Genomic DNA, 133,222 nt, shown 5'->3' with positions numbered 1-133,222 from the left:
TTGTAATTTAATTCAATGAGATTCTAGTCATGTCCCTGCAGACTTTCCTAGTTTCTGAAAATTGGCAGGCTGGTGATAAATTTTATATATTCAGGAAGCCAAGAAATAACCAAGATATTATTTTTAAAAATTGACAGATACCCCAAGTAAACATGCTTTCTACAGGCTGTGTGTGGCAAGGCATGCCACCGAGGCCAAACATCCTGGGGACGGAGCACCCATGGTGGGGAATCGGATAAGGTAGTCTTCCCTGTGTGGTGTGTGGTGCTCTACCTTCTTGCTATGGTGGTAGTTCCATGAGCCTTGCTACGGGTAGTGAGACATGTAAGGAATTCTTATATGCATAGATCTTCTATATGTTATTGAGTGATGCTTCCTTATGGAATGGGGTCCATCTGTGACCATGGTGACACCATGACAACAGTTAGTGCAAAATGAATCCAGCCCATAGCTTCCATAGTCTTATAGTTCCAACACCGTTCAAGATTTAAGGTCTCTTCTAGAATGCAAGGCAACCATTTAACAGCGAGATTTTTTTTTCAAATTAACAGATTAAAAGCCAAATCAGTTGCTTCCGGTGCACAGTGACGCAGAGGAAACACGCTGGTCCCAAAGAAGAGGAGGGGAAACTCAACAGAGAAATATCAGCGCACAGTGACGCAGAGGAAACACACCGTCCCCAGACGAGAGGAGAGGAAACTCAACAGAAAAATATCAGATCAAAACCAAGAGTGTACCTGAACAGGGTGCAAGTCTTGGTCTCTGGCCTCCATCTTTGGAGGCCCCGCCCCTGTGCCTGCCAAATGTTGGCCCCTCCCCTGAGGAGGGAAGAGGCAGCCCGCCAAAAACCCTGACCACGCCCCCAGTCTATTTAAACTGTTCCCGGGAAAGTCCCTGTGTGGTGTCCCCCTGCCCCATATCCTTTAATTTGGCTTTGTCATTTGGCTTGATTGGGATTTTTTTGTGTCAGCAGAGAGCTCACGCTAGGAAAATTCTTACCGTGGGGCATACACCCCACTGTACAGCTCCCATAACCAGGGCCCATGGGATCACCTGGACACTGTGCTGGTTCATCTTCATGGTCAACTTGACTATGTTTAGATGTTACCAGGAGATACCCTCTGGGTATAGCTTGGAGGGTGCCCAGAGAGGTTTAATTAAGAGGGAAGACTTAACCCGTGCCTCAGGTGTCTAATCCTGTGATAAAACACCAGGACCAAAAGCAGCTTGGCGAGTTGTTTCAGGTTACATTTCCACACTTCAGTCCATCCCTGAAGGAAAGCAGGGCAGGGACCTAGAGGCAGGAGTTGATGCAGAGGCCATGGGGGAATGTTGCGTACTGCCTTTCCCCTCAAGTCCCCCTTGTTTTCCTTTCTTAGATGGCCTAGGACTATCTTCCTCCAGGTGGCCCCTCCCACAGTGGACTGGGCCCTCCCACATGGGTCACCAAATGAGAAAATGCATCACAGGCTTGCCCATAGGCCAGTCTGGTGGGGGCATTTTCTCAGTTGAGGTTTCCTTTCCCCGGATGACTCTAGCTTATGCCAGATTGACATAAAACAAGACAGACAATACAGCCTGAGTATAGATGGCACCATCTATACTGGAGTCTGTTGTGTCTGTCCCTGTGAGACTGAAACCTTCCATCCCATAGGGAAGAGCCTTAAAAAGAAAGGTCAACAACAACAACAAAATAGCTTCAGGAAGTCTCTGAAACTCACCAGATACAATAGGCTCCTCCCTCCCACAGTATACAAGCCATGTTGCAGCTTCTGAGACCAGACCAGCTGTCTGGAAGAAGCACAGGCCATCTAAGCTGTGTAGAAGTTTAATACCAGAGTCACTTGGAAAGGACACCCTCCAACCTGCTGAGCTGCCTGCAGGCTCTGCAGTGTGCTGCAGGTTCCCAGCTTTGGGAACTGTCCCCCATGTTGGGATGGGCTTTGCTGTTGCAGCTGCCTGGGAGTCATTTCTGCTCCTGGAAGTAACTTCTTACCCATATTCCCATAAGAAGCCCCTTGATGAACTAGAGTTCATCAAGTTGGATTTTGGTAGAATCCATACTTTGGTCTGTCATGGACTTCCTATCTAGGAAGAATAGGCATCAGTAGTGTCTCCCCTAGAAAAGTTCTGTCGGAGAACAGAGTCCCATACTGAATAAAGAGAGAGAAAGCAGGAAGCCAGCTGAACACCAACGTGAGTGCAACTTTGGCATGGTCGGCTGCCTTATGTACCCAGCTCCATGGCTTCCCTGCCACGAATGACTGTACATTCACACAGTCAATCAACGTAGATACTTTTCTTATGTTGCTTTCATCACTGCAATAAGGGTAATGAACAAATAGCAAGGGAAGACGAGACCAATGCCAGCACCCATCCAGAAAAACAACAAACCCCGAAACGCCAAGACAAACACTCAGGGGTTGAGGTCGTATCAGCGATGATCTGATTCTACCATGGAGAGCTTCTCTGGACCCTTTCTTGGACTCCTAGTTTGTTTTTTACTGCTGTGATAAAAAAAAAAATCACGACCTGAAGTAACTCAGGGAGGAAAGGATTTATTTGGCGTATGCGTCCGTATTTCAGATCACCATCAAGGGAAGGTAGGGCAGGATCTCAAGATAGGAACCTGAGGCGGGAAGGACGCAGAAGCCGATGAGGAGTGCTGCTCACAGGTTTGCTCCTGGGTGCTTGCTCAGCTTGTTTTCTTGTACCAACCAGGACCACCTGGCCAAGGGTGACACCACCCATAGTGGGCTGGAACCTCCCATGTCAGTCATAAAGCAGTGCCCCCATGGACCCTCCTGCAAGCAACAAGATGGAGACAATCCCTCAGTTAAGGTTCCCGCTGCCCATAGAATTCTAGCTTGTGAAAAGTTGACGAAAAAAATAAATAAATAAAACAAATAAACAAATCCCCCAAAACTAGCCAGCACACTGTGTTGACTCCATGAGGTCTCTGCAGCTTTCTTCTGTGATGGTCCACATTTGCGGCATCTCTCAGACCCTGGGTTCTCCTGCAAGCTTCAGCATCACCTTCGCAGCTTCACAAAACCCACACCAGAGCTCTGGGTAGAGATCCCGACCCTGCTACACATGGTTTGCTATTGGTAACTTCGTGCATCCTTCATCCAAGTCTCCATGACTATGTAGCACTTATATTTTGCATGGTTGCAAAACCAAAACCATATAAATGACATCTAGCTGCACTGCCAGATTCAGGTGTAGCCTGGCTCCCTTGGGTCACAGCTGCAGCAGCTTCTGGTACATTCTCAGCCGAATCGATAAGCCAGTGCCCTGGGCAGCCATTTCCTGTCAGGGTTCTGATAGACTCTATCTTTTTAAGATTCCATCTTCCTATCTTCTTCTTTCAAATGAGTTTCATTGTTACCCCCTAGAGCTCTGGAACAAGGCGGCTTCACCCTCAAGATACCTTTGCCACTGTCTCAGTGCAAGCCCGTTTTCTCTTTAATGGCATTGATCTCACTAACAATTGTAGCCACATTGTTTGCACCAACTTTGCCCACACTGTGATTGTTCTCTGCAACTTTAAACCTGTACAGACTTCTTTCCCTGCCAAGTTGAACATTTTTCCTCTTCTTGTTCCACTTTCTCTTCTCTCATGCTGTAAACTTGGCTAAGAGCGGTGAACGGTAGCCAGGTCGTAACCCGCATGTTATATCATCTTGAACCCGCCTCCGTCAAACGATGTCATTCATTGCTTTCAAATTCAACCATACTCAGGTTTCCAGGACACTGAACTGACAGAATGTCAGTTTCTGAAGGGGACTTCTGCATAACAGGGGCTCCTTACCAGACCCTGGATTAGGCACAAGCCATGCCCCAAGTACCTGTTTTCACAGATAGATCCTTTATTAGGCAGGGAAGAAAAGTGGCTGCTTTCAGACTCAGGCAGAAGACAGCATCAAATGACCTTGCAGGTGGCATTCTTAAGAGAAGAAGGGGAGGCCTGTGTTAGAATGAGCTAGGATGCTGTGGCAAAGGAGACAGCGGATGAGGGAGAAGAGAAAGGGGACAAGGGAAAAGGGACCAGAATATTTGTTCCAGAGATACAAAGGACTGCCTCCGGATAGAAAGGAGATTGATGTGGCCCATAGGTAAGTGGTGGTTTATAATGCTAAAGGGGGAAACACCGCATTGGGATGAGGCATTCAATCCTAACTGGACATGTTAGCTAGGTGAGCCAAAGGGGACTTTGATTGCTGGACCTCGGTATTCAGCCTCAGGAGGAGGAAGTGGCCAAGTAAGGGACTAGACCTTGGTGGCTAACTTTAGGAATGTAATCTAACAGTTTTTAGCAAGGGGGAGAAGGGCAAGGCCTGCTAGAGCCACAGACTTGGGTGGGCCAATGTCTCTTCAGTTTCTTTGCCGCAAGGTAATACAAACAGCCTCCATCGCAAGTCCCAATACTACCGTGTACCCTCTGAAGCCCCCCAGCCTGGCCTTCATTTGTCCTCATTTCTATCATCATTTTGGCCTCTTGAACTTCTACCAGAAGGACCCATTGCACCATTTACAGCGTCCTAGGGATTCCGTAACCCACAGTTTCAGACTCTCCAACAGTCTTCCTGTGAATGGTTCAGAAGGCCTGAAAACCATAGCCATAGGCTCAGATATCTGCAAGCCACAGCGACAACCCTGCTTCTCAGTACCTGAGTTTGATTCCCAGCAACCACATGGTGACTCACAACCATCTATAATGAGACCTGGTGCCCTCTTCTGGCCTGCAGAAGAACACTGTATAATAAATAAATAAACAAACAAACAAATAAATAAATATTAAAAAATAAAAAGTTCTTTTTTAAAAAAAAACTCATTGCGAAAGAGCTACTTCTACTGCCATGCTCTTCCACCATGATTGGCCATGAGCGAAGATGAACCCACCCTTCCTTAAGTTGCTTCTTAGACAGCAAATGATCACAGATATGGGCAAACTAGAGGTAGAGTCGTGGCTGTGGCTTCGGGGTTCCTGGCCGTCTGCAGCAGCAGGGGCATCAGGCTGCTTTCCTACATCCATGCTGACCTGGAAGCAGAGGCGGGGGCAGAAGCACACACAACCTCCCAAATAGTGCAATCAACTGTGGACCAAATGTTGACACAGAGCCTTTGCGAACCTTCCTTCCTTCCTTCCTTCCTTTCTTCCTTTTTGGCTTTTCAAGACAAGGTTTCTCTGTAGCTTTGGAGCCTGTCCTGGAACTCACTCTGTAAACCAGGCTGGTCTCGAACTCACAGAGATCTGCCTGCCTCTGCCTCCTGAGTGCTGGGATTAAAGGCGTGCGCCACCACCGCCCAGCAACATTTCACATTCCTTCTGTTTACCAATAGTCTCTTTGGAGCCATCACTGTGTGGCTAGGAGGTGTGAAAATTAAGTTAGATTTAAATAAAGACGCTAGATCCGAGTGAGTTTGGCTTAATGTCTCACTGTTAAAACTTGACTGTGTACAGTTCCTGCTACTTGTACACAAGTAGTGTCTCATCTCCGACAAATAATATTGGTGCCGTGTCCATACATAAAATTCCTTTCTTTTTATTTTGCTTCTGTTTTCTCATTTTTGGATTATCTTTGGCTTCTTTCCCTCCCTCCTCCGTTACCCGCTACCATGGCAACATCTATCTCAACCATCAACCACATATCCTTGTTCTGGGCTCAGCTTAAATGAATTCAATAAATATTTATTATTTGCCTAGTGGGTGCACAGTGCATCACAGTTGTTATAAAAAAAATCAGCCACAAATCTTTTCTCCCATCTTCCTCCTTACAGCTTAGGATATACCAAACTGTACTGACAAGAAACTTGGTAAAATCAAGCTAAATGAACGGGAGGATAAAGGCAATATATGCACACACAACACACATAATTCAATTATCTAGAAGACATCAGTAAAATCTTCTTTATCACAGCTTTTTTGTTGTTGCTACTTCTTCATACCCAAATACACCTTTATTTTAGCATGCAGTCCAGATGAATATTCTAAATGCAATTGGAATTCTATGGATGGAAGGCACAGCCTTTGGTGGATTCATAAGACAAGGCACACATGTGAGAGACTAATATTAGATCCTTGTTTTTTTTTAAACTTTTCTAATTTAGAGCATGCATATTTTTATAAAAACGTGTAACTTTAAGAGATTTGAGATTAAGAGTCTTCAAAGTTCTGATATATTTGTGATTTACAAGAATTTAACTGAGATGTGATTGTTTAAATATGCTAGAGACCACTTATCATTAATGCCATAGTTGAGATGCTTAGGAAGACAAGGATGCCTATGCCCTTGGAAGGCAATGGCCCAGAGCTAACCAGGTATCAGAGGAGTGGGGTTCAATGACTCTGATAAATACCATGTTAAAAGTTTCACTAGGAACCTAACAACACAGTTGTAGCTTTTAACCCAGACATTTATCTTAACACTTGGTCCCCAAGACATGGACGAGCAATTCCTGGTACATCTGGTGCAAATGGAAGATATTTCTCCAAAAGAAAAATGATGAGGTGACCATGAGAGCTGCAACCCACAGGTCTTTAGTCTGTCGTAAAGAACACGCGTGTGTTACACGTGGCCAGCTTCAACCTGAGCTCTGGGATTCGCGTTTGGGGCATCGAAGAGTATGTGTGCCATCACTAGGGTTTATGTGGTCTTGTTCAATCTGGTCCTCCATTCCGTACAACTGTCCTTCCCTCATTCATTCTTTTCCAGCCTCCTGCCTTTAGTGACCACAGAAGGCAGAACTTTCTCAGAGTGCCAGTTTCTTAAATAGGGGTTTCCCTCTCAGCTGAGTGTCTTTGCATCTCTCCTGATAGTTCCATAAGGTTAGAGATGGACCTGTGTTACCAGGGCTATCAGTGCTCAGGGATGTGGTGGTCCTGGGCTGAAAAGGTAAATAAGTCCCCCGACATCTCTAATTTGTAATTATTTTTTTTAAAAAAAGCTTGATTTTAATGTAATATATTATTGTGGTAAATCTCTCTGAATGTACCCGCCTTTCATGAAAGGAAATGGGAAGTGGGATGGTCGGGTCCCCTGTCCCGCGTACACTGCACCGATCTTCTCTGAACTTACGCTAATCAGTGTTAGAAGTAACTCTTTCCCTGTGCCCTGGATTTCAACATCTTGCTGTGTTCTCCTCTGGAATGAATTTCTTTGCATGGGCAGTCAGGGAGGAGGCTTGGCAGTGCAGTTCCTAAGAGTGGCCAAAATGTTGCAACAGCTGAGGGGGAGGGTGGCTGTGTGACCAGGCAGAGCAGCGGCGGGGTGCCAGGGACGCTGATCAGTCATGGGTTCTTCCGGCCAAATGCACGCTCAAGAAAACAAGAGGCAAAGGAAAGGCCAGAGTGAAGCAGCAGCCGGGTCAAGTATGCCGTGCCACCGCCAGCAGCAGCAAGGCGCGGGCCAACAGATATCCACAAGCAAGTTGGTGTTTGTGGGGACAGGGATCGGGCTGTGGGGCACACCGGTAGGCCAGCCAGAGTGAGTCAGAGCTTCTTCATCTGTTTAACCACGCTCTGTCTAGTATAGTGGATGTACCTCTGTCCTCTGAGCTCCTTCCTCAGACTGTAAACAGTGTTGACAGTCCACCAAGAAAGGAAACAAAAGAAATTGGAAAACCTTCTGCAACCTCGACTCCCGCTTCAATAACTTTGATCAGTCTCTACGCTGGTACCAGGCCCTTTTATTCCTCCTGGTGCTTTCTCTGCCATGCTGGAGATTAAGTTCCTGGCCTTATGTGTGCTAGGCAAGTGCTCCGCCACTCCCCGTGCCCTCCCCCATCCCCCTGTGCCCTCCCCCACCCCTGTGCCCTCCCCCACCCCCACACATAAAAAAGTTCAGGGTATCTGCTGTTCACCTCTCATTTACTACCCATGTCACCCAAAACTGTCATTGGATATAGATGGAGTGTGTTTGTTTTCCCCTTAGTAGACTCTTTAGAGTCCTCCTCTTCCTCCTCTTCTTCTTCCTCTTCCTCCTCCTCCTCCTCCTCTTCCTCCTCCTCTTCTCCAGGGCCTCTCCAGCATACCATTGGTATGTCTGCTGGCTCTAGCCACCTTGAGGGTTATCAGTTGATTTATCTAGTGATTTCATGAGCCTGTATCCCTCACTCAGCTAGTAGACATCAACCAACACTATATGGTGGTTATGTATAACTGGTTATGCGCGTTTGCCTTGTCCTCCACAGCTTATCACCAGCTTTTCTAACATGGCGGGTTTTGGCTCTCATACAATACATCCCAAGAGCAGTTTCCAATCTCCCCCCACATCTCCTCTCTCCCCCATAGTCACTCCTCCTGAGGTTCCCTCCAGAAAAGAGCAGGCCTCCCAGGGCTATCAACAAATTTGGAAGCTGGTTGGTGACCCAAAAGAAAAAGCCTGGTACGCTATAGCCACAGAAGATAATTCCAAACCCTGGCTTCATTGTCTATGAAGTAATTATATACTCTCTTCCAGATATAGTATCTTGAAATTATATATTCACAGTACCTCAACCATGACAAGAAACACCTACAAACCAAAATAAATCTAAACAAACAAATAAATAGAAGTGGGCTATCCAGCAGAGTGCCAAGATATCAACAGAGCAGAGCATAATAAGACACAATAAGAAAAAGCACAAACCCTCATATCAAGGCTGAACAAGGCAACCCAGTAGGAGGAAAAGGGTCCCATGAGCAGGTGAAAGAGTCAGAGACAGCCCCTGCTTCCACTGTTAGGAGTCCCACTAACCCCATGCTAACAACCATAAAATATATGCAGAGGACCCAGCACAGACCCATGCAAGCTCAGAACAAGCGTGTGTCACACGTGGCCAGCTTAAAACTGAGTGCTGGAATTCGTGTTTGGGGCATTTAAGAGTAAGTGTGCAATCACTAGGGTTTATGTGATCTCTCCAGTCCTTTAAAAGCAAATTCTCTCTGAGGAAACACATCCACTTCTTCAGTTATGACTTCCCTTACCCATGCTTTAAAATCCTTAGCTCAGAGACACTTTAATAATGTTTCACTTATTTGTAACCTTTTGCTGACTTCCAGACAAAGCCTGTAATGTGTCATCTGGGGCTGACACACACAGTTGGAGCCCCTGACATGTCTCTGTATTTTTATATGAATGAAGCATTTCACAACTGAAGCAAGAAGAGCAACAAAAAAGGTATTGGAGAATAAAGTCTAAGCCAAGAAAACATTGAAACAGAAAATTTTATGCCCGTTGGGGTTTTTTATTACCGTGAAGAGATACCACGACCATGGCAACTCTTACAAAGAAAACATTTATCTGAGGTTGCATCTTACAATTTAAGAGGTTCAGTCCATTATCATCATGATGTGGAGCATGGTGGCATGCAGGCCAACGTGGTACTGCTTACATCTTGACCAGAAGGAAGCAGAAAGTTGACTGTCACCCTGAGAGAAGACTGAAAAAAAGAGACTTCAAAGCCCACCCCCACAGTGACACACCTCCTCCAACAAGGCCACACCTCCTAATAGTGCCACTCCTTTTGTGGGCCATTTTCTTTCAAACCACCACAATGCCACAGCAGTTCAAGAAAAGCAAAGATAATGAGCCTCTTAGCCCAACTATAAGAGGTGTTTAATACCAACGTGACACAGAGAGCTGATACTGAGCATAAGGTTAACAGCAACTACGAAAACACATAAGGTCAGATGTAAAATGCATTACAGAGCTAAGGTTGAGGCCAAAACGATATACGGACCCTTTCCTATACATTATTCTCAGGTCAGAGTTAGAAACATTACCCTGGAAACCTTTTCCTAAAGTTGCAGCGTCCATTCATGAGCATAGGAAGTCATCTGCATCCTTCATCAGGAGCTTGCTGTTGTCACCATCACTGATAGATCCAAAGCAGGAGCACACAGCTGGGGGACAGGCAGATGGGACAGCAGAGAGCCTTTGCACAATCCTAGGTTCCAATCCTAACAGCAAAGTGATCCACAGATGTGAGTGGAACACAGATGTGTGTCACAGTGACGAGGAGACAGCGTGTGAGTGGAACACGAATGTGTGTCAAAGTCACGAGGAAACAGCGTGTGAGTGGAACATGGATGTGTGTCACACAGTCATGAGAAAAAGGCCTCTTTCTGGTTCCAGAACTTCTCTGAAGTTGGTCATTGTCCATTCCCGGTTCCACTTTGGTGTGCTACACCGAGCAGACACGTAATGGTCTGCATGCTTGGGTTCCTTTCACTTGGTCTGGTTAAAGAGCTGGAGGTTTTGTGGAGCAGAGAAAGTCACCGTGGCTCCTGGTCTCCTACTTCTGCTAGAACTGGCAGCTGTCTTTGGCCATTTTCTCAGCAAAACACCAGTGAATAGATGAAAGCCATTTTTCCTATTTATCACCAATCAAAACTAGAGAACACACTACACACACACACACACACACACACTCATTTTCACACATACTGTCTTCATACAGACTCTTGAATGCACACTCACACACTCATTCTTACACACACCCACACTTCTTTACCACTTGATGGAGGAAGGTCATTGGCTAATAAAGGAACTGCCCTGGCCCATTTTATTGGTTAGGACATAGGTGGGTGGAGTAGACAGAGCAGAACGCTGGGAGGAAGAGGAAGTGAGGTCAGACTCGACAGCTCTCCTCTCCGGAGCAGACGCCTCAGAGAGACGCCATGCTCCCCACTCCAGGGAAGATGCACGCTATGAAGCTCCGATCCAGGATGGACTTAGGCTAGAATCTTCCCGGTAAGACCGGTGCTATACAGATGATAAGAAATGGGCTAGTCCAGGTGCGAGAGTTAGCCTAGAAGAGGCTAGGTAGAAATGAGCCAAGCAGTGTTTAAATGAATACAGTTTGTGTGTTGTTATTTCGGGACAAAAGCTAGCCGAGCAGGCGGCTGGGGTGTTGGGGACGCAGCCCCGCCGTCGCTCCTTATTACTACAACCACTAAATGACAAGTTCACTCTCAGTGCCCAGTCCTCAAGGCAGAGCTAACTGCATGCATTCTGATACTGCTTTCTCTTCACAGCTACCTATAATGTTGATTTTTTTGTTGATGTTTTAGTTTGGTTTTTGTTTTTTCTCAGACGGGGTTTCTATGTGTAGCCCTGGCTGACTTGGAACACATTGTGTAGACCAGGCTGGCCTTGAACTCAGAGATTTGCCTGCCTCTTCCCTCCAAGTGCTGGGATTAAAGGCATGCAGTGTTACCATCCAGCTTACTGATTTTAAGGAAATATTTTTTATAATATTCATTTCTGTTTCATCGTATGTATTATATATCCCAAGGTTTATCCATTCATGTGTGGATAAGCACTTGAATTGTTCTAGTTTTGTTTTGTTTCATGTGTGTATGTGTGTGTGAGTGTGTGGTGTGAGGGAGAGAGTTTTATACAGTGGTTAGATCTCATTCACACTGACTATTTTTGAACACAGTAAAATGGACATGCATTATCAGTGTATAGAGCTTGTCTGGAAAATCCTTAAACCCAGTATGTTTTCTGAACAAATGTGTAAGATACGATATAGAGCATTCCTTATTCTTTTGGCCCAGATGACTTTACTGAGCCTGGTATCAATGCACACATTGGGAGTCCCCATCTACTTCAAGACAAATTTCTAGGTTCCTTGCAGGGCCTGAGAGGCATGCTTCTTGAAGTCCACTCTGTGGATGTGCATGAATGTTGACGGTGTATTCTCAAGCCACCTCTTTGTTGATGACAGAAGGGTCCTTCTTCACACCACTTTGCTGATGACAGAAGGGTCCTTCTTCACACTTCTTTGATGATGACAGAATGGCCCTTCTTCACACCTCTTTCTTGATGACAAAAGGGCCCTTCTTCACACTACCTTGCTGATGACAGAAGGGTCCTTCTTCACACTTCTTTGTTGATGATAGAATGGCCCTTCTTCACACCTCTTTCTTTTTTTTTTTTTGATTTTTCGAGACAGGGTTTCTCTGTAGCTTTTGGTTCCTGTCCTGGAACTAGCTCTTGTAGACCAGGCTGGCCTCGAACTCACAGAGATCCGCCTGCCTCTGCCTCCCGAGTGCTGGGATTAAAGGCGTGCGCCACCACCGCCCGGCTTCACACCTCTTTCTTGATGACAAAAGGGCCCTTCTTCACACTACCTTGCTGATGACAGAAGGGTCCTTCTTCACACCACTTTGCTGATGACAGAAGGGTCCTTCTTCACACCTCTTTGCTGATGACAGAATGGCCCTTCTTCACACTTCTTTGTTGATGACAAAAGGGCCCTTCTTCACACTACCTTGCTGATGACAGAATGGTCCTTCTTCACACCACTTTTTTTTTTAAACTGGAGCCATTCTGCCAGGCTCAGGTTAGAAAGGGACCAGTTTTTTTTAAATATATTTTTATCTATTCTTTGAGAATTTCCTACAATATATTTTGGTCATATTCAACCCCTACTCCTTTCTCTAATTCCTCCCAGATTCCTCCCCATCCTTCACTTCATGTCCTTTTTAAAAAAAATATTTGTGTTGCATATACTCTTGAATATGTGCCACTTCCTTAATGAAAACTGACTCTTCCCCTCTGAAGCTGTCAGCTGTCAGGAGTGACTAAGTTAGAGGTGGGGTTCCTGAGCTCCTCCTCACTCCATGCTGGAATATTTACTGGCTTGATCTTGCTCAGATATTACGCAGGGAGTCACAACTGCTGTGATTTCATGAGCGTGCTGGTCCTGTCGTGTCTGAAAGACACTGGTCTGTGGCTGTCCTCCCAACCTCTAGCTATTTTGATCTTTCCATATCTCCTTCTGTGACAGTCCTTGACTTTGGGGTGGGCTATGACAATGATGTCCCACATATAGCCAGCTGAGCACCGCATTGACATTTATGCTCAACCCTTGGGCTAGTTATGAGTTTCTGAGAGAGCCACCATCCACTGTATAGCGAAGCCTCTGTACTGAGGACTGAGGGTGGCGCCGTGGACATAGAGAGATGAACTTAGATGACAGTTTGCTGCTGTATCCATTCAACAGAGTAACGGTAGTAAGTCTACCCCAGATCTGTGAGGGACCCAACCCTGGGCTCTCAGCCGGATTTACAGTACCAAGCATGTTTCTTCAAGTGGAGTGTGCCTCAGATTCATTCAGAAAACATTATCCCCATCACATTCACAGTACCGTTGCATCCTTGAACTTGTCTTGCCATGCTGGTCCTTGTTGTAGTTCACTGGGATCACAGTTTGGTAAGACAATCACTTCCCCTAGCAGCCTGCCTTGCACCTTCCAGGACTGTGAGAGCTAGCCAGAAAAAAGCTTCCTGGCCAATACCCACTGAATTTTTTCTTATCCTGTGTGTGGTGTCTACAGTAATAGGGTCTTAGCACCAAGTTCAGGTGGCCAGCTAAGAACAATAGCAATAGCTTCTATTGTTCTGGGGTTATCTGGGACACCCCTGACCAACAACTTGAAGGGAGATATCACATAACTGGTACATGGATTTTTATTTGGATTATAAATGGCTTCTAGAAGGAGATTATCCCTGGGGTGGGGTAACTCAAACTCACACACACACACACGGACACACGGACACACACACACACACATTGAGAGAGTAGGTTTCCATTTGGCTTTTAAAAATATCCTTAGTACTAATTATCCATGCCCCCCTCCTCTTCCAAGATACAAATATTTAAAACTATAAATGCCATAATAAGTAAAGCCTTGGCTCTGAAGTTGGGCTTCAGAATCTGCTCCGGCTGTGTGGAAAGGTGACTAGATTGGCATAAGAAGCAGATGCACTTTGTGACGTGTATCCACAGGGACACTTCTTAAAATGTGGAGCCAAACTTGGCTTCAAGGAAGAGTCATCAGAACCAACTTTGGTAGCATAACCAGATAATGAAGCCACCTTCTCTGCCTCTAGTACCACCTGCTCCTACCCTCGCTGCTCCTCTCTCCTCCATTACACCAAAGGGTTTAGATGTGCAGTTCATCTAAGATCCTAGCCCTTGCAGAATGGGATATATGGCTCAGTAGAGGACATTTTGTCTTGTTAAGGAAATATAAATTCTATTATTCGGAGAAATTCTCTTTAAGAGAAACCACAGACAATTAAGGAAGAAAAGGAGCAGAGCCGTAACTCACAGAGATGGGATTGTTTAAAACCATGAGGACACACTTGCTGTGCCAGGCTAGGGTTTTCAAACCCACTTGAAGCCCTTCTGTTGAAGGATACAAATATCTTAGATTTTAAAAAGTAATAATGACTGGGCAAAGTCACATGGACTTGTGGATCTGAAGTATGTGACATAAGTTCCCCTGAGACATTGGCTATGGTAGGTTTAATTGCTTAAAGCCTCTCCAATTGACATGCAGTTGCTTTCTCCTTGCATTCTGTTATAACATGAGGGCCTATTTGGTGGGGTTTCTCTCCTGCCCAGTTCCCACAGCTGGTAAATTCCAAAGAAAATCACACAGAGAGTCTACATTAGGTTATAAACAGATTGGCCCATTAACTCAGGCTTCTTATTAACTCTTATAACTTATATCAGCCCATCATTCCTATATATGTTAGCCACATGGCTCGGTACCTTCTTCAGCAGGGTAGGTCACATCTTCCTTCTTCCGTGGTCTGGGCAGGACTGCGTAGGGAGCTTCCTGCTTCCCAGAATTCTCCTATTCTCCTTGCCCCACCTCTACTTCCTATCTGGTTGTCCCACCTATACATCCTGCCTGGCTAATGGCCAATCAGCATTTATTTAAAACATAATTGACAGAATATAGAATTGTCCTACACCATTCTGTAGCTCTTATTATTTTTGCCAGACTTTCAAAGAAGTATGATTAACCACTTATTTTGTGTTGTGATCCTATGGTTTGGCCCCAAATGGAAGCATTCACTCATCCCCTACAGTGGATTCAATACCTTTTTCCAATAGCTCATGCCAACCATGATCTTTGGGATGTGATCAATAGGAAAAGTTCTGTAAAGATATGATTAAGGAGAGACTCTCTAGAAGTATGAGTGTGTGGGCCCCAAATCCAAAGACTAGTGTCCTCACGCAGGACAGAAAATGGTAAGAGAGGGAAACAGAGAGAGAAAGGCCATGTGACCTTGAAAGAAGGCCATGTGACCATTACAGACCCCAGCATGATGTCTCTACCCCCTCAATAGTCTAGGGTTTTAAATACTTGGTCCTCAGCCGGTGTCTCTCTTTGGGTTGGTTTAGGAGGTATGACCTCACTGGAGGAAGTATGTCACTGGTGCAGGTGGGTTTTGAGGTTTTAAAATTCATATACCATTTCCAGTTTTGTTTCCTGCTGTGGTTTGAGATGCGCTCTCTCAGTTTCTAGCTCCAGGTGCCATGCCAACGGCCTCCATGCTTCTCAGCTGTGATGGTGATGGACTCATCACTTGAGATTGTAGGCCCTAATAAACACTTTCTTTTATTATAAGTTGCCTGAGACATTATTTTGTCACAACAGTAGAAAAGTAACGAAGATATTCAGCCACAACTAAGAAAGGCGACAGACAGATAATCAGCTAAGTAAGGAGGTAGGCACAGGCAGGTTCCAGGCCTTGTAAAGAACTGATCCTGCTGGCATCTTGATCCAGGCCTTCAGAGCTATGCCAAGTCATACACTCTGTGGTGTTTGCTATAGCAGCCCTAATAAACCAGTGAAGAGGTGGACTAGAGGTGGTAGGCAGGAAGAACAGCTCAACGATCAGAGCAGAGTAGACTGCTGTGGTTTGGACCTTAACTCTCATTCAGGCCCTCGTGTTAGAGGATCATTCTTTGGGGTGGTGCCATGGTCTGATGGCACAACCATTAAGAGAGTCCGTTGGGAGAACCCAGGTCACTGGAAGGCATGCCCCTGAAATGGATTGTGGGACCCAGGTCTTTTCTGGCTCACTTTTGCCTCCTGGAGGGGAAGTGAGTCGTCTTACTCGGCCAAGGTCATTGTCATCTGGATCACCCACCAAAAACTTAACAGTGATGCTCTGTCTGATCACGACTGGAGATAATTTATAGATTAGATGGCTACTTGATTCTCTAGTATTTATTGCAGCAACAGAAAGCCAATTGACACCACCGCCTAGAAGCAGACACGATCAATGCCTCCTCCCTTTCACAGGGAAGCTATAAGGGTACCGGGAGTCCAAAACAGAAGACAGGCACCTGGGCACACTGTATGCTCCCTTCAGATTGCTGGGTAGTGTTCCTCATACCCCATTTCTGTCCTTTCAGAATTCGGTGCTGAGCAAAGACACATGACTTACCTAGGCCTACATTCATTTTGCTCTGAAAAGTATAAACAATTTGGGGTTAACAAATTCCTGTGACATCATAGACGGTTTAGCAAGGCTCCTGGATGACACTTTCTTGAGCAGTGACAGATAGGGTTAGGGTTAGGGTTTTGCCTGCTTTGCTTTTGTTTTGTTTTGTTGCTTTAAAAGGGTGTGGGGTGGGGACAAAGTGTGAAGGCATTTGCCTCTAATTCTAACAATGTGAGTTTGATCCTTTGAGCCCTCTTGGTGGAAGGAGAGAAAAGAGAGAATTAATTCTGGAAAGGTGCCCCCTGGCCTTCCCACGAGTGCTGTGGGTGTGCATGTGCAAATACACATAAATACACACACTAAATAATTGCTTTTAAAAGCTTTAGTGAGATGTTAATTCACATATTATGTATTCACCTAATTTAACTTACATTTACTCGTTTATGTAATTCAGAGGTGTTTAGGTTACAACTTTTCCTTAAACGTCCAGGTACAATGGAGGACTAGCAGCCATCTTCTTGTGACAATGGAGCTGCATCAGGATGAAAACAAATGGCCAGACACAGAGAGAGGAAGAACTTCAGAAACCTGTGGAGGAGTAACAGATCAGCTGGAAAGTGTGGGAAAGCATACAAGTGGAGCACTGAGAAGAAAGTCAAGCAAACACAACTCCAGTCACACAGCTCTCTAGGAAGCGTGGGCACATGCATGGGGTAGAAGAGGTTGTTGGGGAAGAGAAGGGACGTTCTACTTGGTGCCTGGGAGCAGACTTCATCAACGAATAATATGGAGTTGGATAGCCCTGAATCTGAAGTCAACAGGTAGACCAGCCTCTGGAGCCAGCTATCTACCTGAAGTTCTCCACTGATACCTGGTACTCCAGTGATGCCCACAGTCGTATCCTTTCGCCAGGGCTATTAATGTCCATGAGATTTTAAAAGTGCAAAGGCAGGGCCATCTGCACAGATCCTACTGTTGTGGTGGCCTCCTGCACTCCCAACACACGGGAGCCATCCCACGGCCAGAACGTTAGCCACTTCACAGGTTACAGGCTGGGAAGTCTCAGGAGGGTGGGAAATCCTGTCCAGCACACAACCTGTGAAGCTGAGCGTGGCCAGCAGAGCATCCCTTGTTCAAGGGAGGGAAAGGAAAAAGTAAAGACAACCAAGAAAGACATCAGACATGGATCCAATACAGGTTCAGCTCCAGCATAACTTGGGACAGGCAGGCGCTCACAAGTTCCAACAGCTCACCTTTCACCCAGTTGAACACACTAGGATGTCTCCAACTTTAAAACACAGAGGGAGTGGCACTTACACTTCTTTTTTTTTCCTTTATTTATTTTTGCTCCTTCTATTTCCCCATTTCTCCTTTTTCTTTGCTTATAATAGTATCTTTACTTTGTTATTCCTTAAATTATGTTCTCGGTTTTTATTTACTGTCATAGATTTATCTAAGTGTGCTTACACATACTTTTTTGTTATTGGGCAATCTTTTTCTTTTAGATTTTTTTCCTTTTCATTATTATTTTAGCACTCTACATTTCTCCTTTTGGCTGTCTGCTAAAATTCTATAATATTTCAACTTTAAATTATTATTTTGAAACTTTTATGTTCTGGGTTTATTTTTTATTTCTCTGTGTGACAGTGTTAATTGTCATCTAGAATCACCTAGGAGATGGGTTTGCAGACACACCTGTGAGGTGTGATTTCCCCTCTGGGCATACCTATGAGGGTTGTTTTAATCTCTGGGCATACCTGTGAGGGATGTTTTAATCTCTGGGCACACCTGTGACAGATGTTCTAACCTCTATTCAAGCCTAAGAGGGATTATGTTGGTTAGGTCGACTGAAGTGGAAAAGCTCACACTAAGGTGGGTGGCACCATTCCCCAGGCTTAGAGCCTCGATTGTATAAAAAGGAGAAAGCTAGCTGAACACAGCATTTATTCCTCGGCTTCTTGATAGTGGATGACCTGGGCCCAGCTGCCTCTAGCTCCCGCTGCTAGGATCTCCCCATCATGATGAGCCATAACACTGAACTGTGGGTTAACATACATTTTCCGTTTTTGAATTGCTTTCTTTGGGTATTTTTCCACAACAACAGGAAAAGTAAGACAGAAAAGTGGTAATGAGAAGTGTGGCCATTGCTGTAATAAGCCTGACCGTGTGACTCCCAGACCTTTGCAGCTGATTTGAAGGGGAATGTAAGAGGCACAGCCTAGGAAAACCCTTGGTTCTGTCTGCTGAGCTTAGGGGCCACTGGAGAATAAGAACCCTGAGACAGTGAACATGTGGACAGTGGATCGTGAGGCTTCAGAGGGGAATAAGGATTCATCAGGTACAAGCTAAGGGACCATTTGTGTGATATTTGGTCAAGAATCTAGCTTTGTTTTGTCACTTTTCCTGAGGAGGGGCGTTGAGTTTAAATGCAATAGATTAATTTGTTTGGTAGAAGAAATTTCAAGATAGGAGAGCATTCAGGCTGTTGCTCAGGTTGCTGCTGAGGATGTGTCTGTGAGCGTTCGTGAGAGCAACACCAGAGAAGAGGAAGCCTCTGCACTGCACTGGAACAGGAAGGGGGTCAGGAGGGCAAACCCCCACCTTTGGAGGCTCCTTCCTGATGGTCCAGCTTCATTTCACAAAAGGAAGTCCAACTGAGCATTGCCCCGATGTTGGAACACAGCTATCTAGGGAAGCGTTTCCCAGGTTAGCACAGAGAAGCTGTGCAGCTGTGACCCAAAAAGGCTAGGCTACATGGTAGCTGGTAGCAGAATTTGACATCGCCTACATGGCGTTGGTATTACAGGCATGAAAATGTGAGATTGGAGAGGTCATGGAGTCTTTCTGCTCCGTGTCCGAGAGTAGCCAAGACCAGGAATCCTTGACTGGCCACTTCCGGAAGGTGTGAAGGTGAAGCTAAATTGTGATGCAGATCCCTGATGTGAGAGATGCCAGAATGCATGCTGGGAAAACTACCGGCATAGAAGAGAGCTGGCCCAAATGAGAATCCTTGTGTGTTACAGGCAGCAGAGAGCAGGGGGAAAGGAGAAGGGGGAGGGGCTTGAGAGGGAGAGGGAAGAAATGGTGGAGGAGGCTACCTAAGCCTTTGGGGGTTCTGTTGATTCCATTACAAGTCCAAGACGCCAGACGGAGCCTTAGGATTCTGTGTTTTCCATGCTAGATCTTGGTTTTCTTTGGTGTTGCTATACTCACGTGTATGTCTTGTGGGCCTGTTTGATCTTCTGTGCCCATTAACGTTCGTTTTATGAAATCCTGGGGAATGGGCTCAATCAGTATTGTGAAAATAGCATGACTGAAAACACGGCTCGCGAAGCAATCCTTGTCAAAATTTCAGCCACAGTCTTCACGGAACTAGAAAATACAATCTCAGAATTCTTATGGAAGAAGAAAAAGACACCCCCCTCAAAGAAAAAAGACCCTGAGTATCCAAAGCAACCCTAAGTGGAAGTGTGGATGTCAGAGGCCTCACAGTCTGACCTTAAACTACACTACAGAGTCATAATCATGAAAACAGAACGGTGCTGCTACAAAAGTAGATGTGTAAACCGATGGAACAGACTAGAAGGCTTTCATCTGAACCCACATAGCTACTGCCGCCTAAGCCTTGACAAACCTATGAACAATATACATTAGACCATACAGAGCCTGTTCAGCATGAAACCCTGGAACTACGAGAGGAAGACATCAGCAAACCGAGATATGACAATGACTTTCTGAACAGGACACCAGGGGCACAGGAAATGATCCTGAGACCTGAACTGACAGATGGGATTGCGTGAATGAAAATCCTTCTGCAAAGGGAAGATTCACCCAGGGAAGAGATGGCCCATGAGTGGACGAAGTCTTTACCAGTTATAAACCCGACAGGGAACTAGTATTTACAAGCTAGAATGAACTCCAGAACTGAAATCCCTGCCCTCCAAGTCACAGGCTATAAATAGGTTAACGGAGCGGCTAGATGGGCCTCACAGGAAGGAATGCGAATGGTCAGTAGCCGCTCGCAAACACGGTCAGCGGTCAGCGTCCTTAGCCGCCATTGCCATATCTCGGTGTGTGCTGGTGTCTTCCTCTCGTAGTTCCGAAGTTTCATGCTGAACAGGCTCTGTATAGTCTAATGTATATTGTTCATATGTTTAAAAACATTTCAAACTCCTAACGCCCATTATTTCAGGTATGGAACGACAGGCCGTGAGCCTCTCTCTGTTTTTCATGGTTTTAGGATTTGTTTCTAAATTATGATGTGTTTGAACTATGTATCCCTGCACTAATCCTAGAGACTTGGATTTAAAGATGCTTTTTTTTTAAAAAAAAAATGCCAGCCATAATACTTCCCAGGTATTTTTTTCTGCTTATTTCCTGTATTTGGCTCTCAGTTACACATGTGCTCATGTATTTAATGTCTCTCCTGCGTCCAAGGCTCTCTCCATGTTTCCTCCCCCCCCCAGTCATCTTACGGTATTTTTATTATCATTAATGTATCTTCATCCATCAGTCATCAGGTTTATAATTCTTTACCTATCCTGTTTGAATGAACCTGATGAAACTCTACTGACGTTTTCATTCCTCTTCTCATCTCTCTGTCTTCAGAATTGGCTTCCTTCAGTAATTTACACCTTTCCATTGGGAATTTCTCTTTCTGTTTCTTCATTCATCTTAGCCAAGAGTCTGAGAAGCAGGGTTTTTTTTTCCCCCTATGTTTCCTTAAACCGTGTCTCCTCCAATGCATTGAGGATGTTCCTAACAGCACTGTTCACGTCCTTGCTGATGCACATGGAAGCCACATGTGGAGCTGTGGCCGAGAAAGGTTGCCTCTCCTCCCCATTTATCCCCCCACACTTTATTGTTGCAGAGCTCAGAACTTAGTTCTGTTAAAGCTGGAGATTTTAGGTGCTGGCTTTAGACAGCATTGTGGTTGGTTTTAATGTCAACTTGTCACAAATTAGAATCACCTGAGTAGCATATCTTACTGAAGAAGCGTCCTGATTGCTTGATTGGCTGTAGGGAGATCCACCTGGATTGTGGGTGGTCCCTTCTGAGAGTGAAAAGGATGTGGCGGAAGGAAGACCATCTCTGCTTTGGCTGCTTGGCTTCCCTCTTGCCACCAAGTCAGTCTGCCCCTTTTCTGCTGCGCTAATTGCTGATACCAGAGCAAGGATTCCCAAGCTTTCGTCACCCACTAGGGCCAGTGACGCTCTAGGAATCTTCTGGGCTTCAGGCGGTAGATTGGGACTGCTGGATTACTCTGATTGCTGAAGAACCTTGTCTCAAGGACTGAGTACCTTACCAGGTTCTGGTTCTCAGGTACGATTCTGCTGTTGTTACTGTGTTAAAGCTGATGTAACCAACTCTTTCATATGTATTAACTAGATATACAATATTAAATTTCCTACACACACACACACACATCCTTTCCACTAGTTCTGTCTCTAGAGAACCAACACTAATACCACCGTGTTCTCCCCTTTCCTCAGGCCATCTTTCGTATTGTTTCCTTGTTCATTGGTGGAGTGACTTTGAAGGAATCTTGGGTGCATTCTATTTTCCCTACTACATAAGCTCTGACTCATTTTTACAGGCACGCTGTTGGGCCCTGGGGAGCCAGTGGCCTTTACAGAGTTCTCTTTGTCTCTCTCCCCATCTCTGTTAAGTTGTCTGCTCTGTTGGCATCACATCCAAGTGTTAGACTTCACTAATGTCTGGCTGGTAGCTCCTATTGACAACACCCAGAAGCGTACATTGTTGCAGAGTGTTGCTAATCAAATTCAAGTTCTACTAAAGAAAGCGAACCTTTGAGGTTTACTAAGCCAGGGTAGGTCTGTCTTAGTTACTCCGTTCGTTGGTTCTCTTGGAAAACAGGCAGGTCTATAGTTTTAACATGTTGCTCTCATGAAGTTCCCTATCTGCCTCTTCTGAATCATTCACACTCAAACTCCCATTGCTCTTAAGAGTCCTTGGCGTCAAACTTCTCTGAATGTCTTTTAAAGATTTTTAAATTTTTATTTTATGTGACGAGTGCTTTGCCTGTGTGTATGTAAGCACACCGCATGTGTGTCTAGTGCCCATAGAAGCCAGAAGAGGGGTTGGATCACCAGGAACTGGAGTTACAGATAGCTGGAGTTACAGAGGGGAGTGCTGGGAACTGAAGCCCAATCTTCATCAGGAGCCCAGCAGAGCCATCTCTCCAGCCCTCCAATCTTCATCAGGAGCCCAGCAGAGCCATCTCTCCAGCCCTCCTGGGTATCTTTTAAATAAAATCAGCACCTCTGGGAAGAGTTTTGGAGTGAACTTAGCGGGCCGCTCTCTCCTTAGGCAAATGTCTTGTGTGTTCCCTAGTTTGGTACAGGGACAATTGTTCATTTCTCTCTGAGTGGCACCCTGTTAATGAGCGGGATGCTGGGTGAAGTTGGTAGCTCTGGCTTGTTCTGCTGCTTTCCCAGGTGCAGCTCCTGCCCCATGACTGAGCAGTTGTGAGGATAATCAGGCCCCAGTTCCCTTGGTTTTAAAATACCCATCTTGTGAGTGGGTTGGATACAGGAAGGGGCCCCTGACTTCTTCATACACTCATAGAAAATTTAGCCTTTGCACTCTGGAGCTGGAGGTGATGAGAAATTCCTGCAGCCTGCTTCCTAGTGAGAACTTGTGCCCCTGGTGATCTAATGGGCAAGGGAGCCCCACCTTCTTCACCATGTCCCCACTGTGCAGCTCATGGCTGACACATCACAGACGATCATTATTAATACTGAGATTTAGCAAACCTTTCCTGAGGAAACATTTCTCCATTGGCTGTATATATGTTCTTTTCTGTTTTTTTTTAATTTTTTTAGGTTTTGGTTTTTAGAGACAGGAAAGCCCTGACTTTCCTGTAACTCACTGTAGACTAAGCTGGCCTTGAACTCAGAGATCTGTCTGTTTCTGCCTCCAGAGTGCAGGGTTAAATATGCACATCACTGCCCCCCAGTTGTATGTTCTTAAGACCATTTCCAGAGCCTGAGTTTTATTGTTTTCCATTTTACTTTGTGATATTTTTTAACTAGGATTTTTATTTCCGTGGAGCAGAGCTCAACATGCCAATCTCAAAATAGGTTCTCACACTTATTTATATATTTTGGGGGATATTAAGGACATTAAGGGCAATGTTTCTCATTCTCGGTAAATTCACTCATTGTAGTAATTCAGTATGGTCTCAAAGTTTTAACACTCAGGCCGTGGAGATAAAGGCCAGGCTCTACCTGCCCAGTTGACTCTGATGGGGATGATGCTGTGTCTTTTCTCAGGTGCTGGTAGAAGGAATCAGTGGTTTCTACAGAAATCACCATGGTGTGAGTTAGCTAGTCAGTCCCCCTGGACAAGCCCATGAACAGAAAAACTGGTGTTTGACCATGGCTGTGTTAGTCAACTTTCTGTTTCTGGCAACATCTGAAATAACCAGTTTAAAAGAAGAAGGATTCATATTGGCTCACTTTTCAGAAAGATTGTTAGTCTGTGATCATTTGGCTCTATTGCTTTTGGGTCTAGGGCAAGATAGATATCAGGGTGGGAGCACATGATAGAGGGAGGTGCTTACATCATGGTAGCCAGGAGGTAGCAATAGATAGACAGATGGGAGGTTACTGATGGATAGATGGTAGGTAGGCAGATGGATGGATGGATAGATGGATGGATGGATAGATAGATGTATGATAGATAGATGGATAGATACATAGATAGATGATAAATGGATGGATAGATAGATGGATAGATGAATGGATGAATAGATAGATGATGGTAGATGGATAGATAGATGATGGATGGATAGATAGATAGATGGAGAGATATGTAGATAATGGATGGATATATACATGGATGGATAGATAGATAATGGATGGATGGATAGATAGATAGATGATAGGTAGATGGGTAGATACATAGATGGATGGATGGATAGATAGATGATGGATGGATAGATAGATAGATGATAGGTAGATGGGTAGATACATAGATGGATGGATGGATAGATAGATGATGGATGGATGGATAGATAGATAGATAGATAGATAGATAGATAGATAGGTAGGTAGATGGGTAGATACATAGATGGATGGATGGATAGATAGATGATGGATGGATGGATAGATAGATAGATAGATAGATAGGTAGATGGGTAGATACATAGATGGATGGATGGATAGATAGATGATGGATGGATGGATAGATAGATAAATAGATAGATAGATAGGTAGATGGGTAGATACATAGATGGATGGATGGATAGATAGATGATGGATGGATGGATAGATAGATAGATAGATAGATAGATAGATAGGTAGATGGGTAGATACATAGATGGATGGATGGATAGATAGATAGATAGATAGGTAGATGGGTAGATACATAGATGGATGGATGGATAGATAGATGATGGATGGATGGATAGATAGATAGATAGATAGATAGATAGGTAGATGAATAGACATGGCCTCAATCTTCCAGTGCCCTAACACCTCCCACCAGGGTCCACCTGGTAGCATTCCTCATAGTATTAGAAAGCTGAAGAACAAGCCTTGGTGCCTAGGCTTGTCAAAGACATTTCTAAATCTAAACTACAGCAGCAGCCCCAGCTTAATTGCTGTGGACAATCAACATCCATTTGCTCCCATGTGGTGAAATCATCCCAGACATGAATCCTTGCTGTTGATGCTGTACAGGCCAAAGTGAGTTGTTCCTAATGAATAAGTTTATATGTAGAATAAATGGCTGATTTTATTTTAAACTACTAAGTTGGAAACATAGAATGATCTGTTAGGTAGTAACAGAAAGCAAGAACATTTACAAAACTCATTCACTAAACATACAGCATAGCTTTCCATCAGCCTCATTCATTGTTTTATCTGAAGAGCAACCACACTCAGCAGGAGCTCAAGCGGAATTGGAGAATGAAGATGGTTATTAATACTGCCATATCCACCACTTCACCATGGGTTTACCTTTCTCTGGAATGCAGAGATGGCTGAATACTGATGATTATCAAGGACATTATAATCTGTCTCGCTAAAGGGAAACCAGGAGGGCTGGAGAAATGGCTCAGAGGTTAAGAGCACTGATTTCTCTTCCAGAGGTCCTGAGTTCAATTCCCAGCATCCACATGGTGGCTCACAACCATCTGTAATAGGATCTGATGCCCTCTTCAGGCCTGCAGGCGAACATGCAGAGCACTTATATATATAAAATAAAATTTAAAAAATTTATTTTAAAAAGGTGAAACCAAGAAAGGAAAATCACCCCTCTAAAAGAAACCCCACACAGAAAAATAAGACATAAACTTGTAGTTTGATTTATTGTTCTGCAACAATTTCCAGTTGCTTCCATTGGGACATTAATGTATTCTGACCACATCCTAACGAACAGTGTGACTTTAGGTTAATCTTATCATCATGAGCCCCAATTTCCTTACTATAAATGATGGAATTAGACTAAATTGCTTCTAAGAACCTTTCTGCTCTAGCGTTTACATTTTTTACAAATATGAACCATCCCCCCAGCATTGTTAGTTAGTTCAGTCACCCATTCAGTAACTAGAATTAAGTGGACATCCACAGGCTATGTGCTGAAATTAAAAGGATAAACAAGATGCGGTCTTTTAATGAGCGCAGAGTTATTAAGAGATAATATAAGTAGCTAACAGCGATATGGTTTAATCAGTGGTGTTAAACATGCACAGAACAAATTATATTTATGACTCAAGTGTTTGCTCACATCTCCCAGGAATAGTGTCATACCACAAGTGCAAGCCCACTTTCCTAACAAAGCCATCCCATAATAGCCTACTTGTCCATAACTAACAATGACTTAATCCACTCATCATAAACCTCCCTCCGAGAATCTCATTCCTCAATATGGCTCAGTTGGGAGCCAGCACATGAAATTTGGGGAATGCACTCAAGCCTTAACTGCAGGCATAGTCCAGTTTCACTGTTGTTGCTTATGTTTGCCTTCTGCCATCTGAAGTCAGCCTACTTCCCATTCAGAGCAGGTGTCTTCCCTGGGGCTTCCACGCCCGAGCTCTGGAAGTTGTCATTCCGATTCATCACCACCCTCAAGTATTTCCTGATCCACACTATTTTTGGATGACAGTGCACAAGAATTGAAAATGTGAATATACTGCACAACCCCACACTGCGCAGCCCCACACTGCGCAGCCCCACACTGCGCAGCCCCACACTGCCCAGCTCCACACTGCCCAGCCCACACTGCCCAGCTCCACACTGCCCTGCCCCACACTGCGCGGCTCCACACCGCGGCTCCACACTGCGCGGCCCCACACTGCGCGGCCCCACACTGCGCGGCCCCACACTGCGCGGCCCCACACTGCGCCGGCCCCACACTGCGCGGCCCCACACTGCGCGGCCCCACACTGCGCGGCCCCACACTGCGCAGCCCCACACTGCACAGCTACAGGCTACAGGTGGCTCTGTGTATCTCTAGAACAAACCACCAAAGCCCAAGGCTCATGGACCAGCCTGTGACGAAGTCAGCTGCGCAGGAGGTACCCAGCATCTCCTGGTGTGCTGCCGACTCGAAGGTGCTTGTGCCACATGGCTATTTACTAGCATCCAAGATGGAAAGGAATGCACATTAGAAGCACCCTGGGAAACCAGAGGAAAGCCTTGTTATTATCTCTAAGTGTGCTTGGACACACTAGAAACATATTCGCCACAATAACATCCATTCAGCTTTCCATCGTCATCTGTCCTATCCCTGTTCTGCTAATCTCACCTTCACAATCTTTGTCTCAATAACGAAGTTTTCTCATGTGTAGTTCAATTGACGGGTCATTAAGAGACTGATCTATAGTGCTATTTTATCTATGTTTTAATAGATAAAGGTTGCCTGAAGAGGCCAGGGAGTGGTGGCCCTCACCCTTAATCCTAGGACTCGAGGCCACCCTGGGCTACGTGAGATTGAATCTGTCTAAAAAGAGAAATGGAACTCACACAAAGGTGATCCCAGCACTTGGGAGTCACACGCCTTTAAACCCAGCACTAGGGAGGTGGAGACAGGAGTGGTAAGGCTGGGTGGAGAGGTATACAAGGCAAGAGCTCATTGCAGTCTGAGGTTTGGTGAAGAGCATTGCTGTCTGCATCCACGCTAAGTACAGGTTTGCCCCTTTGTCCCTTGGTAGAGGAAAGAACTCTCTAGTGGCTTGGCTGCTTTGCTTCTCTGATCTTCAGCTTGAACTCCAATATCTGTCTCTGGGTTTTTATTAGTCATGGTACACTGATCCTGGGACTACTTTGAAGAAATCTGAGTGTGTGCCATGGACACATTCGTGGGCAGAAAGCACTCCTTTGAACGGATACCAAAGTTCCATGCTGTCCTGTAGAACTTTGATCTGAAACAAGTGGGTGCCCTGTCTTAATCGAGCCTCACTGTTTGGAGCCTGTGCAGCGGTGCTTCTCCATGGACACAATCCATCAGGTTCCACGTTGACCTGCAGGAAGCCTCCCTGCCCAGCCTCCAGCTGAGGGGAGCTCAGGCCGTTGGGTGCACACTTTATCCTCAGCTCATCTGTGCTTGGTGTGACGCATGGGGTCAGTCATGTCTGCCAGGCCCATCGTGCGTGTACTGTATCTCCAGAGGAGAGAAGTCACCTGCTGAAGGCTTGTTTGTGGAATATATGTGAAACCCCATAGAAAAGGCTGACTCTACGGGTTCTTCCTCTTCCCCACATGTGTGTAAACACCCTCAGTACTTCTCTGCAGAAGGAGTCAGAGGAATGCCAAGAAGGCAGCGTGAGAATTCCCTCCACAGTGTTGGCACAGTCTTCTGCATAAGGTTGGGTACTTAATTTAAACATGATCAATAGGCAAAGCTCCAAATCTCCTCTTAGTGCCAAATGACATGGAAGAAATACTCCAAAGCATGAAATTCTTGCATGTTTTTGGTCAGGGGACTCTGAGAGAGACCCCATTCTTTAAACCTATATACATATTTTCCCCAGTTATTCACAGTGTCTTATTAGTTACCTCCAGGGCACAGCGGAGCCTCATCTTTTAGCTCAGGAGAGTAGGTCCCTGCCTTGGGGAATAGGAAAGGGTCCAGGAGATATATGTGTAGGTGTGTCCCTCCTTATCACAGAGAATCTGAGACAGTTTCTCAGATGCTCGAGGCCATCGGCCTGAGGAGGCCGCCAGACCCGAGGCCGCCAGACCCAAAGCCGCCAGCCTATGATTAGCAGAGCAATACAAACCTATCCCTGTCCTGTCTGCTGTTCTACCCTCCTAGAACTCTGTCTGCCCTACAATTCTGCATGCTGACTCGGGCCTGCAGAGCTGCCTGTGCATGCTGTCCATAGCTGTGCATGCTGGCTCGGGCCTGCAGAGCTGCCTGTGCATGCTGTCCATAGTTCTGCATGCTGACTCGGGCCTGCAGAGCTGCCTGTGCATGCTGTCCATAGTTCTGCATGCTGGCTCGGGCCTGCAGAGCTGCCTGTGCATGTCATCCATAGCTCTGCATGCTGACTTGAGGCTGCAGAGCTGCCTGTGCATGCTGTCCATAGCTCTGCATGCTGACTTTGGCCTGCAGACCTGCCTGTGCGTGCTTTTTCTCCAGATTTTTGCAATGCTAAAGAGATAGATCCCCGTGGCTACCAGCATTTTTGTGACAGTTCAGTCACAATTTTTTTGTGCTTATGTATGAACCGCCAATATGCAGTAAGAGAAAATTATGTTCCCTGTATCTTTAAATTAAATTTTACTATCAAATTATTTTTATGGTGTTTTCCAAAGCAATAATGACAGCTATTTTACCAGGAGAACAAAATTTGCAAAGTAATTACCAGCATCACATTCTTTAACTTAAAGTATTGGCATTCTAACCACCCCTACCCCACCTTCTCCCTTTCCTATCCCGTAGAAAATTACAAAAGTTCTTGCCTAAAAGCAGAACTTGACTCCAAGGCCTTACGAAGTGGGAGGTGTTGCTCCTCGGTAGCTATCTTAAAAGTCTTCAGGAAGAATAAAAATAAATAAATAAAAACAAAAACCAAAATCATTTTTCTCCTTTCTCCATAGGCTAACTCCTAGCCCAGCATAGATTCAACAGCTAAAAAGCTCCCTGGCAGTTTTGGAGTTGAGCAGTTGGGCCTTGTCACTGCAGGATATGTCCGGCCCTGGCCCCTTTCACTCTCTCACCCCCAATAATTTCTGTCCCTACCTTTCATAGGAAGCTTTTATGGAAGGAAGGGGCTGGGGTAAGAGAAGGAAGAACAAGGATCAAAAGGGCAGCCCATCCAGGTCATGGACCCTTCCTTAGGAGGAGACTTAGATATCCCTGCATGCCACATTCCCTGTGTGGCAGGATGCCCCCTTTGTTTTTTTCCTAGTTGGCTGTCTGATGCACTGTGCTAAAGAAGACGCGAGACTGTTGGAGAAGATGCTCAGATAACCTTGGCTGGTCTGCGGTGTTGGGGATGTCCTGGGTGTGCCCGTTAAACTTGCTCAGAAGTAACTGGAAACGCTCTGATGGAGAAGAAGCAGTTTCTGCTGTACTTAGATTGGAAATTTCACATGTATCTGTTTATAATTAAATTGTACTATTATATCATGTTTATGCTACATAAAAGCATCATGTTAGCCCACATTCAGCTTAAGGTGAAACTTTATGTGTTAGACTAGCTAGGCAATCCAGAGTTATAAGTAGCATTTAAACATTTAAAATGCTTTTATGATAATTCATATGGCAAGGTACTGATAAAATTCCAGTTTTCAGGAAGCATCTCCAGTAGGAGGTTGTTCTACCCAAGGTTCATTTGGTCCTTTCACTTCATTCTCCCTGCACTTCCTTTTGTCATTGAAATAGGCAAAAGTCATGCAAATTAATTTCATTGGCTGCATAACACAGCTGTTCTTGATAAGTAAAAATGGAAATCAGTGCTTTTCCTGCAACTCATCAGGGTTCTGTTTCCTCTGTGCTCATTTCCTCGTAAGGCTGAGGTCAGGAGAGGCAATCTTCCGGGGGATGACGGCAGCAGAGGCCTGCGCTTGGTGCCTTTCCCTCGGCGCCATCACTCCAGCCTTGCTCCACCAGATTCTCTCTCCATCCACGGCTGTCTCTCGGAGCTGCTTAAACAGTGTCACCTCGGTCTAGGTGAACCCCACATTCAGGGAACCCACTTCAAGCCCCTTAGAGTCTCAGAGTTTATCATGGGTTGGTTTCTTCTTCTTTTTCTTCTGTCCAAATTCTTCCTCTGCAGCTTGCGCTGGACTTAAGTATTCTCTGAGACCCTGGCATCCTCCTGTGGTCCCCAGTGCTGGGTTCAGAGAGCTCTGTGATGAATCATCCCAGGATCAGTCTCCTTCTCCGTCTCACTCTGCCCACTAGAATTTTCAAGTTCATCCTGAAGGCAGGCCCTGTAAATTATACCTTATGTTAGACCGTGTTAGACCATGTTAGACCGTGTTAGACCATGTTAGACCTTTCGTCTCACTCACAGTGACTTCAGGTTCTGTGCCTGCTCTCACCCTCACTACATTCCCCTCAAGTTTACTTCCTCAGTGGGTAAGCCTCATCTATATAGTCCCATTCTTAATGGCTACAAGAGTCACAGAGGAGTCTGTCACAGTCTGGATCTTCCTGGTGCACACTGTTCTTTAGGTCTTCTTTTGATTCTTTAGGTCTTTGATTCTTTGATTTTTTAGGTCTTTGATTCTTTGATTCTTTAGGTCTTCTTTTGATTCTTTAGATGTAGGGCCAGATGAAATAATTCTATTCTCACTCAGTGGGATGGGGGTGAGGGGAGGCAGACTGCTTTATAAAACTGTAGCTTGCAGCACTTGGGAGGCAGAGGCAGGTGGATCTCTGTGAGTTCGAGGCCAGCCTGGTCTACAAGAGCTAGTTCCAGGACAGGAACCAAAAAGCTACGGAGAAACCCTGTCTCGAAAATCAAAAAAAAACAAAAAAACAAAAAACAAACAAACAAACAAACAAACCAAAAAACCAAAAAAAAAACCCTGTAGCTTGTTGGCTCTGGTCTCAGGCAGCTCTCTGATAGCTGAGCAAGAAAGAGAAGGATTTTTTAGCACCTATAGACAGAAATGTACCTGGACATGGAAAACCTAATTGGGCCTAGGTCACTCACTATCGTTGTGAGGGTCTTTGGAAAGGGTAGAAATTGACCTTCCTAACAAGTCTCCCTTGGCAGTAGGAGCTTCTTGAATTTCAAGAGATAAAGATGTGTTTTCTAAGCGTGGTAACACTCTAGAGCAGCCATTCTCAGCATTCCTAGTGCGGTGACCCTGTACTACAGTTCCTCATGGTGTGGTGACCCCAACCACAAAATCATTTTCTTGCTACTTTATAACTGTAATTTCGCTACTGTTATGAGTCGTGCTATAAATATCCGATGTGCAGGATATCTGATATGTGGCCCCTGTGAAAGGGTCATTTGATCCCCAAAGGGGTTGCACCCCACAGATTAAGAAGTGCTGCTTTGGGTTGATGTTGTGGTAATGTAACTAAAATACAGGTTCAAAGGCCACAGTTCAGGCTGCTAGTGAAATGAATCCTTTAGGATGAAGTCTTAGGGTTTCTGTTCCACTGCCTGGTCCAGATGACTCAAGCCAACTTCTGGTCCCTTGTCAAGAGTTAGAGACTATAGAGTTATGTACATTTCCTCCCCGTTGTTTGAAATTTCATAGAGATTCATTCATTATTTGGTCTACAAAGTGATCTTATTTTGCTGTTAGAAATACAGGCTTTCCCCAGAAAGCAGCATCTTTGTAATGTTAGGCAAGAGGAGCAATTAGCATCAGGTACAGCAGGGATGCTGGAGAAGGGATGCGAGATGTATTCAGAAATATTCTCCATGGGGCAGCTCCTCGCTTTCCTTCACATCTCCGCTTCAACGCTGGGCCCTCAACAATCTCTTTACTTCTTTGTTATTTTAATACACAGTTCTCTACTAGACAGAAAATGCTTAAGAACAAAGGTGTCCTGTGTCTGTCTTAGCCCCCAGATTGTTTAATCAACAACAGAACCCTGATCTGTTCACCCCTGAACGCCAGTGGCTCTCATGCCTTGCCTCCCAGAGGGTTCTACGTGGAGAGGGATGGCAGTGTGAGCATGGGATGAGAGAAAGCTAAAGGCATGTTACAGCGGCATCCAAATGGCCATCCCCAACCCCACTGACGTGTAGCCTGGGGAGGCGAGTGTGTAGGTTGCCATGATATAGTTCTTTCAGGGCTTGCTCTGAAGGAAAGCTGGAGAACAGAACTCCTGTCATAGAACCCTAAGGCTTGCCTGCCCTAAATCTTCAATCTGCTGAGACCTAAAGAAAAGTAAGTCCATGGTAAGCTAAAAAAAAAAAAAAAAAGAGGACTTGGGTTTAGTCTGAAGATTCTCCATCTAAAGCAGGACACTCACTTTACATTTGGATAGAATAATCGCAATCTCCCTCTCTCTCTCTCTCTCTCTCTCTCTCTCTCTCTCTCTCTCTCTCTCTCTCTCTCTCTCTGTCATCCCCTCCCCCTTGAAGGTCTTTGCAAACACCAGGGCCTTCAGAGTAATGATCTATACAAGGCAAGAAGGAACTAGGTTCAAGTCCAAGTAGCGGGTGTCGGTTCAAACTTCTAGAGTGGTGGATCTCGGCCTGTGGGTCTCAACTTCTTGGGGGTTGAAGGACCCTTTCACAGTGGTAACCTAAGATCCTCAGAAAACAGATATTTACATTAGGATTCGCAACAGTAGCAAAATTGCAGTGATGAAGGAGCAATACAAATAATGGTATGGTTGGGGGTCACCTCAATGTGAGGAGCTGTATCAAAGGGTCGCGGCATTAGGAAGGTTGAGAACCATGGCTCCAGCGTCTGATACTGGACAGTTTATTGTAAGCATATTTAAGTACGGTACAATATGGAAAAAGTTTCCCAGTGTAACACAATCCCCTGGGCACAGGAGGCATAATTACACCGAAACTCTTCTCGGAGAACAGGTCACTTCTTGCATGAAGATGGGATCTAGAGAGGCTGCCTGTGTTATCTTAAGAGCCTGGGGGAGGATCTGGTGTGGTCTCAGCCATACAGATAGTGCAGTGGTCAGGGGAGCCCTGGGGTAAACATATAGCACAAAGGTCCTCTAGACTACTAGCTACCTCCAGTCCTGGTTGTGGGAGCTTGGGGCAGGGGGCGGTTATGACCTGGAGCTACAGATAACACAGGGGTTACCTAGACTCTTAGTCACCTCTGTTCCCAACTTTCTGGTTGGTGAACAAGTTAGACATCTTTTTCTTGAAAAGACAAACTCTGCATGTTTAACATTCCTGGCTTCCCTGGCGGTCTCTCTGATCAAAACCTTTGTAATCCCAACATAGCCTCTTTCCTTCCCTCCTTTCTATCTGTGTGCACGTGTATGTATGCATGTGTGTGTTCATGTGTGTATATGTGTATGCATGTGTATATGTGTGTGTGTGCATGCATGCGTGCATGTGTTTGTGGTAGCCAGAGGTCAATCTCAGGTATCTTTCTTCATCACACCCTTTTTTTGTTTTGTTTTGGTTTCTCATTCAACCTAGAGCTTGCCAATTCAGCTGCGTGGGCTGACCAGCAAACCCCAGGTTCCTCTTGTCTTTGCCTCCTCAACCTTGGGATTTCAAGTGATGCCTGGCTTTTTATGTGGGTGTTCAGGATCCAGACTCAGTTACTCCTGCTTGCGAAACAAGCTCTTTACTTCCTGAGCCATTCCCCTGTGCCTGGAATAAATTTTCTTGCCTTGTAAGAATGAGCAGGACAGTGACCAGGCAGGCTGGGATCAGAATGATGAGAACATCTAAGCCGGAAGTTAGAGCAGGGCATCAGCCAGCACACTCCATTCAGTGTGCTTGCTTTCCTACCTGTCACCAAGTTAATGTGCACAAAGGTGTGTGTGGTACAGGAGTGGGGCCCTGGGTCAAGGGATCTCGTTGCAAAGGGAGAGCAAAGGAGAAAAAACAATGAGTTTCTGGACGGAAGGCACAGAGTAATGAGGATATTTGGAATTTATATTCAGGGATGCAAATGTCACGCCATCTTGACAAATTCACTCACTAATTCACTCCATTGAATGAGAATGGCCAAGTTTATTTGATTGGATTTCCCCTGGATTCTATGAATTCAATTGGCAACATGAAAATCGGTTGCATTACAAGCGACCAGCAGAACCATGAGCTGAGATATGACTTTGTCCTTTACTCATTAAATATTGCAGAATCTTGCAACACGTCTTTCCTAACATACAGCGTGCTGCAATATGTCAACACAGGCTTAAGAACAGATGTGGGGCTGACTGTAAATCCCAGTTTCCAATCGATCTTCTCATGTCTTTTGCTTGTTTGTTTAAGGTTTAAAGGGATCTCCCTCTGCATTCCATGCTCTGTCCTTCTTAAAACTGAGATCCCCAAGGTCTCCACACCAGACCCCACTCTCAGAGACTCCCTCCAGTTCGGCTTCTTAAAGGCTCTAAAACCTCCCTCGAACTCTTTGTGGTAAGTTGACATAAAAATGTCTCCTTCCCTTGTTTTCTGAACCAGTGGAAGATCCCACATTAGAAAGACTTCCACCCCCCAACCCAATTCCCACTCCCCCCACGGACACACACAAGTGAGATCACTTCCCTTCAGGTGGCAAAGAGAACAACCCGACAGTGAGCGAACTGTGGCACTCGGGGTGGCGAGGCCACCCAGGCAGCCTAGCAGAAATGAAGCCAGAGCCCCACGTACTTGACAGACTCTGGGGGGAAAGCATAGACCGCACCTGAGCAGGCGTGGTGTCCTGCTCCGGAGCCCACGGCTTCAGAAGGATGGCGTGTAGGCTCACACCGTCTCAGGGGCACTATCCACACACAGCTGCCTCCTACAGGCGTGTGAGTAAGCTGAGCAGCACCCAGCCAAGGCAAGCCAAACAGCCTTAGACTTATCTGCGTTATTCCTGCGGCAGAGTCTACCCTTCAGTGCGGTCCTGCCGTTTTACACATCTGTGTGGCACACTCTGGTGACTTTCCTCTGCCACGTTACAGTCTCCACAAGGAGACAGGACAGCACCATGTGCATCCTCTCACACCTCTCAGGAGGCGCCCAGTCAAAATCCGTCCAGTAGGAGAATCCGTGAGTGCAGGTTTCTGAAGAAAGTGAGAGGGAGGGGCCCTGATACACAAATCTGAGGCTGGGCTTTTGTTATTTTTGTTTGTTTTTGTTTTTTGTTTTTTTTGGCTTTGTTTTGTTTTGAGACAGGGTTTCTCTGTAGCTTTGGAACCTGTCCTGGAACTAGCTCCTGTAGACCAGGCTGGCCTTGAACTCCCAGAGATCCTCCTGCCTCTGCCTCCCTGAGTGCTGGGATTAAAGGTATGCGCCACTACAGCCTGGCTGTGGGGCTGTTTATAGGCAGATAGAGTCTGGAAGTAAGAAACCACTCAAGGGAAGCCAGCACCTAAGGGAAATGAGCTCCCAAGGGTGTTCTTTGTACAATCAGGTGAACCCAAGCTTCAGTTTTTTATTTCCTGACAAGAACACTCTTCTGAGATGGCTCGTCGTCCAAGTTTGCCACATGTACGTAACCCCGAGTTTATGGTCTTGTATTGACCTGGGAGGACAGCAATGAGAGACCTGTGCCGTCCTCTTTCCTGACAGCTTCATCGGAGTTGGGCTGGAAGGACATTGGTCTCCAGTGAAGCAGAATAGAGAATTCTGGTGGATCAGTGGCAGTTGCGTGGAGGGGAAAGAGGTGAGGCTTTGAGATTCACATTCCCCAGTGTCTGTGTAGGACGGGAGATTTCCCCCTTCTTATTGAAAGAAGTCTAAGCCCCCTCACAACCTCTGCTGAGAGAAACCACCCTAGCACGAACATGAGAGCTCAGGTTTGAGAAGTGAGAAAGGGTGGAGGTGACAAACCCATAGCATGGCTTCTAGGAAGGGGACAGTACTGAGGAACACGGAGACATGGAAGGCCACTGGCCTTAGAAAGCTGGGGAGCCCTGTTAGGAAGAATATGGTCGGTACCCTAAGGGAGAGTGCTGGAAAAGAGGGCGGAGGCCTTGGTGCTTTTGACTGGTTGGTTGCATGCAAAGGAGCTTCCAGATTTTTGAGTGGAGATCTTTTAGCTGGTGGAGTTTACAGAGTGTGAGCATAGCCCAGCTGTTTCTTGGTCCTCCTTCTCCAACCTCAACGGTTTCTTTTCCTTCCTCACCCAGTGAGCTTGTGATACTGCCCAAAAAGAATTTACTCCAGGCAAGCAGTATATCAACACTTGTCCCTTATTTTTCAGAGAAACCAAGTCACTAGGAGGTAACTAATTTGTCCCAGGGTGGTGACTGTAAAATTAGGGTATAAACCATCTCCTCCAGGCCAGTGAATGATCTCATGCTAAATCAAAGTGTGTTTCAGACTGTGTGATCCTACAAGGACATTCACACCACTAGTCAGCCAGCTTCCTGTCCCCTCACACACTGGTTTAAGCAATGCTGGAAGAGCTGGGTCATTGCTCCATGGCCTTTCATGGTCAAGTTTTCATAGTGGAGAGACACAGGCTTTCCAGTTTGCCTTACGCTCTTCCACATTCCCAGGCAGCTCTGCTGAAGTACAGTCGCCACAAAAGGTGAGCGATTTGAACTATAATCAGAATGCCACTGCTTTATAGATGAGGCAAGCATCGCTCCCCTCTGCCCACAGCCTGATTCATATATAAATGAATGACCCATAGTCTCCTATTAGATCAGGCAATGGCCCAGAGCTTTTGATCTTTTTTTTTTGTACTAGCAAGGTGCAGATGCCAAGAACTGATTGCATAAAGAGCTTATTAAAAAGTTGGCCAGAGAGATGGCTCAGTGTTTAAGATCAGTGGCTGCCTTTGCAGAGGACCTGAGTTCGATTCTCGGTGCTCATGTAGTAGCTCACAACTGCCTACAGTTCCAATTCCTAGGTATCTGACATCCTCTTCCCACCTGAGGGCACCAGGCATGCGTGTGCCCTACAGACACGCATGCAGGCAGAACACCCATACACATAAAATAAATAAATTTTTAAAAAGAAAAAAAAACTGAGAAAGAAGGATGAATTTTTGTTTCTTAAAAGCTGGGTGTTTGCTCCTCTGTCAGGAGTTCATTCCATCGCTGACTGCGTTTTCCCTCCATCGACGTCTTGCCTACCTACATGCCTGGCTTTGCTTTTGTAGCATGTCAGGTTAGGCACTGACAGACGCACACCCCTTTCTTTTTTCCCCAGACCCTGCTCTCCCGGTCCTGCCACTCTGAGGTGTAGGTGGCTTTCTACATAATTCTTACTTACATTTTATTAAAGAACACACAACAGAGAAATGCCGTAGTTGAAATAAAACCCAGTTTCAACCAGCCAAAGGAGACTTCAGAATTACCCTGCTCTGATCTAAAGCCACAGAATATGAACTTGTTGCCAGGAGAAACAAAACATGTGTATCGTATTTGGTCAGGATTGCAACCAGCTCCCAAGAAGCTAAATAGTTCTTATATATTGTGCTTTGGATGGTGGCGGGGGTAGCTGGTTACAGCATCGTGCTGTGGTAAAAGTTATGTCTTGTCCCATCCCGCTGTTGAACTGTTTTGTATGATCTGGTGTGTGTCCATACTAACGGAGAATTTTGAGTGTCCCTTAGATACATATGCTTCTGTTGTTATGTCTCTGGGAGCCCCAAGGTGCTGCCCGTGTTATAATACCACTCCAGTACAGAAGTTATAAAACGAGAAGGAAGGGCTGGGTGTTCCTGGGAAGGGCAAACCGTGGGACTGGCAGCTCTGAATTAATTTACATTGTACATATGAGAATTCAGACAGCACTCTGTGTCGCTAGTGAGTCTGTTAAACACTTTGAGGGCAAGTCTCCATTGGTGAACACCCCCCCCCCCAACAACTATAACAAAAAAAAAGAATGACCACTATTACTAAATAAACATGAACTTTCTTCGAAGCAAGAATTATGCTCAGTATCAGAAAACGGTTTATATACACCCTTTTCCTTAAGATGCTAGGTAGATCCTCTAACAAGCAGAAGATACAGTTTATGATAACTTCGTGCATACCGGGGATCATAAAGTGACTCTTCCTGCAACCACTATTTTCTATTTGTTTGTGCCCTCTTTGTATTTTCTCTACATGACAGTCAGGTTGGCAGCCCCTGAAGACAGCGAGGTTGTTTATTGATTATGCTGAACACTTTCACCTACTTAAAGATGGCCATTAATAAACATTCCTGCACACAGGAAAAGGCAAACAAAAAAAAAGTGAAGAAACTTAACCGTAAAAATAAACTCAACTCCAAGATCTTTGGTAGCAAGGGCCCCGCGGGCGCGGGTGGAGGGAGCCCTCTAAGGGGACAGCTGGACAGCTGGTCTCCACCTGGGAGGATGCTCTGTTGACATCTCAGGTTGCCTCACTGCGATTGGTGGCTGGGCTGGAAGGGAGGGTCCGCAGAAACAGCGACTAGGGATGCTGCCCCCTATCACAGAATGGAAATTTCCAGTCTTTAGGAAGTGAGAAGAATAGAAGGAAGGGTCTCTCAGTCTACCCCTTACTGCCACTTCCCTTGGATTCCAACCCCCCAAAAGTATAAAGACCGACGGGTGAGTAAAATGTAGTATATTTTCTCTTAAAAAAACGTGTCGGCGTGGAAACTTAGGGCCAGATCCTAGCTTGCATGGGGAGTGCGAGTGGGGACCCTTGCACGTGGGCACACAAGTCTCTGACCTATCTAGGGTCTGAATTTGCTGATTGTTCCTAATTCCTATATTCTGAAGAGCTACAAGCTAAATGGATTATTTCAGGCTAAAGACTTGTGTGATTAGAAAGAAAGTAAATCAGGGCAGGCGGAGGGGAGCGCTTGAAGGGAGTGTTGTGGGGGCCCCTTTCTCACTGTGGGTGCCGTTTTTTTCCTCCGGAGACTGGGGCGCCGGGCTTGCCCAGGCTAGAGGTCCCTTGACCCTGTGATTGATTTCTACCTGGCACCGCCTTGCCTCCACAGTGGCTGACTCGCCGAGGGTCGGACCCTTCCTGGGAGATCCCAGAGCTCCGCATGGCTGGGGTTTGTGCCTGCAAGGTGTTACCCGAGTCGCTGGAACTGCACCCGCGTTCCAGGGGGAGGGGGTAGGAGGTGACGCGGGACAGCGATGGTGCAGGGTTTAAAATAGACTCGAAGTCTCTTGGATAGTTGGATGTCCCAAAGGCCAGAAGACCAGCATGCTCCTGGGGTGTGGGGCTTTGGGCTGGGAACTGGGGGGTGGGGGGGGAGGAGTGGCAAAAGCCTGGAACAAACTGAGGGTGGTCCGGGAAAACAGCCCAGCCTGTTTTCCACATGGTGGGATCCGGGCCCTGCCGTGCTGGACAGACAGACAGCAGGCACAGTCGTGCGGCGGCGAGCGTGGGGTTGAGAGCACCCACGGAGAACTTCAGAGGAGAGTAAACAGAATAGGGACCGCGCTTGCTTGGAAAAAGGAAGGTGGGAGGAGGGTTCCGGATTTCAGACAGTGAGCTTGGGGACAGGGCAACAGTCTTGGTAAATGGACCAACCAAACAGCACAGGTGGGCTCTTCATCAGGTTGGAGATCAGGTTGGGGTTCGTGGGGACCCTCGAACCTTTCTATAAGGGAGCCTACCTATAGGGAGAGGCGAAGAGAACCCTTCCACGCACCCTGGCCCCAGGAGTGTGATGTTTCTGGGCTGCTGAGCCAATTGAAGGAAGGGGGGGGGGGGGCGAACCTACCCAGAGGGATGGGGATATTCGGTCACTGTGTCTAGGTGGTTGCCAGAGCGACTAGAGGGATTTGAGGCTGGAGGGCTGAGTCTCGGAGAGACTGGAGTGTAATAGACTGGCGTTTGCTGTCTGGTTCTCAGCTCAAGTCTTTTTAGGTGTCTGTCATGGAAGGATTATATCTTAAATCAGTGGTCTTCAACCTTCCTAATGCTGTGACCCTTTAATACCTCGTGCCATGGTGACCCCCCCCCCCCATAAAATTATTGCATTGCTACTTCAAAACTGTATTTCTACTATTGTTATGAATCGTAATATAAATATCTGATATGCAGGATATCTGATATCCGATTCCTGTTCCACCCCCCCCCCCCCCGCCCCACACAATGGTTGCGACCCACAAGTTGAGAACCACTGGATTAAATGCTCAAGTACTCTGAAAACGAAGGGAGTCTTACTGCCTGGAGAAGGTCCCACGGACTGTTTGACATCGTCAGATGGATTCCATCCTTGTGCCCTTTTTACAGGCTAAAAAATATAGGTGCGCTGTGTGGGAAACCTGACTTGAAGTTTCTATACGGGCAGTCAATTGTTTTTGACACGCTCCTTCACTTTCTACACCCTCATAGGCAGAATCAGACGGGTGACTTCAGGGGGTCTCTAGACTGCTTTCTTAGCATGTGACAAACAAATCCTGTAGCCAAACACACGATCACACAGCTAAAGGCTTCTTAAATCTTAGGGGCCCAGCTGCCTTGGAGAACTGGATAGCGTCCTATGGTTGCGCGTCAATTTACCGCGGTGAGGACAGAATAAACTCAGAGACCTGTGGACTTGGCTTCGCCTGCTCGTTTTGCTGTAACATTGGGTCGCTCGATTCTGCAGCGCTGTGCAGGCAGTACACCATGTGCAAACCTCACGTAAGCACCATCCAGCACTCTGCTGTCTGGGTTTGTAAGCTTCCATTTTAGAGAAGGCAATGAAGTTCAGCGCGCTTAAGGGGGTGTGACCTGTGGGTCTTGACCTCTTTGGGGGAGAGTCACCTAGGACCACTAGAGAACACAAACAGTTACATTATAATTCACAACAGTGGCAACATTACAGTTATGAAGTAATAACAAAAATAGTTTTGTGGTTGTGGTGTCTCCACAACGTGAGGAACTGTATTAAAGGGTCCCGGCGTTAGGAAGGTTGAGAACCTCTGGCTTAAGAGCCAGTGGCTCCGCAGTTAGTGAATGAGTGACCTTAAAGTCAAGTCTGCAGCAGAGTTCCTGCTTGTCCCGCTTGTTTCCGTGCTATGTGTGTGTCCTGAGAGGGTGGCAGCCATGGGAGAGATGGAAAAACAGAATCACTGTCACGTGACCACTAACCTCCCTCTGGTCGCCTACCTTGTTTATGTAATGACCTAATTCCACTCATTCATTCCACAGACTGTCATCAAGTAACACCGGCTCGCAGCAACTGTGGCACAGGGGATATTGTTGTTTTTTTTTGTCTTTTCGTACCTGCCTCCCTGTCACTTTACACAGGGCCGAGCAAATCCTATTGCTCAGAGATGGTGGCTGAATGGTGGATTAGTCTAGTGGAGGATAATTAAGTAGGCAGTTAGATTCTACAGTGGGATTTGCTTTATGGGGGAGGGGTGTTTGAGCTCTTCAGCCTAGAATGTGACCTTGGAAAGGGTCAGGGAGGGTCACAAGACTAGGTGATTTTTTGGTTTTGTTTCTGTTTTTATTTTGTTTTACTTTTTTTGAGACAATGTTTCCCTATGTATCCCTGACTGTCCTGGACTCACTCTGTAGACCAGCCTGGCCTGAACTTGGAGATTGTCTGCTCTGCCTCCCAAGTGTAGGTATTAAAGGTGTGCACCACCACCACCCTACAAGACTAGGTGATTCTTAAGCTAGGAAGCAGAGTAGGAGTTGGCTAGGTGAGGAATAGGAGGAGGTGAAGAAGAGACTGATAGCAGACAGCCCAGGCCAAGCAGGAGACAGGAGCCCTTTCAGGATCTGAGCACTGCTCAGGGGTGCAGCTGCCTCTGGGGAGGGAGGGAGGTTCAGGGCAACCTTCTGTGACTCCTCTCTGAAGTGTCTATTAGCTCTGTCCTCTCGTGAATTTTGGAAGTGTCGACCTGTATTCACAGAAAACAAGGAGCTAAGTATGGAAATTAGTAAGATACTGTGTGGGTCCATCGCTCAGGGATGGGCTCTGTTGTAGCCAGCAGCTCAGGCAGGAAGTCAAACTTTGCAGTGCCCTCTGTGGGAAGCCCAGTTTGCTTTTCTGGTATATGGGGAGGGATCTGTTTTAGCATAGACATGCTGGCACACTAAACAAAAGCTACTTTCTGTGTTTATATGGAGAACTGGAGGGTGTTTCCTCTCCTGACTTTAGTTTTTAGTGGTTTTACAGTTTATTTCAGTGCGCTATACCCAAGTCACGGCATGGAAATATTGTTTAGCATATGGTGGAGTGGGGAATTGAGTGGCAGACGGTGTGACTGCCGTCCTCCCACTTCCACAGGTACTCATGGCAGGGAAGCTTTCGACTTTTCAAAATCTATTTTGAGAATTAGTTTCCAATATCAACCCTAAGGGACCTTTTGTGTCAGTTTTGCTTTTCCGCAATGGGTTCAGGGATCATCTTACCTCTCTGCCACATCCACTGGTAAGCTCTGTGGTCAGGAGGTTAGAAGGGGAGAATTCAGAGTTAGTGAAGCATGCACTACTCCAGGATGTTTTTTTTTTCTTTTTTTTTTTTAAACTGGATTAGACATCACTCTTACCATTAAGTTTTCGAGAAGTGTTTCTTCATCTATGGTTCAGAATGGTGTCGCATGTCTTAGCGGATTGTAAGGAGTGAGCAGTTTATCTCTTGTGGGATGCTTGTGCTGATTTCTGCCGTATCCTAAGCTCTCAGTAGAGATGCCATTGTTTTGTTTTTTTTTTACTACCCGTAACATTATTTGTGCTCGCTAAATTCTAGCAAGTGTTTGTGTTTTGTGTATGTGTATTAGCACATGGGTAGATGGACGGAGGCCAGGGGTCCACGCTGGATGCCTTTCTCTACTGTGATCCACTTTATTCTTTGAGACAGTATCTCTCAGTGAACCAGGTCTTACTGGTTTGCTACACTGGTTGGAGATCTGGGCATCTGCCTGTTTTCTCTTGCGGCCCAATGCTAGAGTTACAGGCATGTGCCGCCATGCCCAGCTTTTCCATGGGTGCTGGGGATCTGAACTCAGGTCCTCATGTTTGCACAACAAACATTTTACTCACTGGTCCATCTCTCTCTCTCTAGCCAGCCCCTTAAATGTGTGTGCACGTATGTGTGTGGTGTGGGGTGTCTGTGGGGTGCATGTGTATGCGTGTGGTGTATGTTGGTGTTTGCTTTTGATAGGATGTTTTTCTCTGTGTTTTCTGATTTTTCCCAGGGAAATTGAAAAATGTCTGTTCATTATAGACAAGTACCAGCAATGGAGCAAAAGCAGTGACTTCACCCTAGCCTAGCTTAGGGAACCATTGGGTTTCCTGGGATAGTTCACTGATGAGAGGGTACTTACAGGAATGTGGATGAATGAAAGGCTACCACAAAGCCCACCCTAGCGTTCATGAGGACTTGTGAAAGCTGTATGCATGGCTAGCACTCCCTGCTCAGTTTGCAGGCAGTTCTACGGAAGAGTCTCCTCCCAGCAAATGCTATTGCTTGGTATAATCATGGGCAGCAGTTCCGTGAATCTTGTAGCTTTCTGAGCTCCCTCAGCCTTCCAAGTTTGGCTAGTTTCTGGAGCCTGGTAGGTCTCCCTCCAGAGAGAACATTTCAATCCTGGGGGAAAAGCTACACAACTAAGATGAGATAAATAAAGGAGAAGAGAAACTAAAAAGGACTAAATAACTCTTCTGGTCCAGCCTGTAGAATGATGCCATTTCCTCAATGATTCAAAGGCAGTGTGTCCTATTGGCTGGCCTCTCCCACGCTCCATCAATCAAGCACACATCTGCCGTTCAAACGGAAGACCTCTCCAGTAGCTCAGTTTCCTCTCAGTTTTGGCTCTTCTTAGACAGCTGTTGCCCCTTGTCCTCCACATTCCAGACACTTGGTTCCTGTTTTGTTGTTAATTTGTTTGTTTTTGCAGAAATGAAGAAAGGGGAAACTTGCTTATTTTCTCCAACAGTATTTGTTCTTCAAACGAGCACTTTAGTGTTTAACTCTTGAAGGTCCAGGCATGGCTGACAGGCAGCCTATGAGTTTAGAAGCTATAACACACAGAGCCAATTGCTGCATTTGGCTAGGAAGTCGGCACTCAGCCATTGGAGGGCTGATCTTGTGGAGCTCCAGTCTGGGCTGCATCCGTGGGTGTTTTGGGTTCAGTCTGTGGCTCTTCTGCTTTATTCTAGAATGATTTTAGGCGAGCAAGCCTGACTGCTCCATTCCACTGATTATCTGTGAAACCAAAGAACATACTGGTTCCTGCCTCACAGGACCAGTGGGAAGTAAACAGTTTCACACCTGCAAAGCCCTTGGGGGTCCTGCATGGGGCTTCAGAACCCTGGAAGCTGTTGAAGCTGTAAGAGATCTCGTTTTCCTGGTCTACGCAATACTAGTGCACACCTCATAGATTTTAGGACGCTGTACTTGAGTCTAGTAAACCCTGGGCGGAGTGTTTGCAGCCAGCCCTCAGCTGTTGGCCATGGGGCTCCCTAGACTGACCTAGACTTCCTTGAGAGTCTTGGTTCTACCTTACCTTCCTCCTGAACCCTCCACCCGCCTGGTGTGCCTGCTGTTTGTCCTCTCCTTTTTACTTTGCGTCATTCGCTCCTTCTGCGCGGCCTGTTCCTCGGGCAAGGACTTTACTCTTTGTTTTGGCATAATTTTATGACACCGGGCACTCTCCGGGTGCTATAAAATGTCGAAGAAGAAAAGGGAAAAACACAGTCCACCTGGAGGCAGCTTTGGCCCACAGCTGGGGCAGAGCTACTGCTAGACCTCCAGCAGCATCTGGGATGTCTACGAGCCCAGCATGAGCCACGGGGTGGCGCGGGGAGGACCAAAGTCGCTGGCTGGGATACTGCGTGACAGGTTCGCCAGCTGCTTTTGCTATGACTGGATGCCTTGGAGAGAGGGGCCAGGAAGGGGGAGGGGCAGTGAACTTGGCAGGGCAGTGTGGGAAAGACCTACAGAAGGGCGCAAGGGAGGTGTCCACTGGACGCAAAGGCGGGAGACTCTTGCTCTAGACAATGGACCCAGGCGTGAGTCTTGTTTATCCACATAGCAGAGACCCATTGCGCTCCTGCAGGGCCTCCCTAAAAGCTCTGTGACCAGCCTGACCTTTGACCCTAGGCAATCTCGCCTAAGGGTTGGAGTTTCAGATGGACTTTGTGGTTGCTGCAGAAGCACCCAGTTGACACAGTATTAACTGGATAGAACTGCTTTGTTCTGGTCCGGGAAAGATGGAGTCTGCTCTGACTTTCTAAGGAATTTTGTTGTAACAGTACGCTTTAGAAACACCTCGGAAACTTGACTGGCACCTGTTGCTTTGCAATCATTTAGTTATCCTTTCTGTGGAGAGGATTCCTTACTCTCCTGTGGCTTATCTATATAGATAGATTCACCCAAGCTTAAGCAAACGGGACAGGGATACCGTCCTCCTATTTCCCTTAGAATCGTTCTCCCCTCCCTTCTCCTTCCTGCTCCCTCCCACCGGGTGCTGGAGACTGATACAGGGCCTGGTGCATGCTGGGCTGAACACTGGACCACAGAGCTGAATTTCCAGCTCCCAGCTTTCCACAATAGTCACAACCTCCAAGCCAGGAACTTGATATGGGGAGGATGGTTGTGGTCTCTGTCATCTCATCGCACACATAGATCTTTGAGACTGTAGCCAGTCAAGATACAGAGCTTGCATGGCCACGAAGATGTGTCGCCCCATCTTTTCCTTTCCTCCACCCCTGGGAACTAGGGATTTTCTGTTGTTTACTTTGTCATGTAAATGGAATCATCCTATATGTTCTTAAGAATCATTTAGTCTTCTCTATATACTTCTCTTAAGAGCCCTTCAAATTGCTATATAAATCAGTAAGCTGTTTTTTTTCCATTACCTAACAATCTTCCAGGTACTTTCAATGGTGCCACATACAAACAAAACCAAACCAAGCAAAGCAGCCTGTGAATAGCCGTGGGTAGCACATCTGTGAAAGCTGCAGGTGTCGAAGGGAGCGAGATCATTTAGAATGTGCCTTCGGCCGGCACCCACTAGACAGCTGTACACCCCTAGTAGGGAAGGGGAAGATATCCAATACTGCCCCGAGGATTATGAATTCACACCTTTGAGGTTTTAGAATTCCACACGAGGACTCCGAGCCGCTGTCAGGTCATAGACTAAAGTATCCGGCCTGCCTCCGTGTGAGTGCATTCCCACAGCCTGAGGACTCTGTCACGATTGTTTCTGTCACTAGATAAATGTTCCTCAGTTTACACCTTATGGAGGGAGGAAGGGTGGTGGAGTGGTGAATGCACACGTCAAACATGGCAGACTGTCACCCCTCACACGTAAGTCCTTTTACCCACAGATCTGTCTTTCTTTATCCTTCCAAGTGGTATCCAGGTTTTGTCTTATTTTTATGTTTTATTTAAACATTAGGTACTGGTCATTTTGCACTGCTCTTCTGAATCATAACTACTGAGAGGTGTGTGTATGTGTGTGTGTGTGTTGGTGTCTGTGTCTATGTCTGTCCTGTGTGTATGTGTTTCTCTCTTGGTACGTGTGTATCTGTCTGTGTGTATCTCTGTGTGTGTCTATGTATATGTGTATGTGTTTGTCTCTCTGTATGTATATCTCTCTGTGTGTATCAGTGTGTGTATCTGTGTATGTCCTGTGTATGTAAGTGTTTTTCTCTCTGTACATGTGTGTCTGTCTGTGTGCATCTATGTGTGTGTGTCTACACGTCTGTCTGTGTGTATCTATGTGTGTGTGTGTCTACACGTATATCTGTCTGTATGTATATGGTCAGAGGCCCTCAACCTGTGGCAGGGTAGCTCCCTCTGTCCCACAGTCTCGCTGCAGTGAGCACCTGTGGTAAGTCAGACCCACTGAATTTCGATTTTCCCAGCTCCTGTGCTCGGTGCTTTGCTAACTTGACGGATGAGGACAGTCATTAGGAAGTTGATAACAAATGCAAATATATCGACCTCAGTCCCAACATTGCAGGCTTTCTGTGTTCTTGAGCATGATGGGAAGGGTGGCTGGCTTTTATTTTAAAGAAAAGAAAAAAGAGTTTCCTGAAGTAAACCTGAAATTTCACAGATGTAGTAACCGTGTACTATATCAGTGTAGACAAAAATCGAGCATAGATTATGTAATTGCTTTCAAAGTATCTTATAATACTATTTCGCTATTTACACTTCGAAGGGGGAGACAAGATGCAATGCTTTCCATGGTTCTTTTTACCAAGATTCTTTCAAAGTTTGACCTTCCTAAACCTGGCAGTTAAAGTCAACTGCCCGCTTTCCTTTTTAGGCAGAATAGATCTTTATTATCTTGGTGATAATCTGGTCAGTCTTCTGATTCCCTTTCTCCTGCTGGGACCCTTGCTTTCTCCCTGAAGTCCAAGTGTTCTCCCCTACTCAAACCTGCTCCGCTGGTCCAGCTCTCAAGCTGAGCTCCCGAATTCTCTTCCACACACATGGGCCCTGTCATAAGATCGGTGGCTGTTATGGTTTGGATCTTAATGCACTCCCGCCCCCAGAAGGCCCAGGTGCTAATGGCTCTGTGAAGAATAGGACTATCTCACATTGGCTCTGGTGGGACATTGTGGCCTCAGCTTCTTTAGGCCTCTTTACTCCCTTGCTTCCTTGAGCCAAGCATCTTTACCACCGTGCCCACATCATGCTGTTCTGCCTCAGCACAGCCCCAAGGCAAGAGGGAAGGAGATCATTCTTTGAAACCACTAGACCTGTGAGGAAAATGAACCCAGGCTTATTGTCTTGGGCAATTTTGCCACTTCCACAGGAAGGCTGCCTCTTCAGTAAATAGTGCTGGGGAAAGCTGATGACTGTCCAGTAAACAATCAGATTGCGTTCCCCTTTCATAAGACATACACACACACATACAAAATAGCCTCAAAATGACTTAAAATCATAACCATATGTCCTATAATCTTTGGAGAAAACATAGGCTAAACGTTTTTTTTTTTTTGACATTGGCCTTGGCCTTGACAATGACATCAGAAGCCCTAGGAGGAAAAACAGGAGAAAAAAAACAAACCAGGACTACGTTAGCCTAGATCACCTGTGCACAGCAAAGGGAATGAGAGAATAGGGCACTGTAGAAGGGAGAAAATGTGTGCAAACCGTGTGTCTCATACATGTCAGTATCCAGGCTACATGAAAGGAATAATCCACTGAAAATGGGCCAGAGGTTTGAGCAGACCATTCTCGAAGGGAGGCACACATCAGTTAGCAGCTCCATGAAGACGCTCACCTGCCTATTCACCAAGAAAACACTGCTACCCTGAAAATGAGGATACAGTTGCCTGTCTGAGATCATGACTTCAATTCTTTAGAAAAGATACCAAGAAGTGGGGCTGCTAAGTAACACGGGAGGCCGATTTTTAATATGGGGGAAGCCCTTCATGACTTTCGTATCATCAGCAGCAACGACCAGGTCTCCCTTTCTTCATCTCCTTGCTAGTACCTGCCGTCTCTTGGCTTCTCCTTCTAAACAGGCTGTTTGGAGTGTGTGAGGTAGCAGTGTTCACGCTAACCAAATTAGGAGACAACCTGTCTGTCCATGGGTAGGCGAATGGTGGAAGAAAATGTATCTTTGTGTCAGACTAATCTTATTCAGGCTGCCACTTTGACAAGGTAGAGGGTACTCTGCTAAGTGAAACACTCGGTTGCTCAAGGCAAATCTTGTAGACTTCACTTGTATGAGGCACCTAAATAGTTGAAGACGTTAGCCATACAACAGCTGGAGGGTTGCTAGGGGGTACGGGAAGAGAAATGTGAGGGACTAATCAACTGATAGGAAGCTGTAGCTGCTCAGACGTTAGCGCTCTGCTGTGCAGTCTTATACCTGTAGCACCCTTTTAGAGTAATTTACGATGTGTTTTTTAAAATATTTATTTATTATGTATACAATCGTCTGTCTGTGTGTATGTCTGCAGGCCAGAAGAGGGCACCAGACCTCATTACAGATGGTTGTGAGCCACCATGTGGTTGCCTGGAATCGAACTCAGGACCTTTGGAAGAGCAGGCAATGCTTTTAACCACTGAGCCATCTCTTCAGCCCTTAAGATGTGTTTTAAATGACTTGACACTTGCCTGATATTATCAGACATCCTTGATATTCATTCTCCTCCACTCCTTCCACACACACCCTTCACCCTCGGACGCCAGCCCCCTACCCCCCCACTCCCACCCCTCACTCCCCAACCCTGACCCCACTCTTACCCTTTACCCCCACCCCTACCCCAGTTCAACCCTGAGTTCAGCTGAGTCAGAATCCAAGCTGTGCTCTCTGTGGTGGCTGACAACCTCTCAGGTCCCTTTTAAAGCACAGGCTCTTACACTTTACCCCCCCACCCCAGCGGTTTATTTATTTGATGGTGGAATGTAGTGATTTGTCTTATGCCGTTATCCTCACTGTAAGAAAAGTTAGACTTTGCCTTTCTTTAGCTCGTTGCCTGGAGGGCCTATAATCCTAACTTTGCCCAGCAGCATCCCTTCATTAAGCCTGTGATTCTCTCAACAGTGCATCCTCCAGGGTGCGGCTGACCGGGAGTGCACTTTGAATCAGGTTTCAAAATCTTCACCAGAGGTGTTTGTTCAACTTTCCCCAAAGATTGCAAAACATAACCAGTAAATGCAAGGTGTTGTTTGAGCTTAAGACTTGTGCCATGTGGCCATATTTTAAAAGTACTTTTATTAGTGATATGTACTGTAGCATTTATCCTGAAATTATAGACTATATGATAATGTGAGGGGGTGGCACCTTAGAAGGAGTAAGATTGGCCATGGTTAATTTACCATGGTAGAGCCTGGTGAACACTACATAAGATAGTTCATAGTGTCTACCTTTACACCAATTTTAAAATGTTCACACTGAAAAAGTAAAACTGAGTCATACCGAATTATTCAAATTAATGAGACATTTTGGGAACCTATAGATTTGCCAAGGATTGCTGAAAGAAATCATGCCTTAGGAGCAATGAGCTTGCTTTCTCATGCTGCAAGCATGTTTTGCCTGAAAGCCAGTCAGATTTCAACTTTGAAATCAGCATATAAAGCTGAGATGAAGAAACGGCTTGGAACAGGTGAGACTGTGACTCACGCAGAGGTGGTTGGGAGGTTTGGTTGGGGATTACACTTTGGTTCAGGGTGCTTCTGGATGAAGGTTTTGGAGGTAGAGCAGTTGCCCAGGGCTGTGTTTTAGCTGGTTAGGAGGGAACAGTCTCCCCTGAGGCAAGGTTGGTCATTTGTGTCCTGGGATGCCATTTTTTTTTCACATTCAGAATAAGAGATCTGCCTGGAGCGGCAAAGGAACAAGCATCTACTTATCCAGACCTAGGAGGTTAATTAAAAGTTTCCAGAAATTTCTTCATATGAAGTCCTGTTCCTTGGCTCACATCTGGAGGGAGGACAAACGAGACAACAGCTTTAATCTGTAAGATTAGTGTAGCAGCAGGTGCTGGGGTGAAGGCTCATTGGTAGAACACCTGACTAGCACAGCAAAGACCCTGAGTTCGATCTGATTGTTAAAGCATAAGGACAATGGATAATAAGACTACACCCCGAAAACGTCTCCCAATATGAACTTGCCCTTCTCAGAGATCTGGGTGAGAGAAACTGGAAACTTTCTATCGAGCAAGAGATGGAAAAGTAAATTACTTGTATTTATTACTGCCATATGGAAGTCCATAAAAAACTGATTCTGTAATTCTATTCCTATTCTTTCAGGACTCTGAGTCTCTAATTCCTCTGCACTGTTACTTCCTACAAAGTCACTAAAAAATACTCAGAATGAAAAAGAAAAGTGACTCTCCTGATAAGATCAATAGAAACCAGATGTGTGCACACACGAATGTGTGCACAAGCACACACAGACATGCATACCATTTTAGCGTTTTAACGCACACACGGATGTGTGCACCTGCACACACAGATGCACGTACCACTTCAGTGTTTAATTTCCATCTTTGTGAAATTTTTATCTTGTAAATTATTAGAAAAGTAGTGAATGAGAATACATAAAGTTTTTAAAACGATTCCTTGATTCTTCACCCAAATAGACTGGGGGGGGGGCTGCAGCAGTAACATGTGCAAGCAGAAGTGAAGAAGTCAGATGTTGGACAATTGTGGAAGTTGGTGGGCAGGTGGGGAGGGGAGGGTGGTGCTGAGCTGCCTGACCTCACAAAAATGGGAAAATGATCTTCCCATGATAAACTAGAAGAAACGCCCTGGTCTGTACTTGAAAATATAATGGGTTTTTAAAAATCTCTTCAAGTATTACCTTTAGCAAATAGCAGAAAATACTGGGCAAAATAAGACATTCTGTTTACATTTGCTGTTTTGTTCTTCCCTAAAATGAGAGTCACTAACCCAAATCAGAGACGACTTTAGCCATATGCTCTTTATCACCAGTCAGATACACTTAACATTAAGATTCCATTTGTTCAATAAAAATGACAATAGAATAAAGATTTAAAGATCATATGGTCTAATAGTAAGATATTACTATAGTACGTACATGTTTCTATTCTGCAGAATATCTAGTTTACACATATAAACTAAACTATATTGTATGTTTCTTAATCTTTCTCTTAACTTAGAAATGCATAGTTTGTGTTGCTGATGTTGCTATGGCAAGTTCATATATAGATTTTAAAATACCAGGCGAGAGTAAACAGACATAGCAGCAGCCAGAGCCATTAGTCAGTGTACAGGTGGCACTCCCCTTACACACACACACACACACACACACACACACAAAGGGTTAACTGTCCAAGATATTAATCCTGCCAGTAGCTGAGTGCTTTAAAGAGCTTATCAGAAACGCCATTGTCCCAAGGATCTGTTAACATTCTAAGTGTCAGAAGTTGGAGAATGATTCACGAAATGTTGGTCTGAAGGCCTGGGAGTTAACTCACCGCCTGGAATTTAGCCAAGGATGTGGAATGAAATGTTTGAATTGGAATCCAGTAATTGTGTGTAGTCAGTAACCTGAATCAAGAGTAACCTACCACTCAGGAGTAGGTTGATTCTTTTTACAATATCCAGTTCAAAGCCTGTTACTTTACGTGGTCCATTCAGAGTTAAGCTATCGGTCAACAATAACCGATATGTATTTTATTTTTGCTATATCCACCTCAGATTGGGCTTCAATGTTTTTACAGAAATTATTACATTACTATAGACACACAGGGTGGGCGGGTGGTTATTTTCGGTGGCCAATTACTAAGTCACATTTGCTCTCAGATCTACTTAATTCACGCATGGTTTCTTATCTATATTTCATAGATGATTATTCTTAAACAGCACTAGCTCATATAACATACTTCATTAAAGGATCTGGCACTGGACTTGTCCCACTGGGACTATACTAGAAGTGGATGGATGGGACCGAGAACAATGGCTTGGCATTCTTAAAGCTCAGCTTGCAAGTGCCCTTGGCATTAAGAAAATGTGCCTTCATTCGTCTTTGGATCTTGAAGTTTTCGTCAGACTCAGTGAAAAGAATGATAGCCCTAAGCTAGACCAAACACTCCCCACCCCTAAATCTGCCAGGACACTGTGTGTTAAGCACTGCTAAGGACAGGTTCTGGGGAAGATCTGTACCACACGCTGTTCTGTTTCACGTAGGAGGTTAATATTAAACAAACACACATTGTAGCCCATATCTTATTACAGGTTGTTTTCTGAGGTTCCGTGGGTCAGGGCCAAACCCGTCCTTTCCCCACTTTTCGACAGTGCCAATCAATAGTTTAACGAGCGAAACAGGAGTCCACTGAGCACGGCACACCTTCCAAAGCAAGGGTGTTACAGCAGGCTTCGCCCTATAACGAAACCGGCAAACATCTCTCAACCCATGCAAACAAAGATAAAACGCCTTGTTTAGTTAGGACACTAAAATGCCCGCTGTCTCCTTTAGCTCCCAAAGTAAACTGGCATAAGCTTGTTAGATCCAGTTGTAAAAGGGAAAACTGGGGTTCCCAAATATTTACAGGGTTTTGTTTACTTCAGAAATACCTTTGTTGTTTGTTTTTGTCTGTTTGTATTTTGATTTCTTTCTTTCTTTTTTTTAATGCAGTCTTGCCATGTAGCCCGGGCTGAACTCAAACTTATGTTATTTCTGCCTCTGTCTATCCGTGGGACTACAGGTGTGTACCCCACACCCAGATTAACAAAGCCCTATTAAGCATGCATATATGGCATCAACAATGAGGACAGTTCTTTAAATGCATATACAAATACACAATCTTCCCCAGGCACCAGATGCCCATCTGAACATTGTACAGATGTTGGTTCCGTTAATCCTTGTAACAGAAGTGTGAGGTGGGCAGGATTGTTTCCTTTTATAGGTGAGAGAACTGAGGCAAAAGAAAGGGCAAAGAGAAGTGACAGACACCTTGCCCAAAACCAGGTCGCTAATAAACAATAGAGATTGGAGTTAAGTCTAGGCAGGAGTCTCTGGAAAATACAGAGGGATCCATATTCTTGTAGAAGGCAGACATGTAAATGTGTGTAGCTCAGTGTGTGCATCTGTCTCCATGTGTGCACAGGCAGAGGTACGAAGACTCCATCTAAGTTCGTGGAGCTGGGAGGAGCCAAGCGGGGTCCCCATCAGGATCCTTGAATGGGGACACCAGAGTCACTGGGTTCATTTCCTTAGGAAATCCACTGTATTCTGGGAATACAGTGAGACAATAAGACCTGCATCAGATACCCACGTGAGAGGCAAAAGAGAAGAAGCTGAGCTTCTGCGGACAGGAAGTCCTACACTGCCTAAGAGACAGATGCAGATACGTGGATGGTTAGCTCTACAGAGTCATCCATAGCATAACACACACTTTCCTTTTTTAAATTGATTTTTATTGAGCTCTACACTTTTCTCTGCTCCCCTCCCTGCCTCTCTCCTCCCCCCTTTAGCCCTCCCACAAGGTCCCCATGCTCCCAATTTACTCAGGAGATCTTGTCTTTCTCTACTTCCCATGTAGAGATCTATGTAAGTCTCTCTTAGTGTCCTCATTATTGTCTAAGTTCTCTGGGATTAACAGACAATTTCTTATGCTCATGCACATATACATATGCCAATATCGTGATCAGCTCAACCCTAAAACTCCCCAAGAATCCCAAGGCTTGTGACCCATCACTGTAAAACACAGCCACTTGTTAGGAAGCAGAAAGCAAGCCGGTCAGCACCGTGGAGGAAGGGGAGTGCTCTCTGGAGTTGGTGCTTGAGGAATGCTTGTTGACGTAGTGATGGGTGGACGGACTGGAAGCAGGGGGGAAAGAATAAAGGAAAACACTAAAGATCACTCTTTCTCTGTGGTGAAAATTTTGATGAGGAGAATTAAGTTAAAATTGGGATTTTATACCAACATATTTTGAACATGTTTGTATTCAAAATGTATTTTGAGAATGTTTCTAGTGAACACACCTTTTGGCAATTCTCTGATTTCTATGTTAGTACAGCTACCTCTTACTCACGTTACAGAGTTTTCAGTCTGAATGAGGTAAAGAAGCTTCGCTGAAAGAAGGGCATTCAGGCTGAGCTAGGATTATGTGGACTGTGTAGTTTAGCGCTATAAATTTCGATAGTTTTAGTTCTTCATATAATGAGCCCTCCTCCACACATGAGTGTGTGGAACGCAATTTCTATCCAGCGTGGCTTTGCTGTCACTCTAGGGCTTACACGTCATTTGAAAAATATTTCATAGTTTGAGATTTTAATATTCTTAGATCATTTCTCCCTTCCCTTTCCTCCCTCCAAACCCTCCTTATATACCCTCCTTGCTCTTTCTTTCCAATTCATGGCCTTTCTTCATTAATTGTTATTACATACGTGTGTGTGTGTGTGTATGAGTGTATCCCTCCCTAAATATGTGAGTACAGCCTGCTCCGTCTATATGTTACTTGTATGTACTGAACATTTGATACTGAATAAGCAATTGATGTACTTTTCCCTGAGGAAAACTATTTTTCCTGATTCAGCATCATTAGTTGCTTCTGGTTCTTTGTGTACGGTTGAGGCATCATGGGCTTTTCCCATCCATACTAGTATGTCTTCTGCTTTTGTCCTTGTTCAGCTCGTGTTTGTAGGCATTCGTGTTGGTGAGACTTTATGGGTGTAGCCTCTGACATTCCTAGGAGACAGACTCACAGCAACCTCTAAGATCCCCTGTCCCCACACCCTTTCCAAAATGATCCCTGGACTTTAGGCACAAACATTGTGTTGGTGATGTATCAGCTGGGATTGGGCTCCACAGCTCTGTGTTTTCATGGTTGTAGTTTTCTGTAATTGTCTCTGTCACTGCAAAGAGGGGTTTCCTTGGTGAGCAGTGAAGACTACACCAATCTGTGAGGAGCAAGACACAGATTAGAGTGTAGTTAGGGATTATAATGGTTTGATAAAGGAACAGTTCTAGGTTCTCCGAGACCTATGACTTCACTAGCTCTGGGTAGTTGGCGAGGTTTCCAGTATGATCTTCCTCTTGTTGAGTGGCTCCTACGTCTTATTAGAGTGCTGTTGGTTACCACTGAGGCATATGTGCCACTACTACAACCTTGTGCCATGCTGGTTGTGGTGGTTCGTAGGCACGATAGCTGGGTAGGGCTATTGGCTGCTTTCTTCCATGAGAAACTTGCATGATTCCTTCTGGCATCATGAGAGCTAGTCCCCAGGGAGGAGACGCAGGTCAGTTCCAGCTCAGGGACTCCTGAGCCCTGTGTCTGAGTGCATGGTGTCTTCAGCAATAGGGACTTATTTTCCACCTCTCTGTGTGTGGGGGAACCAAGGGCAATAGCAACAATCTGTAATGTTTGGGATCTCTTGGACAACAGTGACCAACAACTCAGAGGAGGGCTTCTCATACCTGGTGTTGGGGTATTTGCTAGATAGTCTATGAATCCTGGTGAGAGCATTGTGAGCCCAGATGAGAAAAATTTCATTTAAACTGTCTATGTATATTTATACACAGAATTGTGCATATTCTAAGTATTTTAGGTAGGCAGCCAATTGCATGCTTCCTTATAACTGTCTCAGACATCTTTACGGCTATTTTACTATCCTTCTGTATTTATCTACCTCCCTCTTCTCATTTTTCTCATTTCTCCCATTGGGTTACATGTAACCTCTGATGCCCTCCATCCCACCTCAGCCTTACACATCATTTTATAAGTGAGGAAATGAAGGCACTGGGAGACTCCTTACAAGCTAATAGCATAGCTAGTATGGATGGAAAATTAGAACAAATTTTTTCTGAGTCAAACCCAAATTCACACCAGCACTAGAATGGAAGAACCCTGCTTGGCCATTCTGCTCCTTGGCATGCCAGACACCGTCTCCCCTGGATTAAAAGTTTTAGACAGAGGGAGGTTCAGACAGAAGCAGGGAACTGATAATACGTGTTCAGGAATCAGGTTGTTTTTATCTTAATCATTTTAAAATTCACCCAAATGGTGGTGCTTGAGTAAACCATACAAATAAAGTGTTCAGTAACTAACATGCTTTACTTAGCAAGCATGCCCACCTTACCATATGCTTCTCTCCAATTCTCTTTTATGGGATGCTTATAGGGAGACTGGTAGCAAATAGAATACTGACTTAAGCTTTTGCTCAATGGGTCATTTGATCTTTACCTGTACAGATGATGTTCATCTAGACCTCGATAACCTGGCTTATGTATTTCTTTTCAAAAGCTAATAGCATTTTTTTAGAGGGTTCCTCGTGACTTTCAGCATTAGCTTTTGTTCAAGCAGCTGCCTGCTCTCCATGAAGTTTCTTCTGACAGCGCTTGTTTATACCCTCTGTTTCCACCACTCTAGCATCTCTTCTGGAGTGTCCCTTTAAACTCAAGCTGGGTACCCTTCTTCCCCTCCAGTGGGAATTTCTATACCATGTTATGACATCATGACATAACTTTAACAATACTTCAGCAACAGGTTCTCTTTAGAAAATAGATCCTGAGGACAGAAACTGGGTCTTTAAGTTACTAAATGAGCAAATGATAATGAATAACTCCTTATCATTCACCAAAGAAACTGGTTGTTTTACAGTATCACAAAGTTATGTCCATTATTAGACAGTATTTGAGGTCTGCTGGAGTACCACTTGTGGATAGGGAATCCAGTCTTTCAGAAAAAAGTTGAAGGTGTATAATTTTATCTAGACTTGGATTTGCTTGTTGGTCTTTGTCAACCAGAGTCATCTGGATAGAGGGAGCCTCAATTGAGAAACTGCCTCTATCAGATGACAAGTCTGTGAGGCATTTTTCTCTTGGGTGATTGATATGGAAGGGTCCAATCCTTTTCGTGGTATCACCTCTGGGCAGGTGGTCCTAGGCTGAATTTAAAACATAGACTAGAGAGCAGGTCTGAGGCAGTGAACTATGCAGGAACAGGACTTGGCTCAGTGACCTGGGCCAGTGCAGGCCTGAGGCAACAAATTCCACAGGAATAGGTGCAGGGGAGCAACCGCTGAGCAAATGGGCCAGAGCCAGAGACCACTGCGGGTCTAGGCATGAATCTGGGACCTTCAAGGGAGTAGACCCTGCAGGTTTGGGTATGAGTCTGGGACCTCTGAGGAACTAGGCATGAGCCAGGACCTCTGTGGGTCTGGGCATGAGTCTGGGAACTCTGAGGGAGTAGGCCTGAGCCAGGACCTCTGTGGGTCTGAATGTTGGTCTGGGGCCTCCAAAGGAGTAGGCAGGAACCAGAAACATTTACCGGTCTGAGCATGAGTCTGGGACCTCTAAGGGAGTAGGCCTGAGCCAGGTCTTCTGCGGGTCTGGGCACACCCAAGTCTGGGACCTCCAAGGAAGAAGATCAGAGCTAAAGACATTTGCAGGACCAACCCCAAGCAGATCCAGATCAGGGATATTTACAGAAACAGTTCTGAGCTGACAACCTTGACCAGAGCAGACCTGAGACAGCAAACTCCATGGGAGCAGAGCAAACCCCAGGAGGGCTGAACAACCTCCAGGAACACAGAGTGACCAATGGGGTAACTAGAACCGTGGCACTGTCTGTACCATGAGGAACAACCATCTGAGCCTTGGATCCACTGGCACCTAGATTAATCACCAGAGTCACAGACAGCCCCAACCACACTATTTAGAGGAAAAGATTAGACAAGGTAAGAACACATGCAACACCACAAAGATCAATATGACACCAGTAAAATCTAGAGACCCTACAACAGCAAGACTTGAACAACTAAATATAGATGAAGCAGAAGAAAATGGCCTAAAAAAATAAGCTTCAGGAGAATGTTTGAGACTCTTAAAGAGGAAATGAGAAATTCCCTCAATGAAATGGAAGAAGAAACAAACAAAAAATTGGAAGAGATCAGCAAATCACTTAAAGAAAACCAAGAAAAAGAAATCAAATATATGAAAAAAAAACTATTCAAGACTTGAAAATTGAAATAGAGACAATAAAGAAAACACAAACTGAGGGAATTATAGAAACAGAAATCATGAGAAAACAAACAGGAACCACAAATGAAAACATAAACAGCAGACTACAGAGATGGAAGAGAGAATCTCAAGTGCTGAAGATCTAATAGAGGAAACAGACTCATCAAAGAAAACATTAAATCTAACAAAAGCTTAACCCAAAATATCCAGGAAAGATGGGATACCATGAAAAGAACAAACCTAGGAATAATAGGTATAGAAGAAGAAGAAAAAGGTCAACTCAAAAGCACCAAAAATATATTTAACAAAATCATAGAGGAAACTTTCCAAACCTAAAGAAAGATATGCCTATGAAGATACAAGAACCTTACAGAATACCAAATAGACTGAATAAAAAAAGTCTCCTCGCCACATAATAAAACACTAAACATACAAAATAAAGAATATTAAGAGCTGCAAAGGAAAAAGGCCATGTAACATATAAAGGCAGGCCTATTAGAATTACACCTGATTTCTCCTTAAAGACAATGAAAGCCAGAAGGTCATGGTCAAGCATTATGCAGACATTAAGAGACGATAGATCCATCCCAGACTACCATACCCAGAAAAACTGTCAATCACCATAGAAAGACAAAACAAAATATTCCATGACAAAACCAGATTTAACCAGTATCTAGCAACAAACCCAGCCCTACACAAAGTACTAGAAGGAAAACTCCAACCAAAGGAAGTTGGCTACATCAACAAAAACCCAGACAATTGATGATCTCACAACAGCAAATCCTAAAAGATGGAAAAACACACAAATTAACATCACCAACAGTGAAAACTAAACTATTAACAGGAGATAGCAATCATTGGTCATTAATATCCCTTAATATAAATGGGCTCAACTCACTTATAAAAAGGCACAGGCTAACAGATTGGATACAAAAACAGAATCTATCTGTCTTCTGCATACAAAAAACATACCTCAACCTCAAAGACAGACATTGTCTCAGAGTAAAGGGTTGGGGGAAAAAAATTCCAATCAAATGAACCTAAGAAACAAGCTGGGATAGCTATCCTTCAAACTAAAATCAATCAAAAGAGACAAAGAAGGACATTTCATGTTAGTCACAGGAAAAATCCATCAAGAAGAAATCTCAATACTGAACATCTGTGCCCCAAATACAAGGGCACCCTCACATGTAAACAAAACACTTCTAAAGCTTAAATCATACACTAAACCCCACACACTAATAGTGGGAGACTTCAATACTCCATTCTCACCACTGGACAGCTCAGTCAGACAAAAAATTAACAGAGAAATAAGGAAAATTGCAGATATTATAACTCAAAGAGACATCTATAGAATATTCCATCCAAACAGAAAAGAATATACCTTCTTCTCAGCACCTCATGGAACCTTCTCAAAAAATTGACCACATACTTGGTAACAAAACAATCCACAACAGATACAAAAAGATTGGTATAACCAATCTTATCAGATCACCATGGCTTAAAACTAGAACTCAACAGCAATACTAATTCCAGAAATCCCACAAACACTTGGAAATTAAACAATGCTCACCTGAATCATCAATGGGTCAAGGAAGAAATAAAGGGAGAAATTAAAGACTTCCTAAAATTCAATGAAAATGACCACACAACATACCCAAATTTATGGGACACAATGAAAACAGTGTTAAGAGGAAAGTTCATAGCACTAAATGCCTACATAAAGAAGCTGGGGGGAAAAATCTCATACTAGTGAATTAATAGAACATTTGAAAACTTTAGAACAAAAAGAAGAAAACTCATTCAAGAGAACTACATGGCAGGAAATAATCAAATTGAGAACTGTAATCAACAAAATAGAAACAAAAAAATTACAAAGAATCAATGAGACAAAGAGTTGTTTCTTCGAAAAAATCAACAAAATAGACAAACCTTTATCCAAATTAACCAAAAGGCAGAGAGAGAATATCCAAATTAACAAAATCAGAAATGAAAAAGGGGGCGTAACAACAGACATGGAGGAAATCTAGAGAATCATCAGGTCATATTTCAAAAACCTGTACTCCACAAAATTGGAAAACTTAAAGAAAATGAACAACTCTCTGGATAAATATCACTTACCAAAATTAAATCAAGACCAGATAAGCAAATTAAACAGACCTGTAACTGCTGAAATAGAAACAGTCACCAAAAGTCTTCCAACTAAAAAAAGCCCAGGACTAGATGGTTTCAGCTCAGAATTCTACAAGATTTTCAAAGAAGAACTAATACCAATACTGCTCAAATTGTTCCACACAATAGAAACAGAAGGGGCATTGCCAAATTCTTTTTATGAGGCTACAATCACCCTGATACCAAACCGCAGAAAGACATTACTAAGAGAATAGCAGACCCAATCTCACTCAAGAACATTGATGCAAAATACTAAATAAAATACCAGCAAATCAAATCCAAGAACACTTCAGATCCACCATGATCAAGTCAGCTTCATCCAAGAGATGAAGGATGGTTCAACATATGAAAATATGTCAATGTAATTCTCTATATAAACCAACTGAAAAGAAAACTATATGATCATCTCATTAGATGCCGAAAAAGCTTTAGACAAAATACAATATCCCTTCATGATAAAGGTCTTGGAGAGAGCAAAGATACAAGAAACATATCTAAACATAATAAAGGCAATATACAGTAAGCCAACAGCCAACATCAAACTAAATGAAGAGAACCCCCCAACAATCCCACTGAAATCAGGAACAAGACAAGGTTGTCCACTCTCTCCATATCTATTCATATAGTTCTTGAGGTCCTAGCTAAAGCAATAAGACAACAAATGAAGATTAGGGGGACACAAATCAGAAAAGAAGTCAAACTCTCACTATTGCTGATGACATGATAGTTTACATAAGTGACCCCAAAAATTCTACCAAGGAACTTCTACAACTCATAAACACTTTCAGCAATGTAGCAGAATACAAGATTAATTAAAAAAAATCAGTAGCCCTCCTGTACACAGATGATAAATGGGCTGAGAAAGAAATTAGAGAAACATCACCCTTCATAATGCCACAAAGAGCATAAAATTTCTCAGAGTAATTCTAACAAAACAAATGGAAGACATGAATGACAAGAACTTTAGATCTTTGAAGAAAGAAATTGAAGAAGACACCAGAAAATGGAAAGATCTCCCATGCACTTGGGTAGGTAGAATTAACATAGTAAAAATGGCAACCTTACCAAAAGCAATCTATAGGTTCAATGCAATGCCCATCAAAATCCCAGAAAAATTCTTCACAGACCTTGAAAGAATAGTACTCAACCTCATATGCAAAAGCAAAAAGCCCAGGATAGCCGAAACAGTCCTGTACAATAAAAGAATTTCTGGATGCATCACAGTTCCTGACTTCAAACTCTACTACAGAGCTACAGTACTGAAAACAGCCTGGTATTGGCATAAAAACAGACAGGAGAACCAATGGAACAAAATTGAAGACCTGGATATTAATCCATACACTTTCAAACACCTGATTTTTGACAAAAAAAAAATAAAAAAAATATCAAATGGAAAAAAGAAAGCATATTTAACAAATAGTGCTGGAATAACTGGTTATCAACATGGAGAAGAATGAAAATAGATCCTATCAATTACCATGCACAAAACTCAAGTCCAAATGAGTCAAAGACTTCAATATAAAGTCAGCCACACTGAACCTCATAGAAGAGAAATTGGGAAGTACACTTGAATGCATTGGAACAGGAGACTACTTCTTAAATATAACCCCAGTAGCACAGATACTGAGAGAAACAGTTAATAAATGGGGTCTCCTGAAACTGAGAAGCTTCTGTTATGCAAAAGACATAGTCAACAAGACAAAACTACAGCCTACAGAATGGGAAAAGATCTTCACCAACCCTACATCAGACAGAGGTCTGATCTCCAAAATATACAAAGAACTCAAGAAATTGGTCATCAAAAAAAAAAAAAAACAAATAATCCAATTTAAAAAATGGAGTACAGACCTAAACAGAGAACTCTCAACAGAGGAATCTAAAATGGCTAGAAGACACTTAAGAAAATGTTCAAAATCCTTAGTCATCAGAGAAATGCAAATCAAAACAACTCTGAGATTCCATCTTACACCCGTAAGAATGGCCAAGATCAAAATCACTGATGATAACTTATGCTGGAGAGATTTGGGGGTAAAGGGAATAATCCTGCATTGCTGGTAGAAGTGCAAACTGGTACAGCTGCTTTGGATATCAGTGGGGTGATTTCTCAGAAAAGTAGAAGACAACCTTCCTCAAGACCCAGCAATAGCACTTTTGCGTATATATCTAAAGGATGCTCAGTCGTACCACAAGGACACGTGCTCAATCAACTATGTTCATAACAGCATTGTTTGTCATAGCTAGAACCTGGAAACAACCTAAATGCCTCTCTACTGAAGAATGGATAAGGAAAATGTGGTACATTTACACAATGGAGTACTACACAGCAGAAAAAAATAATGACATCTTGAAATTTGCAGGTAAATGGATGGAGCTAGAAAACATCATTTTATTTGAGGTAGCCCAGACCCAAAGAGACAATTATCATATGTACTCACTTATAAGTGGTTTTTAAACATAAACCCAAGAAAATAAGCCTACAAATCATAGTCCCAAAAAACCTAGACAACAATGAGGACACTAAGAGAGACATACATGGATCTAATCTATGTGGGAAGTAGAAAAAGACAAGATTTCCTGAAAAAAATTGAGAGTATGGGGACCTTCGGAGAGAATTGAAGGGGAAGGGAGAGGCAGGGAGGGGAGCAGAGAAAAATGTAGAGCTCAATAAAAATCAATCAATCAATAAAAACATAGCCCCCAAAGGGAGTGGCAATATTAAGAGGAAAGGCCTTGTTGGAGTAGGTGTGGCCTTGTTGGAGTAGGAGAGGCCTTGTTGGAATAGGAGTGGCCTTGTTGGAGTAGGAGTGGCCTTGTTGGAGTAGGAGTGACCTTGTTGGAGTAGGAGTGGCCTTGTTGGAGTAGGAGTGGTCTTGTTGGAGTAGGAGTGGCCTTGTTGGAGTAGGTGTGGTCTTGTTGGAGTAGGAGTGACCTTGTTGGAGTAGGAGTGACCTTGTTGGAGTAGGAGTGACCTTGTTGGAGTAGGAGTGGCCTTGTTGGAGTAGGAGTGGCCTTGTTGGAGTAGGAGTGGCCTTGTTGGAGTAGGTGTGGTCTTGTTGGAGTAGGTGTGGTCTTGTTGGAGTAGGAGTGACCTTGTTGGAGTAGGAGTGGCCTTGTTGGAGTAGGAGTGGTCTTGTTGGAGTAGGAGTGGCCTTGTTGGAGTAGGTGTGGTCTTGTTGGAGTAGGAGTGACCTTGTTGGAGTAGGAGTGGCCTTGTTGGAGTAGGTGTGGTCTTGTTGGAGTAGGAGTGGCCTTGTTGGAATAGGTGTGGTCTTGTTGGAGTAGGTGTGGTCTTGTTGGAGTAGGTGTGGTCTTGTTGGAGTAGGTGTGGTCTTGTTGGAGTAGGTGTGGTCTTGTTGGAGTAGGAGTGACCTTGTTGGAGTAGGAGTGGCCTTGTTGGAGTAGGAGTGGTCTTGTTGGAGTAGGAGTGGCCTTGTTGGAGTAGGTGTGGTCTTGTTGGAGTAGGAGTGACCTTGTTGGAGTAGGAGTGACCTTGTTGGAGTAGGTGTGGTCTTGTTGGAGTAGGAGTGGCCTTGTTGGAGTAGGAGTGACCTTGTTGGAGTAGGTGTGGTCTTGTTGGAGTAGGAGTGGCCTTGTTGGAGTAGGAGTGGCCTTGTTGGAGTAGGTGTGGTCTTGTTGGAGTAGGAGTGACCTTGTTGGAGTAGGAGTGGCCTTGTTGGAGTAGGTGTGGTCTTGTTGGAGTAGGAGTGGCCTTGTTGGAGTAGGAGTGGTCTTGTTGGAGTAGGTGTGGTCTTGTTGGAGTAGGTGTGGTCTTGTTGGAGTAGGTGTGGTCTTGTTGGAGTAGGTGTGGTCTTGTTGGAGTAGGTGTGGTCTTGTTGGAGAAAGTAGGACTGGGCTAGGAACCAGCCCTGGAGAACAAAGTGTGTCAGTTAATGGAGCTGAAATGAATTGGAGGTCTGAAGAGCAGTTTGACATCAGACATGGAAATGCCGAGTTTGGAGTTTGCCCAGCTGGATTTTGGCATTGCTCTGATCCACTGTTTCCTCATTGTGCTCCCTTCCCCCGCTTTGAAATGGCAATATACATTCTGTGCCATTTCATGTTGGAAGTAAATCTGTGTTTTGATTTTTATTTTATTGGGGGTTACAGGTAAGAAATTCCCATGAGTCTCAGAAGAAATTGTGGCCTTTTAAACAGTGTTGAGACTGTGATAGCCTCTTGGGACTTCTGAAGTTGGACTGAATGTATTTTGTACTCTTACAAGGCTACAAGCCTACGGGGGTCAGCCAGTGTAACACAGTGGTTTGAATAAGAATGGGCTCTATAGGCTCATATATTTGAATACTTAAGTCACCAGGGAGTAGGACTACTTGAAAAGATTAGAATGGTTAGGAGGTGTGGCCTGGTTGGGCTAGGGATAGCCTCATTGGAAGAAGTGTGACACTGGGGGTGAAGGTGGGAGCTTTTAGATTTCAGAAGTCCATGCCAGGCCCAGGCTCTTTCGGTTGGCCTGTCGGTCAGGATGTAGATCTCAGTTACTGCTTCAGTGCCATGAATGCCACCATGCGTGATTATAACGGGCTGACCCTCTGAAACTTTAATGTGGTAGTTTGAATAAGAATGGCCCCCATAATCCCATATATTTGAGTGCTTATCAGGGAGTGGCCCTATTTGAGAAGGCCTAGGAAGTGTGGCCTTTTTGGGGAAGTGTGTCAGTAGGGTTGGGCTCTGAGGTTTTAATAAACTCATGCCAGGCCCATTTCTCACTCTTTCTGGAGCCCGAGGATCAGACTGTAGCTCCATGGCTACTGCTCCAGTGTCATGCATTTCCCCAATTAAATGCTTTCTTTTCTAAGAAAAAAAAAAGTAGACTGAAGAAGCCACGGGAAACAAGCCAGTGCACAGTGCTTCTCCATGACTTCTGCGTCAGTTCCTGCCCCAACTTCCTTCCTGCAGGTTCCTGCCTTGGGTTCCTGCCCACAGGTTCCTGACTTGAGTTCCTGCCTACAGGTTCCTTCCTGCAGATTCTTGCCTTGAGTGCCTGCCCTAGCTTTCCTCAGCAATGGGCTGCGAGCTCTAAGTTGAAAAACCTATTTTTCTTCCACGTTGTTTTTGGCCATTGTTTATCACGGCTATAGACAAGATATGCATTCCTAAGTAAATATTTTTTGATAAGAAAGTTTGATAGCTAAATACCCAAAATACCCTCATTAAAAATAGAGTTTTTATGACTGATGCCTGGGAGTGTTTGAAAAAAAATCCAAGAGAGTGACTTTTTGGTTTTGTTATTTTTGTTTCTACTTATCTTTATTGTTTTTTAAAAAAACAAAAATAACCCATATTTTCTAAAAGTTGATCCAAACTATAAATGAGACAAAATGAATATTAATCTACCTTTCACATACTAGAAATAACCTCTTGGTATACATCATTTCAGACATTTTCTTTGCATATATTTTGTTACATTTATAAGGTTTTAAAAAAGTATTATTATTACTATTGTGTGTGTGTGTGTGTGTGTATGTGCACAGATGTGTTTGGGTGCCTGAGGAGGTCAAAGAGGGCATCGGATCCCTCAGAGCTGGACTTAAAGTTGGTTGTGAGCCATTCAATGTGGTGCTAGGAATCAAGCTCAGATCCTCCGGAGGAGCAGCAAGTGTTCTTAGTCACCGCGCCATCTCTCTAACCCTGCATTTATATAATGTTGGGGATATAACATGGTCTTATTAGATTTTTATTCTTGCATTCTGTAAGTTATAATCCCCCTTTCTCTGTTGTAATAGGAGCGGCGGGGGCTGCGTCCCCAGCACCCTGGCCGCCTGGCTAGCTTATGCTCTGAAATAACAACACACAAACTGTATTCTTTTAAACACTGCTTGGCCCATTTCTATCTAGCCTCTTCTAGGCTAATTCTCACACCTGGACTAGCCCATTTCTAATAATCTTTGTAGCACCCCAAGGTGCGCTTACCGGGAAGATTCTAGCCTACGTCCATTCTGGGTCGGAGCTTCATTGCGCGTGTGCCTCAGAGAGCAGAGCTATGCATCTTCCCAGGAGAGGGGAGCATGGCGTCTCTGCTCCAGAGAGCAGAGCTGTCGAGTCTGAGCTCACTTCCTCTTCCTCCCAGCATTCTGTTCTGTTTACTCCACCCACCTATGTTTTAACCTATGAGGGCCAAGCAGTTTCTTTATTGCTTAACCAATGAAATCAACAGATTGATATATGACACTCCCACATCATTCCTCTGAACATGCAGTTTGAATGGTCGCCTTCTCTTACCGAGCTCCCCAGTCCTGCTATTGGTGAAGTGCTCACTTCAGCCTTTTAGGGGGTTCTGGCCTTAAGGAGCCACGGCATTTTAACCTATGACAGAACCCATTAGTTAGAAATACCATTGCATGTCTCACTGCAGCCTTATAAATAAGTTCTAAAGGTCGTGGATGGACAGCACAAATCAATGCCTTTAATAAAAACCTTCATTCATTCAACATTTATACAGTGCCAATTATAGCCAGGCATAGTCTGTTATTAGTCAAAGTAAACAAAGCAGGTTGTTTATAGCTAATTTAAATGGGCTGTCTGGACAGACTTAAACCCAACCGCACACCTAAATAAACCATCTGTCTGGGTGACCCCATCTACTGCTATCCCACTGAATAGCTCAAGACATTTTCTTTTTATTTATTTATTTTTTAAAACAGTCTTTTCTCATTTTACATACCATTCCCAGTTCCCTCTCCCTCTCCTCCTCCTCCCGCCCCTTCTTCCCACCCCAACCCTCCAGTCCTCAGAGAGGATAAGGCTTCCCATGGGGAGCCAACAAAGTCTGTCACTTTGAGGCAGGGCCAAGGCCCTCACCCCTGTATCTAGACTGAGCAAGGTAACCCTCTAAAGAGAATGGGCTCCAAAAAGCCAGTTCAAGCGGTACGGATAAATCCTGGTCCCACGGCCAGTGGCTCTACAGCCTACCCCAGTCACACAACTGTCAAGACATTTCTTAAAGGAAGATTCATTCTATTATTTTTATACCTAGCCCTCCAGGGTTATAATTCTTTTTTTTTTTTTTTTTTTTTGGTTTTTCGAGACAGGGTTTCTCTGTGGCTTTGGAGCCTGTCCTGGAACTAGCTCTGTAGACCAGGCTGGTCTCGAACTCACAGAGATCCGCCTACCTCTGCCTCCTGAGTGCTGGGATTAAAGGCGTGTGCCACCATCGCCCGGCCAGGGTTATAATTCTTAACTCAAATAACCCACAAAACTAAAAAAGCTGAGGGTTTTTTTTTTTTTTTTTTTTTTTTTTTTTTTTTTGCTGCCAGCCTGGATACTACGGAACTCCTTGAGAACAGTGTGTCAGTTGGTGGCCCGTGCAGGGCTCCAAGTACAGTCTGACCAACCCTGGAGTTGCTTAGAACCCAGCAGGGGAAATGATCTTTGTCCCAGAAACCTGTGCTCCCTCCGTTGAAGAGACTCACTTCAAGAGACCCTCCCCAGTTCACTGATGAAGAGACATCAAGAGCCCTGCCCTGCCCCCATAGCCTTGCTCCGCCCCCATAGCCCCGCCCTGCCTCCGTAGCCCTGCCCTGCCGTGTCCCCATTCAGATTCATCTGGGCAGTGCGGTTTGGTAGGCATGTGTGTTGGTTTTCTGTTACTCTGAGTAAGTACCAGAGAAAATCAACTTAAAAGATAAAAGATCCCTTCTGACTCATGGTTTGAGATGTTTCTGTCCATGGTCACTTGCCTTTGGCTTCTGGGCCTGTGCATGGTGAGGGGACCATGTGACTCATCTCAGTGAGTCAGGGACAAGAGGATGCTGTAGGCAAGATGCACCTTTATGGTCATATCCCTGTGCCCTACTTCTTTCTCTTAGGCCCCAGCTTCAACAGTTTCTACCACTTCCAGATAATCCATTCAGTTATGATTTATTGTGTCAAGGGATTAACGCATTGATTAGGTCAGAACCTTGTGATCTAGTCACTTTTCAAAAGCCCCACCTCTAAACACTGCATTGGGGACCCAGCCACAACACAGGAACCTTCCGTGGTTCGTGTCAGAAATTCCTTACTTTGGCGTTCTGGCTGGGATGCTCAAAAGGTCAGCCTGTGCACAGATCTGGCCAGCAGGGACCATTACTCTCCTCCAGAGCAGATCCACACCGTCATGGAGTATGATGACCCTTCTAAAAGTCCTATGGGAGCCCCTCATCTGCTCACTCAGTAACAACCTGGTGGGCTGCAGCTTGGAGAACTTCCAAGAGCCCAAATTCAAGCTGCGTGATATCAGATTGACTAAGTTCAGTAGGTAACAGAATTACAAAATCAAATTGTCCCTTTAGAAAGTTTGTTTTTATTAAGGAACACAAATAGGAACGTGAAAGAAAGCAATGGGAATTAGTGTTTCCGCAGCCTGGAAACAATGTGATTTTTTTTTGTTGTTGTTTTTTGAAAGCACCAATTACCACTGATCAGAAAGACACCCAACTCAACTCTATCAGTATGAAGAACAGAAACTGACAGGGCAGTTAGTTGTTTAGGAGATATTGCTTTAATTATACATTTTTTAAAGCCATGCTGTTTTATCTAGTAGGCATTTTTGTGCACTTAATGTATGTGTGTGGAGTGTGTGTGTGTGTGTGTGTGTGTGTGTGTGTGTGTGTGTGTGTGAAGTGTGTGTGTGTGTGGTGGAGCACATGCACATGGCAGTCAGTTCTTACCGTCCACCTTGCTTGAGACTGTCTCTTTGTTGCTGTCTAGGCCGCCTGCCAACTCCTGTTCATTGTCCTTCCTCCACGTTCCATCTTGTCAGAGCTACACCGAGCTACAAGAGCACAGAGTGTGCCCGTCCTCCTGAGGTGTGAAGTGATGTCCTCACGCGTGTGTGGCAGACACGCTGTCCACTGAGCATCCCCACAGCCTCTAGTAGGCTGAGGATCACCACTTCAGCAAGCTTTTAGGAAGTATGAGTTAGCTGGATAGTGGTGGTGTGCCTCTTTAATCCCAGCACTAGGGACGCAGAGGCAGGCGGATCTCTGTGAGTTTGAGGCCAGCCAGGTCTACAGAGTGAGTTCCCAGACAGCCAGGGCTACAGAAAGACCCTGTCTCAAAAAAGTTATCATTTAATATGAATATTTAGAATCTCCATAGACTGTCTAAGCTCCCATAAGTTTCAAAGACTTGTTGCTGCTATTCAGCACGTCTATTTGAACGAAAGCCTAGAGTAAACTTTGACACATTTTCCTGTGTCCTTTCAGTGTGAGAGCGAGAAGCGAGATGCACAAGAAAGCTCTGTTTCAGGGGGAAAGCAGAGAATGCCAAGGTCATGTACCACCTTTGAATGAGTATTTGTGTCAGCTGAGGCTAAACACAATTCTCTACTTAGGTCGGTGGCAAAGGCAATAAATTCGTCAACCTTTCCCAAACTTGTTTGCTAATTTTGCAATGTAGTTGTTGGTTATTCAAACATTTCCAAAATGGCCCATTGGATAACTACAGAGGTGGCGTAGGCCGGGTTGAAGAGAGGAGAAGGCTGTCAAGTTCACAGCCTCCCCAGAAGTCATCAGGTTACAGCAGCTCTCTTGGAGCACTGAGGATGGCAAACCAGCCCTCTGCCTCCTGGGGCCTAGACTGAGAAGCCCTTTGGTGTTTGGGAGGATCATAATTTGGACTTTTGCAGACTTCATCAAATGAAGCAATTCATGTAGTAATTTACAACGTGCTTGTGCTAAGACATGAAAAAAGAAAAAAGTTTGGAAGGGCCCCAAGTTCTTTACCATCTTCTACTAGGAAGATCTATCAGGAGTCTAGAAGAACCAGTAGAAAAAAACTTAATAAAGTTGTAAAACTTATGGGTGGTTACTTTGGGAGGGAAAATGTACTGAAATTCTAAATCTTAAAATAGAAGCATCTGCAATGCAACTGCAGTTTAGAAATCCTGTTTCAGATTTTGTTAGATTAAATGTGTTTCCTACTTCAAAAACAAAAAAGAATTCTAATAGACCAGCATTCCATGGAGGATTGACCTGGTCTACTGAAGCGGGGCTAGGGATGGAGTGGGAAGGCATAGAGCCCTAAATTCTACCCCCAGCACCGAATAAGCTGGGTATGATGGGTGCTCTTGGAAAGCCAGCATTCAGGAAGTAGATTTAGAAGGATCAGAGGTTCTAGGTCATCCTCCACTATATAGCAAGCTGGAGACTAGCCTAAGGTACATGAGACCTCACTTCAAACAGCGAGTAGAAAAAGAGCAAAGAGAAAAGTAGGCAAACAGAAACAAAGCCTTTTCTGTTTACAATTAACAGGATGCACGTGGCTCTTCACATAATATTCAGTTTTGTCTTCTGTTACTTATTTTCTATTACTTATTTTTTATGGCTAAGCAAGCTGAGGCAGAGAGTTTTGAACCACGGGAAGATATCCGCACAGGACATGCGCACCTTCACTGCCCAGCGAATGGTGAGGAGAGTGTGGGGCACATGTGGAAGCCCCTAGCTCACTCTTGCCATGGCGTGGACAACACAGGGCTCCGTGATTTGAATTTTGTAGGAACATTTTTGTAGCATTTCTTCGTGGATTTTTTTTTCCTTTTTGTAAGAGCCAATATTTTACAAAGGATGACTTTTATTCCTTTGGAGTACCAAAGTTGTAGCATCAAAAAAGATCAATATTCTCTTCAGTATGCTGAGTCTGAAAGCCAAAAGGCACAGAGCAGATACTGGGTTCTGAAAAAGTCTCAGAATGCTGTCTCCTGCTGAATGTTCAGGGCTTCCGTGTGTGTCCAGGCTTGGTACACTAGTACACTGGGTAGTCATTTCCCAGCACTTGGACTAAGGCAAACACTGAGAACGTACTGGAAAACTTGCCATCTACTTCGTAAGCTTCTGAGTTTATGGCATTAAGGGCTAGCAATGACAAAGAGTAACTCCTCTTGAAGACAGGCACATCATGAATACAGTATGGTATAGAGGAGTTATGTAAGTCAGGTATGCCAGTACAGACCCATAATGCCGACACTTAAGAAGTAGGGGCAGGAGGATCACGAGTTCAAGGCCACCTGGACAACATGCCGAGACTATTTCTATAGACAAACAAATGAGTAAATGCATCACATATAGCATAGAAATGTTGAAAAAAGAACACAGAAAGCTCAGATAACATGAAGAGACATTGAAGTAGGAGCAAGGAAACCAAGTGTGCACTCGGGAGTAAAAGATGGCAGGTGAATGTTACAAAGTTATTAAAAAATAAACCACTTGGTCTCTTAGTCACCACTGAGGTTGTGTGTCTTCTTCGAATTCGGCTGTCGCCAGAACTCATTTCCGAGTATTATTTTGATCCATGGCTAAAATTAGAAATTCGGATACAGTCAAGATGAGAACAGGGTTATTTTCTCGGCAAAAATGCCGAGGTGGTCAGGCTAGGGTTGCTCTGGGTTTTGTTTTTTATTGTTGGTTGGTTTTCTGAAGTCCCTTTGAGGACATTATTGAAGCTGACATTTCAGACAGAATATTTTGACTATTTTAAATATGGGAAATATGGGTAAGGCAAGTTCTGATTCAACACACTGATGTGTTTTAAGTCTCGTTTGACTCGAGAGTTTTGACATGCTCTTGGGATACACACTCTCTGAGGACAACAGCCAGACGTGAGGAAAACCCCTTCGCTCTGTGAGGAAAAGACTGGATTTCAAATTTCTGGTTTCTCTTAATGCAGTTACACAAAATTCATAGCCTGTATCGTGAGCTAGAAAAAGTGATAAAAAAAATTTTTAAAAAGTCATCCCTATTGACTTCAATTTTAATCCTATTTAACTTCCTTTCTGCCATCATTCTTAGACAGGCCATTTACACAGATCCCAATCCATCCTGTCAGTCATCTTTGCCCGCACTCCTAGCTCCGCCCATCACCTCCCTGTGAACTACCCTGCCAGCTTCATTGTGTTCTTTGGATGATTGCAAGGCCCCTCATCATAAGCACCTGTGTTCCCAGACTCAGTGTGCTTCTATGGCGATCACTTGGGTCCATCCTCCTGTCTGGTCAGAAGGCTCCACTATCGGCAGAAGGGTTCTCACGTTGTCAGAACCTGTCCCTTTTCACTCGGGATGCCTTTTGCCTTCTCTCTGCCCACTGGGATCTCAGATGGCCTTTCCTCTCAGCCAGAGACCCCAAAGCTCCCTGAGAACTTCCTGGATGACCTTAGCCCCTAGCAAGTTTCCTTTGATGAGTCCCAGAGGATGCTGTGCAGTTAATCTGCCATTATCTATGACAGAGCCTGGGGAAGCCAAGGATGCCTTCATGTGAATATGTGTGCCCTCAGTTCCAACCCTGTGCCTGCGTTGACCAAAGCATCTGCCCCCATTTGTGGGCTCATTAACTCGTGAGTTCTTTTTAAGGGAATCAGCTAAAGTGCTTGTCACCTCATTAGCCAAATTTGCTCCTTTAGCAACCCTTAAAGCTACATCACGTTCACCTTATTCGTTTTTATTTTTGAAGGAAAGGTCTCTCTATGCAGCCCTGGCTGTTCTCTAGCCCAGAACTTACTATGTAGACCAGGCTGGCCTCAAACTCAGAAATCCACCTGCCTCTGCCTTTCAAATCCTGGGATTAAAGGTGTATGCCACCGTGCTTACCCATCCTTTAAGAGACCAGGTTTGTGATCCTTTGCCTCCCTTTGTAATAATATACTTCAACCACAGTAGACCCTGACTGAACGTTTTTGCCATGTTTTAAAAGTCAAAGCAGCATACATCTACCACCCAATGCATGTGAAGTTACACTCTGACATGATCGTAAGAAATAACCATGACATTCAGTTTTCATAGGTAACTCTGTTTTTCTTACAGAAGGGGAGCTTTCCTGCCCTTTGTCAAGGCCAGAACATACCATTTCTTTACTAGTTTGGCCACGTTTCGATGTGGAGGAAGTGTCTATGGAAAAACAAACGATCTAACCACAAACCTTGACCGTTCCAGCTCGTTTCCCCAGGTGTAGGTTTGATTTTAAGTCAGTGTTAGAAACTTGTGATTAAAATTTTGCCACGTAGAGTAGGTTGGAATCAAAGAGGCCATGGAAGTCCATTTGCAGTCTTAACCTAACATACTAACTGCTTTAATTACTCGTTACACTTAAGGATAAGAATGATGAGGAAGCCGAAGCATAAAATGTTCAGGGAAGTAAAATGTTTCAAGTATGCATGCGTTTACCAGCTCCCTTCCCAATTTACTGCGAAGACACTGGACGGCAAAGTTCTCCTCTCTGGAGTACATCTATGCTGGCTCAGTGGGCCAACTGGGAAATGGGATTTTGCTAGAAGTATTTAATTTTCTAACAATTACTACAAATCTTTGCTGGTTTATCTCATCTTAATTTGATAATTTTGCAAATGGGATGAACCCCTAAATTGGAAAGATCACAGTCATTCGAAAAGGAAGTTTTGGGGGTTTCTTTGAAGTTCATGCATGTATTCTTTTCTCCCTGGATTACAATAGCTCTCTTCCTGGGCGGGGGTTGGGGAGGAGCAAAAACAACAATGGAGACCTCTGGAGTGAAGGACTCACGGTTCCAGTAGCAATAAAGGCATCATCTTCCAGTTCGTAAGTCAGATGAGCATGCGAGAGAGGAAGAGAGACATAGGTGGGCCCACGTGCCTCTAATGTTTTGTGTTTTGCCTCAGCTTGGGAATTTCCTAGCCAGAGGACAATGTTTGGTTTTTATAGGAACAGGAGTTGACGGACTGTAGAGACAAATCATTGCTTCGGATTGGGTATGGGGTTTATTTAAGCCGTAAATATTTATAAGGCAAAGAGCCTGGTCAGGGTTGGCTTCCCTTCTTTCTTATCTCCCGTTCAGAATGTCTAGCTGGTAGATTTTAACTAAACATACATTATTTACCAACACATTTGAACTTCTCCTCTGGTGTGTGGAGAGACAAGGAGGTTTGTTTTCTTTTAAAGAGAAAATATACGCATTTAGAAATTCTTCGCAAACATCCCACAGATGGTTTTCTCAACACTCGGCCTCCGGTGAGGCAGCAGTGGTTGAGAGTGGGCTACAAACTCCACCTCCTGGCACCTGGAGTAACTCGGGACTGATGGAGGTTCTGCCACTCTGTAAAATTTCCTCTGAACAGGTCAACAATGCGACCGGAAATAGTGCTCCTGTAACCAGTATCATCTGTGCCTTCTATGACATTCTACAGTGTGACTGTTTAATGTCTATTGTGTTTGCTTTACATTGTCAGTTCATAATACCTGAAAAATTAATGCCTCTTGATCTATCCGCTGACCACACAACGGAATTTTCGAATGCAGTGTGACAGCAAAGTCAAGCACCCAATTAGAGTTTCTTTGTATAAAAGCCAAAATTCTGAAAGCAAATAGAAATTGGTGTGACCAATGTGACCAATGCCAAGTGTGCAGCAGCGAACCAAGTCAGTGTCCTCTCACTTTTAAGCTGACGCAAGCTGGCCTGAGGGAGGTGTCGGGGCAAGAAGGTGTTGGTGTTGATTGGCTTCTGTTGTTCACTCCCACGGCCTTTAAATCATTGTCTGCTTTCCAAAAGTTCAGATAAGTCACCTCTGTGACAGGGGTCTGCCATCCCAAACAATTCATGGAAGACTGCACAGGACTGGATAAATTATTAAGGTACAGTTGGTTTTGCATACACATTCACAGAGTGACGCTAGTGTCTGCTTTCTTCTTTACTTTGTGTTGATTGCTCAGTCATTACAAATGAAAATGTTTGGAAAGACTACATGGATAACTTTTAAAAGATCAGTTGGATATATTATCAGACGTGGAAATGACTTATCCAGATTCCAGTTGCACTTTTTTTTTTTTTGCTGCAAGTGGTTTTGGGTCTGATCAGAAAACTGGAGAGTGGTTAATAGGAAAAGGAAACACTGCAAAACCAGCTAGCAGTCACAACTTGTGGCTTCTGGCAAGTCACTGACTATAATAAAAGTTAGGAAGAGGGACGTGGTTGTAGAAGCCTGTGTTCAGGTGGCACTGTTCAATAAAACCCACAAATTAAATTTAAAAAAAAAAGAATGTCCTCTGAGTGAGGGTGGGAGTGATGTCTACCCTCTCTACTGAAGAAGAGGCTCTTTGTCTTCCCTTATCTTTTCAATGTGACCATTTTCCGAAGAACATTTGTGTTTTTTTTGGTTTTTCTGAGCCAAAGAACATTTTTTTTAAAAAGAGTAAAGTCATAAGAAGAACCTGTGAAATCGAATAAATATAAATAGAACTTTAGGTTTTGAAGGACTGAATCAGTGATGTAGAACAGCTGTTCTCAAAACTGCCAGGGGCAGGAGCTTTTCACATCTGTGCAGTAAGCATCCGACAGAAGAGCTAATGGTGGTTTCCATGAAAAAAAAAAAACAAAACTAAAGCAAAACCAGCAGTGTTTTATAAGTCAGTAGAAACATTCCAAACTTGAAATATTTCATATTCTTGGGCAGTGGTTTACAATGAACCTTCTTGACAAGTTAAACGAAGTTAGCTGTGTTTTCCAGAAAGATTACAATTCTTTTATAACTCAGGAGCCTCCCGTCTAAATTTATAATTTAATTATTTCTAGAATTCTCTTCATAGTATGTAGCCTCCTAAAAAGTACAATGTCAGCATTTAAGGTTGTGATGGTTGAACATGAAGGGTTTCTTCAACTGTGTTTTATAATATGTGCCAAGGGTTATTGAGATTGGTTATTCTTAATATATGCGTAGTTTTAATGGAAGTGAAAATCATTTCTTTGGGGGAGAAAACAAAGGTCTTTCCAGAGGTGGCCTTGAATCTGTTACGGAATGTAGACGTTTGGGAATGTACTGTATTCACAGTTGTGGTAGGGTCTTAGACATCACTAATTTAATTATACGGTATCAAGAGTTTCTTTTGGCAAGATTATGTGTGCTATGTGTTCCACAAGATGGTTATTGTATGGGAAAATAAAGACTAAAGTGTGGCTGTAGGTCTCTGCTTAAGATGACCACATCTTCACCTGCAAACAATCTAGAAGGAAGAAAGCATATTCCATTTGTATGAACGGTCCCCTCTCCCTACTCTTAGCAAGCATATCGTACTTTAGTTTTACGGCAGGGCTTCGTAGCTCACCCTGGCCTAGAATGCACTCGGTAGCCTCAGCTGGTCTCACACGCCAAACAGTCCTCTGTTGGGTTTACAGTCACATGTGTCCCTTTCCGTCTGCCGTCACCTGGATAAGCATGTAATCTTTGTGGACAAGGCCTCAGTATAGGGTCTGTTTAATTGGAAATGTTCCAGTTCTTTCTAGATGTTATTTACTGAAGTAAATCTGGGAGGGTTCTTTCCCCAGAGCTCCTCAGACTCGTGTGTGTGTGTGTGTGTGTGTTTGTGTGTTTGTGTGTGTGTGTTTGCTAGACTGGCTGGCCATTAAGTCCCAAGAGCCCTCCTGTCTCTGCCTCCTTGGTGCTGGATTGCAGACACCCTCCACCATGTCTGGCTTTTTTAATACAGGGATCAAACTCAGGTCATTGGACTTGTACAACAAGTATTTTAGGAACTGGGTCATCTCCCAAGCCCCTCAAAGTGTTTCCATGTTAGGTAATTTCATTGAGAAACAGTGAGTTAGAGAACCAGTTTGTCTTGCTATCAAAGTGTGAGTAGCACGCACTGGGGAAACTGAGGCAATTTAACATGAAGATAATATTAGATTGGTTTTCATGCCAACACTCTATTCATTTATCAGATGTACATTTTCGATGTGACTTTAAATCAGTTCCTCAGATAGAATATAATTTGGCTTCAAGTTTCACGGGCAGTTGTGACTCACTTGCCAACCCAGGGGTCACTGCCACGTTGGCCGTCTGCTGCCTGTGCCAGACTTTTGGAATACACTCGTCAGCACTGAGATGGTCTGAAGGAGCAGACCAATGACAGTGGTGGAAAGCCTACCCTGACGTCACTAACTCCCCTTCCACTGCCCCTTATCAGATAGGACAAATGTTTGCAGTCCCCACAGAAGGTTGTCACTCCAGCTTCTGACTCAGGATGGTTCTGTTTACCATTTTTGATATCTTGGTTTGGTGATGAGCCACAACATTTGAGGAATTTCTCGTTTTGAGGATCTTCCACCATGAGCTTCTTAGTAGCAGTTCAGAGGGAAAAACCTTAGCTCTGTTGATAACCAAAGTTTGGATGGGAAGAATTTGCTACCTGAGACACCAGCTAACAAATGCATTAAACTGAAAGTCTGCTAACATGACAGTGTCCCGGTGCCACTTTAAGTTTTTTGACTTTGCGTCGCCATGGATAGAGGATTGGTACCTGAGCTGCTGAGCTCTGTGTTGGATGATCTAGCCTGCTTTTCTGTGACTTCTTCATGTCACAGAGAGACTGAGCTCGAATGGAAAGAAAGGTTGAAGGGCAGAGAATTCTGTCCAAACTTTGGCTTGTAGAAGTGTTCAGAAGCATTTTTAGTGGCAATGAAGCTGTTCTTACTCTTGGTGATCAGATAAACTTGCTGCCTAATTTTTAAATAAAACCATACACACCCCCAAAACCAGCAAGTCTGTGTCCTCATGTCTGTAATGAATACAATGTCAAATTGCTTTCATATTCACAGAATATAATAACAGCAGGCACTGTGCCAGATGCGAGGAGTATGTAGTATGCAAACCTAGAATCTGCTCCCTTCTCATGAAGCTTCCTCTCTAGCTAGACAGATGGCTTTTTGACAGATAACCACACAAGTGCAAATGTAAGCACAGGATGTGACGATTCCTGCAGGAGAAGAGAGCATGCTTGTGAGAACGTGCGAGCGCTCATTCACATGTGTGTCTTCGACAGGGCTTTCCAGACACATGGCTTTTTAAGTTGCCCTAGTTGAGCCCTGGAGATGGCTCCTTAGGAATACAGGGAAGAGAGTTAATACATGAAGAGGTTCTGAGGTGGCAAAGAAACTGAAAGATGCCCAGAGAGTCTATGAATGTCAACTGTGATTGGATCTTAGTACTCTATAAAGAGTATGGAGTCCAGAAAGGTCTGGATCATCGTCACGTCAGGTTAGTGATCTAGAGCAACAGTGGAGGTGGATGTGTTCTCTGTGGAAAGAAGGACGAATAGGACCTGGCTATGGGTTGGCCTGGGTAGAAGGTTAAAGATCAAGGACTGGCCAGTTCAAGAGTGGGAGGAGTGAGAATACGAGGAAGGAGGTCAAGACCATGATGAGGACACCCACTGAAACAGCTTACCTGAGGTAATGGGAACTCACCAACTCTAGTCAAACAGGGAAGGAACCAGCATAGAACCAAACTAGACCCTCTGAATGTGGGTGACAGCTGTATTGCTGGGACAGACTGCAAGGCCACTGATAGTGGCCCCAAGATTTATCCCTACTGCATGTACTGGCTTTTTGGGGCCCATTCCCTTTGGATGGATACCTTGCTCAACCTAGATTAGTAGGGAGGACCTTGGATCTTTCCTCAAAGCAATGTGCCTTCCCCTCTCTGAGGAGTGGATAGAGGGTGGGGTGGGATGGTGTGTGGAAGGAATGGGAGGAGGGGAGGAAGTAGGAACTGGATTTGGTTGTACAATGAAAAAAGATAGTTTTCTTTTTATAAAAATAAAATAAAGAACCATCAGAAAAGAGAAGAAAAGATAAAAGAAAGGTGACCACTCAGGTTGACCAGATAGCTTGGAACAGAAGTAGAACTTTTCATGTGAGCAAAAACCAAAACCTCTTATTTGTGGTCAACATTGGGTAAAAAGAATTTTTTCAGTCTTGAATAAAAAGAATTATCTTTCAAAAGAAAAAAGAGAAAAGAACAGGGCCTGGGCGTGTCAAGGCTTAAGACCAGCTTCATCCAGTGAGCACCCAGTAAATAAAGTTGCCACGTGCTGAGTCAGGGAGCAAAATTTAGACCCACAGAAAGGAACTTTTTCAGCCCTGGTGTTTGCCAGCATTGTTGTTCTCTATCTTACTTACGTGCCCCTATTTGCTGACTTATTTCAGTAAATATTTAGTCAGAGAAAAATAGCAAAGATGTTCATGGTGCTATGTGTGAAAGCTTGCTGTTTTCATCTCTTTTCTCTAATAGGATGAGTTCCTTGATTTCAGACTCTGTCTTAGATCATTCCAAGTTCACATCCAAGTTCCTTGTTTGTATTTCAGTCTCAACATTTATGAATGAATGAATGAAGCCACTGTGAGCACGTTCACACTGAAGTCCATGCATGTGACCAACATGAATGAATGAATGAATGAATGCCACTGTGGAGCACATTCACACTGAAGTCCGTGCATGTGACCAACATGAATGAATGAATGAATGAATGCCACTGTGGAGCACATTCACACTGAAGTCCGTGCATGTGACCAACATGAATGAATGAATGAATGAATGCATGCCACTGTGAAGCACATTCATACTGAAGTCCGTGCATGTGACCAACATGAATGAATGAATGGATGCCACTGTGGTGCACGTTCACACTGAAGTCTGTGCATGTGACTAACTTGAGGTTACACTTTGGTGATGATGATGTGGCCGAATCCTCCTAGATGTGTACTCTGTGCCCCAGGCAATTGATTTGGAGTATTTCATGTGTCGCGGTGTTCTAATGTTGTTGAAATTGTGCTTAGTCCTTTCAACCAGGCCAGCAATCAGGTATGCAGAGATGAGAATGGGCTACACACTTGTGAATGCTCCTTGGCAATGGCCCAAACCAGGATATGGACCTGAGGCCTCAAGCTATTGCATGGGTTATATCACTCTCCAAAGAGATTTAGAAGGTGTCATATATACAGTAAAAGCACTATAAAAACAAGTTCTTTCCCCACCTTGCTTACAAGGTTTGCAAGAGTTCTGAGAACATGAGGCCCTTCAGGGTCTAAGGTGAAGTATACATGTTAGTATGAATGTTCAAATGCAGATAAAGACAGTGATGGGAATCTGTTTATAGAAGAAGGAAAGGGATTCGAGTTTATTGAGGATCTCCTACATGCTAATCTTTGACATACATTACCATACTTAAACTCCCAGGATGCTGGTTTTGATGGTAAATGATATGACTTCCATTTTTGTCTAAGCAGGAAGTCATTGGGTGTTAACTGGGTCAAGATTTATACCTAGTTCTATTTGCCACCAAAGCTGAAGTTCCTGTTCCCTATGCAGGCTTTAGTTTTCTGTGTAGAAGGAGCAATGGAGAAAAGGCCACTCAACACTGTGTCCATTCCTCATCTGTATATGCAGATAGAGCAGGATTGGTACCCACCTGAGAGGGCTGCTGTGAGGATCACCTGGGGTGATGTATGCAGAACCTTAAAATAGACCCTGGCCGGCTCTACACACAGAGTAGGTACCATGTGAGGTTTGGTATCTTCTGGTTTAGATCCCAGGATTAGCATGGTATTTGGTGAACAATGTAATAAAAAGAAATGAACTTTAGCCGAAATCATGGACTGTGGACCAGCGTCTTAGCCCTGAGCTTCCACAGAGGAGCCTTCCCTGATTCTCAGACTTAGTTGGACCCTGTGCTAGAACTTATAATTCTGTAGATGGGATAGCTGGATAATAGATGGAGTAGAGGGGGAAAGGCCAGCTTGGCCACTGTGATTGACAGGTGCAGCTGGCCTGAGATAACAGAGAATGCAGTGTATCCCCCGAACTATAGACCAGTGTAGCTATAGTTACTAGGTGAGGAGAGTGTGGAGAGAGATACCACCAGAGACTGGAGAAACAGATCGCATAGACGATAACACTGTGTAGGCTTGTGAGAATGGGGTTGGTGTTAAAGGGCATTCAGCAGAGGAGGGATATGATGAACTTCGGAAGTGCACTCTGCCTTTGTGTGTGTGGAGAATATGGATATGGGGTAGGGCAGGCAAGTGCAGGTTCCAGCTCAATTAGGACATGTCTCCCTGGACACGTGATGGTGGAAGAGATGGAGTAAGGTAGACCAGTTAGAAAACTTGAGTTGCTTTTCAACTCCCCTAGACTTTGTGAAGGACTGGAAGTTGGGGTCAAAGGGGATATTCATAATAGTAGACTCCTGCTTCTGGCTCAGATAGCTGCACGCATGTGTCGCCATTCTTAGAGTAGCTTGTGGTGGAAGGGGAGGAAGATTTTAGACAATGTGGAACTAAAATGTTGAGATATGCAGGTGTCAGGTAGGCCGCTGGTCACATGGAAGCACAACTTAGAAGTGAAGCTTGGGCAAAGATGTGGTTTGAAAATCTTCTGTGTATGTATGTACTGAAGTCAAGGAAACAGGACAAATGGGAGGGGAGCAGTAGGTAATCGTTAGATAATTGATAGATGTGGTCATAATAGGTTGTGAGAATTGGCCCGTGTGATAATGAGGACTTAGAGGTTCTACAATCCGTCATCTGTAAATTAAAGAACTAGAAAGCCTGGTTGAATAATTTATTCTGAGCTGGGGGCCTCAGAACCAGGCAACTATTTGCATAAGCCACTGGATGTGAAGACTTGGGACCTAGGAACATGATGGATGTTCCAGGTTAAGGAGGGAAAGTGAATTTGCCCTCCTTCCACCTTATTGTTTTGTTCAGATTCTTGGGTCATTGTTTCAGACTCACTGACTTCACTGGCAGAATGTCTTCTTTATTGGGCCAATTGATTCAGATACTAATTTTTTTCCAGAAACATATTTATGGACCTATCTTTGAAGGACAGTGTCTTCCCAGCTTTCTGGCTGTACCCTAGCTCCATTAATTTCACAGCCTCTAGAGAATCAAGCAGTGAGATTTGAAAACAAACAAACAAAAAAAATGCATTGTAAAAAGCAAGCCCGTGGCAAGTTTGGCAGGTGGTAGCTAGTGATATCATCTGCTCACGGCAACTTTGAAGAACTCAAAGAAACCAGAAAGCAGATAGAGTTGGGAAATCTGAGAAAGCGGGCAAGCCTCAGGGCAAATGTGTTCTTTTCTAGAGGGTGCTCTGTTGCAACACCAAGTCATGTCAACATCTTCAAAGAGGAGCACAGGTCACAGCTGACCAGTGACAGTATTCACCAAGGAACCTCGTTTGGGGCACTGTAGTCTGTTTGGGCTTCCATTTTTCAAATTTGCGTTTTTCAGAGTATTTCATATATATGTCCTATATTTATGTCATTTCCACCCCCTTCACCTTCCTGCTCTAACTTCTCCTGTGTTCCACCCCCTCTCAAGCTTATGACCTCTTCTTAGAACTATAACTGGTACATGTAACTACAGACATCTATTTAAAAAAAACCTATGAGCCTGCTTAGTGTCGCTTATATGAACATGCGTTTAGGACTGACTACTTGGGATTGGATAATCTAGTAGGGAACTTGATGCTGGAGAAGACAGATTCTCCCCCTCTCTGCAGTAGCTCTTCATCTCTGGGTAGGCCTTATGACCTTTCCCCTATCGGAGTTGGTGTGTCAGTTGGTGTGGTCATTATGAAGGTCTTGTTTAGGCAACCGTACTGCTGAGATTTCATGGGTGCACTTTCCCTGGTCGGTCTGGAGTCCCAGTTCTCTCGCTCTAACCGTCTTTCCACCCCTTCTTTGATGATGTTCTTTGAACCTTAACGTCCAGGGGGTTTTCACTGTAGATGTACACGTTCGGACCGTGTATCCCATGGTTACTTATTCTCTACATTTTGATCAGTCGTGTATCTCTGTAGTAGAGAAGAAGCTTGTTTGATGAGGGGTGAGAAGTGTGCTTCTCTGTGGGTACAAGTATCTAGAATACAGTTATAAATTATATTGGCTTAGGAAAATGGTGGCCTGCCATTTTCTAACCTTAATTCTGTCATACAGTCCATAAGGAAGACTGCAAAGGGCTCTCTGGTGAGTGCTTGGGCCTTGACAACGAAGAAAGGCGTACTAAGTAGGAATGGAAGCCCCAGTGACAGATGTACTTGGGAGTGGGCCCTGCAGGGTGTTCTTTCCCCATTCAGGGTCTTCTCACACACACACACACCCACTGCAGAGAAGCCACTGTACAGAAAGGTCATCCAAGGAGCAGGCAGCACTGAACCAAGCCCATAGGCCTGACAACCTGGATACCTGCTGTCTCATCAAGTTCTGAAGATGCCGATTCAATAGCTTTAGAAAGAGTTTGGAAAACACTGTGTCCATAAAACCAAACAACAAAAAGAAGACCTGAAAAGTGAGAACAAGGGGGAGAAGAAAATTATCAGGGGAAACTAAAAGCATGTCTTGTCAGGTCCGAAAGGAACTAGGGACCCATGGCTAACTGTGATGCCTGTTAGCATACCAAAGTTCCCGCTGGCATCCATGCTCTCTCAGCATCACAAGTACCTGTTACAGAGTTCGTGCTGCCATCCTGGATCTTCTTACCCTGCCCGTCCCCTGTAAGGGCTATGAGATTAGTTCCAGCCCTTACAGCCCGTTTAGCTCATGGGCTTCCTTTTCCCAGATTCTCATTCCTATATAACCCTGCCATTTTGGCCATGTGCTCTCTTAGTCCCCCACACCCCTGCCTCTCTCTTGGTCTCTCTTTCTCTTCCTCTCTCACTCTCTCCCCACTCCTCTTATGGCCTTAGCCTACTATTTTATCTCTCTGCTCTAAACTTTTCCAGATGCCCCTGGCTGTACTTCTCTCATATCTACAATAAACCCCACCTCCCTTGTGAGGCCACGTCCTCACTTTATACATCTGTTGCTAAAACTCCCCTCACACCTCAGGTGCAGGGGCATCTGGAAGAGTCCAGAGCAGAGAGAGAAAGAAACAGGCTGGACATCTCCAAGGAACAGACAGAATTGTCAGCTAGATTGAAAATAAAAGATATACCCAAAAATATGTTTATTGTTTGCGACATGACATTGAGAACTTATACCCGAATGTGGATCAGTAAGATGAAAAAAATGGAAGACATGGTGGCTACTTGATTGACAGCTTGAAGTTGAAAACATCCTTAAGATGAAGATATGTTTCGTGTATCTCACCTACTGCACGGGTCAGCTTCCTGTTATTGTGGTCAAGAGTGTAATGAGGGTAAAGCAGAAAAGGAGAGTTTGGACTCAGGTTCAGAGCTTCCATTCGCTCGCCCTTCTTATTCTGGACCTGTGGGAGTGTCGTTTACATGGCGGTAGCACAGGGCAGAAGAGACTTTATTTCGTGCTGTGTAGAAAACAAAAAGAAAGGGTGTCCTTCAAAAGCCAACATCCAATGGCCTGAAGAGTCTGCCCTCCCTCATAGTACTACAGACTGACAACCAAGCTTTCAACACGGGGGCCTTGGAGGGACATTCAAGACACATTGTCCAAGTACAATGGTTTATCCACAGCAAACTAGAGGACTGTCTTTACGCTCATCATTGTTAGCTGACTGGCACCTGGAGCTCACCACTGCCTCCTACTGTCTCAAATGAGTCATAGACAGGCCAAGAAAAGACCAAAATTTAAAATTTTTGGATTTTTTTTCCTGAGGTCAGGTGGATATTGTATCACTTAAAGTCAGAAACACTGTAACTTCATAAGCAAGGAAGTAGCTGTAAGGGAGAAGTTGAGCCATCTAGACCAAGTGGCCTACAATAGATTTGAATAACCACGGAGGAAGAGATAAGCTAGCTTTAGATAATGGCAGGAAAAAAATTGTAGTTTTGGCCTGAAGAAAGCTACATACATGTCTCTTGATTGAACTCCCCCTCTATCTACTGAATATGATGGGTTTTGAAAGCCACACACATGTCATTCCATCCTGATTGTTTTAGTGTAGTTGTGTTGCTGTGATAAAACACTGAAGAAAAGCAACCTGTGGGGAGGAACAATTTTATTTTGGCTTGCAGGTTAAAGTCCATCATGTTGGGAAACCAAGATGGGAGCTTAAAGCTGAAAACATGGAGGAACTCTGGTTACTAATACAACCCAGGCTCGGTTGCCTAGGGATTATACCACCCACGGTGGGCTGTCCCTCCTCTCCAAATGGGTTAACAATTAAGAAAATCCTTCACAGATTTGCCCATATGCCAATCTGATGGGGTGGAGGAAATCCCTTAGATAAGTTCCCTCCTTCCTGGTGTGTCAGGCTGACAACTGAAGCTGACTTCAGTTAGCTTGCGAAATTTCAGATCAGTGGAAGCAGAAAAAAATGTTAGCTACAAAGGAACAAGAAGCAAACTAATCAGTAGAGGGCTGAGGAGGTGGAGGAAGAAAGGCCTTCAGCACCCAGAGGGAAAATGAGTCCGAATCTGGAATTCACACAGTGCCGTGTGAAAGCCTAACAAAGTCATTCTCCAGGATGGACAGACTCAGGTCTGTTTGTGAGCAGAGCTGCACGGCTGAGAATGGCCTCTCCAGGTGGTCTTTCAGCACACTGCAACATGAACTGATAAAGGCAGAAGCTGAGTTTACAGGACGGGAGTGTTCAGAAAGGAAGAACAAGCTGGAACCTTGCTTTCGGAATTCTGGTAATGTAGGGTCGTGTAGTCAAATGCACCATTTCGTGTTCTCAGGCACGCCATTTACACAATGCGAATGCTGTTAGGTAGAGGCGATTGGTCCTACGTGGGAGCAATCTGTAGGGAAACTGGCACAGATTCAATAGTTTTGTAGATCAGGATGAAATAAGTCTCAACATTGTAAATATGTTTTTATTTTAACTGCCACAATTGAGAGTGTAAGCAGGAGAGAGTACGCCGCCATCTTACTGCGCACAGCTGACTTAAGTTTAGAACCACCGCCTTTAGGAACTGACAGCAGAAACTACTGAGTAACTCCCGTCTGGAAGTGAGACGGGGCAGGTGTGGTGGGCAAGGTGAGCTACCTCGCTTGGTTTGTTTGCCTTTCTCTTTTCAAGCATCTACACTTCTTCTTTCTGTGCCTTGTGTGTCTTCTCTTGACTTTATCATATGCACTTACTCCACCTTGTATTAGTAAAGGATCCAGTTTTATCCTGAAACACATTTCCTCTGAAACTCTGGGACCTGCTGTTTTCCCTTCATTCGGAACCTGTCTTTGTCAAGCTTCTCTTTCTGTCCCGTCTCTCTGCTCCTGCCATTCTGTCACATGAGAACACCTGTCAGCCCCTGTGCCAATCTCGTAACTCCTCCTTCACAGTTTTCTTTCTTTACCTCCTTGTGTTGCAATTCGAGTGATTTCGGCAGCTCTCTCCTACTTTCCTAACTCTTCCTTTAGCTGGCTTTTCCTATTTCAATGGCTGCATTTTTTTTTAATTTTAGAATTTTTTTTTGCATAAACTAAACTTTCCTTGTTTCCCAGCGTATTGAAATCAATGTTATTTTCTCATTTGGATTTTTTTTTATTATTATATCACTTTAGAAGTTTATTTTATATTGCTCCATGACTTGGGAATCTTGTCCTTTCTGGTACCTTACTGATAGTCATGTTGGTAAGTTTCCACCTGTGTTTTTAACTTCATAATTTAGGATTCTAAGTTCAAGTGTGTCAGCCGCTTTCCACAGATATGCTTTTGGGATTGGTGGGGTCATTCTCATGTGTAGGTTTCTTGTTTCTTGGGGTTTGTGACTTTTTGAGTTCTGGAGCAATTTCCATGGTTGCGTCTCTGCTCAGCATGTGCTTAGCAAGTGGGTAACTCACGGATTAGAATCACTCCTTCGAGGACAGTCGTGTTTCTGTTCCTAACAGGGCTCAGCAGCAACTGGATGCATCTAGCTGTAAGCTTTCCAAAAATTTCTATCAGTAGCATAGGAAGATTTATGGTGTTTTTAGAAAAGGCAAATCCAGCTGGTCCTCCCATCACTTTCCAGTTGAGAACAAAGTTATGCTTAGACCCAGTGACTTAAAGACGGAGCACAGTATGAGAGACGAATCTCTTTATGGTTGATATACGCTCGAATTTGAAGTAGATGACGTCTAACGCCAATTCGATGGTAAACCCGTATGTTTATTTCGTTACTAGTTTTGGCTATGGCTGGCATTCTGGGTGCCTAGAATGTGGCTTTTCTAAGCTCATCCTGCCCAGGGCTGCACATTACCAAGCACTTTGATGGCTTGAATTCTTTCATGCTCAGTTAAATTAAGGAGACAATGTTCTTTCTAGATGCAGCTCATAGAGATACTTGGCAGACCTTCCTTTGTCAATAATTTACTTTTGTCCTCTCCTCTGTTTTAAAAAAGCATGCAGTCTGCTTACAAACACCTAAATCTTCACGATGACTGCCTGTCACATCTTGAGATTGCTTTTAATTTATTCCCATGGTGAGTTAAAAGATAACTGCCATGTTCTTTTCTCTCCTTCCTTCCTTCCTCGTTCCCTCCCTTCCTTCTTAACTCCTTTCATTCTTTGTTTCTTTTCTTCTTTTTCTTTCTGTATTAGGTGAGGAAAATTTTCAGGGCATTTTAATTTTTTGTGAGGTTTCCAAGAACTTCGTTCCTTTCTGTGTTTTACAGCAAGTGTCCACAAAGTAGGAGATTCAGATTCATCGATCCAATTCAAAGCAAATTATAATGGTGTGTTTTGTGCTCTGTTTTCAGAACAGAGCGTTCTGAACGTCCACACGAAGTGGAAGAGCCTTAACCTGAAGGTGCTGTGTATTATTTACACTGAAGAAGCTCCTGGGTGGACAGGAAAGCGCTGACAGGTCAAATGGACCCCATGGAACTGAGAAATGTCAACATTGAGGCTGACGACGAAAGCAGCAGTGGAGAAAGTGTTCAAGACAGCTACACGAGGATGGGGAACTCTGAAAAGGCAGCCATGAGCAGGTACGGGATGAAAGATCGCCAGGCTCTGTGGAAAACAAGACGGGCTGTGGGCTTGGAAAACCGGGGTCATGGTGGGACGGCTGCATTGATTTTGGATCGATGTGAGCTAACAGTGTTGATGTTAACACGTCAACTCTGGTCCTTGGTGTGACTGATTGCAAAGCGAAGTTGCATTGTCCTTGTCTCCTTTGCTAACCCACATCTCACTGGCATTACTGTGTTGTTTATCTTTTGGGAGAACCCTCCCTCAGATCCTCTTTCTGTTGACTTTACTTTCAATGTTGTGTGTCTCCAGAGAGTTTGGGGGGTGGGGGGTGAGGGTGGGGTGGAATTGGCCTTTCTTTCTTTCTTTCTTTCTTTCTTTCTTTCTTTCTTTCTTTCTTTCTGGCTTTTGGGTTTTTTTTTTGTTTAGTTTGTTCTTTTCTCATAAGCATATCCTGAGTAATATCATTCACAAACTATCATGGGGTCACCCATGAAATATATGGCATTTCCTCAGCCTGTTGTCGAGCCTTCCACCCAGGCTTCCGGTAGTTTTATTTGTCCACCAACCGCACCAACCTTTAAAGCTCACTAGCTCACTTCTAAGAAGGAGGTTGTCTCCTTCCCACTGTGGGGAGGCAGTCCAGAGAGGGCAAGGCCTTCCTACCAATGGCCGGGTGCAGTGACTTTAGGCATTGGTGGACTAGGAAGGGGTCAATCAGGGCAGTTTCTAAACTTAGTGGCTCCTAAATGTGGTAAAACGCAGGCCACTGGTATCTGCCGAGTGCTTGCCCGGCTTAGAGGGAGATTTATCTTCATTTGAACTTTCGTGAAAAGTGTAGACTCGTAAACTAGCACCTGCTTTTTCAAGGAATAAGTAACTGTTGGGGGTATAAGGTGATATTCGGCAATTCTGTGTTCTTTTTCTTTTACATCATTGCTCTTGGTATGCTGGGCCCGGATGGAAGGCTCTTAGATTCTGCAGGGAACACACGCAGGTGTGAGAGCTGGGGGGGGGGGGTGTGAACTGGAGGGGGTCCAACTCAAGAACAGCCCTAGAGTCCACAGTGGATTCTGCTGTTCAGCTTCATGCAGCATCGTCTTAGTACCCACAGTGACGTACTTTCTAACTGAGAGCTCGTGAATAAGATGCCATTTTTTGTGAATTGCCATTCACTTTTAACGGGTGGGCTTTGTTTGTGTTTGGTATAGAATGAATCTGTAGTTGTAAAAAGAAAATTCAACATACTGTAGCCTTTGTTTGAGGTCATTTTCCTTGTCTTCAATAGATGTTTGTCTGATGTTAAAATATTAACGTGCTAAGGGCATTTCTCACATACTTTCGACAATGTCAGTTTTATGCCCACATCTCCTCTCACACCAAAAAGAACATGCAAGCACCTCAGAAATAAGTAATATGCTCCCTTTCAAATTCTAAGTTCTATAAACCACACATGCAATGGAGATTTTAATTTGCTGAGGAAAATAAATCAGGAAGGTGGGAACCCAGTTTGGACTGTACGGAAGAAACACTCATTTTTATAGTCCTTTGTCCCCTTTTGCCCTATCATCCCAGGCTTCAAGTGTGAGCTGTAACAGCTCCCACATAACCAGGACATTAAACACACACTGATGGTGGGAGGATTATGGACACAGAAGAAAACAGGAAGTGTTTTTTCATGTGCACTCAGCTGTGTTACTCTGTGGTTCCTGGAAACATACTGAAAGCTTTGTGAGTGTGTGTGTTGTGGTCTAGCTGTACCTTGTATTGACACTGTGTGAGTGTGTTCTGTGGTCTAGCTGTACCTTGTATTGACACTGTATGAGTGTGTTCTGTGGTCTAGCTGTACCTTGTATGGACACTATGTGAGTGTGTGTTGTGTGGTCTGGCTGTACCTTGTATTGACACTGTATGAGTGTGTTGTGTTCTAGCTGTACCTTGTATTGACACTGTATGAGTGTGTTGTGTGTTCTAGCTGTACCTTGTATTGACACTGTATGAGTGTGTTGTGGTCTAGCTGTACCTTGTATTGACACTGTATGAGTGTGTTCTGTGTTCTAGCTGCACCTTGTATTGACACTGTATGAGTGTGTTCTGTGGTCTAGCTGTACCTTGTATTGGCACTATGTGAGTGTGTGTTGTGTTCTAGCTGTACCTTGTATTGACACTGTATGAGTGTGTTCTGTGGTCTAGCTGTACCTTGTATTGACACTATGTGAGTGTGTGTTGTGTGGTCTGGCTGTACCTTGTATTGACACTGTATAAGTGTGTTGTGTGGTCTAGCTGTACCTTGTATTGACACTGTATGAGTGTGTTGTGTGTTCTAGCTGTACCTTGTATTGACACTGTATGAGTGTGTTGTGTGGTCTAGCTGTACCTTGTATTGACACTGTATGAGTGTGTGTTGTGGTCTAGCTGTACCTTGTATTGACACTGTATGAGAGTGTTGTGTGGTCTAGCTGTACCTTGTATTGACACTGTATGAGTGTGTATTGTGTTCTAGCTGTACCTTGTATTGACACTGTATGAGTGTGTTGTGGTCTAGCTGTACCTTGTATTGACACTGTATGAGTGTGTTGTGGTCTAGCTGTTCCTTGTATTGACACTGTATGAGTGTGTTCTGTGGTCTAGCTGTACCTTGTATTGACACTGTATGAGTGTGTTGTGTTCTAGCTGTACCTTGTATTGACACTGTATGAGTGTGTTCTGTGTTCTAGCTGTACCTTGTATTGACACTGTATGAGTGTGTTGTGTTCTAGCTGTACCTTGTATTGACACTGTGTGAGTGTGTTGTGTGGTCTAGCTGTACCTTGTATTGACACTGTGTGAGTGTGTTGTGTGGTCTAGCTGTACCTTGTATTGACACTGTATGAGTGTGTTGTGGTCTAGCTGTACCTTGTATTGACACTGTATGAGTGTGTTGTGTTCTAGCTGTACCTTGTATTGACACTGTATGAGTGTGTTGTGGTCTAGCTGTACCTTGTATTGACACTGTATGAGTGTGTGTTGTGTCCTAGCTGTACCTTGTATTGACACTATGTGAGTGTGTATTGTGTTCTAGCTGTACCTTGTATTGACATTGTATGAGTGTGTTGTGTTCTAGCTGTACCTTGTATTGACACTATGTGAGTGTGTATTGTGTTCTAGCTGTACCTTGTATTGACACTGTATGAGTGTGTTGTGTGGTCTAGCTGTACCTTGTATTGACACTGTATGAGTGTGTTCTGTGGTCTAGCTGTACCTTGTATTGACACTATGTGAGTGTGTGTTGTGTTCTAGCTGTACCTTGTATTGACACTGTATGAGTGTGTGTTGTGTTCTAGCTATACCTTGTATTGACACTATGTGAGTGTGTTGTGTGTTCTAGCTGTACCTTGTATTGACACTGTATGAGTGTGTTCTGTGGTCTAGCTGTACCTTGTATTGACACTGTATGAGTGTGTTGTGTTCTAGCTGTTCCTTGTATTGACACTGTATGAGTGTGTTCTGTGGTCTAGCTGTACCTTGTATTGACACTGTATGAGTGTGTTGTGTTCTAGCTGTACCTTGTATTGACACTGTATGAGTGTGTATTGTGTTCTAGCTGTACCTTGTATTGACACTGTATGAGTGTGTTCTGTGGTCTAGCTGTACCTTGTATTGACACTGTATGAGTGTGTATTGTGTTCTAGCTGTACCTTGTATTGACACTGTATGAGTGTGTTGTGGTCTAGCTGTACCTTGTATTGACACTGTATGAGTGTGTTGTGTTCTAGCTGTACCTTGTATTGACACTGTATGAGTGTGTTCTGTGTTCTAGCTGTACCTTGTATTGACACTGTATGAGTGTGTTGTGTTCTAGCTGTACCTTGTATTGACACTGTATGAGTGTGTATTGTGTTCTAGCTGTACCTTGTATTGACACTGTATGAGTGTGTTGTGTTCTAGCTGTACCTTGTATTGACACTGTATGAGTGTGTTCTGTGGTCTAGCTGTACCTTGTATTGACACTGTGTGAGTGTGTTGTGTGGTCTAGCTGTACCTTGTATTGACACTGTATGAGTGTGTGTTGTGTTCTAGCTGTACCTTGTATTGACACTGTATGAGTGTGTTGTGTGGTCTAGCTGTACCTTGTATTGACACTATGTGAGTGTGTTGTGGTCTAGCTGTACCTTGTATTGACACTGTATGAGTGTGTTCTGTGTTCTAGCTGTTCCTTGTATTGACACTGTATGAGTGTGTTGTGGTCTAGCTGTACCTTGTATTGACACTGTATGAGTGTGTTCTGTGGTCTAGCTGTACCTTGTATTGACATTGTATGAGTGTGTTGTGTGGTCTAGCTGTACCTTGTATTGACACTGTATGAGTGTGTATTGTGTTCTAGCTGTACCTTGTATTGACACTGTATGAGTGTGTTGTGGTCTAGCTGTACCTTGTATTGACACTGTATGAGTGTGTATTGTGTTCTAGCTGTACCTTGTATTGACACTGTATGAGTGTGTATTGTGTTCTAGCTGTACCTTGTATTGACACTGTATGAGTGTGTTGTGGTCTAGCTGTACCTTGTATTGACACTGTATGAGTGTGTTCTGTGGTCTAGCTGTACCTTGTATTGACATTGTATGAGTGTGTTGTGTGGTCTAGCTGTACCTTGTATTGACACTGTATGAGTGTGTATTGTGTTCTAGCTGTACCTTGTATTGACACTGTATGAGTGTGTTGTGGTCTAGCTGTACCTTGTATTGACACTGTGTGAGTGTGTTGTGTGGTCTAGCTGTACCTTGTATTGACACTGTGTGAGTGTGTTGTGTGGTCTAGCTGTACCTTGTATTGACACTGTATGAGTGTGTTCTGTGGTCTAGCTGTACCTTGTATTGACACTGTATGAGTGTGTTCTGTGGTCTAGCTGTACCTTGTATTGACACTGTATGAGTGTGTTGTGTGGTCTAGCTGTACCTTGTATTGACACTGTATGAGTGTGTATTGTGTTCTAGCTGTACCTTGTATTGACACTGTATGAGTGTGTTGTGGTCTAGCTGTACCTTGTATTGACATTGTATGAGTGTGTTGTGTTCTAGCTGTTCCTTGTATTGACACTGTATGAGTGTGTTGTGGTCTAGCTGTACCTTGTATTGACATTGTATGAGTGTGTTGTGTTCTAGCTGTACCTTGTATTGACACTGTATGAGTGTGTTCTGTGTTCTAGCTGTACCTTGTATTGACACTGTATGAGTGTGTTCTGTGGTCTAGCTGTACCTTGTATTGACACTGTATGAGTGTGTTGTGTGTTCTAGCTGTACCTTGTATTGACACTGTATGAGTGTGTTCTGTGTTCTAGCTGTACCTTGTATTGACACTGTATGAGTGTGTTGTGGTCTAGCTGTACCTTGTATTGACATTGTATGAGTGTGTTGTGTTCTAGCTGTTCCTTGTATTGACACTGTATGAGTGTGTTGTGGTCTAGCTGTACCTTGTATTGACATTGTATGAGTGTGTTGTGTTCTAGCTGTTCCTTGTATTGACACTGTATGAGTGTGTTGTGGTCTAGCTGTACCTTGTATTGACATTGTATGAGTGTGTTGTGTTCTAGCTGTACCTTGTATTGACACTGTATGAGTGTGTTCTGTGGTCTAGCTGTACCTTGTATTGACACTGTATGAGTGTGTTGTGTGGTCTAGCTGTACCTTGTATTGACACTGTATGAGTGTGTTCTGTGTTCTAGCTGTACCTTGTATTGGCACTATGTGAGTGTGTTGTGGTCTAGCTGTACCTTGTATTGACACTGTATGAGTGTGTTGTGTGGTCTAGCTGTACCTTGTATTGACACTGTATGAGTGTGTTGTGTTCTAGCTGTACCTTGTATTGACACTGTATGAGTGTGTGTTGTGGTCTAGCTGTACCTTGTATTGACACTGTATGAGTGTATTGTGTTCTAGCTGTACCTTGTATTGACACTGTATGAGTGTGTTGTGTGGTCTAGCTGTACCTTGTATTGGCACTGTATGAGTGTGTGTTGTGTTCTAGCTGTTCCTTGTATTGACACTGTATGAGTGTGTTCTGTGGTCTAGCTGTACCTTGTATTGACACTGTATGAGTGTGTTCTGTGGTCTAGCTGTACCTTGTATTGACACTGTATGAGTGTGTTGTGTGGTCTAGCTGTACCTTGTATTGACACTGTATGAGTGTGTATTGTGTTCTAGCTGTACCTTGTATTGACACTGTATGAGTGTGTTGTGGTCTAGCTGTACCTTGTATTGACATTGTATGAGTGTGTTGTGTTCTAGCTGTTCCTTGTATTGACACTGTATGAGTGTGTTCTGTGGTCTAGCTGTACCTTGTATTGGCACTGTATGAGTGTGTTGTGTTCTAGCTGTTCCTTGTATTGACACTGTATGAGTGTGTTGTGTGTTCTAGCTGTACCTTGTATTGACACTGTATGAGTGTGTTGTGGTCTAGCTGACCGTGTGTTGTGTTCTGGTGTCCAGAGTCACCGTACAGTGCCTCTTTCCTACCACATCATCATCAGGATTACCTCCTATTAGGAAAGGCAATTTGTAAGGATCTCGTGGAGCGATTCATTTTCATTTTATTTCTTGGCGCTAGCTTCCAACTCTTTGATTTTACTCTGGAATGTGAGAAATGTCTTAAAAACCACAAAGCACCAGCTAGGAAATCCTTTCCAGAAGCAGGCAGCATTGAAGACCTAATGGCCCAGCAAAGGCTTGTGTTATGCTTTTACAGTTAAACTGTAATGGTGGCAGCCGGCCTTGCCGGTCAGGCCCCGTGGCTCCTGGTAGTGGCCTGCTGGAGCTGACCAGCGCAGGAAGGGAATGGCATCAGTGACTGTGCAGTCTCCAGCCTGTGCCCAGGCAGCTCATAATCGCAAAGAGCTTTTATGGCTCATGCCTAACTTATTTAGTTTTTTTTATTATTTTATTATATTTTAGTATTTATTTGTTTAGTTAGTTTTTCAAGGCTAGATTTTTCTGTATAGCTCTGGCTGTCCTAAAACTCAATCTGCAGACCAAGTTGACCTGGAGCTCAGAAATCCGCCTGCTTCTGCCTCCCAAGTGCTGGGATTAAAGGTGTGCGCCACCATACTAGGTGGTTCATGCCTTTTGTTTGTTTGTTTGTTTGAGACAGGGTTTCTCTGTGTGTACTCTTGGCCATCCTGGAACTCACTCTGTAGAATAAGGTGACCTCAAAGTCACAGAGATCCTCCTGCCTCTGCCTCCTGAGTGCTGGCATTAAAGGCGTGTGCCACCACCACCCGGCAGTTCATGCCTCTTTAAAGTCTACTTTCTCGGTTTTATCTATTATCTACTAATAATCAAAATACATTTTCAGAGTAATGGTGTATATGCAAGCTTTATTTGTTAAAACATAAACAAAACAGCACTACATTCTTCTTTTTTGGTCTAAAATAAAGAAGACTATAACTAATATAAGAAAAACTATATACAATAAGTACAATAACTATATACAGTATAGGCAATAAATACACAACAATGTCTAGTCCATTTGCATTTGACAAATTCAGAGAAAATACTCCATTATCTATCCTATCTTGGTGAGTCCAAAGAATTGTACATAATTCACTTTCTATTCTAACTTGAGTGCACATACTCACGTAACCAAATACAACTCAGAGTTACTATGTAACTATTTTCCAATAAGTCATACAGGCATAGGCAGATGCAACTGAAAAGCAGGAAATGGCTTTGGAATCCTGCTGGAACTGTGTGATGCCAGGAAGGCCACAGGCAGAGTCTGGCAGATGGACAGGCTTCTTCCTGTTCCTCACGGCTGCACCTTGCCTGAGTAGGACCAGGCAAGCTCCTCCCACCGGATATTCAGAGCATTAGATGAGAGGAGTACCTGAGCATATTTGTTACATCTGTAAAGTTAGAGTAGAGTGTGGCTATCTGCAGCCCTGGTCTTACAGAGGGCTTGTCCCTAGCACCACAGAAAATTCAATAAACAACAATAAGCACCATCATCTTATCACAGCATGGTGGTTGTTTTAAAAAAAAAAAACTCAGGGCTGTGGCTCTGCACCCTCTCCTTGGAAGGGTTCACAAGAGGCAACGAAACTCAGCCCTGTTAATGTTAATCTCTTTCTAGCATAGTCAGTGTGTGTTGGGGGGTGGGGGGGAGAAGAGACAACATATGCAGTTTCCAATTGAACATATTTACTTCCTTATAACACTCTGTATCCCCAAAACTGTTCATCGTGAGTTCAGTGCTTGCTCTAGACAGAACACTGGTGTGAAGGAAGAGAAGAATGCTTTGGACATCATGTTCCTCGACGCAGTTCAGTAGATCGCCCTGCCCTCAAACACACATCAAAGCATTTACTCAGATGTTCTCCCTTTTCTCTGTTTCTTTGGCTTGCCTTTCCCCTGCTTGTACAGCCAATTTGCTAACGAAGATGCCGAAAGTCAGAGGTTCCTAACAAACGGATTTTTGGGGAAGAAGAAGCTGGCCGATTACACGGATGAACACGTAAGTGACGCGCTCTCAGGAGGTAAACAGGCAGAGAGGTGTGTGATCTACCACGGTCTCGGTGGGAAAACAGTGTGACTGAAATTTTCCAAGCCTTCATCAGCACATTCTGTGTTTATTCAGGCCCTTACTGGAATAAAGGCTTGTTTTGCCCATTTGCCATATGGCTGCATGAATCATTTATGAAATTTATTTGTTTTTTCAAGAAATCATTCTAACCCAAATGTAATCTGCAGCCATACGTTGTTTTCCTTCTTTTTATTGCTCCTCTGTATTTCTGATTTTTCCTGTAACCTATGATGAAGCCAAGACTTGCATTACATTCAAAATTAAATGTTCTTTTTGACGCTCTGAGTAATGAATGGCTTTTACTCGCTATGACTGTGTCTTACTCTTCCGTTTGGGGATGCAGTCTCTTCCAGGAGATATAATGTGAGAAGAGTAGCCAAAGGAAAGACTGGTCCTTTAGAAAACGTTTGCTCATATTGCACTTCTTTTTTTCAAGCACCCCGGAACCACTTCCTTCGGAATGTCCTCATTCAACCTGAGTAATGCCATCATGGGCAGTGGGATCTTGGGCTTGTCCTACGCCATGGCCAACACGGGGATTGTCCTCTTTGTGTAAGTGAACATCTATGTGTGTGTAGTGCCAAGCCGGTGTTTAACCTGACAACCTTATATGAGGTCTTTGTGCACGAGAGTACCGGGAAAGTGTTAGTAAATTGTTCTGGCTTTTATATAGATCTGCTGCCCTGAGGGATAGCCGATGGGGTCTAATCACAGCACTTGCTCATTTGACCATCTGTTTAATCAAGTGGCAGAATGTCTACGTATTTAACCACCAAGATGTTAGTGAGCCCATCAGTCCACAGGAAGAAGAAACCGTTTCCTAGAGTAGCTCATCACTTGAGGCTCAAATAACATAGTGTTCAGTGACCAGAAATATTCCTTCCCAAAGCAAATCAAATTCTTTTCCTTCTAAGGAAATAGGAATTTTCTTAGAATAATCTTAGGAAAGATAACTCATGTCATCTAAGAGCCCCGCATGCCCCAGTCCTATTCCCTGTGCCTCTGGGTACCAGACACCAACATGCTGGCCTTTGCATATGGCCTCCGAGCCTTCTTTCCTGTCTTCTTCATTTAGTTAACTCCTTATATCTGTGTTCAGCCTAACCTAATGCAGCCTTCCATCACCTCTGTGACAGGGACCAGTGTATCGTACCTGTGCCTCTACTGTACCACCCTCGTGTGCTTGTCTCATTTCCTTAGTGTCCAGCTCCCTTGCTAGATGACAAGACCCTGAGAACTGGCTCCATGTCTCACCACACACCCTTTCCTAAACCCTGTCACAGTGCCTGGCAAGAAGGGTATTTGTGGATGACTGAAGCCTATTTCTAAACCGCTACGCTTTCGCCACACTTGGTCCCAGGCTGCATGGAAGCAGCAGGGTTCCATGGCCGACCAATAGGATGGCTGGATAGGGGCCTCGCCTGTGATGGACAGCCACAGGCGTCGCATGGTCACACATAGTTTGGTGTTTTCCAAGACACGCTTCTCGGTGTCTTCACAAGCATGAAGTGGCTGGCACATTGGGAGGCATCTGACTGTGGAGCCCACACGATGCCGGAGGGCTAACTGTCTAAGAATGCGGCACTTACACTTTAAATACATGCTATTTGTGTTCTGCCACCACATACGATTAGCTAATCACGCGGCTATGTGAGGACTGAGCATCAGAACTATAAATATTTATCTTGTGTCAAATGAACTATTTCATGTATTACAGTCTTTAGCTGAATGGGATTTTATACCAACTTCAGTAATCTGCTTGAAATCAATTAGCTGTTTACCATCTGAATAGTAGGCTCATAATCTATTTGCATATCTATATGCTTTCGTAATGAACGTAACCTTTGAGACAAGTCTCATTCATCATTCGTGCTATTAGACCTCATTAAGAAATTATCACATCATGGGTGAGCAGAAACAGAAAACGCTTTCCCCAACCATGGAGCCACAGATCACCTTCTGGAGAACATTCCATTCCACATTTAAAACAAAGGCTTCCTCTCATCTCGCAGGCTAACTTGACCGGAGCCATGACATCTCTAAAACACCATGGGATGTGCTTTGTGTGTCTAAGAGACACTCAGCTGTCCCTCTTGGTTTGCGGCAAGTGACATAGCATTCCACTGATTTGGCTTCTAGAATTTGTCCCCCAGCAAGCCCATGTTTAAGATATAGGAATGCTCATTGTTTTTTTAGGGAACAAAGCTACATAATCTGAAGCACACAATTCTTTAAAAACAGGTGCATCCACACTACACAGATGAGGAGCTCTAAGTGTGTAATCGTGGTCTGAATGCACGCATGCAACAGTGGTCTCACTGAGGTTATCAAATAGACCGTGGAAAGATGTGTGTTCTCAAGTAAATAAAATGAAAGAATGCCTTTAAAAATGTCAGATGTCCGAACTGTCCATTTATTATCTAGATGATGTGTTTACACTCTTTTTTCTTCTTTTCTTTGGTTTGTTTGAGATAAAGTGTCATTATGTGGCCCAGGATGGCCTTGTACTAATAATCCTCCTGCCTCAGATCCCCAAGTGTTGGGGTTACAGGTGTGTGCCTCCATGCCTGGCTCTAGTCACGCTCTTCTTTTTATGCCCTAATTCCCGGTTTTATGGAAACGCTGATCAGTACTAACGGACAGGAGCCATTTCTACACGCAGTCATGTAGAGGGTCCTGATGTCAATGTGAGTCTCTTTGAAAATAAGCAAGGAAGCCAGGTGGTGGGGGCGCACACCTTTAATACCAGCACTCGGGAGGCAGAGGCAAGATCTCTGTGAGTTCAAGGCCAGCCTTGTCTACAAGAGCTAGTTCCAGGACAGTCTCCAAAGCAACAGAGAAACCCTGTCTCAAAAAAAAGGGAGGGGGGAGAGAAAATAAACAAGGAATGGTCCAGCTGTCAACACTCACCGTCCTCTGCTTTTTTATTGTACCTGACTCTCTCCAGTTAGCAAAGTATCTTCCTTTCTTATGTAGATAAAAAAAATTAAAATGTCTAAGCCTCGGTTCAGTCAGGTTCTCAGGCAGCCTTTTTCTGCTACCTGTTGATGCAAATACAGCATGCACACACACCTGGACGCTGGGTGAGTAGATGGGATGTGTTAGTTTCATGCCCATTAGCATCTTGGCTGTGAGATACGTTACCCTACTATGTAAGAAGCTACAGACAGTAGCAGAAGCATGTACAATGTAGAAAGTCCTCATTGGGTGGTGTTCCAGAATTTCCTAGAATCCTCCAAATCCATATACTTTTGCAGAGCCGACGACTGAAGAAGCAGAATTATTACTGTAGTTTACTGCAGTGGTTAACCTAGCAATGTCTCACCTGTTATAAACCTAGTGTTGTCTACTTTCTGTTCATTACAGAATCATGTTGCTTACTGTGGCCATTTTATCACTCTATTCAGTTCACCTTCTGTTAAAGACAGCCAAGGAAGGAGGTATGTTCCTTTAAGTCCACATCTTCAGCCAAAAGACTGACTTCCTAGTTTGATTCTCATCAAAGCGCTCTCACTTAACACAGCATTCTAAGCTAAGGTGGATCCCAGGCAGGCTCGTGGTTCGTTTTCCTCTGATCTCTACAGTGTGTTCTCCCAGGGTTTGTAGTTAGTGGGGACAAATGAGAATCAAGAATGAACATCGATTGGCCCAAGTTCAAGCCAAATAGGGGGAAGAAAAGACTTTTGGCAAATGGCAGGTATAGCTGCTACTGCTGTAGCGGCACACAGCTCAAGTGAACGGAGCCCTTGCTTCTGTTTGCAGAGCGTTTGACATTGCTCACTGGTTTCTGAGGTCCTGTCCTTTGGTTTTTATCATTTCTCTGTATTATTTAGTTACATGCTTAATATTCCAGTGAAGTGTTATGTAAAGAAATGCTAGAGGCATGAGAATGATCCTCTAACACAGCAATCTCATCTTCCCTTATAGGGTCTTTAATTTATGAAAAGTTAGGGGAAAAGGCATTTGGATGGCCCGGGAAAATTGGAGCTTTTGTCTCTATTACAATGCAGAATATTGGAGGTAAGTGAGAAGCCTACAAGGGGCCACTTGAACTTTCTGTAGGAAGCGCAATAAAAATGAATGACTACAGAACTTCCGGCAGCGAACAAACAACTGCATTCTAGCTTTGATCTCTCACCATACCCCTGGCAGCCCGCTGAACTCACTGGGTTCCTGGGTGTGTGTGAGCCACACCGCAGACCCAGTGGGTATTTATTATCTGTATGTTTTTAAATAAGTCTTGTCTAGACATCTGCGGAACTGCTAGGATCGTCTTTGTTTGGTTGTTGTTGGTTTTTTGTTTGGTTTTGTTTTTATTGGATTAGGGCCATAAACATCTAAGCTCATTGAGAAATCTGCTCTATGTTTAGTTAAAATCTTCAGCTTTCCGGAGATTTAAATCACCAAGCATCTCATAAGATCACCTCATGCCTGCTCCAGTCAGTGACAACTGAAATAAGAAGCCCCGAGTGTGTTAAGTCCTTAACACCCAAGGACTGGGCAAGGGGGCCGTGGCCATTGAAGGTGTCAGTACAGCCACGTCACACTTCCAGGTGTGGTTCAAAGCAGGCTCTGTGTCTGGTCAGACACGCACGATGTGGCTGTAAGAGAGATGGAGCTGGCGTGCCCCCACCCCAGCAAACACTCTCCCATCGTCTGTTTTGTCTAATCAGCGATTTCCCATAAGAAAAGCCACTGGTACTTCTTAAATTAGCAGTTCCACGTTTAGAATGCTTTAGTTTTTCAACCCCCTAAAACCTTGGCATTCACCACCGATGTGTTATCATTAGCGGGATGATGTTGACATTACCCAAACAGGCCTGTGGCACCCTGACTTTTCAAAGACCAAACACATTAGCGGTGGTGACGTCACCGAGAGTCAGCAGTTGAGAGCTCTAAAATCGAACGGTCCCTCCGTACGCCAGCTCATCAGAAACACCTCCTGTTTACGCTCTGTAAGATTCTGCTGTGGCCAAGGGCGTTGTAAAGATTAACCAAGCCATGTGGACAGGAGACACAGCAGCTAACAGAGAAAGCGCCTCATTTTGACCATTGGGAAGAGTTAGGGGTCCTTGTGCTTTTCATGATGTCCGCCCTCTGCAAAAGTATGATCTTGGGTGCGTCATTGAGTTCCTCACAATCCTGATGTCTGCAGGATAGGGTGGTGACATACACCTGTTCTCTCCAAGACTTTCCAGATGATCAAATGATGGAATCCACAGAGCTCAAGAGACTCAGATACAATCAGCACCATTCTTTCCTCTGTGGAAGCTTAGGGACTAATTTGAAACTAGTCAGAGTTCAGTGTACCACGTAGATGCCTGTTTATACAACCGCACCAGAAGGATGTAGCTCACACTGAGAGTTGTGTAAGAGCGGCTTTTCCCTGTTGTGGTAGTGGGGGGACTAGAACCCAGATTCCTGTGCATGCTAGACAACCGTTCTACACCCCTGAACTACAGCCTCAGCTCTGTTGGTTTTACTTTTAATTGCACCCTGGACCATGTGTTAGATAACAAACTAGAATCCCATTGCACCAAATGGTGGCCTTGGGAATAGAGTGTTGCACAAATTCCCCCAGTTGGAGGCAATGCTCTCATGTTTTACATATGTATACAGACATGTATACAGGGAGAGGTTTTATAGATTTTTAAGATGTTTTCAAAATAGTAAAGGTGAAATTTGACCCTTTCTGTAATTTTCTTAACCAATGGGAAACTGGAATAAGAGGAAAAACCCCAAATCTGTAACAGACAAAAATGGGAGAGAAGCTATTGTCTCTTATAACTCTGTTATCAGTCTAGAAGACTTTCAGTGGCCATGGCTCTGAGATCCTTTGTGTGGCTCTGGGAGACAACCGAGCACCCGACAGGTGTCACCAGGAGAAAGCCAGAGTGATTGGAGCGCCCAGAGTCCTGCCTTGCAATTCTGCTACCTTGGTTTTGGCCTCCACTCATTTTGTCAGACAGCCCTTAGACCCACACAACAGAGGCCATGATGATCTCTAACTAATGAGGGTGAATATGTGGGACCCAAGGTTCCCCTAGTGCCCTAAGTTAGATTTAACAAAGAGACAGCATGGGCACTGTTAGCAACAGCCCCTCATGTACGAACCGGAAGGACAAACTTCTGCTTTCCAAGAGAATCTGAAAGCCTCGTGGAGTGTGCGGGGCCTTCGCATTCTGTTTTAGGGATAAGATGTTTATCTTTCCAAAGAGAATGGATGTCCTGAGTGCTCTGACGTCTTCCAGCTTATGTGGGATGGCAGTGTGTGCATCACCACTAAGCTGTCCTTTTGTCCATTCCAGCGATGTCAAGCTACCTCTTCATCATTAAATATGAACTACCTGAAGTAATCAGAGCATTCATGGGACTTGAAGAAAACACTGGGTATGTCTTACATTCCCTCTGCGATACCACGCGGCTCATTCTGTTGGTCTTTTCTGGTCCCAACACCCTCTCTCTTTCTCTTCTAGGGAATGGTACCTCAATGGCAACTACCTCGTCATATTTGTGTCTGTGGGAATTATCCTTCCACTCTCTCTCCTTAAAAATTTAGGTATTAATTCACTAACTGAAAGTTTATCTTTGCTTCATATTCTATTAGGCAAGCTTTTTTTAGACGCTATAGTCACCTTCCAAAATATTTCTGGTGATTCCTAGGTTACCTTGGCTATACCAGTGGATTTTCCCTGACGTGCATGGTGTTTTTTGTCAGCGTGGTAAGTGCTTTGTTGACATGATCCTTGTAGCTTGGAATGCGTGCCATGTTTCATTAGTGTCCTCATGTTTGTCCACGGATTTTACTAGCATGGAATAGCTCTTGCTTCACAAGTAATTTTATTGTATTCTAATTTGGAATGAGAAAGGGGCAGTCAAGGGTTTAAAAATAGTTGAATTAGAATGCCAAGGTCATAGCACACAGTATGTTCCAGGCAGGCTTCCTGGGTGGACCTTCAGACAAAGGACTATGGCAGTGACCCAGTGTCTAAGAAGGTAGAAATAATGGGCGTGAGTAGGCTGCAGTCACGTCTGTCTGTATTAGCCATCCTCCCTTCCACTTTCTACCCGTTAAGAGACTTTGGCCATAGCAGAGTTGAAGAAGTCAACTCAAACAAAGGAGAAATTTCTTGAAATAGCGTAGATGAGAAATTGCAAATCTTTTTCCCCCACAAAGACGTAAAGGAAGAGGAAAGAATTATTGATGACTTGTGTCATGAATACTTTGATGTAATGAGGAAATTATCTTTGATGTAATGTCATAGAAGAGTCAGAAAGACCTGGGAAGCCTGGGACTGTTGACTAGAAAGTAGCACTGGCAACCACAGTTCCAACTCTCTCCTTTGAACAGAGGCTAGGACTCTCTATGGTCCAGCAGTCTATGGAGAGCCTATACTCCCCAAGTCACATAGATGGATTTTTATTTTATTATTTCCTCCTCAAAGCTTGACAATTCTTTTGTTTTTGTTGTTTCAATGTTTAATGACTGGCTATAGGTGATCTACAAAAAATTTGAAATACCCTGCCCTCTGCCTGTCCTGGATCACAATGTTGGAAATCTGACGTTCAACAGCACACTTCCAATGCACGTGATTCTGTTACCCAATAACTCAGAGAGCACTGACGTCAACTTCATGATGGATTACACTCACCGAAACCCTGTAGGGCTGGATGAGAACCAGGCCACTGGCCCTCTTCACAACAGTGGAGTGGAGTACGAAGCCCACAGTGATGACAAGTGTCAACCCAAATACTTTGTTTGCAATTCCCGGGTAAGCGATAGGTCCATGCCCCCTAATAGGCTGAGCGGTGCTGTGGTCACTGAATTTTATTTCACAAACTGAGAAGCTCTGGAATCACTGTCTACGCTGGGTCTCCAAATATGCGTGTTTGTTTGTTTTACAGACCGCCTATGCAATCCCAATCCTAGCGTTCGCTTTTGTCTGCCACCCCGAGGTCCTACCCATCTACAGTGAACTTAAAGAGTAAGCCAGCCATCATTTTAGCATTCTCATTTGATTTGCAAAAGTGTCCATCTATTCAAAGATACTTTATGAGGAGGCCCATCCTATGGCTTTCTGAGCAGAGATGGTTTGTGCTACCGCAATTCATTGGTAATGTATTTCAGCCAAGGTTTGAGTGAGCCCACCTGCTTGGCTTTGCTTCCTCTCCTGCTGTTCTAGCATGACAGCTCAGGGAATGATTTCCCACAGTGGGGGAGAAGATGGTGGGTGCATTGATTCCGGCAGGTGTGTGGATTTTGTTGTTTAGCTGGAAATGACAACACTCGTGATAACAAAAACTTAGAGTCAGGGCAGCCTTGCTGAGCAGCTGATGCTACTTGTGGCCAGTTCCTTGCATGAAAGGTGTTCACCAGAACAGCCTTGTATGTGCAATGGGGACACGAGCTAGTTCCTACCAGTGCAGGGATCTGTGATTCATTAATAATCATCTCCTTTGAGGATGCAGACATCGCATTTGGTCTGAACCCATTCTAACCGCTCGGGGGTCAGGCAATGGTTCTTACATCTTTAAACCTGAACAGAGAAGATCCCTCGTGTGTGTGTAAACCAGATAAGTTCTGATTTGCTTCCTAAAGTTCTGGAACACTTTCGGCTACTTGGGGTCTTAGATTTACTTTGTGAATCACATACAGTATGGACTCCATAAGCCTGAAGATTGGGTGGTGAGTGCTCGCTATACTGGCTTCTAGAAACTTCCATGGGACAACATAAATTTTTCTCAGTAGTTCGAGCTCTTGGTAGTAGGGATTTGCTGACTCCCTAGGTTGTTTTCTTCAGTAAACTCATCTCAGTGTGAAATGGAAAAGCTTTGCCATAGGGGCCGGTTTAATCCTGGCCATTTAACATAATTAAATTAATTAATTTTCTGTGGACAAGCTTATGTGACATTAAAGGAACTACATATTAAAGGAACACTGTTTAAGAGAAATGAAAATAAATCTTCCTTAACTCTATGAGACAATTTAAACAAGTTGTAAGCTTTATGTCTGAAGTCTGGTTTCATCATTTTTTATTTTAATTTTAAGTTATATTTAAAGAAGTTTTTAAAATGAAGCTTGGTGTTCTTTTTCTTCCCAGTCGGTCCCGGAGAAAGATGCAGACAGTGTCCAACATTTCCATCACAGGGATGCTCGTCATGTACCTGCTTGCCGCTCTCTTTGGCTACCTAACTTTCTATGGTAAGGTCACCCTGTCGCGGCCATTCTCTTTGTGATTAGACTGGTCATTCATCTCAATATATAAAATTGTTTTTCATCCCTTAAGTGGGTGGCATGGTCTATCGTGCATTCTTGATTGACACTCTATTTAGCCTTGCCACTTTCCAAAGGAAATGGGCTCTGGATCCACCCGGCTAATAGATTCCAGCAACTGGGGAAGTCATGTGTGATTTGTTTGTTTGTTTGTTGTTTAAATCTCTCCGATCCCAGCTAGGATGATGCTCAATAGATAAAGTACTTGACCTCCAAGCATGAGGACCCAGGTTTGGATTCCCCAACACCCAACACAAATCCAACATGGCAGTACAGGCTGCAATGCTAGCAACAGAGACAGGAGGATCCCTGGACTTGTGAGCTAGCTAAGCTAACAGAAGCCATGAGCTGTGAGTCCCCGAGAGACCCTGCCTCAAGCATTTAGGGAAGATGCCCAACACCAGCCTCTAGCATCTACATGTGCAGGTGTGTGTGTGTGTGTTCACCTTCATGCACACACTTGGACACACACACATCACAAATCTCTTAAATCAAGTTAATTTCCTTCACATATAAGTGATATTTGTCTAGTTTCCCAGTCCATCTTAGGCTAAAAACAATGAAACTGAATCCAACTGTATACAGTAAAACTCTTTTTAAGGAGAAGTGGCTGCCAAGCAAATCTCAAAAGCCCATAGTCCTCAAGTTTGAACCTGCTTCTTCTTTACCAGCCAGTTAAAGCTGGCGTCATTAGCAGGACAGTGGTGGCACACGTCTTTAATCCCAGCACTCTGGAGGCAAAGACGGGAGAATCTCTGTGAGTTTGAGACCAGTCTGGTCTACAGAGTCTTCCAGTCAGGTCTTCCAGAACTGGCTCCAAAGCTACACAGAGAAACCCTGTCTAGAAAAACAGAAACAACAACAAAACAAACAAACAAACAAAGCTGGCATCTTAGAGTATTAAGTAAAATGTCCACTTCATTTCCAAGTTCTGTTAGAGTAATAGCTTCCTAAGTAAAAGGATACAAAAAAATGTTCCTTCAATCTGGGATTATTCTAAATTTGTGTGTATGTGTTTATGTATGTATGTACGCATATATGTATAAATGACATTGCAACAGTAAACATTACACATTCTGTCCAGCACCTTAACTGTAAACAAAAAATTAATATGATTTTCTCATTCCATGAAGAGAAATTATTTCAATCAAATATGTGTGTTATCATGTATTTGCACTAGTCAAAGTGTCAATGCAAATAGGCATTTTTAATAGACACCTTCAACTCTTTTTTGAGTTCTATTAGTGAGTTGTTTATTGCAAGACACACAACACTTTGGAAACCATTTCAGTTATTTTAGGATAGATAAAGAAATGTGCATATAATACATACACATGGAGTTTCAAAAATCGACTGCAAAGTTGTAAGTAAGAGTAGCTCTTCCTCAGTTGAATGTGTGACTGACTGGGGAGGAAATGGCTCGGAGAGGCCACCATTTGCTTATGTGTCTTTCCCATTTGACTAACATTTGACTGGTAACCGAGCACTTGCTCCCAGTTTGGCATTAGCCTCTCACTGGTTACAGGTTAGCGAAAGTCAAGATCAAAACCAGAGTGTGTTTCTGCCCCTTGTCTCATCTTGAGAGGTATAGAGGGGAAACCGGGCTACGTATGACTTCATATACATCTATGTACTACTCGTGTCTTGATTTCATGTGTGTCTATGAGTGTTTGTGTCTGGCATTCTGCATGGCCGTCTTCAAAGAAGGCATCAGATAAATCTTAGAATGATTCTGATTGGGAGATCCAATAAAAATCACGCTTTCATTCTCGCATGCTTTTCTAATAAATTTCATAAGACAAACAACCCTTGAAATCCTCAAGAGGACCTGAATTTAGATTGCCAGCACCCATGTAAAAGCTGGGTGTGGAAGCCTGGTATCGGTAATCCCAGTGCTAGGAACCGAAGAGGCAGGTCCCAGGGTCTTGCTGGGTGACAGTCTAGCCAAAATGACAAGCTCGCAGTTCAGTGAGAGACCCTGTCTCAAAAAGTAAGGCGAAGGAGCGATTGAGAAAAATGTCTCAACATCAACCTCTGCCCCTCCCCCACGTGTGCCCACACAAGTGAATGCACACGTGTGTACAAACATACACACATACACACAAACACAGAGTTAGAGCTCATCAGTCCTACAGTTCCCACACTAGGTGCAAAGATGCTGCTTTAGGGTTAGCTGGATTGACAGGTTGAGGATAGAGGTGGCGTGGGCGGGACAAGCTAGTAATGGCTTAGGCTTTTTCCTTCCTTTTACCCCGAGCATGTCGTCCTGGTTTGTGATGCTCTCTGCAGCAGACAGATTTATTATGGACCAAATCACATCAAGAAGCTTAGCAGCCTTTCATGTAGTAGCTTTACAAGCTACAGAACTGTCCGAATCCCCAGGCCTGGCGTCTTCCACTATCCTGTTTCTTCCATCCCCCTGCATGTTTCTGTGAGTACCCGGTGCCGACTCAGCAACTCCCCCGACTCTTCCTCTTGCAGGGGAAGTTGAAGATGAATTACTCCATGCTTACAGCAGAGTCTACACATTTGACACCCCTTTGATCATGGTACGCGTGGCCGTCCTGGTGGCAGTGACGTTAACTGTGCCCATTGTCCTCTTCCCAGTAAGTACACTGAGTCCCGAAGAATGAGTCCGTTGTTCTGACTCGCTGTGGATTTGGGTGTCTGTGTGTCTGTGGTTGTGGGTCCCAGCCGATTATTATTTTCTCATAGAATTTTGGAGCCACTTAAAGTTGAGTACTTAGTACATAGACACAGTCAGTCATTTTAGGTGGTGTTTTTAAAGTATGAGAAAAAACATGAACCTTATTTTTAAATTCAAATGAAGAACAAACAGAGCCTGGGCTGCCACCTATAGACTAATATAATATAATATAATATAATATACTTCTTCTGTCTCTGGAAATGTGAATGCCAGCGCCACTTAAGCTAAGACCACGTTGCATCTTGCCAGCATCTTGAGGTGTTTCCATTTGTTCCTTAGAGTGTTGTGCCGAGGTCACATCCAAAGTTCAGGTTATTGAATATGATGTCTTGGTGGCAAACAGGAAATGGTATATCATTAGGCAAATGATATACCAGAAGGGAGTTTTTTGATCTCTCCCACCAAAACTGACACATGCCTTCTGGCATTTGAGATTCTTGCTCCCTGGCACTAGTCAGGTTTCGGGGGTGAGGACTGCGTGGCAATAATTAAAACACCACCCGTGGACAAGCACAGGTTCTCCTGCCTGCCGACTGTGCCCCTTTCATAAACACTCCGTTCACTCATCCATTTTGGGGGGGGGGGTAAACTAAGCGACCCGGAAACCAGCTTTGCTATGTACAAAACGTTCCGCACAAGACTCAGCATAAGAGAGCAACTTAGATAATGCGCTGTGGTCACTTTAAGAACTGCTCGCGTGGTGACGTGTATTTTGCCACATTCCTTCCTCATGAGTGCATGAAACCAAATCCTCATCGCTATCACAGCTAATACTTTACTCTGAAATAACGCCTGGCCTCTATTATATCTGAGAGCATTCTGAACGTCATGCCTGGAGCTTCAGCGTAAAATGAGCTCTTACTGGAGCGTGATGTTCTGTAGGACTGCATTTCCGGTTACGCCAGGAAAAGCGTATCTGGGGTCCTTGTGAGTTTTGGCATACCAGAAAAACTTGCATTGTCGTCTGTTTTATGCAAGGAATCTGTTACCGTCTTTCACTTTGCTTTACTCGCAAGCCCTTGATAAGGAAGGATTTCCCTAGCCGCAGTCTCGAGAGACTGAAGGGCATGGTTGTGCTCACAAAGCTAGTGGATAACTGTTAAGCTAAGGCAAGGCTCGTTGCCAGAATGGGAAGTAAAAGCCAGTCTCGACAAATATTATATCTCACCATTGGCAATCCAACCCTCTCTTAGAAATTCTTGTCCCGTGTAAGAACGAATGCCCTGGGCCGAGTCTGATATCAGGAACTGTAGCAGTTTGTCAGTGCTAGAGGCCATTAAAATCGAAATTGGCCATAAGAACCAACATCCATTTTCTGGGGCATGGCATGGCCTTTCACTGCCACAGTTACAGGGAAATGTTAACAGTGGTCACAGACAGAGTGGTGGTCGGCAGAGTGGGCAGGCCGGCAGGGAGGGTCAACAATGCTGAACATGAAAAATGGTCTTCGGCTGAATCTTGCCTTTTCTGAAATGCATGAACCACCTTTTCTAGTTTATTCTGTGCCTTGAATCCATGGGAATGAGGGTCTGGGCAAGGGAATCAAATGGTCACAAGTGTGGTAAGTGGTGACCTCCATGTCCCAGTCACGTTCTAAGAGGCCAAATTCTGATGTTCTTCTGATAAAGCGGTCGATACTATGAAGAGTGTTTTTATTTGTTTCGTGTAACTTGGGGCCAGGATTTCAGTGAACCAAACGCAGGACATGGCTCTCCTACCTACACTGTGTGGCTTCACCTGGAGGGTGTGGGTCTCCTGCATGGCGCGGCTCACCCAGAAGGCACGGCTCACCTGGAGGGCATAGCTCTCCCAACAGCTTTCCTTGCATTCAGAAACACTTGGCACCCCTCCCCGCAAGAAACTTCTTTATCTGCCATAGTATCCTCCCAAACAAGGGACTAAGCAAACCTAGTCTGGGTTCAAATCTAGCATTTTAGCTACTGTTTCGCGTCCTTTCTCTTACAGAACTCGGTCACCTGGCTCTTTCTTTGATGAGAGGATAGTGTCGCCTCCTCAGATTCCCTTATCCTCTTTTTCATCTCAAGTCCGGTTGGTCTTTTCCTCCTCAGCACAAGCGTGCAGGAGCCACCTGTGATGTTTCTCTCTGATGCCTGTCAGACAGATGCAGACGCGAAGGGAATGAAGGCTAACTCTATTAGCAGCTTCCTGTGGTGCTCCTTGGGTGAGGGGTAGGCTGTCCACTGTGAGATGCACCTCCTTCCAGAGGACGGATGGTGACGTGTGCCACTGTGCTTCCCTTCCTACGGCAAGGTTCACGTGTCACCACAAGGGACAGAAAAGCAAGTAGCCTTTATTGTTTATCCTAAGTGGACAGGCTCATGCCCTACTGGAGTATGTTCAGAAGGTCATCTTTCAGACTTTCTGGCACTTGCTGTTCATCTTCCTACAGAACAATCATCCCTTTTGCATGTCCTGCCTCCAGGTCTCTGAAGTGTGCACAGACAATGGTACAGAAATATGGTTGGCACTGTCAGGAACTGCAGTGGGGTTGGTACTCTCGAGATACGATCCCCAAGCCATCCTGTAACGCGAAGAAGGCGTCATTTCTACTCAATGGGAGAATCTGTGTTTATTGAGAGGCAAATCAAGGCTGCTCCTTTCTTCTTGACTTCCATATCTGTGATCTTCACTCTGGCACCCTACATTAGCACAGAGCGCCTGCTAACAGACTGTGCTCAGGAAACTCTTCAGGAACAATTAGCATTCTACCCAGAAAGTGCGGGGAAACTTCCTCGTGTCATTCTGTGTCAGAAGCCCTTGGCTGGTGCTGGGGACTTCCCGGACTTGCAGCATCTGACCCACATTTTCATATCCTTATCAGTTTGCATCAGTAGATAAAGGGGCACATGGGTAAGGGCATGTGAGTAATAAGGTTGAGCTGCCTCCGTTGTCCTGGTCTGGGTAAACAGAGCTGCCCCAGCCCTTTGGATCCACTCTCTCATAACAATGGTGCTGTACCAGGGAATGACCAGTTTTCTTCTAACCCTTTCCAAGGCTCCTTTCCTCTGCCTCCTTGGCACTGTTGCCCTCTTCAGGGGGCTGTTGACACTCCATGTTCCCTCAGTCCTGTACTCACCGTGAGAACAAAGCTTTTGCCCTTCACCCCAACCATGTTGTGTTTCTTCCTGTCCATTTTGTGTCTTCTTGTTTCAGTAGGCCAAACCTTCATTTACCCCATGACCTTAGGAAAATGTGTTTGTTCTCAGAGGCCCTGAGCATACAGGATTGCCCTTGACTTGGCCTTTTGTTTGCTTATTTTAACCTGAATGCTTTCGTTTTAACAGAAACAATATATGTGCGTGTGTGTGTGTGTGTGTGTGTGTGCGCGCGCGTGTGTAGCATCTTCATAAAACACGAATCTGTATTCAGCCTGCTTTTTTGTAAGTTTCCCAGTCAATCATACTGAGCAACAGACACCCCTATAGAAAACTCACTGTAGGTTCACTAACCCTGCCTCTGTGAACAATATTGGACAGGCATCCATCACAGGTCATAATGTCCCAGTTACTGGGGAAAGTGGCATCAAACTGCTAGCCTTCCTTGAAGTGCTTTTCACAGTAAGCTTCTTTTTCACTAATTTTTAAAATCTCTCCCAAAGTCACTCCTAAACCATTTGTGAGCCCGTGTGTGCAGTTTGCCACTCTAGAAATGAATTCCCTTTGACCTACACAGATGGCTCCCATTATCCACGGCTGGTATGAAAGGAATGCCACAGGAGAAACTGCGGGCGATTTAGCTTGCATTTTTCCAGGCTGTCCATACATGTTTCAAGATGGAGCTTGCAGTTGCTGCTTCTGCAATGAGTTCCTGTCTCCGCGCCATTATGAGGTCTCGAGACTGGAATTTTTTGGTGGAAATCGATCCCATCACTCCTGAACGTGGGAAGCCCTAGCTGAACTCAAGGGCTTACTCACTGAAAGGCCAACAGAGTAACCCCACTAAGTCCAAAGAGTGTCCTCAGAATTGATCCCAAAGATGAGCATGTCTCTGTGTCAGGCTGTCCGAACCCAAATGCTCTCAGTCCCTCTCCCGCAGTGACTCCTTTGTCGGGTGACACCGCAGTTCCTTGTGCTCTGCTACCAGCTGAGCCTCTCTCCAGCTTGGCGCACTGACTTCAGCTGCTGAAATGAGGGCTGGAATCTGCAGGGGACCCCCCCGAAGGGAGTGGAAGGATTCCTGCTGTCAGTTTAATTCAGCGTTTCCTGAGTGCCTGCTATGGGGAAATGACTGAGCAGGACCTCTGTGGAATGCTGGGGTTATTGAGTCCCCACTGTTTGCCTTTTGTGGGGCTGAAATCTATTAATGTGGGGGGAGAAGGAAAAAGGAGGAAACAAAAAAAGCATCACTTTTTTTTTTTCAAAATACCAGTGGAAAATGTCAAATAAAATGGAAAATTAAGAAAAAGCCAGGTTTGCAGAATTTGCTTTATAGTCTGTGCTATGCCATCTCAGTGTCTATGTCCGATGCCTAGGCTGCTCTACTGAGAGGAAGACACAGTTAGCTAGCAGCAAGGCTTCACTGCCCCAAGTTGCACGGAGCTGTTACTTCATCTCTTCGGCCCAAGATTATTTTTGAACAAAGAGTTCTAAGATCCAAGAAAGTGGACACTTGGTATGCAACCAAGGAAAGATATCACTGTCAGACACGACAGATCAGTGCGAAGTTGACACGCAACACAAATGGACCTAATTCTGTGGAACTGTACGAACTTAAAGCAGTTAGGATGGCAAATGCTCCTCTGTGTGTGTTTCAACACAAGGAAAATGTGAGAAAAAGCATCAAGATGTATCTTTCTGGTGGTGGGGTGGGAGGGGTAAAACAAAATGCTTTAGATTAGAATACTTATAATCATAGCAAAAATTAAAAACAGCCCAGCGGTGGTGGCACACACCTTTAATCCCAGCACTCGGGAAGCAGATGCAGGCGGATCTTTGTGAGTTCAAGGCCAGCCTGGTCTACAGTATGAGTTCCAGGACAGTCAAACCTACACAAAGAAACCCTGTTTTGAAAATACAAAACAAAAAAAAAAGCGAAAGAAGTGATCAGGTCTGTTCGGTCAACATCCTCATTGCAGATCCGGACCTCCGTGATCACGCTGCTGTTCCCCAGACGACCGTTCAGCTGGGTAAAGCACTTCCTGATCGCCGCAGTGATCATTGCGCTCAACAACGTCCTTGTCATCCTTGTGCCCACCATCAAATACATCTTTGGATTCATAGGTAAGTTTCAGAAGAGCTTCTGTGTGATCCGTTCCAAAGTACGCCTCCTTAAATGACAATATGAAAACAGCGCTATGCGGGCAGGGCTTTCATGAGCCCCTGCTGGGCTCAATGACCACACTGGCTGTGTTCTATGTTGGCGGTCACCTATAGCCATTTTGTCCAAGGGGTTCAAGAGATAAAGAAACTGAGCCTCAAAGAAATCAAGTCACATACCTTTTGGTGAGAGAGGATTTGGGCATGGGCATAGCTCTGTCTTCAGTGGGAAAGTAAGGGCTGACTACCATATACTCTCTCAAGGCTGTGAGTACCAGCTGGGGTGTTCAGGGTGTCTTTAGAGGAACTGGAAGCTGATAGCCCTAAACATCTCATTCCCTTTAACCACATGGTTGGTTGGTGCATTTGATTTCTCAGTCCAGGCTAAGGGTTTCCTAGATTTTTAGGGCAGAATGGCAATTTTTGCTTTTTTTTTTTTTTTTTTTAGCTTTTTAAGGCAGGGCTTCTCTATGTGATCCTAGCTGTCCTAGAACTCACTCTATAGACCAGGCTGGCCTCAAACTCAGAGATCTGCCTGCTTCTGCCTTCCAATTGCTGGGATTAAAAGTACACACCTCCATCACCTGGCTAGAATGACTTAAGAGAATCAGACCTGGACAGGAAGCTTTAGTGCTGAGTTCAGCCCCCGAGCATTGTTTGGCCTCTTACTACTTATTACAGTTATACTTACATGGCCATAACGTGAGGCATATTTTAACTTTCTTTACAGACACACACTCTAGAAATGCATAATCAAGATGAATTATGACTTAAATGTTACTTTTAGTGCTGAGAAAAACAAAATGGATTGTACTTGTTTGTCCTGAAGCATGTGCCTGCAGATGCTTCTCTGGAGCAGCCAACTGTGCAAGACACTAACTGCCCTGCATCTCCCTCCTCAGGGGCTTCATCCGCCACCATGCTGATTTTCATTCTTCCGGCGGCTTTTTATCTCAAACTTGTCAAGAAGGAACCTCTGAGATCACCCCAAAAGGTTGGGGTAAGTGAGACTCGTAATATCCCCTACTGTATCTCAACCACTCAGGGAAAGTCAAAAAACACACACGGTTTAGAAAAATGAAACAAGCAAGACCTCCAAATAAGTAAGACCCCAAGAGCTGAAAGTGGGCAGCATAGCAGTAATGGAGGAGAGGGTCTCTGACATTCACAGGAGTCTAGTATTTCAGGGAGCAAATGTCTAAACATTTATAGCAAATGCTGTCTTGGTGTATTTCCCACGGGCATGCCTATCACATGCACACTGACATCCAGTGCCTGGCTGGATATAATGTAACATTATTAGAGGTACTGGGCTGCCTCCTGGTGTGGGCAATGGCAGCAATGTAGTCCCATTTGCTAGATTCACAAGGGCAAAGATGACTTTCATTTCCATTCTATCAAACCCTGTATGTGCTATAAAAACAGAATCGATCATTTTTCAATGAATCTTTTCAGGTATAAAATATCATCTTATTAAACTGCAGCGTGCATATTTCCTTTCATAATAAACAGTATAGAAACATACATCACAAAGGATATTTTACCCATACTTAGTGGTGACTATCTAAAAGGATCTTCTATGAAGGCTTGGAAAGAATGCTTCTAAATCCAAGTGGAGTCTTGAAAGTCATTCACATTTTGAGGGTGCCTGGGGATGTTAAGGGCAGTTTGATAGAACAAGTCCTCCTGTCATCGTTCCCCAAAATTGGACTCTGTGGGCTCTGCCATGCTTGGGTGTCTGTAGCAGTGTGCCCAGGGGAAGTGCTCACCATGGCCAGCTCTAAACTGGGCAAAGTCATTCCCTGTCCCCTGCTGATGACAGTCTTCACCTGCTGCTCTCCAGTGGGTAGACTTCGAAGACTGGTCCATGTGGAATATGTAAGAACTCTTCCAGTTAAAATTCTCAAGTTATACATGTTCTCAATATTCCTACTTACAAAGATACTTATGCTGTTGACTTTTGTCGGAAATATTCAACACACACTGGGCTCTCATTTTGTTCATGGGATTTATCAGTTGTACATGCAAGAGGTCATGAGTGTTTCCTACATTATTCAGTCTTCGTCTGATGCTTAATGTTTGGTGGTCCCTGTGTTTTCCTGCACCAAATCCATCAGCTAGTCCTTTCTTCTCAACCCTTATGCTATTTGTCTTCACCATTTCCCCCCCTTTTCCTATAAGAATCCTAAATTGACCTACTTGACATTTGTCCCTGCGAATATACAAGACACATTACCACCCCGTGACAATGTCCTAAAGCAAACCATGCTGTTCTCTGCCTCTGCTCCCTAACGTGCTCCCTCTGAATCGCAGGCTTTGGTCTTCCTTGTGACTGGAATCATCTTCATGATGGGAAGCATGGCGCTCATCATAATCGATTGGATTTACAACCCTCCGAATCCCAAGCACCACTAACTAAGCCCAAGGAAAGACTTTCCATTGGAAATGGCTGAAGTTATGCTCCAGAGGACATCCTAGTGGCCCTGACGGGGATGTCATTGAGAGGAAACAACGAGAAGATTCCAAGGACACATCCTAGTTCCATTGCCTGAGACCCGTGAAAGAGAAAATGATGGGTTTGGTTGGGAATGGCGAATGATGCATTAAAAAGCTGTGGCGCACATTTCAACCCAGGCCTTCTAGTGCGGTGTGTGGTGCCCAAGGTGTGTTCTGCAGATGTGCAAGCAGAATCTGCTTGACTGTGTATCTTGGTCAGCAAATAATACCATGTCCCCACTGCTCACTCCCCACACTTTATCGCCCCAGATTAACAAATAATTTGATTCTCAACATCAAGCAAAAAAGGTCCAGTGGCAAAGCCATCATCACTTAAGGCCATCTCCCATCCTGCAGCAACACTAAGAGTCTATTGACTGATGGAGACAGGCGTGTATCTTGAGAACTGTCCCTGTGAGGTTCATGAATGGCAGATACCAGTCTAGAGTACTTTGTTTCGATACTAAAGAGTAGTTTGCCCAATTTGCTTATTACATTGAATTAGCGCCATTGGTTTTTATGGTAAATGCCAAAACAGCTCACTAAACAGGAGGTGGAGGTGGTATTTAATTATCAAGAAGTAACAACGAAATGATGCTTTTAGCTCAGCTGCCCAGTGAGCCAGCCCCTGCTTTTTCATGTCATTCCTAGGATTTTTGTCACACTTTTGTCCTTGAACAAGGCTTTCCCTCTTGTCTTCCATTCTCATGCATAATTTTCAGAAGACCATAATTCAAGTGGAAACACACTACCCAGTATTGTTTGATACATTTTTTTATTTGATAAACATTCAGTGCAGGAAACTGTAATTTTGCTCTATGTTTGTGTATATAATCTCATTCTGCAGTTATCAGAATGTTGACATATGGTACATTGCATTTTTATTTTTTACATGTGTAGCTTTCTTTCTTCACAGTCAAAACATTTATATTATCGGGTGGGGGCAGAGAATTAAGCTAGTGGGCTCCAAAATCCATGTGTATGTATCTGTCCATGGAGACATCTAAAAATTAAAACCAAAGTCGTACGTAGTTCAGTAATGCTCTTCACTGTTTACAACACTATAAACATCCATAAAAAGGTAGCAAAGGAAGGGGCTCCTCGTTTGTAAAAAAAATTCAAGTGCTAGCATTGGTCTTTGAGTTTCGCATGTCTAGAATAGGGCTCTGCTTCTTGGAGCTCGCATGGGAATTTGCTGACATTCATCTGTCATTAATATAATGTCAAGTGGCTATAAATAAATGCTAGCATGGCATGGAAACAGAGGCGACTGTTCTTGTTCACATCCATAGATGCTTACATGGGATGGAGATCAGTTGCTACTCACTGCCCAGAAGTTTTGGCATTCACTACTATTTTTTTCAATTATTTGTTGCGTACTTTACATTTCAGTAAAGCCAAGTATGAAATATACGTACCATACAGATAATGAACATACTGTCGTACTAAAACAGTTTTTCTGTAGTGTGCCTAAAAACATATATTTGCCTTATGTATCACTTTCTGGAGTTATAATACTATAAAATGATATGCTTTGTGATAGAAAACGAGCATTACTAGAAACTATCATAATTTTTAAGTTATTATCATTTGGGAGGGAAAAAATCACCAAATAGCATCTTTAAGATGTCTCTCCATTTTTGTTCACCCAACAAATAAACCAAGACAGAGAGTAGAAAAGGTATGTATGTTTAGTCTGAACATATTTGTGTAAATATAAATGGCTAATCAAAAAATATTGGAAAACTGTAAAATCTGTATATATTTTGGGTATTTTGCATTGAGGATGACTAACTTGAAAGTATCCACATTTGTAATTATATAAATATTCAAGAGCAATACGACAGTGCCAAAGACTACCCACAGTACCGTTCTGTCGCGTGGCAGTTTGCAGGGTTCGGGTTCGCACAAGCTGCAGGGCAGATTTGCAGAGTGCCTTGTCCTGGGTATCTTGTCCTGGGTACCTTGTTCTGGGTACCTTGTCCTGGGTACCATGTCTTGGGTACCTTGTCCTGGGTACCTTGTCCTGGGTACCTTGTCCTGGGTACCTTGTCCTGGGTACCATGTCTTGGGTACCTTGTCCTGGGTACCTTGTCCTGGGTACCTTGTTCTGGGGTGCCTTGTTCTGGCAAATTTAACCCATTTGGAAACATATACAAATTTTATTTTCTTATATCATTTATAAGGTGGTTCGATGTATTGGGAAGATTTTTTTTATTACAGAGACTGTATATTGGTATATAATAAACGACCTTTTCAAATGACCCGGCTTGATTTTCCTTCTCAGTAAAGGAGGCTGGGGATTATTATTTGTACATGAAACAAAACTGAAAGTCTAACTATCACCCTTCTTAAACTCATGCATGTCCATCGTGTGTATGCGGAAGGCTCAAGTCCTTCACCCCCTGAAGATACAAAACACATCCGTGCCTTCATCTCGCACGCGTCTGTCTCACATGTGTCTATCATCTAGCACTAGAAAGTAGAAGCAGGAGAATTGTCGATTTGAGGCCACCCTGGGCTACACAGTAAGGCATGATCTTGAAAAAGTCAGGGGATAGCAATGACATCGTTTTCTGGTTGTGGAAGTCAGCTATCCTAACATCAAGGACTGGTGGTTCTAGCTATCTCTGGAGTTCTAGGGTTGGATCTAATCTATCCCCTTGCCTTTTCCAACTTTTAGAAGCCACATAGATTCCTTGGCTCCTCGCCTCTTCTTCCATCTTCCAAGTTCACAATGCATGGTCTTCCAATGCATCTCTCTCTCTCTCTCTCTCTCTCTCTCTCTCTCTCTCTCTCTCTCTCTCCCTTCCTCCCTCCCTCCCTCTCTCTCTCTCTCTCTCTCTCTCCCCCCCCCCTTCCTCCCTTTAAAAATTCTTGTGACTGCATGGGATCCATCCAAATAATACAGGTAATATTCCTTTGCAAAGATCCCTAATCACACCCATGAAGTCCCCTTGCCTAAGCTGCAAGGACTAAGATATGAACATTTGGGGGGATCATTCTTTCTACCACCCCCCACATACATCTCCTAGCCTATATCCCAGATGATGCTTATGTTTAGTTGTGTGCCTGAGGGGTGTGCAGGTTACTCCAGATATTTCAGATGTCTCTGAATGATATAAAAAGAGGTGAAAGACATATTTTAAAAACATGATTCTGGTTACTGCCTGGAAACCGGAACGGGAAGGAGTGAAGATGAAGAAGGAAGAAGCTGCAGGCCTGTTGCAGGCCAACAAGAAGGAGAGCCATCCTTCTTGTATATGATTCTAAGCACCTTGTACATCTCGGAAGGTCAGAGGCATCTTGTAGGCACTTTCAGAAAGAGGTGCTCACCTACGCTCCTAGAGTCCTCCAAGTTTGAGTCCAGTGTATAGAAGAGATAGCAATAGTGTGGAGGGACATCCCAGTGGGATCATCCCAGAGAAAGAGAGTATTCCACTGAGACAATCTCAGAAAAAGAGAGCATCCCCATGAAAGAGAGCATCCCAGAGAAAGAGAACATCCTTGTAATAGCATCCCAGTGAGAGCATATACTTTATGTTGTATGTTATACTTTTTACATATGAATCATGTTATAGCTTTAAAAAATATTTATGCAGGAGTTTTCAGTTAAAACCTCTGTCTCAAGTTCTAAAAATCCTCTTTTCAGTAATTAGATTTTATGAAATTTCCAAATTTAAAGAACATTGCAGCCTGGTATGGGAAGATGTCTCTATTCTCCCAGAGAAATCGGCTCCTATGGGCTGGATCCTCTTCCACTAAGCCTCTGGAACAGAAGGGACTCTGCCACTATGAACAGTTCAGGAACTTAGTGCCTGAGACTCCTCTGTCTGCTCAGAGACACTGTGATATCTGGGGTCTACAGGCTGGGAAATCTTACAGTAGCAGAAAGTGAAGTTTTTGGTAAGCGGAGACAAAGGAATGTAATATCAACAAACTCAAGCAAATTTGTATCTGAACAGTGGGAGGAAAGAAGGTGAAAACAAAGATCAAATCTCCCAAAGTACAAGAAGGCCATGCTGCTGTGGGGCAAAAGACAAAAATAAACTCAACATTTCTGTTATTAGAATTCCAGAAGGAGCTTAAAGCTGAAACCTACATGTTCAAAAAGCTGAGTAAATCCCAAGTAGTATAAACTTCTCAAAATTTGTGCTAATAGTCTGGCCTCTGAAAACTAATGTCAAGAAAAAAATCTGATGTCTACCAGTGTGGACAAAGTCACAAATACTCAACGGAACTGGTAAGATGTCCTCAGTGGTGTAACAGTGATACTCACATCTTAGGGGTAACCAACAGCTGTCTAGTTGGACCTAAAACCCACTCAATAGCTGTACTAAAAACTTGGCCAAGAACCCAAGGCTAGAGAGGTCATAGGCCTTGGAGGAGAAGCATGAGATGTCCCTTGTGAGGTTGGGTATCCCACAACCCCAAATGGGACATCTATAACAAAACTCAGGAATCTTCCTGGAGGAGGGATTAGAAAGATGGTGGGAATCTGGGGACCAGGATGACTGCTTTGTGATTGTTGCACTTTGACACGACAGGGATGCTACACTCATGAATTCTCAACAATATGGAGGCCTGCACAAGACCCATAAAGGCCACACCAAGTGACATGCCAACATGGATGGAGGAAAATTGAACAAGGCCAACCCTAGATAAAGAACAGTCGATGGATAGTGATGGAGAAAGAGCCGGCCTTTTCCCCTAGGTGCGAGACGCCTCCATTTTTAAGCCATCAGCCCTCAACACATGCATAGACATATAAATGCATATGTGAGTGATAGATAGATGAAAGATAAACAGATGATATAGATAGATGATAGCTAGACAGACAGACAGACAGACAGATAGACAGATAGATAGATAGATAGATATGTATGTATGTATATAAAAATAAAAATAAATATAGAAGAGAAAACAATTTGAGAGAGGGTGGTTAGGGTGGTGGCAAGAATTGAGGGGGAGAAGGATGTGATTAAAGTATATTTATGTGTGAAACTGGCCTGAGCTTAGGTTTCCTTCCTTCTTAAGGCTGAATGACATGGGCACATTGTTTTCTCTATCCACTCTTCCTTCAGTAGATAACATCATTTCTACTCCTGGGTCACACAGCAAATTCCATTTTAACTTTTTGAGCAGTCTCCATCCCACCTTCTAAGGTGGCTGTGCCATTTCACATTCACGGCAACTCGGTTCCTATGCATTCATCATTTTCAATATGTTTGATGCTAATTATCTATATATTATAAACATTTTCCTTAAGCCTTTCCTAGTTTTTGTAGCTGTCCGACAATGTCTTTTTCACTTAACAGCATTGTATTTTGACCTAGTCCATTATATCCTTTATTTCCTCCCAACCTAAGGACATCAAAGCATTGTGTTTTAAACTTTGGAATATGTCTAAAATATTTAGAAACTTAGTAATTTATTTATGAATGTGGGCCTACGAGGAAACTGCTTTCTTCTCTCGGTAATCAGAAGCCTTTCTCTGGTTTGGGGTGTTGTTTCTGTCCTGTAGGACTCTTCCCTAGGTAATCAGAAGCCTTTCTCTGGTTTGGGGCGTCGTTTCTGTCCTGTAGGACTCTTCTTTAGGTAATCAGAAGTCTTTCTTGGTTTGGGGTGTCATGTCTGTCCTGTAGGACTCTTACAAAGGGCAAATGCTTTCCCTGCAGTTCTGTTGACTTCTGCCTTCTGAGCTTGAGTGGAAACAGCCACATGATCTTCTCCCATCCTTCAGCAAGCACGTAATTGGATGTTTCGAGTGGGCAAAGTCAATCATAATCCCAATTACACCCAAGAAGGGATTTGAAATAAATGGGAACACAGAGGCTTCCTGTGAAGAGATTAAGATTGTCTGGGGAGCTCTAAAAGAGGCCGATAATTACTTAATGGTAATAAGGAACACCACCAGCATCAACACAAGCTGCATGTGTGCAGAAGGGCTGTGTGATCCGCTGTGGGGCGGAGGGAGAGGATGCTGGGAAAGGAACTCGGGAGAGATGCTCAGGATGTGGGGAAGGGTATGGCTTGACTGAGAAGTATACATGCTTGCGAAGGAAGAGCAACGGAGGAAAGGAAATGGAGGAGGGAAGGGAAGAAAAATAGTGATGGACAGAGAGGAGAGAGGGAGGGTGGGAGAGAGGGGAGAAACGTAGAAAGAGAAGCCCATAAAGAGACTGCTCCAGTGAGCAATCACAGTGTCTGGACATGAAGCCGTGGCTGAGGATGAGGACTACAAGCCTTTCCAACAGAAGCTGCCAGAGCTTGAACACTTCCTGCCTTCATGAGCTAAGAAACTTTCCTGACTTGTCTGTGCCTCCACCTCCTCACCTCCAGATCCAAGGTAACTCCTGTGAGTGGGTGGACACAGGGTAGTAAGCATGGTGCCTGTTGCTTGCACCCATGATCCAGGGGCAGGACGCAGAAGGAGGCTCAGAGCTCTGAGGGTGAGCACACATTCTCAACTGTCACACCCTGACGTGTACAATGTCCTTCATGGAAAAGCACCACTTGCAAAGTGATCTGTGGCCAGCTGAGGGTTCAGCCATTGTCGGGCCCAACAGGACTCCATCTGGTACCAGTGTGAGCATCAGCTGGCTGTTTTACGGGCTCCACCAAGTACTAGTGTGAGCATCAGCTGGCTGCCTTATGGGTAGCAGACCAGACATCCCCATTTTCCAGGACAGCCCAGTTTGTATGTCAGCTGTACTTGTATCTTGTTAGCAGCCCCGTTCACTCAGACATGTCTAGAGTTAGAAGATAAGTTCAATAGCCAGTGTGACGTTGAGTTTTAAATGTCAACCTGACACTATCACCAGGGAAGATAGTCTTGGTGAGGAGGGGCTGTAGATCAGGTTGGCCCATGGGGTCTGTCAATGAAACTTTAATTGAGGTGAGAAGCTCTTCCTGCTGGGGACAGCGTCATTCCCTGGTTTGGGGTCCTGGCCTGGGTATGAGCAGAGAAAAGCTGAGAAGTAAGCCTGTCTGCATTCCTTCTCTCTGTGTTTTTTTTTTAGAGGGGGGTTGTTTGGTTTGGTGTTTTGGACAGGGTCTCACTATGTAGCTCTCTGTCCTATGTAGACCAGACCGCCTTGAACTCACAGAGATCCACCTGCTTCTGTCTTCTGAGTGCATTAAAGGCACGCACTGGTGCATCTGGCTTTCTCTCTCAGTTCTTAACCTGTGGATATGACTAGCTGGCATCATCAAGCTGTGCCTCGACTTCCCTGCAGCGATGGACTGTAACTGGAATTCTGAGCAAAGATAACATTGCTGCCTCAGAATCTGAGAGTCCTGTACACTGCGGCCATCGCACGCACTAGCCCCAGTAGAGGGAAAGAGGGCGGCTCCTGGATAGACAGAAAGACCATGAAACAGCCTAGTAAATCTTGAAGTTCTTGAAGTGCAGGAAAAGAGAATAGCTGATATCAGAACACCACAGGTGAGAATCAGAGGTTCCTGCTCAGATTGCTGGGCCTGTGCACCCCAAATCTCAAAGGACAGCTTTGTGGGTGAGCTTTTCAGAGCATGAGCCCGCAGGCTTTGGCACCGCTGCTCAGAGTCGCCCGTCCTATCTTGGCCACCACACCACCTACTCTCTTCTTATCCGTGTTAGTTGTATTTGCATTGCTACAGCTATCTCGCTTGATAGAAACAACTCGAGAGAGGAAACGGCGATTTTGGCTCACAGTTCCAGAAGGTCCAGCCTGTCGTAAGTCGGGACGGCATGACTGAGCAGATGGTCACAGCAAGGTGGGTCTGGGGGATAGCGATCTCTAGCTGCCTTCCCTCTTTTACTCTTTTGTATTCTAGCACATGGGATGGTGGCTCTCACTTTCAGGGTAATTCTACTCCCTCCCAGTTACACCTGTTTATAAGTGTCCCCACAGACACACATCACCAATTTCTCAATTGAATCTAAATCCCATCACTTTGTCAATGAAGATTAACCAGAAGACACCCGTCAAGGTCTAAAACACACCTTGCACTTACAATCTGATTTTAAATGGTCAAGTAAAGATGTGTATGTGATGAATAGTTGCTAGCTTGGTTTCCATATATTTCTAGTGTTTTCTTGTGAATCCAGAGCCACCCTTGTTAGGCAGAAGTGCAGGCAAGTATAAAACCAGGTATTTAAAAGAGTGCAAAAGGAACCTTTAGAAGAATGAGTGTTTTTATTTACAATGTTTACATTTAATTACATGAAATTAAACCCGATACTCAGCACCGATTGGTTACCTTGTAATACATTATTTGCTACAATAATGGGATTTAGACTCTCTGTCCTAAAGCCAAGATCCCCTGCAGTGTTTTTCATTCAAGGGCGAGATGGAGAAGAAAATAAATCCTTCTTGGACAACATCCAAGGTGGTTTAATCCCTGAAATGCTAAAAGAAAATCGCTACAGGGCAAGAAGGGCCCAGAGTATGGCTGAAGTATGTCGGTTGGAAAGAAGTAAACACAAGCGAAGCTTCAGATAGAGCTTAGCCTGTGTCTGGAAATACTTAGCATGCTTTGCAAATTTAACTCAGAGAGAAGTCAAAAGAGAGTAATATCAAATGTTTAGAAATCCCTACTCTTAGGGCCAGAAAGAGAGCCAAGGAAGAGAAGCCCGGAAGAAGTACGGGGTGGACCAGAGAACCATGAGAAAGAAACAGAGTTGCAAAGGCGAGCAGGCGTTTATGGAGAGTGTGGATCAGAAAAGAGGACAGCAAAGCCACCCATCCAAAGCCACACCCCCTCAACACTGGCACCCTGGGAAGCCCTTCAGAGCTTCTCTAACTCACAAGAAGATGAAAGTGGGCTCCACCTGCCCAGGGTCTGATGAGCCCTGCTGGGTAGGAAGGAAGGAAGAATCACTAATGTGGATTGAGCATGGCCTCTTTGACTCATGGTGCATTATGCTAAACATATTTCAGCCATGTGCCCCAAAACACCCGATGGTCCCCAGTCCCTAACAGATGACACTGATGCTGAAGAGCTTCAGCTAGACTCTGTGCAGCCGGGAAATAGATGGGAAACAGATAAAGGCTATATCCCCTTTTCAGCTACTTCAAATAGTCACAAGGCTTGGGTCAAAGGGGCATGCGGAAGCACGATTTGGAAGGTTGAAAGAAGTGGAGCGAGGTCAAAGCTATTTCTATAAAACTTCTAGAACACAGTATCGTGGAGGTGTTTGTGTGTCAGCTCTGGGAGAAGCTGGTCACTTAGGGCCATGGCAGCCAGCTTCTATGGATATGGAGAGGGACAGGGCATTGTTTCTCTGGCCAGCATCATGGCAGAGGTTCGGAAGGGGGAATCCAACACGAGCAGCAGTTGTGGTACTGCCTGTTCCTGAGACACAAGCTCCCCTCAGAGAACCTGTTCCTGAGACACAAGCTCCCCTCAGAGAACCTGTTCCTGAGACACAAGCTCCCTCAGAGAACCTGTTCCTGAGACACAAGCTCCCTCAGAGAACCTGTTCCTGAGACACAAGCTCCCTCAGAGAACCTGTTCCTGAGACACAAGCTCCCCTCAGAGAACCTGTTCCTGAGACACAAGCTCCCTCAGAGAACCTGTTCCTGAGACACAAGCTCCCTCAGAGAACCTGTTCCTGAGACACAAGCTCCCTCAGAGAACCTGTTCCTGAGACACAAGCTCCCCTCAGAGAACCTGTTCCTGAGACACAAGCTCCCTCAGAGAACCTGTTCCTGAGACACAAGCTCCCTCAGAGAACCTGTTCCTGAGACACAAGCTCCCTCAGAGAACCTGTTCCTGAGACACAAGCTCCCTCAGAGAACCTGTTCCTGAGACACAAGCTCCCTCAGAGAACCTGTTCCTGAGACACAAGCTCCCCTCAGAGAACCTGTTCCTGAGACACAAGCTCCCTCAGAGAACCTGTTCCTGAGACACAAGCTCCCTCAGAGAACCTGTTCCTGAGACACAAGCTCCCTCAGAGAACCTGTTCCTGAGACACAAGCTCCCTCAGAGAACCTGTTCCTGAGACACAAGCTCCCTCAGAGAACCTGTTCCTGAGACACAAGCTCCCTCAGAGAACCTGTTCCTGAGACACAAGCTCCCTCAGAGAACCTGTTCCCTGGCACACTTCAGGGGCTTTTCCTGGAAGCTCAACTCAGCTGCATCCTTTTAAAAAATATATATATATTTATTTATTATGTATACAATATTCTGTCTGTGTGTATGCCTGAAGGCCAGAAGAGGGCACCAGACCCCATTACAGATGGTTGTGAGCCACCATGTGGTTGCTGGGAATTGAACTCAGGACCTTTGGAAGAGCAGGCAATTCTCTTAAGTGCTGAGCCATCTCTCCAGCCTCCCCTACTCAGCTGTATCTTTAGCCTTCAATTCTTCTGAGTGTCCCATTCTTTATACCTTCTAACTTCCTACCACGATGGCCTGAAGGCTTCTGCTGCTACTGAATTTAGATCTGCCTTTTTGCCTGACTGATGATCAAGACTCGCCTGGTTGGAGAACGGAGGAAACCCAACCAGCATTATTGAATAGAACATTTATCATTCAAAGTAGGTAGCCTCAAAAGAGCTCACTAAACTGTTACCTAGAGTCACATGAAGAGAGCACCCACTTCTTGGGTTGTTATAAAGATGGCCAGCGCTGCCATAGGATGATGTGAGAAGCATGAGAAACACAGGCCCTGTGCTGAGCGCTAGGTGCTTCCGACTGTACCTCAGAGTCCTGACAGAAACAATGGAAGACGGTAAGAGTCATGTGACGTGGTGTTGGGTGGCCTGGGAACTCGGTTTCTTTTACATGAATGCTTTGGCTGAGAAAGGGAAGAACGGAGAGGATTCTAATGACGACACTTGTGATAGAAGCAGTCTGTTTCCCTAGCCCTCCTGGCCATCTTTGTGCGGCACAGTGACCTTCTCCTCTGCTGTGTAAAACTTTTTTATTGTAGCAGTGAGACCCATTTTCTCCATGTCTCACCTACATCATCTGGCTGCCCTTGGACCAGCAATCCAGCACTATCCGGCACACCCCCACCAAACAATCAGCCAGATCCACGAGGAAAGTATTTACAAGCCAAAGGGAAATGACAAAGCCTGCTTTTGGAGTTATTTGGCTTGTTCCTATAATTAGATCCTTTGTGAAAATCAACTTACGGAGGGTTTATGCTGGCACACATAGTTAGAGGGTACTGGACACCATGGTGGAAAGTTACCACCAGGCACATGGGGTAGCTAGTTACATGACATCCAGGGTCCAGAAGTAAAGAGCAAGAAGTCTTGTGCCCAGCTGACTTTCTCCTTACTCAGTCCAGGAGTGAGCCCAGGTGATGGGCTTTCTTTAGAGTGGCTCTTTCCACCTTTACAACCTAATCAAGAAAACCCCTCAGTCTTGCCTAGAGGCTAGCCTGGGCAAAAGAATCTCTCATAGAAGTGCCTGGAGGCTGGTCTCTTAGGTGATTATAGATCCTGGCAAATTCATCCAATCAATACTATGACATCATGGAACTTGTCTATTGTCATGTAGCATGCCATCCCAAGACAGTGACTTAAAGCCACACAACTTTTATCTGGCTCCTGACTCAGTCTGGGCTGAGCATGGCATGCTGGTCCTTCTGGCTTGGACGGCACCAACTGCACCTTCCATGGCCGGGTTCACTTGTGCTCTGGGAAAGCATAGTGCTGTTGCTATGGCCCCTCATTCTCCAGTCTTATCAGGGCTTGTTCACCTGCAATGGAAGGGTTCCCAAAGTGACAGCGGGGACGACTGCACTTACGGAAGCCTAGATCCACAACTTGCAGAGTACCAATTTCTCCACTGCCTAACCATCCAAGCTGTTCAGAAGTATGTTCATTTTCAAACACTAGGGAAACAGACCCCTCCCCAGTGATGTGCTGCCAAGACCTTAGAGCCATTCTTCAAGATGCCTAAGAGCAAACAACAGCAGCAAGAGCACTGTGCTCCTGAAAATATGAAAAAACAGAATGTTGAGATTGTATGGACCAAGGCAGGAGGAATGTAATCTATGACATTTGATATGACGGCACTCTGAAATCTGCTAGCTAAAGCACACTGATGCTAATCTTGCGTGGCTTGGATACTATAAGGTCTCTGGGACCATATGTGGAAGTGAAACATTGATTTCTATAACACAGAAGGAATCCATAGACAACGAGAACTAGAACTGATGACCCAGTCATTAGCCACATGCCGGAGCAGGAGTAGCCCACGGCTCTCAGAGCTTCCCTGGGGCTGTGTTGACAATTGTACTGTCACTCTCAGGGACCTAGGGCCATTGTCACAGCTACACATACGGGGTGTAATGCTGCTTCTTGCTCTCCATTTGGAGATTGTGCTTGCCCTACCCCATACCAGGCTGTGAAGGGTATTTCCAGTGTGTATTGTGGCATTAGTGCAAGGAGCTTTTTCAAGAGTCTCCCGGGCACTGGACTGAGCCAGGACTGGACATTTCAAAAGAGACTTTAACATAACAGGTTTATCACTGACTGAAGCAGTGTCTCCTGGATGTTAGGTAACACCGTGATGCTAAAGAGAACAAGTGCCTTAAGATTTGCTTCAGGTAAAACATTAAGGAGTTTAATAATTCCCCTTTTCAAAAATTCTGCCTTCTTTTCCTCTCTCCTTCCTACTATTCCAACACTATACCATTGTAATTATATGCTTTTAATATGTCTAAAGTTTATTTCTTTTCAAACATATTTTTTCATAAGCTCCAGGGAGCCAATTGGACCTATTTAAATGATTAAGACTTGACCAGAATAAGTATCATTTAATTCTTCCCTTATTGTTCCTGGTCTCAGGAACCCCTGAGAAATTCCCTCCTCCACCCTCTCCCCCTTAAAAACCCCCTTCTATCTTCCATCTTGGGACTCTCTTCCCTTAAACACCAGAATCTAAAAATTTTTCCAGACATAATTTTCTGCCTTTCCAGCATCTTGCGAGGTCCAAGCTGCCAGCCAGCCTGTTCCACAGAGCTCAGAAAAAAAAAAAAAAACACAAAAGTAATCAAGCCACCCCAGGATGTGGTCAAGCATCTAAACTCTCTGATGCCCACAAAACCAGCAGGAAGCAGTCACAAGAGACATGATATCACCCTATTCCCACCCATTAAAGACCCCAAACTCCTCAAATTTTTGTAATAAACAAAAAGGGTAGAATGTAATGATTTCAGCTACAATAAGGCTGACACTTCTGGGTTCCAGGGCCATGCATGTGCAGACAAGCCCTCAGGCAGAAGTGCCTAATGGTCCTGGGGCCCCACATGACCCACATGCATGGGTGGTTGCATCATCCACGTACGACTCAGCTAAGCCCTTGCGTGCATGCATGAGCCCCATCATCTGCGTAATTGTCTGCGTATGACATAGTCACATCAACCCCCTGTGTGCATGCGGTAGGCATCTTTTAAAAGCTGAATGTGCCCCCCTTTTCTCTCTCTCTCTACACTGACTTCCCCAGGCCTGTACATGCCTCTTCTAACAAACTCCTAAGCAGGTGTGTTGCATGTTCTGTGTTTCCTTCTCACTCACACCAGGTAATTTCACCACTGGCATCAGAAACAGAATTCTTCACCAATGTCCATTTGATCTCTTGGCCTCTGTCCCATTCTCAGGTTCCAGGACAGGAAAATCCACAGCACACACCATACTGGAGTTTCAGCATCCTGCGGAAAATTACAAACAACCCTTTGCCCCCCACATCAGTACAAGATCTGGACCACACTAAGTGCCATCTGCTAGATTCTTCCATTTGACGTGAGGCATCCCCAAAGAAATTGACCACCAATGCTGGTCAGCAGCAAAATGAGATTGAGCATCAACAGCCAAAAAATTTAAATTATATAAAAGATAAATGGTCTGTGGGGGTGGAACCACGTTTCCCCGTTTTTGTTTTATGAAAATAGACTTTGAGCATATGATGCACGCACTCCACTATAGCCTGTCCTTGAGGATTATAAGATATTCCCATTTTATAAGAAATGGAGAACTCAGAGCAAAATTTAGCAAAGCCAATGCTGGTGTAGACTGGCCCTTTGTCAGTTTTTACAGTTTTTGGAACTCTCGCGTAGGTAAAAGCATGGAGACAGTAACTTTTAACATCCTGTAATTTTTATCCTGTATGGGCTGTGGCAAAAAAAAAAAGATGAGAATACGTGTCCACGGTTACGTGAACATATTGCATGTGCCCAAAAGAAGGAACATGGGTAACATCCATTTGCCATATGTGATTAGGGGCAAGCCCATGAGGATTAACTCCCAAATGGGGAATAGCAAAAAGTCTCTGCACAGATTGCATTTTTAACAGTATCAGTGGCCAACTCTCCAGATATCTTAAAAATAAGATTTTTTTGTTTTTTGTTTTTTTGAGACAGGGTTTCTCTGTAGCTTTGGTGCCTGTCCTGGAACCAGATCTTGTAGACCAGGCTAGCCTTGAACTCACAGAGATCTACCTGTCTCTGCCTCCCAAGTGCTGGGATTAAAGGCATGCACCACCACCACCCAGCCTTAAAATGAAATCTTAAAGACACAGCATTGAGGTAAAAACAATTATGAGCTTTTTCTGAAGCTTCATAAGATACTTGACTAACTGTACAAATTTGGCAAGCAAGCTGACTGGCCTCACTAAAGGGACCAGGGAAGTCAGTATGAGCCCACAAATGTCCTACGTAGGTGGAAACAGATCAGGCCCAAAGCAATGCTTGAATAGCCAATAACTGCATCTGGACTCGAGATACAGGGGCAATATAAGCTGCAGTTTCCAAAGGTGAGAGAATTTTGCTTATATATTGACTGACAGTAAAAAGGTTAAATGGAATATCAACATATTTCGCTAGGGCCATTTGTACAGCGACCAATTCAACCACCTGAGCAGATTTAGCATCAACAGAATGAATATCAAAATCAGTAGGTGAGGCCACCATGGCCTATCCAATGGAAGACCCATCAGTAAACACATTCTGAGCGCCTGCCAGAGGTTGCAAAGAAATAACTTTAGGGAAGCATACCAGATGGCTTTTGAAAAAGGTGACCAACTTATCAGAAGGATAATGATTATCAAACCTGCCGGGATTAGTGCATAAGAACAAGGCTCAGCAAAGTTTTGCAGCCAAGATATTTCTTCCTGGGTATATTGTGTAATAACTTTATTAGGTAACATTCCAAAGGTTTGCAAACTAAGTTTACACCCTTTCTGAATAACACATAGTACAGCGGAGGGATATGAGATAACAGTTTTTACAGGTGACACCTGTTCATATACTCATAGTATGGGTCCTTACTGCCAAAATCTCCAGTGGGACTATACTGAGAGGGGAAAATTATCAACAGCAGAGGCTGAATAGTCAGTATAATGTATATGAGCAGAGGCAAGCTTTTCTTCAATTAAAGTAATACATTGCCTTGCCTGAGGTGTCAACTTATGGAAGGAGGTTGGATCTGGATTTCCCTGCAGAATGTCAAAAATGGTTTTAAGCTCCCACGGGAATTCCCAAAGTTGGCTGGACCCAGTTGAGGTCTCCAAGTACTTTTTGAAAATCATTCAATGTGTTTAGTTTATCTAAGTGAAGAGTAACTTTATGTGGTTTCACTCTTGTCTGCAACAGCTGATGCCCCAAGTATTGATATGGAAACTCTTGTTGTGCCTTTTCAGAAACTATCATCAACTCAGCATGTGCTAGGCATTCCTGCAAGTCAGCAAAAGCCTCAAGAACTATATCTGGGTCCTGTCCAGCTAATAGGATGTCATCCATATATGAATGATATACAGTTGAGAATACTTATATTGTTTTTTGGGGCAATAGGACTATTGGCCCTGCCTTGGGATAGTGTTACCAGTTGGTAGTGTCTATATGGTTCTTTGAAATTTACAGACTGTACGCTGAAGGCAAATTTATCAGAATATTTTGGATGCGGTAGAATGGTGAAAAAACAACCCTTCAGGTCAATAACAAAAGATTGTATTCTGCAAGAATACCCACAGGCTGAGGCAACCCAGGTTGAGTTGTGCCCATTATTTCCATACAATCATTTACTGCTCTTAGATCTTGCAGCTGCCTCCATTTACCAGACTCTTCTTAATAACAAAGATAGGAGTATTCAAGGGAGAAATGGATGGTACTATGCATCCTGCCTCTAGCTGTTCCTGGACCAGCCTGTGATTTTTCCTTACTTAAGGGGCCATTGCTCTATCCCTACAGGTTTTTCAGTTTTCCATTTTATGGGAATGCTTTCTGCCCGCTCTGCAATGGCCCCTGACAAAAATTTCCCAACCCTGCATTCTGTCCAAATGACTGTTGTATTATTTTCTTGTCTGCTAAAATTCGAGGGTATCCCTGCAGATTTTTGTCCAACCCCCACCCAGGGACAAAGCCTTGGTCTGTTAACATGTGCTGCACAAGCTTAATGGATAGAACAGCTCCCATAACTTGCAAAATATGTCTTCCCCACAAATTGAGAGGAAGGCATTCCAGGACAAATGGTCTAAAAAATGTCTTTATGGCCTTCTTTATCCTTCCAATCTAAATATTGGGTACTGCA

At 44.3% G+C, this 133,222-nt stretch overlaps 1 protein-coding gene across 4 annotated transcripts; it reads left to right on the top strand.

Annotated features, from left to right (window-relative positions):
* The first annotated feature begins 38,731 nt into the window (after window positions 1-38,731).
* Window positions 38,732-118,960, top strand: Slc38a4 (solute carrier family 38 member 4). Of its 4 annotated transcripts, XM_075960478.1 has the most exons (17): window positions 38,732-38,856; window positions 40,723-40,900; window positions 88,177-88,407; window positions 96,784-96,874; window positions 97,380-97,495; window positions 100,310-100,383; window positions 100,871-100,963; window positions 103,252-103,333; window positions 103,420-103,502; window positions 103,607-103,665; window positions 104,440-104,715; window positions 104,849-104,928; window positions 106,045-106,145; window positions 108,699-108,823; window positions 114,020-114,164; window positions 115,103-115,200; window positions 116,514-118,960. In XM_075960478.1, the coding sequence occupies exons 3-17, from the start codon at window positions 88,289-88,291 to the stop codon at window positions 116,613-116,615; spliced, it is 1,644 nt and encodes a 547-aa protein (XP_075816593.1). In that variant the 5' UTR covers window positions 38,732-38,856; window positions 40,723-40,900; window positions 88,177-88,288; the 3' UTR covers window positions 116,616-118,960. The 4 variants fall into 4 exon arrangements, with proteins under 4 accessions (XP_075816593.1, XP_075816591.1, XP_075816592.1 ...); XM_075960476.1 differs by lacking the exon at window positions 40,723-40,900; XM_075960477.1 differs by lacking the exons at window positions 38,732-38,856; window positions 40,723-40,900 and adding an exon at window positions 75,307-75,375.
* The last annotated feature ends 14,262 nt before the right edge of the window (window positions 118,961-133,222 follow it).

This window comes from Microtus pennsylvanicus, chromosome 2 (genome assembly GCF_037038515.1).
Source record: "Microtus pennsylvanicus isolate mMicPen1 chromosome 2, mMicPen1.hap1, whole genome shotgun sequence".
In the NCBI taxonomy this organism is placed as follows: Eukaryota; Metazoa; Chordata; class Mammalia; order Rodentia; family Cricetidae; genus Microtus; species Microtus pennsylvanicus.
Note: the sequence above shows the minus strand (reverse complement) of the source record. Positions and strands in the feature narration are given on the sequence as shown.

Excerpts from the sequence above, each read along its gene's own strand:
- Slc38a4 (XM_075960476.1), top strand. The coding sequence starts at position 88,289 with ATGGACCCCATGGAACTGAGAAATGTCAACATTGAGGCTGACGACGAA. Across the intron at positions 100,964-103,251 it reads TACAATGCAGAATATTGGAG|CGATGTCAAGCTACCTCTTC; the intron begins GTAAGTGAGAAG and ends TGTCCATTCCAG. Across the intron at positions 115,201-116,513 it reads GATCACCCCAAAAGGTTGGG|GCTTTGGTCTTCCTTGTGAC; the intron begins GTAAGTGAGACT and ends TCTGAATCGCAG.